This window comes from Chanodichthys erythropterus, chromosome 13 (genome assembly GCF_024489055.1).
Source record: "Chanodichthys erythropterus isolate Z2021 chromosome 13, ASM2448905v1, whole genome shotgun sequence".
Lineage (NCBI taxonomy): Eukaryota > Metazoa > Chordata > Actinopteri > Cypriniformes > Xenocyprididae > Chanodichthys > Chanodichthys erythropterus.
The window spans coordinates 35647788-35771739 of record NC_090233.1 but is presented as its reverse complement, the minus strand read 5'-3'; the positions used below and the strand labels follow the sequence as shown (position 1 = coordinate 35771739).

The window sequence follows — 123952 nt, the reverse complement described above, 5'->3', positions numbered from 1 at the left end:
CACTATTTAGAATAGTGTATTTTGTGGCATATGTGTTTTGAGTCATGAATAAATCAGCTGAGAAGAGAGCACAAACATTCATAAATAAAACATGATGCTATATTTGCTTTTATAATGTGGAATATATAAATGAAGTCTTGCTCTATCTATAGATAAAAGAAGGTTTTGAAGTCTTGAGTGTCAGGCTAATGACATCAGAGATATGGGTGATTATAAGAAAGTGATTTTTATGATATATTTCTAAAAAATACTATTAAACCTAATATCTCAATTACAGTTAAAAATACATATAAAATTCACTGCAAAGCAGTACACAAAAGGGATTTTGGTGTATAATAATTCTAAATGATCTCCATATTCATTCACCGCTTATTTGAATTAAGTTTTCTACAAATACTATTGAAGGTGAAATCGAACATTTTTTTTTACAATATGTAATATAAGTCTAAGGTGTCCCCTGAATGTGTCTGTGAAGTTGCAGCTCAAAATACCCCATAGATTTTTTTAAATTAATTTTTTTAACTGCCTATTTTGAGGCATAATTAGAAATGCGCCGATTCAGGCTGCGGCCCCTTTAAATGCTCACACTCCCCGCCCCCTCCCGAGCTCTCGACTCTACACTCTAAAAAATGCTGGGTTAAAAACAACCCAAGTTGGGTTGAAAATGGACAAACCCAGCGATTGGGTTGTTTTAACCCAGCAGTTGGGTTAAATGTTTGCCCAACCTGCTGGGTAGTTTTATTTAACTCAATTATTGTTTGAAAATGACTATATGGCTGACTTAAAATGAATCTAAAATGAAATTAAAATGTTCATTTATTAAACATATTAATAAATGTTAATTTTCAAGATATTTTGGGTTCATTTTAAGTAAGCAATACTGTAATTTTTAAACAATAGTTGAGTTAAGTACAACTACCCAGCAGGTTGGGCAAACATTTAACCCAACTGCTGGGTTAAAACAACCCAATCGCTGGGTTTGTCCATTTTCAACCCAACTTGGGTTGTTTTTAACCCAGCATTTTTTTAGAGTGTATCACTGCATAGACAAAGTTTACACAGCTAATATAACCCTCAAAATGGATCTTTACAAAGTGTTCGTCATGCAGCATGTCTAATCGCGTAAGTATGGTATTTATTTGGATGTTTACATTTGATTCTGAATGAGTTTGAGGCTAATGCTACACTGTTGGAGAGATTTATAAAGAATGAAGTTGTGTTTGTGCATTACACTGCAAGTGTTTAATAATGAAAATGCGACGGCTCTTGTCTCTGTGAATACAGTAAGAAACGATGGTAACTTTAACCACATTTAACTGTACATTATGCTAAAGAAACATTTAGAAAGACAATTTACAAATATCACTAAAAATATCATGATATCATGGATCATGTCAGTTATTATCGCTCCATTTGCCATTTTTTACTGTTGTCCTTGCTTGCTTACCTAGTCTGATGATTCAGCTGTGCACAGATCCAGACGTTACTGGCTGCCCTCGTCTAATGCTTTGAACATGGGCTGGCATATGCAAATATTGGGGTCATACATATGAATGATCCCGACTGTTACATAACAGTCGGTGTTATGTTGAGATTCGCCTGTTCTTCGGAGGTCTTTTAAACAAATGAGATTTATATAAGAAGGAGGAAACAATGGAGTTTGAGACTCACTGTATGTCATTTCCATGTACTGAACTCTTGGTATTCAACTATGCCAAAATTCAATTTTCAATTCGATGGCACCTTTAAAGTTTTAGCTTAAGCCTAAAATCTTAGAAACACTATTAAATTACTATTAAAAATCTAAACTCACTTCTAAAATACAGTGTAAAACAGTACAAAAAAGGAATTTGGTAGTACAATGGCACTTTGATGTATAAAATGATATTAAATGATTTCCATATTCATACACTGGTTCTTCAAGGTAGCAACTTCAATGAATATGGTATTACCATAATGGTATAGTATTGTCCAAGAACTTAGCTCCATGCCCAGAAGTTTCTTTTTTAATAATGGCTTGTTCCTCTCTTTCTTTTCCTTTCAAGATGAAAGAAAAAGAGACAATCGCAATAATAACAAAAGTACAAGCTTGTCTATACAAACTCTCCAATACCCATGTGTGCATGCCATCTGGGATGAATGCCAAGGCTATTAAGGAAGCCAGAGAAAGAGACTGAAGACTTATGTAATATACTCTCTCCTGAGAAAGAGTCATCACACAGCTCCGTGCCAGTGGAGGAATCATCAACATGCACACGCAAACCATGTGGAAATAGGTCAGATTTAAATCTGGCCACTGTACAGGTCTAGTGGTAGGCCAAACTAGTGTGGATATTGTGGAATACACCTTTCTTTAAATTACCTTACAATGTGCACTAGTAACAGAGTTCAGTGAATAGTGTCAACATGACAGGCATTCCCCTCACAGCAGTCGAGAAAAACATTTCAAAGCGCTAGGAGAGCAATAAATAGTGTAGTTTTACAAAAGTCTTTGGTTTTACCCCTTGTAATGCATGCTGATTGGTTGAAGTCAGGATAGAGGAAGTAAACATGGATACCATCTACTGTAGCAAAGTCCCTTTAAGATATATAGTTATAACTTATATCTTATATAAGATATATAGATATCTTTGACTGTAGTAAGTGTGCTTCAAATGCTGTGTGAAGTTTAACTTTGAAGATTTATTTCCATAAATCATCAGCAAGTTGTGCAAACGATGTGGCTCACCAGTATGATTTAACTTTTCTAAGCTGATAGGCACTAGGCAGAGGCAGCACCAGAACTACACACTGTATCAATGCAGTCCTGCTGTTTCAGCTGTATTATTTTTAGGTGAGAGTGCCCCCTAATGGAGTGGCGGGAAAAACTAGGGAGGAAAACAGTGGGAACTCTGACATCTTGAGAAGAAAGGAAACTTTGGTTTGTCTTTTTTCTTTTCTTTTCTTTTCTTTTCTTTTCTAAACCTCACTTTAAGACGGTGTCGTGATTACAATATTCTCTAGACGTTTATATATTAATATATATTAAGGTCGTTTTAGGTCAAGGCCAATGCTAAATAAATGTAGCCAAATGCGTAAATCTGGCTAATTTGTAGTACTGAATTAATTTAGTGAGTTACGTGACACTAAATTTAGACTAAACTGTCAAACTGACAAATATTAATTATGCCTATATATTAATTAAAGAAATTACCTGAAAGATGTTTTTAGGATAAAAAAGTGCTCCTTCTGTTTGATAGTGTAAAATATATTTACTATGACATCCGCACAAAATGTTTCTTTATTGTGCAGTCTAAGGTTCGATACATTGTGGTTAGACACAATTTCACCATTAGATGGAGCCAAAACCTGATGTGATGTTCAAGTGATCGCTGATTCATTCTTATATTTATAATACATATACTGACATGCATAGAAAAAAAGGAAAAGCTGGGAGGCAGGGAAAGACAATTTGACACATCATTTGCTGTCAGTCACGAACTGCCTACATTTATTCTTTTCTCCCCAGCTCATGACGGTAAGATGTGCACGACAGCTTCAAATAGTTTCCATGACAACTGGAGCCTCCATGACTTTAGAACGGAGACCACCTGTCAATCAAATAAAGCATCTGCACTGTTAATCAGGCAAATGCTTTATAGCTTTAGAAATAATAAGGCACCGACCAATGCTGTTTCACCTAAGTACCACATCTGTGATGCATTGGCACGTTAGTGCATGAGAAAGGACTGTGATTGGTCACATCACCTACACCTGCTGTTTGGTATAGGTCATAACTTTATATTCCTAATTTTTGTCATTAAAACAGACATTACAGTGTTGATAGGTCAATCAGAGTTAAAAATGTTATGCTGTCACATAACCATTTTTAAGCACAAAGCTGCACTTTTGGGCTGATGGGGTTTCTGCTTCCAATGTGAGATTGTATCCATTTTCTTCTAATAATATTAATACTATATTAACACTCCTTCAAAATCTTTGATTCTTTACTGCAAGCAAAATAGTCAAACAAGGTTGCACTACTCACAAAATGACTAACATAGCCAGGCCCGGATTAAGAACACATTGGGCCCTGGGGCTATAGCAACACTAAGGGCCCCCTTTCATATGATTGCCATGCCACAGTGTCTTGTACCACAAGAATTTTTTTTTTAATTATTATTATTTTTATATTTTTTAAAAATTCCTTTTATCAAATCATTTTATATAAGCACACTAAATATTCCATGCTATTAACATATTTTAAAAAATATTTAACATATAAAATATTTAACATATTTTAAAATTATATTGCATATATTGCTGACACAATAATTCTTTCCTCTGATTAACACAAAATAAACTATTTTGAAGAATGTGGGTAACCAAACCGTTGATGGTCCCCAGTGATTTCCACATTATATTTTTTTTTTTCCTACTATGGAAATGAATGGGGACCAGCAACTGTTTGGTTACCCACATTCTTTAAAATATTTTCTTTTGTGTTCAACAGAAGAAAGAAACTCATTCAGGTTTAAAACAACTTGAAAGTGAGTATGTGATGACAGGATTTTAATTTTTGGGGTGAACTATCCCTTTAAGCACAAGGGTCCGCATGCTATTAGGATGCTGTCACTTTAAGACCTGCACGCGTCCGATTTTCTCAACTCACTTCAGACATAACCAACTGTGTTTATGTAAACCTTTTGTGTATTTGACAGTATTATAGCGCAATCAGACGCGAAAGATGAAGTCCAGTAGTCAGGTGCTGTTTGACAGGCTTAAGTGTGTGTGCACGCTTCGGGTGTATGGGGTTGGGGTCAGAAAAAGCGCATCTCAGAACAGCACACGAATGACAGGTTTAACTGGCTTTTAAAGCACATGCAAATAAAGAACTTGTGATTGCGAATAAGTGCAGTGTCCCGTGAGTAACTCTACCGCTGTGTTAACGTGTGATGTGAATGTGTCGAGGTCGAGATGTACGGATGCGGCACCAGAACTGCAACTGATAAAATGTACTTCAAAGGCAGAAAGTGGAGACAAGTCACACGACATTGGTGTTCGTCAAAAAAACAGTAGGAAAGTTAATTCGGGATTTTTACACGGGTGATGATGATGAGAGAAAAACACTGACATTCTGAATTCAAACGGCAATAAAATCAACCGACTCGTCCCTGTAAATGTTGAAAACACCTTACGTTTTAATGAGAAACAATTACTATCCGAATAGGGCTTAACTCGTAATAAAAATAATAACTTGATGCAGCTGCTATCTCACCTTTTTCAACGTGTAAAGCACGCAGATCGGCGACGGTGTCGGGTGAAGATAATTGTGAGCTGCCGCTGCACGCGGGGTCTTCCACTGGCTCGGATGTTTTATGTGAACCGAAGCAGTTAGTTTTGTAATTTTTGCTGTAAGATTAGCATCCCTTTTCTCCCTTTCAAGCTTATTTTTCATTTTTTGCGCAACACTATCACTTTTTTTAATCATTTTGAACACCAGCGAGGCTGAACAAGCAATAAAGGCCAATTTTCTAGTCTACATGCGATGCGATAGCATAATGCAAAGAGGCGTTTCCCGGTGTCATGTCGCGAATTGTAAAGTGATTTTGATTGGACAGTGATTTATCAGTCAGGCACATTTTCCAATCATTTTTTCTTGTTATTTATTAGACACAAATCAACCACCTTTGACTTGTCAATCTCATTTCCTCCAGCCAATCACGGGCCCCCTCTACCCGCGGGCCCTGGGGCTTCAGCCCCACCTAGCCCTTATGTTAATCCGGCCCTGAACATAGCAAACTCCAGCACTTCTGACAGTAATAAAAACATTCCACAAACTTGCAATACTGATGTCTCAAAGGTTTATTTCCAATCAATGTTGATTCCTGTGGAAAGAGATTGTGTCAAGGGTACGATGGCGATGATATGTTTTTAAACCAGTTTGAAAATGACAACATTGAGGCTAATGAATGAAGTTTTACTGAGATTTTCTAACATTCTTTGTCTGTATGTACATCCTTGTGTATTAAAAAACAAAACATACAAAAAGAAAATAGTTTTGGCTTTCTGAATTCACTAATGAGAGTTAAAAAAAAAAAAATCAGAGTATGGACATTCATTTTCCATCACACAAATGTACCAAATGCAAAAAAAGAACAAAGCATTATTGGTCCCTGTACGGACCATTACGGAACAGCACTATATTCTTCTGTGGGGATACACTAAGGTTTGTTCATTCCTAAAAACTGAATATAAGTACTGGCTAAGTGCATTAAGCTGACTTTGGCATTCTGATGAGGGTAGATGATTGTGACTAGTAAAACAGCAGAGAACAATCACATAATGTCATTAAAGGCTTTACTGACATTCTGTCTCAAATGACTCAAGATAGTACCCTTTGATTAACAACTACATAGAGCATATTTACTAAAGACTTTAGGCCAGATCTGATTCGCATGTATGCAGAGAATACTCAAATATGCAAATATCCATACAGTTAATACAGTACATTATGTACTCCCAACCAATCCCATACTGTTTAGCAGCAAAAAAGGAAAACAAACCAGATTCTACACACAGATCCTTGAGTCTACAATAAATAGAGTGTACAGAAGTTTAACAGGGGTGCTGGCCACAATACCACTGAATATGGCATATGTGATTTAACAGTCCTATGAATGTAGTCTGTGCTATGCCAAAAACAAAAATGACCATATAAAATAAGAAAATAATGACACTAGCTAAACAAGATGTTTAAAATCTTCCAAGATGTAAACATTAAAACCTTGAAATATACAGCATATTTTCAAATTTAAAAAAAAGTGTGTTCAAAAAGATTTGTTCAATTCAAACTAAGTTTGATACTTGGATTCTAAGATGATATTGGTTTCAATGTGCTAATGTTGGTTTTCATTCTTATGCTAAAATAAGTCATTTATAGTAGGGCTGCACGATATATCGCATGAGATTGTCACGCGCATTTCGTCAGTAAAGCCGGTTCCCTGATTACCGTTAAATCTCCATCACCTGCTTTCAAATGGAGCGGCATTTAATAGACAGAGCCGTAGATCACTGAAAAGCCACGCAATATCGCATTCATTATCGAAGGCGATTCATCTGCGATATGAACGCGATATTGCGTGGCTTTTCATTGAACTACGGCTCTGTCTATTAAATGCCGCTGCATTTGAAAGCAGGTGATGGAGATTTAGCGGTAATCAGGGAACCGGCTTTATTGATGAATTGCGCGTGACAATCTCATGCGATATATCGTGCAGCCCTAATTTATAGCACTGTTGCTTTTTTTTTTTTTTTATAATTAAAGCATATCCAAAACATCCAAACAAAGTGTATAAATTTCAATGGCAATACCTGGCTACATAAATGCAAAGCAATATGGCATCTATATATAGACAGCACCTGCTGAGTAATGCTGTAACACACAAGGTACAAATACTCTAACTCACAGAAACTAAAATAGCTCAAAAACTACACAGTACATCACAAAAAAAAAAAAAACAAAAAAAAAAACATAGCTTATCCGGCAGTAACAGCAACTACAGTGTTTGTGTGTGTGTGTGTGTGTGTGTGTGTGTGTGTGTGTGTGTGTGTGTGTGTGAGAGAGAGAGAGATACAATTCAAGAGTGTCAGTAAACATCCAGCATCGTCTTTGGTGACGAGACTTGTCTATTTGTATTATTGTTTTATGTTAAGTGGGAGAGATTGTTTATAATTTAGGTGGTGCAGGGGTGAAGCCACCCTCAAGTTCCCCCCTCCTGTTCTTTATGGTAATTTCTCGATGGTCGGTGGTTTGCTCAGTGCGAAGATGGGGCACGCCTTGAGTGATTCCAACAGGTCGATTCTTCCACTGCGTGCCTGTAGGGGGATAACTGCAGGGATAAAGCGCATCGCCTCCACCAAACAAAATCTCCCCCTCACCATCAGCTCTAGTGGCAACTGAGAGGTCACGATTACGGCAGTTGTTCTTTAGGGGCAGATGTGAAGGTCTTACAGTGGATTGGCCCATATGTGGCAACTTCGGTTCTTGCTGAGAAGAGTTGGAGTCAAAACCCCGCCCATAGCCCCGCCTCCAACTATCAACAGTAACCCTACAGGGTTGTCGCGGTACTGCCATATCACTACAATCAGTAGTCCTATGTTGTGAAAACGCAGCCCCCTTTGAGTCATAGTTGGTTACACTTGTGTAAAGCTCACTTGTCTTAAACTCCAGACAGTCCGTGTCAAGAGAGCGACTGCGTCGATTTAGTGCTAATGGGGCGGGGACTGGAGGGCAAGGTCGACCCAAACTGAGGTGGCGAGGAAGGCTTGTGATGCCCCAAGCGTTACTGAGCAACAGACTTTGTTCATAGGCATCAAAAGTAGGCTGGTCACACTCGGCAAAGGCATCTTGCTGAAGGTAACAGCCATCATCCTCAAATGGTTCGTAAGGAGACGCCAACTCTTCCTCTTCCTCAACAAGCTCGGTCTGCTGCTCACACTCACCCTCATTTTCCATGTCAACCACATCGAACGTGACAATGGCAGGCAGGGCGCTCAGACTCGGGCCAAAAGGAGAACTTGACTCCGAGCCATCAAGACTCTCAGTTGAGTTGCGGTAAAGCCGTGTGTTCTTTGTGAAATCTACTAGCGCTTGGGAGAAACAGACCATCAGCTCTTCTTGGGATTGGCTGCAGCCTCTGGTGGGTAGTAATGGGCTTTGATCCTCAGATTGAGGCTGCGCTCTGGTTGTGTCGGTGACATGTACGCTAAACCCAGAATTGGCACAGGGTGCAAACAAGGGACTCTCCTGGATCTGACCCCTGCTGAGAGGCACTGGCTCTATTATAGCCTGGGATCTCGGTGGTGATTGAGGATAGTGCTGATTGATAACTTCTTCCAAAACGGTCTTCCCGGTGTCAACTGCGGGATCATCGTAGAAGCAGTCGGCATGGAACAGAAGCTGATCTTTGGATGGGCTTCTGAGATTCTGAAGCTCACAGCACAGAAGGGCATGTTGAATCTTGCTCAGACGCTCCTCCTCCGTCTCCATGGTTCCTGTCTCTAGAGCAGTCGATGCCAGGGCATACAGAGGGTTTTTTGGACTCTTATCACCCTGCAAGGCTGCACCAACAAACGAGTGGCCATCCTTAGGAGGAAGAGCAGGGCTGAGCAGGCGATCATCAGGCTCAAAAAGTTCATAAAGGGCATCACCACTGTAGCTGTCCCGTGGAAGCCTTTCCTGGTGTGGACGTTCTCTACTCTCCTCCTCCATTCCTGGCGTGGTGGAGTCATAATATCCCTCATCGCTGTTGGGTACCGACTCCTGCCGATCACTCTGTGGGCTCAAGAGTTCAGCAGGAGTGAGTGCTGTTTCTGTGCATCCCAGTGGGCTGCTGTTGGAGGTGGCACGGATGGAGCTCATTTGCTGATCGTTGGTGAGTGAAGGGCTATCCGAGCCCCTGTCTGAGGGGATGTAACAGACTTCATTACTTGTTTCAGATTCCCATAAGCTCTGCAAGTAATCCGCATCTATCTCATCAGGAGTTGCCATCTCTTCCCCCCCACCTTGATATGTGACAAAACACGAGCTCCGTTTTCCTGCGTTTCGGCTGCCTCTCTCGGCAGACACTGAGCTCTCAGCGACACTAACGTCATCCTGGTCTGCAATGATGTCTCCACATCCTGTCAATGAATCAAAGCTCTTCAATGATGAAACATCACCAAAGATTAAGTTTTCAGAAGAGCAGGATGCAGCAGGATGCTCCCCAATGGGAACGTCCACATTCTGCTCTGCCAATCGATCCAATTCTGACTCAGCACACAAGGGTTGTTGATATGTCGTCAGTACTTCCTGTCTCCCATTTTTCTTCCCCTCCCCCTTCTCCTCTTCTGCTTTCTTCCTCTTATCCAGTTCTACTCTGCTCTTCTGTTTCTCAGGCACTAGCGTTACATTTTTCGTACATTCAGTGGCAGCCAATGGCAGTTCACACACACTGCCCGCAATTTGATTAGGCACATCTGGCACCAACTCTTCGCCCTGACTGTGGCCATGGTTATCGCTGCGGTCACTGACGCTTGACAGGGCACCAGGCACTGTTTCGGCATTGAAGCTTGAAGACATTTCAAGTGCCTCACGCTTTTCTAGCTCAACATTTTTGTTTTTCCTGTGTCTCCGAATGCTGCTGAAAAGACTCCGAAGACCTCTGCGCTGTCGTGGTAGAGACTGAGATTTCCCATGGTCCTCCTGTGATTTCTGAGGTTCACTGGAGGTGCAGAACTCGAAGTCCCCTGAGGCCACTTCACCGCTACCTTTGCCCAAATCTTCCCAGCATGCTCTACTTGCACCATCATATGTTTGGCTCTTTGTTACACCGGTTTTTGATGACCCCTTTCTTTGATTTCTGCTGCGACCACTGAAAAAGTTTGGCAGAACACAGATGCTCTTTCGGCCTCCAAAAAACTTGAAGGTCGACTTCCGAATTTTCACAGAAGGGGGTGACTGAGGTTGAGAGGTGTCATGGGAAATGGAATCTGATTGTGGATCCCCTACTGCACCAACAACCTCAGTTCCTGTGGTGATCTCCATAGTGACACAGATCACTGTGGCTAATGGAGCGTGTCTGTGGTAAATACTCCTTCCTGAGAGGCAGGCTGGAAGGAATGGGGACTGTGTTGATCAGGCATGTTATACCTGTGGAATAAACAGAAATGAAAGACAAACTATTAGAAACAATAAAAAATAAAAAAAACAACAGAACTAAGAATGAATGTCCTTTGGTGATCAATAAAAGACAAATCTTCAATCAATAAATTAAGTTTCTATGTTATTAAAAAAAATATGCTGACCTTATGTAACGTTACAAGTTTCTTTAGCTGCTAAATAGGCTTTTCTTCCAGCATTTTAAACTTCTCTGAATGTATTTCTGAGGCAGGCATAATGTAGTGTAAAAAAAAAAAAAACATATCTTAAATTGTGGTAACACTGTGTACACACAGTAGTGCCCTTGGGAAATGAGAGAGACAATAATAAGAAAGATAATAATATTAAGATAATAATATTGTTTATAATGTACATGGAGGATCCTACTAACATTCTAGACAACATTCAAACTTGAGGGCCAAAGCTACCACAAATTTTTCAATAACAAATTTGTTCAAACGCTGAATATTTTATTTATTTATTTACACCATGTCAGCAACAAGGCTATTTTCATGGTGAAAACAGAATAAACAAAATTCATACAATTAACAAAAAAATATACAAGACATTTCAGATTAATACAAGATAGAAATTTTAAAACACACTCAGGTGATACTTTTTTTAAATGTCTTGTATGACCTAAACGCCATCTAGTAAAAACAACTTGATCATACCTAGATTTGAAATTAGTAAAAAACATTCTTCTTATACTAAGACTTATTTTGTATAACTTATTTCCTTTGCATTTATCCCATTCCATCTGCCACAAGTTTATTACTGGTCTGAGTTCAGAGGGTGGAATTTGACGCTTTGAAATATTTAAGTTGAGAGCCTCCTTTGCAACGATGTCTGCTTTCTCGTTACCAGATAAACCAATATATGACTTGGAACCCAGCAAAAAAAAAGATACTGAAATTTTTCTTGTGTAAAAGATCTACGTTAGCTAATATATTTATAATTATGGGATGATCCGTCTTTACAGATTCCAGTGCCTAAAGGCAAGATTTTGAGTCTGAAGATTAAGAAATTTCGTTCTTGTCCATTTTCTATATTTTTTAAAGCTAGTAGTAAAGCACAAGCTTCAGCTGTAAAGACAGAACTTTGTCCTGGGATTCTCATGCAATGACAATGATCTCCAATTATTGCTGCTGCCGATACACAATTATCTGCTTTGGATCCATCTGTAAATGCAGGTCTACGGAGAGGAAAATTGCATCTTAACTCCAAAAACTTGTTGCCTTTTTCTGTTGAATCAAAGTTAAGATAACATTTGGCCTTTTCAGATCCCAAGGAGGAATAGTGCATGAGCCTGAGTTAAGATGTCCAAATGAATATCCAGGTTTTCCAAGTAAGGTTTTATCCTTAAACCAAAAGGTCTAATATACCCAGGTCTGGCTTCATATAAATAAAGATATTCCAGGAGAAAGACTGGTAGGAAGGCTGGATTACAAATTGTTTGCCTTTAGTTTGACAGCATTGTAAAGCCAATTTCAGACGGCTCTTCTGGAGTGAAGGTTTTCTGGCTTCTGTGAAAAGACTCTGAACAGGAGAGGTCCTAAAAGCTCCTAAGGCCAGACGTATCCCTTGATGATGTATTGTATCCAGCATTCATATATAAGATTGTCTTGCTGAGCCATATACAATGCTTCCATAATCTAAAGGGGATCTGACTAACACCCTGTAAAGGCGCAACAGTACAGTAAAATCTGCACACCATTTTGAACATCTTTTCTCAAATGTGGAATAAAAGTACGTTTATTATCAAATACAAGACCTAAAATTTTTAATTCCTTAACAGTTTTGATAGGTTCACCTTCTATAAAAAGTTTTGGTTCAGGATATAGTGACCAGAGAAGGCAAAAATGTATACAAACTGTCTTTTTGTTTTAAAAAATCTAAACCCATTTTCAATTGACCAGCCAATTAACTTATTTAAGCATAATTGTACTTGTCTTTCAATTACATTCAAATTTTTTCCTCTATAACAAATACACAAATCATCAACATATAAACATTTAAATGCTGAAAGATGCATCTATACTGTATATCTGTGATTGAGATGTACCGTTACAGCACTATTAATGACGTATTAATTCATTTCTTTCTCAACTGTTTACATTCAGTTAAGACAAAAAAAACAAAACATCCACAAAGCAAAACAATGCAAAGAAGTGCTGCACAGGGTGTAAAGATGCAAAGAGCACTGACGAAGGCAATACCAGCCGCAACGCATAGGTGTACAGTGTCACCTGTTTTTAAGATTTAGCCAAGATGAAATAAAGGCATTTTAAAAGTTTTTTACATGATTCGAGTGCCTCGGATTATCCATAAGTTTACAAAAAAAAAAACCATCTCTTAGAGAGTGCGTGAGTACTGAGGGCACATTTACAACAACAACGATGTCCTAAAAACTGAAAAGTAAATTTTTCCCTAAATTATCCCCAATCACCGCAAATGGATCCACAAAAACGATTAAAAATGCTATATTATGCATGCCAGGCCAGTAGTAGGTAAGGTCAATTTGTAAAGAAAAACTATGCACCGTTTGACAGAACACATAATGACGTCACCGTTTTCACAAATTTGCGTTTTTGTAGTTTTTTGTTGTTTAAATTGGCAAGACTCAGGGGCTGTTTACATGACATCACTTTCAACTAAAAACAGAAAACTTTTTGTGCTTTGGCCATTCATTTATACAACAACAGAGTTTTGGGGGCCCAGTTTGAAAAGTCTGAAAACGGGTTTCAAAGTGCAGGTTTTTTAAAATGAAACAGTTATTGTCTCTGTGTAAACTACAAAAACACGAATTTGTGAAAACGGTGACGTCACACACATGCATATTACATATTCAGTCTATAGGCACATCGTTTTTCTTTACAAAGCAACGTTGTCATCTGTACTCGAACGCAAAGGAAAAACTTTTACGTTTTTATTACAATAATGTTGTATAAACATACCCTTACTATGACATGCAAATGATAAACTTTAGTTATGATGCAACACTGGCCTGAATGCGAATTAAAGTCTCACTTTTGCAACCTGTAGCTCACTTGTACTTAGTGTTGTCAAACGTATTGACATCCGTACTGATATTTTAAAAATGTGACAATACCATAATTTCCCGTTAGAGTGCTGTTGAGTGGATTCTTAAACATCTCTGATTGGCTATTGTGCTCACGTACTCAACAGATATATCTGGGATTGGCTACAATGATCAACGCTTCAAAAACATGTAAATAGACATCTTTGACAGTCTTCACAGAGCGCTTACACAGATCCACTCGGGAGCATTTGAAAGCAGGCATCTATCAGCGGATATATTAGGGATCCGCTGATAGATGCCTGCTTTCAAATGCTCCTGGTATATGTAAGAACTCAGAGGCATTAAAGATGTCTATTTACAATTTTTTTAAAGCGTCATTGTAGCCAATCACAAGTGGAAAATACAAACATCACATTCAGAATAGGTAACCAATAGATTCATGTATTATATATATATAAAAATGGAACAAACCAATAATAAAATAATGTCTTATTGTTTGATGTCTTTCTGTTTAAAACTGTAAAACATTTTGTTAACAATTGTCTGTTGGGTCTTACTGAGCCTTACTATGATCAATTATAAAACATTATAACGCAGTGTCATTTAGCTATGAAATAAGTAAATTACATTTGCACATTTAGGTGGGAATAATTTGGATAAAAATGTAAGATTTTCTATACCACTGAGGAAGACAAGTTAACCTACAATAAAACGAAAACAGCCAATGGCAGCAAAGTGTTAAGTCTTGCAATGCAACAGATAACGTGAGTGAAGTTCCTCTGGATTACACCTATCAAAACAAAAGCTGGTTGAATCCAACGGGCCTGAACACTCACTGTATGTACATCATAAACAAAGGAAAAACACATACAGATAGCGTGCACTCCGAAGAACTACACCCCATGGACCAATTACTCCGACTGCTGCACTGAAAATATTGTTGGTAATAAAAAAACTTATATCAACAGATTTCCCACAGTGTCCCCAGCTGGACACCATCACTGCGAATGAACGCGCAACTGGCGCGCGCTAGCCCAGACGCTAACCAGCTTGCGACCGCTTCACTGATATTCACATAACTTTGATATACAAACAGCTGCTTCTGCGTGCCCACTCACACAGTGAAAGAGCGAAAATAAACAGAGATTTCCATGAGCGATACTCGCCTTATTTTTCCATCTTTTCCGCCCGAGAATGCAGAGATGTGCTCTCTCTCCTCACGCAGCGCTGGAGGAGCTCGCGGTTGTGATTCACTTTGTTCAGTGAGCGCTGGAGCGGCTGTCGGCGTTTCCGTGCTGCGTGCATTTTGGGAAGTGTAGTACCATGGTATTATCTATTTCTGTTACTGTATTTGCATATACAGGGAATACGACAAGGAGCCAGAAATAATAAATAAAATAATAACAATATACAAAAAAATAAGACATTAATGGAAATAAAGACATTAATGGAAATAAATTAAATATTCTGTTGCAAATGCACCAGGACAATATGGCAATTAAAGTAGAGGTATTTATGCGTGCAATTCAAATTTGAGTTTTGCCAACAGATAGGCCTAGGTGACTGGTCAAACTGGGATATGTGGTTTAATGTTGTCAAAGTTAATGTGTTAACAAAATTGGCCGCTATAGAATAAAACTGAATTTAAAGTATTATCATGAAAAGCAGGTTACAAATACTGTACATTTGAATTAAAATGTTTCTCTTCTGGTTTTTGCCTAACTTTAAAGGATTAGTTCACTTTCAAATAAAATTTTCCTGATAATTTACTCACCCCCATGTCATCCAAGATGTTTATGTCCTTCTTTCTTCAGTTGAAAAGAAATTAAGGTTTTTGATGAAAACATTTCAGGATTTCTCCTTATAGTGGACTTCAGTGGCCTCCAAACGGTTGAATGTCAAAATTACAGTTTCAGTGCAGCTTCAAAGAGCTTTAAACAATACCAGACGAGGAATCCTTAAGGGACTTATCTAGCGAAATGATCTGTCATTTTCGAAAAAACATTTAAATGTATATGCTTTATATAAACAAATGATTGCCTTCCAAGTGCTTAAACCAAAACTGCACTTTCGTATTCTTCAAAAAGCTTACGCTGTATGTCCTACGCCTTCCCTATTCTACTTACGGAATGAACGCAGCACCAGTTCCTTTTTTTTTCGTAAGTAGAATGCACTGAAACTGTAATTTTGACCTTCAACCGTTTGGAGTCCACTGAAGTCCACTATAAGGAGAATAATCCTGGAGTGTTTTCATCAAAAACCTTCATTTCTTTTCAACTGATGAAAGAAAGACATGGACATCTTGGATGACATGAGGGTGAATAAAATAATCAGGAAAATTTCATTTGAAAGTGAACTACCTTTAAGTATTAAACTGATTTTCTCAAAAGGTATAAAGTATAAAGGCCACAGAGTCTATTTTTGACCACAGAGACTATTTTTATACCCATAAAAGGATAACATATTCCATGAGATACATTTATAGATTATGAAAAATGTAAAAAATAAATTCATAAAATTTAAACATAAATGTAATAGGCTAACGCTTAAAGGTGCTAAAGAGGATGTTTTGTTTTATACATTTTTGCAATATTACTTGAAACTGTCTTTACTAACTGATAAAAGACTATTTATTAGGTCCACTGAAAGTAATAATATAAAGTGCCTCAGGGATGATGCATGATTGTAGGCAAACCCCGGAAGTGAGTTAGCATTTTAGGACTTCCGGTTACAACGCCGTATTTTCTGCAATTTTTTCCAAAAGTCTATGGGAAAAATGCATAGGCTTTCAACCGAGGGAACCCGTGCGCCGCTAACTTCCGAGTTGGCCTACAAAAACGCGTCATCCCTGGGGCACTCCATTAATATACATCATCTGTGCACGAGGTAGGGCCTTAAAAACATCAGCCAATCGTTTACACGACTGGCCCTCTGGCTTGTCAATCACTGCCGTGACGTTCCTTGTGAGAGACAAGCCCGGCTGCTCTCTCCAGTAACTTTCCACACTCCACAGGCGCCGCATGCAATGTTTTTGTCAGGAGACAGGAGTAACAACTGCAGATTATGAGTTACCTGCGGTGAGTCCGACATAATGAATCCAAAAAACATGACAGCGAATGCCGATGGTAAACAATATTGTGTTCCAATACTCCTGCACGAGTTTTGGGAGGCGTTCCTTTGCTGTGAAGGAGGGGGGTTGTTCTTACACATGCGCTCATTTCAAAAACTCAGTAACAGTCTTTGGATTCTCAGTCGATGAAAAAGTCCTCTCTATCACCTTTAACTTTTTAAACATGCAACAAGTCCCCTCTAAATATTGTAAATATGTGAAATATATCAACTTTTATCTGATGGTTAATAGATCTCCCACTACAGGTGGTTGTTTGTAAATGTTGCCCGTGAGCTAAATAATGAACGTATGAACAGAGGCATCAGATCTAACTATTCACAACAAACACCCTTTCAACATGAAACCAAGATATGAGACCTACACTTTCACTGCCTCTCAAATCTTTCTATCACCTAGGATACAAAAACCTTTTTAGGGTTAAAGCCCTGGTCTAGTCTAGATTTGTTAAGGTCTGTCTCTGCATTGTGTATACTAAATTTTAGTATTTTAAGTTTTCAACATCTGTGCAATAATACTATTTTATGACGTGAATAAAAACATTCTCTATGAGGAAACCGGCATCTTAAATGACCCCATAAATGTAAATATAGAGGAAAAACAACCACAGATAAACATTCTGATGTTCAGCACTTCAATTTTATGAACAGACTAACAAGCCAGATGTCATCCATTGCATAATAATGTTGTCAAAATATACTTGCAGAAGCCCATATGTATATTACATTAGCATAAACTGATACACGATTTGATCCTCAAGTGAAATCCTCAAGCAACATACTTCAATACATGTGTCATAAATCCTTATGATCTGAACAGAATGATCTCCAATACACTCTACCTGGCACCTGCACACCCTGGAGGTTATACGACATCTGCTGGAAGAGTGCATCTGCTCTAAACAAGGGATTCATAGACAAGTACATCACAATGGATTTTATATGTCATATTAAGATTGATAAGACAGTTAACAACAATTGTACATTCTTCATTAAGCTGTAACTCTTTAACAAAACACTAATTTATTCAGTAAAAATCATTTTTACAACAGCCTAATTTACTATGGAAAATGAAAAGAGAGAACAAGGATGTATGACAACGCATAGTTCTAGAGCATTAACTCTACTAGACAACACTTCTGGTAATATTACATACAGTAACATTACACATTACAATTTTAAATGACTATCAAGCAAAGTTTAACACACGCCATATATGTAAACTGAGGTTGTTAGCAGTGTATCGGTCCGTCTGTGAGATTGCATACGAACGAGTTCACGTCACTACAGACCCTCTTGTCTGTTCCCTTCCTTCTAGATGTCTGTATGGTCTGCCTGTCCAGTCAATGTGTGAATGATCGAGTCTGTCCTTTAGTAAGGCACAGTTGAACATGCTCTGGTTTGTCAGTAAACTAATGCGCTGCTCATAGACTTGTGTTCGAGATAGTTGATGAGTCTGGGTGGAATCTCCAGAGAGTCCAAAGAGTGAATCTTGTTCACCTGTATCAGGTGTCTACGAATGGCTAACCTACACTGAGATGCCAGAGTCTTTGGACACCCTGTAGAAAAAAAGAGAGAGATTAATAAAACAGTTATTTAACATAATCAAAAGTTATTTATCACATGGCAGTCAGCGTTATTTGAATGACAGCATTCTAATAAGAGCCGTATTTCATAATTTGATTTTGCATAAATGTATGACAGCGTGTGCAGAGCTCTGCTTTCCACTCCCTGCAGGGACTAAAATATTTCCATGCAGCGCATGAGAAAAATAAAGCTTGGGACATGTTTGATGTTTAAAACAGTTATTAAAGGATTAGTCCACTTTTAAATGTACTCATCCCCATGTCATCCAAGATGTCCATGTCCAACTTACGGAACGAACGCGGCGCCAGTTTCGTTTTTTCCGCAAGTAGAATAGGGAAGGCGTAGGACATACAGCGGAAGCTTTTTGAAGAATACGGAAGGTGGAAAGGAGAAGCACTTGCAAAGCGATATACATATACATTTGTATTTTTTTTTAAAGAAAATGACCGATCGTTTCGCTAGATAAGATCCTTATTCCTCGCCTGGTATCATTTAAAGCTGCACTGAAACTGTAATTTTGACCTTCAACCATTTGGAGTCCATTGAAGTCTATTATAAGGGGAATAATCCTGGAGTGTTTTCATCAAAAACCTTCATTTCTTTTCGACTGACGAAAGGAGGACATGAACATCTTGAATGACATTGGGGTGAGTAAATTATCAAGAAATTTTATTTGAAAGTGGACTAATCCTTTAAGATATTATTAATAAGCCTTGAAAAGAGCTCAAAGTACTACTTCGTTTGCCGGGCTCAAAGCTGAAGAACGCCGCCTTTCAGACAGCATGCGATCGCAAATTCAGTTCTCCTTCACAAATTTTTGTGCTTGAATGGTCAAAAATGTGTCAAAATGCACATCCAGGCAAGTATCTACGCTAACACAGTCAGGTATTTCTTAAGTGAACGTAAACAGAAAGAAATGGAGTGTGATCCATGTGTCAGGTCTTAAAGAGATGGCAGCCTAATAAACCTGCACCTGCTGTCTGTGTGAATAATATTAATTAAACAAACAAAATAAATAAATAAAAAGGTATAATCACCCACTGCTTGACTGAATATCTTTAATATATTTATTAAGAATCAGTGTAAAGTTAATTTAGAGTGAAGACTATGCAGTGCTTTATTTAGTTATTTATTTTACTTTTATTTAATTTCTTAATGCTATTGTTAAACAGACCTTCTTTAGCCTGAAATTTACCTGAAATTTTTAAAGCACTGGTAATTTCATTTTTTCTTTCTTATACTGTCATATTGATTGTAATTAGCATCTTTGCTTATTGTAAAGATAATTTAAAAAATAATTTTAAATATATTTTAAGACAAAATAAATATTGTTAAAATATTTACTCATATGATGAAATAAGATTTTGGGCCCCCACCCCATATTTATATTTTATTTTAGATTTATTAATATACATATAGAATAAGAATGTATAAAGCTCTGGAAATAATTAAGAAACAACTTAACATTGATTTTTCTGAACTGGTCTCTTAATTTTTTCTAGAGCTGTATGTATGTTTGTGTATATATATATATATATATATATATATATATATATATATATATTTCTTTTTTCCTTTTTTTTTTAAAGAAACATCATACTGCTAAAGACAATATTCTCACCTCGCTCTTTCAGCAACAGCTCAACAGCTTCATTTTGTTTGGTGCTCTTCTCTATAATGAGGGTCGGCAGGTAGACATTTGCCCCAAAGTCAATGAGCAGTTGAATATATTCGACACCACAGCCGTGTCTCAAGCACAATTCCAGGACTGTCTTCTGCTGCGTGGCCCTGCCAATCACCTTCTCTTCTGGGCTGTTATAGTTTGGATCCGCCCCATATAACAGCAACATTTTGAAGCAGTCCAGGTGTCCATATATGGCTGACAGGTAAAGCGGGCCACTGCACACAGCAACCCCCGATGCCCACAGCGTCACCTTTGACCTGGCGTTGACCTCTGCCCCGTGCTGAAGCAGCTGGCGGAGGATCTCCGGGTCACCCTCTCGAGCGGCGGTGAGCACGGGCGAGCTGTTGTTCAGGTGACTTCCGTTCGGATTAGCCCCAGCACGGAGCAGGGCGAGCACACAGCTCAAGTAACGCCCGCACACAGCAGTGAAAAGAGGAGTCTGGGCTTTCACATCAAGGGGATCCACATCTGCCCCATGAGCCAGGAGCAACTGCAGGCATCTCAGGTGACCTGCAGGGAGGAAAAAAGCTGCGTCTTGGTGTCCAACAAATTCAGATGTGACATCAGAGTGCGCATGCAAGGGTGACACATGTACCTTTGGACGCAGCCATGCGTAATGGGGTACCTGGGATACCCCAACCACTCTGCTGATTAATGCACTTCCTGTAGCGTTCTTGTGACAGTAGCTCAGCCAACAGGAAATGGTCATCGTCAGCCACAGCTCGGTTCAGCTCCAGACTCTCAATAGCAGATTCATCCTCTTCCACCGGCCGCAGGTAGAGCATAGAGAACTGTAGAGAAAAAGAAAGTTTATGTATGCAGAGATGAGTGTTTTCTGTGCCTCTGCATCAGTTTCCTTTTAATTTTAGTTTGAATAACTTTCAATTTTACTTTTCAACTTTTATTATTTTTATTTGTTAAATATTTCTATTGTTTTATTTTTTATTTGTTTTAGCATTTTTAGTACTTACTTTTTTATCTAATATTTTATATATATATTATATATATTTTATATATATTAGTATTTATATATATATATTAGTATTTATATATATATATATATATATATATATATACACTTTTAGTCACCAAAACAACACTGGAGGCTAATGTAGATTTTCTTAGGCAGAATGTTCAAGATGAATTGCATGAATTTCAGTTAAGTTGTGCTTAACAACAAACCCTTATATTGCGATATTATTATTAATTATTACTGAGTAAATTAAGATTATATGATAATGATACTGTTTTTGTGACTCCGTTCATAACATTAAAACGCTTTGTCATGATGAACTTTATTTATCTGCATTAGCTTTAACGCACTAACTTACTAGCAAGCAAACACAACACCAGTTAGCCAGCTAGCAAATTAGATAAAACCCCAATAAATACATGCAAAACTGGATTCTTAAAGGGTTTATGTTACTAAACTCAAGTGACAGTAATACTGTGCGCATACGGAAGAATATTCATTCTCAAGCTCTTTGAGCTCGGTAGATTTAACTCCAGTATTTGTAAATAACGCAGAGTTTGACTCGCTCTCGCCGACCTGCTATCGTACAAACACACATTTTACCGGTATAAACTAGTACAAATATACAACATGACCATTTAGCAGATATTTTAAGAGTGTTTTCGTCTCAAGGACACTCACCGAGCTAATAATAAGCCAAACACTGACGACGAGCAGCGGAAGATGTTCTCTGGGCGGCCACAGGGGGCGCTGTGCGCCATTAGGATTCGGTCCTTCTGTATATTTAATGAGTGGGTTAAATGTTATCCACAATCATAATAATGCAAATAATATGATCGCATAATATAATCCACATCGTTACTAAAATCTTTATTTATTTAAAGAAAACATCCATTTAAATGTAATGGTGTACAAAAGAGGTACAAAACAGTGCAGTGATCAAAACAAGCGTATATAAACATGTAATTACATGAAAACTATTTAGTTTTAAAAAATAATATATGTAATGTAACCACAGGCTGTCATTTTCAGTTATTTCACTCTCATTGCTTATTTCAAATTCCCTTTTGACTATTGCTGAACATTTAATAAACAGAACTTTTTTTTTCTCATTTAATCAAAAAATAATAAATGTAAACAAATGCTTCTCAAAAAAGGAAGCATTTTTTAAAAATATATTGATTTTGTATCTCTGGAGCTCCACAGCAGCCAGGGTTCAATGGTTCAAACTTGAATTCTAAAACGAAAGCTGTCAAATCTTTTCCACATCCATAAGTAATAGGCTCATTTTACACATCCAGTAGACATCATTAAAAGCAATATTGCTTTGCAAAACTATATATGCAGTGTATTGAAAAGGCTTGGTCAAAAGGACATTAGTTATATTCTTGAAGGACCACCATCAACTATTTCATGTGCATCAAATTATCTGTTTGGCATTAGAGTTAGGCTTGAACAATGCGGAATCCTATTGCATTCAATCAGCAGCATTTCAGCTGTGTTGCTTTGCATGCAAAATGAACAGCGCTTACAATATGGAACACCACAAAAATAATACTATGCCCTTGTGCGAAGAAAAAAAAAAAAAAAGATCATTTTGACCCGTTTTCTAATAGTGTGTTCCCTTTAGCTACCTGAATCTCACAACAGCTGCTTGTGTCTGAATAAATCAGTATAGGATCTGGTTTTCAAATGTACTATACATATTATATGGAAAGTGTAATTAAAAGCCAGACATCAAAAAACAGTCTACCGTACAAAAGAACTCCAATAAAACAAGGTCAAATTTGATCAAAATGGCATTTAAACAAAACATAAATGATTCAGATTACCTGTGATCAAAGGATATAACTTTAATCCTCACGGTCTGAAGGCCAACAGACACACTCAAGTCCACTGAACATTTCAGGAATGTTCAAAACAGATATAATAGAATAAAAAAAGAATACACACAGAGCTAGAAAAACCTCATGTACAATGATACACAATCACAAATGAGTGTGTGGATGTTTGAATGCTCTTTGTTTGTGTTATAGCGGCCTAAACTGTGGAAACAGTACTGCATGTATCCTTTCAATACTCCAGACAGTTGTTCTTTGGGGTTTCAGTCAAAATGTCCAATCTGTTACTATGGAGACTCAATGGGATTCTTGTACCTCCTCTTTGGAATGTTCTGTTTCCACAGAAACAGGTTTGTCCTTAGAGGAGGTCAGATCGTGTTCGGTGGCTGTTGGCTCTGCCTCTTCTTTCTCATTGCACTTTTCAGCTCCTGGTCCCACCTCCTCTGTGTCACCATTAATGAAAGGAGCACAGCTTCCATTTGATTGGACAACAGGAGCAGTGGGAGTCTTCTCACTTGGACTGTCCTGTTCTGCAGGTGTGTTGATTGGTCCAGATGGATCAGGGAGAACTCCATCTGCAACAGCCAGCTGCTGTAAATGGAGGAAAGTGAGATAGCGTCATGTCAATCAAATGCCTCTCTGTTTAAAAACTACAACTCCCACAACCCCACTTACTCGCTGTAATTCAGTCATGGTTCTTTCTCCTTCTACCTGCTTCTTTGTAAGGGACAGCAGCTGGTCTAGAACAGACTGTTTTGGATGCATGCCTCTGTCATAGTGGTTATACATCCCACACCAGAATCTGGTCAACAAAAATACACAATACAGCACTTCCTTAAAACTTAGTTGGATATATGTTACCATGCTTTTGGTGCTAAATTATTCTGTAAAAACACAAGACATTAAAGAAACTGAATTAATTTGGTCTCACTAGCTAGGTTTCCATCCAAAGTTGCAAATTTAACTGTTGCAAAATTGTAATATCGCATAAAAACATTTGCAAATAAAGCACTGATTCCATCCAGTGAGCCGAAGAGAACAAAATTGTCACTTCCTGATAATCTGGCACTAAATATCACTAAAATTAGTGATAATTTTGCTGCAGTCTGAGAAGCTACTATATATAATAATTTTTATAATAAGTTACTTGTGCCTCAGAGCACACAGACAAACGCAATAATCTTGCTTTCGGAAGCGGATGCTTGCTGTTTGGAAACACAGTTGTTTAAGAGTTCTGGGAGGTAATTATACCGAACCACTTTAATGACAGACTTTGGCAAAGGCATTTCAGAATGACTAAAACAGCATTTCAGTCCACTGGTTAGACCAGTTATGCCGTCCCATTGCAAAGTCACGTCTTTTTTGATGCACATCAAAGGGATTTATTCAGTAAATATGTTTCATAGATATAAATTGTAGTTTATGTGCATGTTTTCTTATCAGGTCAATTTTTTTTTTTTTTTTTTTTACTCAATTGCATGCATATGTTTTTTATGCACATTTTTAGAATTTATGCACATTTTGGTGTTTCCATCCAGCGTTTTTCTATGCGATATCCCATAATGGGCATAAAAGTAGGTGGACTGAAACATAGCTAGTGACAGTATTTGAACAGTATTACATCACTATTATCTTTTTGCTTGTAGTTAGCACAGTGGAGTGTAAAGTTGTTGTGCATTTACACCAATCTGTGTTTGTTGGAAACAAGTGGCAAAGCTGGTTTATTCATGTGTTTGAGAGTGTATTCATACTTGAAGTGCAGGGGTAAAGTGCTTGGTCTGAGAACCGTGTTCTCTACTGAGCGCCGGTACAAAGGGTTTCGATACTGATGCTGGTTCTCCAGAAGATGTGGCCACAATGAAAACGTCTTTTCATGCAACCTAAAATCCCACACAGAATGTTGAAGCAAAGCATTTAAAAGCATTCAAGAAAAGCAAACAAACAGAGTATGGTTGATTTCATTCTGTTCTAATAAAGACTATTTGCTTTTCATTTTGAAGCACACACATTAAATGCTGACTGATCTTTATTTTACATATATGTACGTGTGTGTGTGTGTGTGTGTGTGTGTGTGTGTGTGTGTGTGTGTGTGTGTGTGTGTGTGTGTGTGTGTGTGTGTGAGAATACTATCCTCACTTCATTTCAAGCCGCTCTTTCTGGCAGTTGCCGATGAAGTTTCCGTACTGACAGGCGTAGACTTGATTGTGTATTTCCATGAGGTAACGTTCATTGAACTCAAACACGCAGGGGAATTGTTCTGACAGCTGCCACACGCACTCCAGGAACTGGGTGAACACCGGAGACACTTCCTTGGGGTCGGTGTCCAGATGGGCACACCTAGAGCACAAACATACACATGATGTCACAAAAAAACTGACCAGGTATTGACAATAATGGTTACAGAGATCACCATTAATCAGCCTTTTTATGGCATACAAAAGGTAATCATCACATTTTAGCAACACTATTTTAATATTTAACATATTAATAATACTGCTATATAATGTTTATATTTGCTGTTATTAAATGCTGTGATACTGTTTTATGGGTTATTTAATAATTCATGCAACAGCAGTGAAGGTTTTTACCTGTAACTGAACTTATGACCAAAAGAGATCCACTCCTTTTCTATCAAAACCTGTAAAAGAGAAAAAAAGTCTTTTTTTTTACCTTTTAATATACACTACTGTTCAAACGTTTGGAGTCAGTGAGATTTTGTAAAAGAAATTAATACATTTGTTCAGCAAGGACACATTAATTTGATCAAAAATGACAGTGAAGTCATTTTTATGACAAAAATATTAAAAAGCTCAACTGTTATTAACATAGATAAAAAAACATTTCTTACTAATATTAACAAAAAAGCATATTAGAATGATTTCTGAAGGACGCTGGAGACTGGAGTAATGGCTACAGAAAATTCAGCTTTGCCATCACAGGAATGAATTACATCTCAAAATTAAAATAGAAAACAATTAATTTTAAATTGTAATATATAAATCACAATATTACTATTTTACTGTATTTCTGAATCTTTCCAACCATACAATTTTGAACAGCAGTTTATATTTAGTTAGACAGGAATAGTTGATGACTTGATTAGCAAAGCCTTGACCTGCCTAACAGTGTGACATGAATGTGAGCGTGCACTTTAAAATTCACAGGAGTCCTGAGGTTATAGGTTACTAGCTCATTACCATGAGGCCTTTAATGGTTCTGTAGTATGGGTCCAGCAGTATGCAAGCCAAAGAGCACACCTGAGCCGTTCTGTCCCAACCATCAGAGCAATGTACCAACACACTCGCCCTCTCTTCACAGACAGCCTATAACACAAAGAAAAAGTAGACTGAGTAAATCAGAAATACTTGCTGATCATTTGTGTGTTGCCGTGTCTCTTGATGCAGTTATAGATTGGAGGTCAGAACCTTGGCGAGGAACACGCCTGCATCCATCACAGATTTGATGTGCCTCAGCCAGCCGGAATTTTCCAAACCCGTCAGATAGTCACTCATGGAAGGGGATTTCATAGAGCACACTGGAAAGAACAAAGGTATAACCAACTATCACTTTATCTAATACTGGCTTGAAAGGTACAACCAACACTCAACTGAGCATAGAGTTACAAACACAAGCTTAAGTAGCTTATAAAGAGTTATATGCTGCATATATCAGTACAAATGAAAAAGCTTGTCCTCTCACCCTCCAGCAGTTTTTGGAGGCTGTTTCTCATGACGTGGATGTTTTCAATTCCTTGAAAGTGGAACCTGATATTGGAGTAGTTGTCCTCATTCTCATAGCCTTTACCAGCTGCACGGTTTGCCATTGCATTCAACTGACAAAGACAAAAAACACAAATGTATGCACACGTAGCTCCAAATGATCAGGTCATAGCTTACGGTTATTTCTCTTTAAAAGAAAAGGGAAAGGAATAAAATGTTATTTCTCTAGTTAAAACATGAGATGGGCAAAAATAAATAGAACAGTATATAAAATACAGTAGTCAACATTTGAAGTGGATCAAAACCTTTCATCAAAGTTGACCTAAAACCTTCTTCTTAGGACAGCTTCATTCTTAGGAGAACTTTGATTAGATTTTTTGATCCACTTCAGATGTTGACTACTATATTTGCAATACATATAAATAAAATACATTGTATAACTGAACTCTAAAAAAAAAATTATGACTAGGATTGAATGGTTCATTACATAAATAGAAGAGTAGATGGGGTCAGAGGGTGAAAGATTACACATGTGACTCCTACATATATGCCAGAGCAGTTGGGGTTGAATGTTTAAAGATAAACATTTACAAGTCCCATCATGTAGTTGTCCTCTAATGTACTGCATATAGAAAGGTTAAGGTTAAAGGTCACACCTTAGGCCGTGTGTCCACTACATATACAAAAGGGCAGTTGGGGTTCGCTTGTCTGATGACCTGAAGCATCTGCTCATCTTCTACACAGCGAGAGTTCAAACCCGACAAAGGCTGACTGCAGCGACAGATCGCAGCCTGCAAGAGAGTAACGCAAAATACAACGAACAGACAAGGATGTAGCAGCACAACTTCTCGATTTTCCAGTATAAACCTACTGATGTATTTATATGTCCTAAAAATTAAAAATGCTATTAATAGACTGACTCTGTGAAATTGGCAGTTACAAAGCTTAGTAAGTCATTTTGCTGCCTACAATCTAGGTTTAATCTACTTTTAAATTATTCATTCAATATATTAATTAGATTTCATTCAATAACTATGCAGTATTGTATGTATAAGCTTTTCACTCAACTTTTTTGTCTATCTTTGCTGAATTTAATGAGTTTGTTGCAGTGCACTGTGGGACATTATCTTTTAAGGATACATGCAATTCTTTCTTAGAATTTGGCCAATTGTCTTAGATGGCAGCATACTTATGATGTCTACTATTTGAAATAGCCTTCACTCTAGGAGTGTGCCTATGATGCCTTAAAAAGCTGTCTAGGTAGGGGAGCCCACGAGGTTGTGGAACAGAGCCATCGTGTGCATTTATGAAGTGCATGCCATGTGCTTGTATACCTTTGTATCTTTGTGATAGTAAGAAAGAACAGGCAATCGCCCTCGACTCCTAAACTTGGCACTGCCTGTTACCGTAGCAACACTGGCACTTTTAGGGAATCCAAGGATAGATGGATAAGTGCTACAGATCTGTGTAAAAGAGAGACAGAGGGAAATTTTTGATTGAGTTTTTGAAAGATCCTTGAGAGAGAAAAAAAACTGATCAAGTTTTGGGTGCATACACTACAGTTCAAAAGTTTGGGGTCGACAAGATTTGTTGATGTTTTTAAAAGACGTCTTATGCTCACTAAGACTGCATTTATTTAATCATGTATACAGTAAAAAGAGTAATTTTGTGAAATATTGCTACAATTTATTAAAATGTAATTTTTTCCTGTGATGGCAAAGCTGAATGTTCAGTATCATTACTCCAGTCTTCAGTGTCACATGATCCTTCATAAACCATTCTAATATGATGATTTGGTGCTCAAGAAACATTTCTTCTTATTATAAATGTTGAAAACAGTTGTGCGGCTTTTAACTGAAATAGATAAATAATAATGTTAAGTCTTTACCATCACTTTAGATCAATTTAAAGTGTCCTTCCAGAATAAAAGTATTAATTTCTTTTAAAAAAAAACTTTGAACGGTAGTATGTTTAGTTGAAACTGTTGCTGGGTTTTGCCTAAAACATTCTTATCGTTGTGGTCAGTAGATAAGAGTTTGGCTAATTATTGTGAAATGGTCCTAAACAGGAAGCATATTTACTTTACTAGGTTTACTATACGCTACCTCAAAGTTCTTGTTGAGGTGGCTAATTTCCCAATGTTCATTGGAGAGACCCATCCTGCTGAAGTCGTTCGCCACATTGATGAATTCCCAACCCCGTCTCCTGTCCTCCTCGTTTTGGTTTGGATTATAGAGAAAGGCATAAAGCTCATCTTCTCTGACTGAAATGACACAAAACCACAGTTAGAATCTGAGAGCAAATAGGTGTGTGGTTGAGTCAGTCTGCAAGACATAATCCAATAAGAATGAGTTTTTTAAAACAAAGGTGTCACTATTAGGCCAGTCCTGAACTACATCACTACATTTATTAAGCATGTGCTGTTAGTGTTGTTAACTAAAATTATTAAAGGGTTCACCTAAATTGAAAATTATCCCATGACTCACCCTGAAGTCATCCTAGGTGTATATGACTATCTACTTTCACACAAACACAATCTGAGTTATATTGTAAAATATCCTGTCTCTTCCGAGCTTTATTATGGTAGTGAATAGCTCTCCTGATTTTGAAGTCCAAAAAAGTGCATACATCCATCATAAAAGATATCCACACATGGCTCCAGGGGGTTAATAAAGGCCTTCTGAAGCGAAGCGATGGGTTTTTCTAAGAAAAATATCCATATATAAATCTTTATAAACTAAAAGAACTGGCACCTGGCAGAGGGCCTACACAAATCAACAAAACACTGGTCATAAATTAGAAGTCTAAAACGAGAATTTTTAAAGAGAAATGTCGGAGGATTTCGATATAAGAAAAGAGATGCTTGAGATAATTTCAATTTTTGGGTTAACTATCCCTTTAAGAAATGTTTTTCGCTGACTGATATAAAGCTGAAATAAAATATAAATATTAGATGAAAACATAAACTTGAAAAACTAAAGCTGCAACATTTCTTATGAAATTTAGAAATGTTGCAACTAACTGAAGTGTAAGTTTAAGGGTGTATTCACACCTGTCTTGTTTGGTTTCATTGAATTGAACTGAAGTTTGTTTCCCCCGTTGGTGCGGATCTTTTAGGCAAGTGTGAATACAGCAATCGCAATCGGGTGCGAATCTAACAACCGTACCGAGACCCAGCTGAAGAGGTGGTCTCGGTCCGGTCCCAAACGAACTCTGGTACGGTTTTCTGCTTGAGAATTTCTGCCCAATGAATGGATGACCTTAGCACACGTGTGGTTTTGTTTACAAATTTTGGTTTACTTGCAAAAAGTGCAGTGTGAATGCGAACTACACTGAACAAACAAACAAAAATCAGCATTGTATTTGGTCCGAACAAAAAAAAAAATCAGGATAAAAGCCAATTCAAAATATTAAAAAATACTATAATACTAAATACTTAAACATTTGATTATCAATTAAAAAAACAAAAAACAAAAAAAAAACATAACCTCTCAGAAATCTCAGAAATCCAAAAAACTTTGCTCATATCAATGCAACAAACCACCAGTATGTGTATGGCGTGTGTACCTGGTTGAGAAAGGCGCAGAAGTGACTGATAGACCTCCTGACAATCCCTCTCTTGTTGGAACAACAGATGAAGCAGCTGGAAGGTTTTACAGCGGATCAGGAGCGGACAACCAGACGCGGTTAAAGGAAGTTTCTCTACTGACGCAATGTGATGATGCAGCACCTTCAAACACACAGGATTGAAAGATAACCACTGTTATCAGACATATCTAGATGTGTATTTCTAAAAGACTCAACAACAGATGCCCTATGGTGGAAGAACATGGTTGCATCTGAAATCGCATACATTCCTATTATACAATAGGCGAGAAACAGTAAGTGACAAGAGTAGTATGTCCAAATTCACAGTACTCATAAAAGGTAGGCAAAAATTACCCGGATGACATACTACTTCTAGCGAGATCCTGATGTGTGCATACTATGGATACTTTACTATCCCTTGAGGCCATGGGAGAGGATTTTGTGAATGGCAGTGAGGCGACGCAATTGACGTTGGTAGGTCACATGATAATGACAGCGTGGCAAATGTAATACATCTGGATTAAATTCATACTACATAATCGCACTATATAGAATATACTTTTTTTAGTGGTTGTGAAGTAATTACTTCACAAATATGTACCTACTTAAGAGAGAATGAAATTGCAGATGCAGCCCATGGCATATTCTGTTCCCACTTCCCTACATTACCCATGTTTCTTTGCGTGTGTTGTTGTTTTGTTCCACATAGATAAGGTGAGTAGCGGTCAAGTAAAGAGTGCCCAGAGCTGAGGACTTTTCAGTGTACCTGTTCAGTAGTTTCACATACTCCACCTCCAAAAGAAATCCAGAAAGAGAAGTACATTAGTGCAGAATTATCAACTGTGACTGGTAAACAAAGAACCAGCCAATGACTGAAGGGGTTAAGAAGACATAATCATGTCTGTTGGGTTTGGATGTGCCCCTTAGGGAGCAGAATCTATCATCCAAACTTTAACACAATGGAGAGGAAATCCTAAAGAACCTCTTAAGACTACAGTCAGCAAATCCTGTTGCTCCATCTCTGCAGTTTTGTCATTTTAGTTACTGAGTAACAAGCAATGTCACTGTTATAACACAAGGTGCCACTTCAGCACTAAAGAACAGTTTCTCATGAGTCAAAGTCTAATGTATTCTGCTCATTTATACTTGAAATATATAAGAACTAATCTTTTCAGTAAATTATTAGAAAAATCCCTTTAGGGCTTTAGGATAGCAGAGTGAAGCTGGCTTTATTTGGTCAGGTGTGAGATCTCCATTAGCTCCATAAAGTGAACATCTGAAATCTTGTATTTCTGCATGACATGAAACTCAAGCTGAGCCACAGTACGTACAATTAAAACTATATTGTCAACTTTGATCCAATATTCAAACTAATAATTCTCTGTGAGTGGGTAGAGCAGATCTGGCCAGAGGTGTTAGCTGCTAATATAGAGCACAGTTCCTGTGGTACTGCTGATTCAACATGTGACATCCTTTGAGCTGACCCCTCCAAACCCCTCAAACATACATAAAAGATAAAAGACTGCAGCAATCATCTTTTAATACTTTTTTACAACGATCATATGACCATATAATGTTATGTAACAAAATAAATATTTAGCAGTTTTACTTCTCAATCCTGGTCCTGGATTGCACCATGGATATGTACATTTCTAATAAAATGATGTTCATCAAGTATAAGATACGTAATGACCAGAACCACTGTCATGTACAGTTACATCCTGTGTCATAATTAAGGCCAGGGGGTTTCCAATTGGGGCCCAGGGGGACACAAGGAAGTGCTGGGGGGTTCACGAAAAAATAAAATAAAAAAAGATTAAAATAAAGAAAGGAAATTAGATTAAAATAAGTACAATAATGGTACAATCCTATAATGTGCAGAAAAAAATAATAATGTAACTTAATAGAAATTATATTTTAGACATATTTATAAATTTCATAGGATAAATTTGGTCTTTATACAATAAACAACATAGCTGCCTTTTAAATTTTAGGGCAGGGTCCCTCACATGAGTATGATCATATTTAGGGGTCCATGGCATCTTAAAGATTAAAAAACCCTGCTTTAGGCAAAGCTTCACAGAATCATTTTCCCTCCCTTTGCCTACAGGTTCACTTGAACAAACTTACAAGAGGATTTTGTACATATTGAAGTGACAACTAAAAAAAGCCTTCAAAGTACATTCAGATTCATTTAGACTCTAAAACGCATTGGATGAATTTAACAGCAGCCTAAAGGTCGGAATCTTGTTGACCAACCCATTTAAACGCTTCCTTCTGCATGTTTTTACACATATCGAGAGTTATTGGGTCTAACATAACACGAGATCTGGCCAACTTTACACGAGTACACCTGTTGATTCAGACCTACCTTTGGCGTTATAATGTGCTCCATACTTTAATTGGGTTATCATCCAACTGTCCACGTTAAACTTTCGCTGTTTGTGTGTTTAGCGGTTGACATGTTTGTTTCGGGAAATCGTATTATGTCGCTGCGTTCCTTCCTGACATGAGAACTACAATCATGTCAGCAGACGGGACCAGATATCGCGATAAGTCAAAGTGCAACGTGATTTCAGTCGCCAACTTGTAACGGTCTTGCTTAACTTTCTCCCTGCAGCAGTCACACCTCTCTCTGAGTAACTGAGAGGAGCAGCAGCACTGCAGCTGACACAGACGTGAATGAGCTAGCTTTAAACAATCTGGCTTGTATGGAGTCAATTCCATGCCACATATATTTGCAAAACAATAAAATATAGCAAAAGAAAAATAAAGTGTTCAGCAAAAAAAAAAAAAAACGCAAAATATGAATGCAATAATGCAAAAATAAAGATATAATAAACTGCAAAATTAATTCTGCTGTAAAAAAATAAATAAATAAATAAAAAAGCTTAAAGGGTTAGTTCACCCAAAAATGAAAATTCTGTCATTTATTACTTACCCTCATGCCGTTCAACACCCGTAAGACCTTCGTTAATCTTCAGACCACAAATTAAGATATTTTAATTGAAATCCGATGGCTCCGTGAGGCCTTAAGGGAGCAATGACACTTCCTCTCTCAAGATCCATAAAGCTACTAAAAACATATTTAAATCGGTTCATGTGAGTACAGTGGTTCAATATTAATATTATAAAGTGACAAGAATATTTTTGGAGCGGCAAAAAAACCTAAATAATGACTTATTTAGTGATGGCCGATTTCAAAACACTGCTTCATGAAGCATCGGATCACAAATGAATCAGTGTGTCAAATCTGCTGTTCGGAGTGCCAAAGTCACATGATTTCAGCCGCTGGCAGTTTGACACGTGATCCGAATCCTGATTCAATACACTGATTCATTTATGATATATCACTAAATAAGTCATTATTTTGTTTTTTTGGCGCTCCAAAAATATTCTCGTCACTTTATAATATTAATATTGAACCACTGTACTCACATGAACTGATTTAAATATGCTTTTAGTACCTTTATGGATCTTGAGAGAGGAAATGTCATTGCTCCTTATGAAGGCCTCACGGAGCCATCGGATTTCAACTAAAATATCTTAATTTGTGTTCCGAAGATTAATGAAGGTCTTACGGGTGTGGAACGGCATGAGGGTGAGTAATAAATGACAGAATTTTCATTTTTGGGTGAACTAACCCTTTAAGTAATGCAATGTGTTTCTTTAGTTCAGGCAGCCCCACTTTTCTGGGTGCTTTCCCTTAGCCTCTATACGCTCTATTACTTTATGCTAGCAGACACTGAAGTTGTGTTTGACAGAATTTTTTTTGAGGGTCAATTCAATGCAAGATTAACATGACAGCGCATGCTAATCAATGAGCTGAATCAACTCCACAGCAACTATAAATTTATCCACTAACCATTCAGAAACGTCCAGTTGAATTTCTTTCTGAGTCTCTCCCTCCACTCAGGTTTGAACAATGTAAGGCTGAACACCATTACTGATAATCATCATTTTGGCTGTGTGAGATTCTCCAGCGTTGTTGTTGTTGAGCAACCGAAGCCTGAGCTGTCAAAGCTCCATCCTTTTCTGGAAAGGGGGCCGGGAGCAGCAGCTCATTTGCATTTCAATGGACGTACACAAAAATAGCATGTTTTTGCTCACACCCAAATAGAGGCAAATTTGAAAAGCTGTAATAAATGATCTGTGGGGTATTTTGAGCTGAAACTTCACAGACACTTTCTGGGGACACCAGAGACTTATATTACGTCTTGTGAAAAGGGGCATAATAGGTCCCCTTCAAAAATAACCTAGTTCTCATTTCCAGTAGATTTAACAATGACTGATTTCTCACCTTTTTATGTACAGTGACAGATGTCAGAAAACACAGGTGTTTGATCCGCATTCTAAATCAAGGCGATATGAATGTTTTTTTTTTTTTTCAAAGGCCTATCACATAGTGCTGAAAAGACTTGAAGTCTTGTTTTGCGATGTAATGCTAATCCATTATGCCACATCATTCTTACAGTGCTTGTCCACTGACACAGAGCAAACATTTTCAATTCATATGGAAGTTGCTTCAAAGAAATTGCAGGCCAGTGTGTCAGTACATAGCCGAAATAAGAAATGAGGGGCTTGCTGGTGGGTATGTTCAGCTCTTTGGCGATATCCAGTGCCTTCAGCCGGATGATGGTTATGGGCATCAACTTATTTCTTTTTTCCTTCGTGATACTTTATTTTTATTTGCCAAAATATTTTTGTTCAATACTTAATTTTTCTTTTGCAATACTTTATTGTTTTGCAGATATATGTGGCATGGAATTGACTCCATAGGGTTTGACCTTTTTGATTTCCATTCTTCTCTTGTGCATACATTACTCACTTTCACAAAGCTTTAGTTCAACCAGTTTCCTAACTTTTTGAATGCAGATAATTTATTTATAGACATACTGTACATTTTACATATTTAAACACATTAATAAACTTTATTAAACTTGCACATATTTAAAATGTAGTCATTCACTGTATCATACTCATTCTGTTGTCTGACAGAAAATACGTAAATGAGAACAGATTTACTGGACATAATACAGTATGTGTGAGCACAGATTAGGAGAGAAAACAGACATTAGACAGAATGCAAGTACGACGTGAAGACTTCACAAATAAGATAGCTGACGCATGCTTTAGCTACTTCGAAAAGTTGGCAACACTGTTGTCAACAGTGCTTCAGTCCTGAAGCATGCTGTAATAATTTAACACTGCAGTCATATGTCAATAAAAACATATAAATTAAAAATCAATTATGCAAATTAATTTAGTAACACTATAAAATATCTCGTCTGAATTTAAGATATAAATAGCCTGTACATGAAAGGCACAAAGACAAGACACAAATAAAAGTTGGCTTTTCATTTTGAAACGAGCAGGGGTTTTCAAACAGGAGTGTAATTAGTTGAAAAACAGTGTAAAAATGTACAAATAAATAATAAGACTAAGTAACTAACTAAATTTTTTGATTTAAATATTTATATAAATCCATAAATAAATAAAGTTATTTGAATAATACATATAATAGGCTAGTACGCATATTTATAATATGATTTTTTCACAATAGGCCTATTAATAACATAAGGGTCTTTATTCATGAAAATATACAGTATAGCTGACTTTTACATTTTAAAATGGGGGTCCCACGCACAAGGATAATCACATTTGGTGGGTTCTGTGGCATCTAAAAGATTGCCTGCTCTAGACAAGCCATAACATATGTGGAAACCTCATCAACCCTTACCTACACCCAGACACACACAGCATAGGGGGCTTGCTCCTGCAGGGTGGCCCAACCAGATTTGTCTAATTGCTGGGGAGGACCCCCATCGCTCGACCCATTGTCACCATAACGACCTTCCGACTCTTAGGCGCAGTTATCTGATAACAGGCACACTAATGAAGATCATTAACATACAGCTCACCCAGCTTAAGCCAAATTCCCTCTCAAATACCTGCCAATGTCCTGCATACACAAAAGCACAAAATACACATGAATCTGACATAACAATGACAACAATTGTTGACTGCAATTATGGTGAGTTTTATTCAAATCAAGGCTGAGCGGATTCAAGAACTGCAGCTAAAAATTGTTGTCAGTGCCTCCTTGCTATGTGTGATAAACAGTATGTGAAAAGAGTAGTATGTTTGAATTCAGATTATTCATAAATCAGTAGGCAAAAAGTACCCAGATGACCTACTACTTCACGTGAGATTCTGAAGCATGCATCCATTGGATACTTTAGTACTGCATGAGTTCAAGGGAGCAAAGTTTTAAATAACTGATGCAGTCATTGACATCATTAGAGATGTGTTACGTTCATACATTCATGCTGTATAGAATATACTTTTTAATGAGTGTGAAGTAAGCACTTATTAAAAAGAAATACCCGAGAGTATGTGATTCTGGACACAGCCCATGAGTTTATTTTTTTCTGATGGATAGGCCTTCAGGTGCTTGAGAAGCTAATGTGTTTTTAGGAATCTCAGCCCAGAGCAGAGAATCAGATAAAGAAAACAAAGATGAATCAGACCCTTCAGGATAATGATACAATCTGCAGATGGATCTCACACACATATTTGAATGCTGTCTAACACTTAACTCAACTCCATCTGACTATATCATTTCATGTATCTCATTCCTGCACTCTCAGTGTGAGCACCAGGTTTGGGCATGTCAATAGGTTTAAGCTACTAGAAAGGACAGAGATGTTTGTCTGATTTTGACTAGGTACAAAAGTACTGTGGTATGGTAATGCTATCATAAATGTTATAAAAAAGTAACCTAAATACTTTTAGACACTACAATCAAGTAGATATTAGGTTACTTACAATGAACGAAAATGTAAATATTTATTAATAAAATTTTTTTATCAAATTCCTATTTGTTTTAGAATTGTGTAGTAAACTGAACATTTGAGGTGTGAATGAAGATATTTTAAACAACCTGAAACTAGGCAGGAAACCAATTTCCTGCCTATACTACTCTTAGTCTCTCTTTCAGTTCTTCTCACTTTCTCTCTTTCTTCAATTGTCTCTTTTTCCTCTCACTTCCACTGTTTCTCTCTCTCTCGTCTTCCTTCCAATTGTGTAATCCTACCAGAAAATCTGCCAAATGGTGCCACATTACTAGTTATTTTGTTTTTCAGAAAATTAATTTACCATCTGGAGCTCGCACACACGTACATGCACACACACACACGTTTGTTTTTGTGAATTGTGGGGACATCCCATAGGCGTAATGGTTTTTATACTGTACAAACCGTATTCTACAGTATCCTCTATCCCCCTACACTACCCCTACCCCTAAACCTAACCATCACAGGAAACTGTGCACACTTTTACTTTCTGACAAAAACTCATTCTGTATGATTTATAAGCCTTTTGAAAAGTGAGAGCATGGGGTAATGTCCTCAGTCACCTCTTTTTGTAATACCTATGTCATACCCATGTCATTATACACTTGTGTCCTGATATGTCACAAAAAACGCACACACACAAACTACCCCTAAACCTTCCCATCACAGAAAACATTTTTACATTTCTAATAAAACATTGTTTAGTATGTTTTTAAAGCTATTTTAAACATGAGGACTCATGAAATGTCCTCATATTTAATATTTACGTCATTATACAAATTTGTGTCCTCATAAATCACAAAGACGCACACACACACGCACACAAAACATTCATCTTGGAATATCTCAGTCTCTGAGATATACGCAATTCTTAAGCAGCTAGTTAAAGTTAATGACTTTCAATATTCAGTAAGCCCAGTCAGTCACACCCTCAGGAGACTTTGTTGACCTGATGCTAATGAGTTAGTTCTCAGACAATGGCAATTTACTGTCTTTTGTGTGAGGACTAATCTCTGTTAATAGCTTGACACAATCAGGTCTGTCCAGCTGCAACAGAGATTTATGTGAACGGCGGTGTGTGTTGTTTTTTGGGATACAGTCAAAGATGTCAAATCATGAAGGTAAAATCTGTTTTAATCAACGGGGTAGGACATATTTGGAAATGAATAATAAAGACACAGATATTATAAGAATGTAGATGTGTTGGCAGAATAAAATTAATTGAAAAGAATAACATGAATTTTTTTGAATAGTCTGGAATAGTCAGGAATCACATAATTTTCCTGTATAGAGTGAAAGAACTGTCTTTTTAGAGGGTTAGTGGTTGTGGAAATCAGGAAAATATTAAATATTATTAGAAATAAGCAAAATGAAAAACATGAAATAAAGGTTCACTTACAGCAAGAATTAACATGCTGTATGCTGTATAATGGATGTGTTATATGCCATGAATTACTGGCCAAAGCCATACATAATTTTATTTTAAAGTTTTTTTTTATTATTTACAAAATTCTACATGTTCTTATTTTCTGCCCCATGTTAATTATTATGCAGAATATTGCAGTTCAATAATAATATGCTTGTTTGATTCAGGTAATTTGATATATTTTGTAATGTAAACAAGTTTCTTCACTTCTTGATGTCTCATGAATCCGATTCTGAAGCAAGACTTGAGAATCATTGACTGCATGTATTAAAGAGTTTCATAGTTAGTAACTAATGTGTGTGTGTTTAGATGTGCATTGATAGTGAATTGACCTCCCTGTCTCAGATAAAGTAAACAGAGACAGGCAAGCACAGTCTGTAACCTTTAACCCCATACAAAAGGCTCCATCACAAGTCTCCAGACATAGGCATGCTATTTGTGTATTTAAGACATGCATCTAACATATACTGTATTGTGAATATTTAGGTTTATATGAAAGGGGCATGTTTTTCTTCCTCTATTTTAAGGAATAAAAATTACACTGATTACATATAGTGGATGTTTTGTTGTAAAGCCCTTGAAACGAGTCTTCGGTTATACTCGCACTTTAAAAAGGATTTTGATCTGATTAAAATTTTGATTTGTGAGATGATGGTGTCATTTAGAATGAGTTCATTACCAATTGTCATATCTGGATACAGTAATTAGCAGCGCAAACATACAAATAAACAACCCTGCCAATCACTAAACCCCGCCTAAGTTTAAATGCAGATGACCGATAACGAGGGGCTGATGGGAGGAGGGGCTGCTAATGTATGTGTGTGTTTTCGCAGGGGGGGATGGGGGTCCAGCAAACACATAAATGACGCCTGTAGACGGTGACTCCAAATCAGATGCGACTGGCTTGCTGGATCTTCGTAGCAACATAACATTTGAACTTCTGCAACCCAAAGGATTTAAACAAACGCAGTCATGACTTCAAGCGTTTCCTGCGCGCTCTTTCTGTTGATATCAATCGTTCTCCCGTTGTCTTTTGCGGTATCGGGGGAATACTGTCACGGCTGGACGGATTCCTTCAACTCTTGGCACCGGGGATTCCAGTGTCCGGAGCGCTTTGATGGCGAGGACGCGCGCTACTGCTGCGGGACATGCGTGCTCAGGTACTGCTGTACATACGCGGAGGCGCGCCTCGATCAGAGCACTTGCGACACGGGCTCCGAATCTGAAAACACGGATGATATGAGAAAAGTGACAGAAAGTGGTGAGTATTTATATAAACTTGTGTTATTTATAATGTTTTTTATTAAGGAAATAAACTTTTGTTTTGGATAATTTTACGGGACAAATGTATTGGCCGCTTCTGACTACCTCACTGCAATTCTTCTCTACATATTAGCCTTTACACAGCAGCAAAATAATCTAAAATGATATAATGCCTTGAATAACATTGTATGAATAGAAATTCAGAAATTAACTGTTTATTAAGGGCAATATTTACCCAATGCTGTTGATTTTTGGAGACCTTTTTACCTTGTTATTTTTTCTAAGCATATTAAAATACCTAGATTCTTCAGAAATAGGTTTTCTTCTTCTTCTTCTTCCTTTAAAGAATTTTATTTTAATTTTATTTTCACATTTTTACTAAATTTCCATGGCATTTTTCGCCAATCCCTGACATGTGTATTTTTTTTACAATCCACATGTGTAATTCTGTCTTATCTCTCTTCCTCTCCAGTACCAACATATCTCCCCTTTGTGATTGTGGTGAGCGCGTTCCTGTCGTTCGTTCTGGTCGGTGCAGTTGTGTCTATCTGTTGCTGCCAGTGTGTGAAACCCAAAGCGAGCGATCGACCAACAGGGCCATCCGCTGCTCAGACCAGCCTGTTGGAGTCTGGAGGACCCTCTGTGGACGGTTCCACCCCATCGCGCACCTCCACTTCAGGCTCCTCCATGACAAACGCTCGCCCTCCACCATCTGAACTCAGCGTTAACCTCTACGGCCCGATGGGAAACACATTTCCAACTTCTCAGTCGCAGCAGTATGTTCCTCCAGTCCCACAGGGAGCGCCACAGTTCTATCAGCCCTACATGAATTATGCTCTCCCCCCAGAACGCAGCATGTTGATGGCCCCAGCGTTCATAGACAGCCGTTCTGCATTTGGGCAGGTACACGGGCAGCCTTTTCCTCAGGCCCCCATGCACACTGAGCCCATCTATCCCACTGTCACTATCTGATGATGTTTATAAAGCTACAACTGGACTGTAAAACTCAGTGGGGCTGTACACAAAGAATAGGAATGTCTGAGGATTGTTTTTGCTGTCTTGGTTGGCTTCCACTGACATTTTCTGTACCCACATACACAATCGTGACCGACTGACATTATGTTGGTCGTGGTTGGTACCTTTTTATGATGTATTAATGCTTCTCATAGGAGTGTATTTGCATGAACACTTGATTGTTTGCTCAGCAATCACTGATTGTAATGTTATTTATAACAGATTAGAGAATAAATTTATTTTCATAGGCAATTTCTGTGTCTATTCTCATTTGTACACAAAAATGAATATTTCAAGACTACACTTTTGAAAATAAAGGTGGCTCTATTAACATCTATGGAAACTTTCCATTCTTTATAGTGGAAAAACAGGTTCTTTGGATTTTTTAAACGTTCTTCACAATCAGAAAAACTGGTTTCCTTACACTGAAGTTCTAGAAATCTTCTAACTGTCTGAACAGTAAGTGTCTCTTTGTCCTGCAAAGAGCTTTGGGTTTTTCTTTACAGTACTTTGTGATTGTAAAGCTCTCCAGCCGTTACAGCTGCTCGTGTATGTGTGTGGCTGAGCGGGTTTTGTGCGTATGTGAATGGTTTTGTGCGTTTGTGTGTGGAAACGGCAGGAGGGGAGAGGACAAAAGATGCAGATCTCCTCATGCCCCTGAGAGTGGGATTAGCGCAGGTAAAAAGGGGTGTGTGAGTGAGATTAGGCTCTGGATGGCCCAGCTGGAGTCCAAGCAGATGCGTATGAGTTCATTAACGAGCTGCAGATGAACCTACTGAGTTTCAGCCCAAATCCTGTTATGATGTAAAACATGTAATGTGAAACACAAGAAGCTAAAGACGCATGAATAAATACAGACATGCAGCCAAATGAATCTGCTCAGGTACAACTGTAAATACAACCAATCTGCTTTTCCTCACTCAAACACAATCACATAGTGTTTTAACTTTAATGCTAAAAGGAGAACAGTAAAACACATAAAAGCTTCTGAAATGTAGTTCCACATACACCCTGCTTGGTCAAAAACATCTTCATGTAAATATTAAAGTATATGTAATATAATAGGTAAGCATTTAGACTTTCATTTCACACCAAAATTGAAATATTAATAGTTAAAAAAATTAAACTAAGCTTTTGATTTCATTGTAACATAATTTCCAACAAAACACCTGGATTATGTATTTACAATGGGAGTCTATATCCTTTCGAGAAAATATTTTCTCTGTTGTAAGTATGACAATTCTGCTTGTTTACATTTTATTAACACAAACAGTAAACATGATATATAAAAGTTATTAAACAAGATTAATTTTGTAATTCTATAGGATTCAAGATTCTATTTTTCAATAAAATAATAGTTACTGAGGAGAAAAAGAAATATGATTTTCATTTTTAGCATTTCTAAATATTTTTAAGTCATCCAGTGAATTTGCAGATGCCCCCTGGTTGAGAACCACTGTAGTACGAGTTAGTACAATGGTACGAAGTCCTTTTCGTGTTTTTTTTAAGTATTGTAAAATATTTTAAAAGAAGAAATCGCTTACACCCCGCAATTCTTCCCTTAAATGTAAATATCGCCCCCCTCAGGATCAAGAGTGGAGTGCAAAAAGAATGTAGAACCTTATACTGGTAAAGGCATTACCAAAAAAAGAATGATTCTTGCATTGTTAGGGGTCATGGGTGAAGGGTCAAATTCCAGATACATATCAAGCCAAACACAGACAGCGTGACACAAACAGAGAGAAAGATAATGAATCAATCAGATGACATAACCAACTGAAAGGATTAGTAAATTAATTTCATCATGACAAGACTTCCAAGGTTTATTAGCTTAACACACTTTAATTATTAAAAAATTATTTTCAGAAAAGATGAGACATAATCACAACAATTCAATACTGTAGAATCTAACAAACTCTTAATGCCCATTCGGTCAAATTCCAGAAAACAAAGTAACAGCTCATTGCTCAAACTGAATGATGGTTCAACAAGAACTCTCATTCAACTTGTGTTCTGTCATTATTCTACTTCTAAGAGGCCGTTCACACAGGAGGTGTTCTTGCGTTCAGTTTGCATAACATAATAGTTTGCATTCTTGTATTTGTTTCAATGCCTGTTGCAACATGTCACTTTTTTTTTTTCTTTCAGCATCTCATGCCATTAGCACCACTTTTTAAAGATGATTTAAGGTAAACACTCATTCTGTTCTATTCCAATGCTCTCCATTTACATCCTGTGTGAACGGCCCTCAAGACATTCTAGAACACTGACATGGTCTGAGACAGTCCATGGTTACATAATACAAGAAAAACAATTCACACTGTTATCGAGAAAAACATTAAAAGACATGTGAAATCATAATATTATTAATGAATTAAAATGATTAAAGATCCGTTTAAGCATTAAATGAATACCGTACAAACGGCTCTATTGACTAAAGCCACTTTAGAGAATTTACTTTGGACTAATGCATTAGAATTAAACCCCACACAGAATAGCACACTTCAATATTTCTAAACCAGCATCCATTTCCACTACAAACTAAATACAGACACAGTACAAACACAATATCAAGGTTTCACTTATATAAAAATGAAATGAAAAACTGAGATCTCAAGTACACTGAAGCAGGGAGACAGATGAAATACAGGATCACTATGATGGGTCAAGTTATCAGACTGCAGATGGTTCATTCCTTCAGGACAATGGTGTGTGTGTGTGTGTGTGTGTGTATAAATGAACAGTGTGGGTGTGTGGCTTCATGGTGACTGCCAGTGTGTATGTTTGGATATGTGCATGCATGAGAGCGTAAGTGAGTGCGTTTGTGTGTAAATTATTTTCTGATGGGATTGTGAATGTTAGTCAGGTTTTCTCAGGAGTTGTTTGGAGGCATGTGTGTCACTCGTCTGGTTTTCTCTTAGGTTTTTTAGGGTTGCGTGAGCGACTTTTGGCTTTGCAGAGAGGACAGATTGGTGCATTCCGATGGATTTGCTGGTGGCAGGACAGACAAGCCTGGAAAGAGACAACAAATTAAATCGATTTCATCTCTTTGACTCTAGACATACTGTAGACATTCAATTTAGCAGTTTCTAATGTGTTTCCACAATACGCAGGTACACTACCATTTCAAAAGTTTTTTTTTTTTTTTTTAAAGAAATATTTTTATTCAGCAAGAATACTTTCAATTAATCAAAAGTGACAGTAAAGACATTTATAATGTTAAGAAAGATTTCTATTTCAAATAAACTTTTTCCATTTCTCAAAGAATCCTGAAATAAAATGCATCATAGTTTCCACAAAACATTACGGAGCACAACTGTTTTCAATATTGATAATAATAATAAATGTTTCTTAATATGCATGAAAATCAGCATATTAGAATGATATTTGAAGAATCATGTGACAATGAAGACTGGAGTAAAATTCATCTTTGCCATCACAGGAATGAATTACATTTTAAAATATAGTAAATATAATATATTAAAATATATTGTAGAAAACAGCAATAATATATCAATAATATTTCACAATATTACTGTTTTTACCGTATTTTTCATCCAATAAATTCAGCATTTTAAACATTAAAAAATCTTACTGATCCCAAATGTTTGAATGGTAATGCACATATAAACATATTTTTATCTGGATTTTAATGTTTTGCAATACAGGATCAGGTAATCCATCCTACTTTTCTCAAAATCTCTTCTTTTACTTTACATACTGAAAGGCATAATAGGGGTACTTCTAAATTAGTACTTTATGTCACAATCTGTGTGTTTAGTTTCATTTGCATGGACTTCTGGTTTGTTTCTCTTCAATTACCTGTTCCCTTTGTTCTAGTTTCCCGCCAGTTATTAGTTGTCATGGACATTCAATCATTCAATCATCACACCTGTTTGTTATTTATTTATCATCGCTGTGTATTTAAGTTGCTTTTTGTGCTCCATTCATTTGTCAGGTATTGTTGTTCCTACACACTGTTACGGTGCCATTTTCCTGCTTGTCAACTGTGGAGTACCTGAGTTTGTTTTATTTAATAAATATTTTGTGTTGTGGAAGCTTTTGAACTCTTTATCATTATGATCTGGACCTATATGTGACACTTTAACAGTTAAACTAATCAAGAGCAAAATAAAAACATAAATGTGTGTATATTACATTGTATAAATGTTGTATTTTTTTGACCAGTTTTACATTTTTGTTCCTGAAATCCACCCTTCTGCTGGGATCAGGATAATCCTGATTTATTTATTTTTTTTGGATCAAAAGGTATCCTGATCTTACTAAAAGGTTTTTTACAACCAAGATTGGATTTTGTGATTTAATCCAATTTCAGAATCCTTTTTTTTCTTTTAAACAACACAAAATTTGATCCAATCCGACAGCTGAAATCCAATCAGATCCAATTCAGAACGCAAGCTCACAACTAAGGTAATATACTACTTCTTTTGCCAGTAATGTGTAGACACTGTCAAATAAGCTAAATATATATTTTCCACATGAATTTGCAGATGTGTAAGTGTGTGTACACAGATAGAGATGCACTAATGTAAAAAAAAAAAGTACCTTCATAGGTGGTGGCTGCTGGCGGAACGTGGCTGTCTGCCTGGCGTCCTGTTTCCGTGCAGCTTGAAGCTGCTGGGCTGCAGCCGCTGCTGCTGCTAGGGATTCTGGGATAGGAGGTTCCTGGGGTTCTGTCTGCCACTCAGCCTTTTGCTTTTCAAAGTAACTGAAAGGAGAGGAAGAGCACACAAATAAACAGCAAGCATTTTAGCTTTCCTTTGCACACCATACACACTCTCTGTCTCACAATTTCTCTGACTCAGCTTTAAGAATTACTCTGTTACAAATACACACACTCCTACACTGCAATGACTCATTTTGAGGAGTTCCCCCAGTCAAACATACACACACACAAAGGAACAGTGTTACTAACTCCAATGAGAGCTTCTCCTCTTCCTGGCTGAGGTCAGGGAGTCTCTGTAAGCCGAGGGTCATCCTCAGGGCGTCCACGTGTTCTTTCAGGGGCTTGTATTCATCATGGAGACGTCTGGTTGACTCCAGCAGTTTGTTCAAGTCACTCTCAGACTGTTTGATAGTGTTTTCCATCTGGGAGAAGAAATAAATCAACTCCATAAATCACAATTGTGGGAAACTAATGGTTAGGCATCTGATCTGGTCACACAGGGGTTACTGGGTCAGATGCTGGATATTACAGAACAACTGAGCTTGTAGAGTAATATATACACTACAGACTAATATTCAAAAGTTTGGAGTTTTTAAAAGAAGTCTTTTATGCTCACCAAGGTTACATATATTTAAACTTGTATTATTGAAAATACAGTTAACTCTAAAATAACTGTTTTCTATTTTAATATATTTTCCTACGATGACAAAGCTGAATTTTCATCATCATTTCTCCAGTCTTCAGTGTCACATTCTAATATTCTGAATTGGTACTTTAGCAACATTTCTTATTTTTATCAAAGTTGAAAACAGTTGTGTTGCTTAATATTTTTTGTGGAAACTGTGATGCATTTTATTTCAGGATTCTTTGATGAATAAAGCAAAAAAAAAAAAAAAAAAAAAAGTACTTACCCAAACTTATGAACGGTAGTGTATATTGTAATTTATTTATTTTTTTTGCCTTTGAGGGATAGTTCACCCAAAAATGAAAATTGTCATCATTTACTCAAGTTGTTCCAAACCTGTATGAATTTGTTTCTTCTGCTGAACACAAAAGAAGATACTTTGCAGCCAAACAGTTGATTGGTCCCATTGACATAGTATGGAAAAAAATACCTACTGTGAAAGTCAGTGGGGTCCATCAACTGTTTGGTTACCGACATTCCTCAAAATATCAAATATCTTCTATTGTGTTCAGCAGAAGAAAGAAATTCATACAGGTTTGGAACAACTTGAAGGTGAGTAAATGATGAATTTTCATTTTTGGGTGAACTAGTAAGCTATAGATATAGTATAGATGCTTTAGATATATATTTACCTTATTGAGTGCACTCCAAACATTAAAAACAGTGCCAAGAAAACCAACAAATCTATTATCATCTAATATGTGATGTGTAATATTTTTTCTTATTTACCACATTAATGTCAGCATGTATGAGACGCAGCTCCTCAACGTGAGCCATTTTCTCCTGCAGCAGAAGGTCCATTTCCTGTTTGTACTCTCTCAGGTGCTTCTCCTCTGACTCCAGAGCTTCAAATTCGCTCCTCAGTCTAGACTTGATCTTCTCCATTTGAATTGTCTTATTCCTGTAAAACCACACTAACATACAGCCGGTGCTTGACAGCATATGACAATGCAATGTAATGCAAAGACTTCTGATCTGGTGCATGTGCTTTTAAACGAAGACGTCTATTATGTGATTTCAGTGACCCGGTCACAAAACGTTTTAGACCTCGTGTGTGCACATCAGTACTTACCCAGACAATCATGTGTATGTTTGAGGGCTTTATAAGTGATTAAGAACCGTTCTGCAGGAAATGAACCGTTTGCTCTGCAGTTTCGTGTCTAACCACAACAGGATGCTTTTCAAACTCGTCCTCGCTAAAACGACGGTGTGGTCAGAGACTTCATTAGTGCAAAAATAATGCGAGATGTTTTCAGATTTAATGCAAAGCTACGCGTTTTTATGGTTTAAGCGGTTTGCTTTAGCATCATGATCGGCACAAAGAGCCTGTCAAAGGAGGAATTGCTTATATTATTTTTTTAGGTAGACTATACACGCAAATCCATGCATTGCTCATTAAATGCAACGATTAAGGTAAAATACGTCGTTTTTCGCGATCCAGGCGGAATTGGCCAGATGTTGAACACAGGCTAACGAATCTGCTTTAGGATCAAACTCAGCTTTTCTTACCGTATTTCTTTGATGTTTTCTAGCTTGCACATTATCTCTTGTTCGTCCGCCATGGTGGACTATGAAATTGTAAGACTTTTGGGGGAATAAGAAAAGAGGCAACGATTGTAGCGGGTATCCCTCTCATAAGAAAGACAATAGAAAATGCTAACCAGCTGTGGACAACAGCAACAAGGCGCTGACTACATTTCCCACAATCCTCGGCGGGGTTTAAAGGGAGAGTGTGTTAAATAAAACCTATAAAAGCGTTTATCAGACGGTTATGATGATATTCTTATACTCTGTTCTTATTAGGGCTGTCAAAACGATTAATCGCATACAAAATAAAAGTTTGAGTTTGCCTAATATATGTGGGTGTACTGTGTGTAATTATGTATAAATACATTCATGTATATATTTGAGAAATATTTACAAGTATATGTATATATTTATATTTGTGTATAATTTATATTATATATAAATAAAAAAAAATAATATAATATCTTTCTCTTAAATATATACATATTTATATATACATATTAATTACACACAGTACTCACACATATATTATGCAAACTCAAACTTTTATTTTGCATGCGATTAATCGTTTGACAGCCCTAGTTCTTATATGAAATGTTGGGTAAGCTATTCAAGAAATGTAGCCAACTAACTCACCATATTTAGAGACAGTATAGGGACAAAAGTACATGGCAAAAGTAACTTGTTAGTCTACATTTAAGCCATTTCATATTTTTAAAAGTATGAAATATTAAATAGTCAACTGTAATATGATTTAGTACATTCATTAGAAAAACAAACATATCAACTAATACCGAAAACATCTATATTGCCAAAATTACTGTGTGCGCAACTTTATTTACTATAGTTTCACCAGCCTAATTTATAGCCACTAGTTTATAGCCAGCTATACATAGGATACATTTTTCCATATTCATGTACCATGGTATTTCATAGAATGATAGCCTATGTCCAAAAGCAGCGGTAATTAACAATTATTTTTGATACTTTATGTGCATGTTCTTAATGTGATGGTCAGAATTGTTTTTATCTACTACACAAACTGTGAACTGTTTGAACTCAGTAGACCTTATTCATCATTGGCAAATGATATGCATTTGCAGGTTTGGTTTTGATTGCTTGTAGGCAGTGTTGGGTAGTAGTTACTAGTAACTGGTTAAGATGATGATATACGGGGCAACTTTTTGAGCAATGTTGCCGGGCAATGTCGCCAAGTGACGATGCTTGGGCACTTTCCCATTGAGAATAGGAAACAAATTTCGATATAAAGTTATACATTTGTTTCCCATTCTCAATGGGAATGTGCCCAACCATCATCACTCGGTGACATTGCTCAAAAAGTTGCTCTGTGTATCATCACCTAACTAGTAAGTAACTAGTAGTGTAACTACTTGCTAATAAGATTTCAGTAATAATATTAGTTACCATCCATAAAACAGCTTGTTACTTAGTTACTTTTGATGATTTCTGATTTGAAATCTAATAATTTCAAGATTTATTTTAATTATCACGACTCACACAGACATGTGAAGTCAGTGCAGCAGGCAAGCTTGGAAGCTTACATTCAGCAGATGGAAATATTGCCATTACATTGATTTTGTCAGGAGATGATCTGAACACCATTGTGTAAGTTGTGGCATTACTTTACTCTGGCATTACATGGCTTGCCTCCTCTGATCCTGATATAAATTATATTACTTATAAAATCTTTTTGGAAAACAAAACATTTTCTTATGAACTTATGTGATTTATTTTGATAAAATACATCATGAAATATAATTGTATATGGGTAACAGATAAATTTTAGCTACAATTTGCTTCAGATTAATACAACACTTTTAGGCCTACTTAAAAGTCACTATCAATCACCATTGAGTGTTTGTAATAACTACCGACTGCGATGCAATGTGGATTTTGGCACAGATATGTTGTTAGTAACATTATAGAATTTTATGGGGAAGATAAACAATTACAACTTCTATAGGTTGAATGAAGGAAAAGTAATATAACTAGGCCTAGTAGTAACTAATTACTGTTGCCAGAAAGTAATAAGTAAAGTAGTAATATTACTTTTTAAAGGTGTAACTAATGAGTAATAAATTACATTTTTTGAGTAACGAGCCAAACACTGCTTGTAGACAAATCTCACTTAATCCAGTAACTGTTTTTAAGAAACCAAAAGATTCAGTTCGCGACTGAACCGTCCCAATGATTCAGACCGAATCGCGATCCACGTTTGAGCAACTCATAAAAAGAATCGACTCAGAAGAATGATTCATTCGCGAATCGGACATCACACTTCTGATTCAAAACAGACAATAGAAAATGCAAGGCAAGGCGGCTCGAAAACTCAGTTATTGACAAGGAAATGCATCGCTAAACAGACATTCACTGAAAATAGACGTTATCACATAGCTACCGAGAACTGCAACAGTTTAAGCATTCGTGGCGACGCAGCTGCCCAGTATTGTTCATAGTCTGATACTTCATTAAAAAAGATTTCAGAACAACGACAGCTAAATGGTGTATCAACCGTCTGAGCAATAAAGTTAGGAGTCTGACGGTCATATCGGACAGCGTATTCAGCGCTCAACGTGTCCGGTGTATTTTTAACCCTCGGTGGCTGCATTACCGGAGTCCCGTCCACCCACGTGCTTCAAAACGCTGAGACGGAGGCAGCAATAACACACACTTTCTGCGGCTCTGCCCGTCCGAGCGCAGCGACAGGGGGCGTCCGACGTGTTACCGAAGCGCAGGCGGTGGGTGCAGTCGGGGCCGCTGTAGGGAGGGAGGGAAGTGAGGAAGGGAGGGCGAGAGAGGAGAAGGAGGGATGGAGATGGATGATAGATGCTTATGTAGCGCGTCCCGTACGTTTGCCGTTATGCTCGGCCGCAGACAAACTTGCATCCTCCCATGACTTTATTTCTTTCCCCTGCTGCTCCACCCATGAAGCAGGACGCAGGGCGAATGCGTGCCAGTGTTCCGGAGCGCGTCGTGATCGCTTATTTATCCGTCTGATAAATGGTTTTGGAGCTCGCCGCGCCCGCCGGTGCAGGCCCTGCGCTCCAGCGCTGCATCCCGCACATCCAGCGGGTTTTCCGGGTCAGAGTGAGTTGCAGCACCGCCGAGCCCAGCTGCAACAGCCCCAACGCCGGCTCCAGTATCATCGTAAACATCGAGGACGGCAAGGAAGAAGACTGCACTAAAGCTAAAGTGAGTGTGTGTGTGAGAGAGAGCGTGTGTGTCGCAGGAGAGCTGCGCGAGCACGACCGACATCGCCATTCAAGCTCCTTATTTCATAACATTTTCGGGTCTGTTTTTACTTTCATGGGCAAAATATGAAGTTTGCTTGTTGTTTACATGATTAAGTCAAATATACACCATTGTAATTGTTTCAGGTGTTGCGAAATGATCTTTAAATCACGACCAGAACTGATGCTCACGACTCACGTTTTACAGAGGTTTACTGAGTTTACTGACAGAAGGCGCGCAAACATATACACTCGTTGACTTTTTAAAGCTATAGCCTAAAAATGAGGTCCTATCACATATATATATGCTTTTTTAAAAATATAAATATACTTCTATAAGAGTACTTTTTTTATATAAATAAAATTGTATTACTTTATCTTTAAACCTGATACTCACACAAACCTGTTGACATTATTAGAGCTGAAGCAAAACATGATGTAGGCCTATGAGCTGCTCAAATAGTGTGGGCGCTTCGAAAGTCTACAAGTAGATCTTTGATATTTGTCATTATAGGCTATTTTCAAACATTTGGCCCTCATAAGTATAGCCAAAACGTGTATCATGCATCCTTAAAATGGTGTATTTTTCTATTTAGAGGCAGGTATTCTTCAATGATAAACTTTTTCCTACTCTTTGTCCACTGTAAGCATGAGGCATTACACTTGCAGGATGCTGGTCATGAGAAATTAGGTGTCCTTGATTGGGCCAAACAGAGTCAAGGCAGTTGTCCACACACACACACACACACACACACACACACACACACACGTATGTTTGGCATTGTGCATACATGTCAGTGTCACAGCACCGGCCTATTGCTGCTGCATTTGCCTGTGTTTGTGTTTTGCATGCACCTAGAGCATTAAAAAGTAAAGAATGCAGCTTCAGGTAAGAAGAGGCCTTCTGTCTGTGCATCTTTGTATGAGTGCATGCTTTCGTCTCCTGCTGATTATTTTGTCATAACTGCACCATAAGATGCTGCCACCCACTGTCTTTAGACTGAGTGCCTGAGCTCGGAGCTGCACCGTGGGCCTTAAATGAGCTTCATCTAGCCATGAGCTCCAGCATAGAGACTCCACTTGTTGCTATGAGACAAACCAGCATAAACCTGTGCGTGTGCTCGAGTGCATGGTGGCCTTGCTGATTGTACGCCTGTGTTGTGGAGGAGGTGAGGAGAAGAGAAGGGAAAAAGAGAAGGAAAACAAGGCAGAAATGAAAGGGGAAGAGCGAGGGAAGAAAAGGAGAAGGAGGGAGACTTTTAAGAGGAGGATGCATTCTGTTGTTTAGCTTGTTTGTGGTGTGTCTGCTGAGTATTGTGTGATTTTTAGGACATAAGATATGACTTGTGTGTTTACAAAAAGATGAAATTTGGTGGTCCACTCATGTGCGGCTCACTAAAAGCTGCCCTCACGTGATGGGCCACTTGTTTGTCCATGAGATGGTCATTCTGCCTCACTATGCTGCAGTTTCTCTCTGCAGTCAGTGAAGTGTTTGGCGTGACAGAGAACGGAGCCTTCCTATATTTGTTCACTGGCCCTTTAATGTTTTATTTGAAGACTTACCTTTGCAAAAGGCTGATTGTGTCCAATCTCTGCTCTCTGGCTCTTTCTTACTAAGGAACGGGCTCACACCTTTTCACCCAAGGAGGAATATTTCAGCTTTCTCCTCATTTCTTCCTTGTGTTTTCATGTGCAGCATGCACACAGACCTCTCCCACCCACTCAGCAGCAGTTTCCCGATCAGTTCTTAAAGCTGGCTGGGTAATTTAGAGAGAAAGCGTAAATTTACATCAGACACATCCTAATGAACATGACTGTGTGAATGAGCAGCTGACCTTTTTTCCCCTCCCTTTTTATTTAAAACTTGGTGTGAGTCTTTTTTTTTCTTTTCTGGTTTACGTCAGTTATTTCAAATAGTTTTCAGTTATCAGCTTTTCAGTTACTTTGTGTTCATTTGTATGGCACTTTTGGCCACTTATATCTATACTAGAATTATTCACGTTTTCTTTGGGTTGTTTTGCTGATCTCAGAACAGTTTCTCAGTCTGCTGTGGTGGACTGCACACACTGACTACATGATCTATAGAGATACATGATCTGGATAATTCGATGCATACAAAACATAATGTTTTAATACAGATGTTAAAAAACATTCATAATAAAGACATTTTGTATTATTGTTATTATTATTATATTTAGATTGAAATATATTAGTAATATACTATTTTAATATTATATAAATGCCTTTTATATCAATTAATGCATTTTATGATTATTATTATTATTATTATTATTATTATTAATTAATTAATATACTAGTATTATTATCATTATCAGATGTTAAAAATAATTCATTGTTTTTGTATTTATTAATATTGAATAATAATAGTAATAGTAATAACATTAATAATAATAATAGTAATTTATATTTATATATGTATAATTTTTTTGTTATTGTATGAATACCTTTTAACATGATGATGATGATGATTAATAATAATAATATGTTAAATATTATAATATCATATTGACCACAAGCCTGTGGTATCACAGAAAATCTCAGAATATTTACTTTTGTTTCAGAAGATGTATGAAGATGTTATAACACAACAAAATAACAAAAACTTACAGCTATGTAAAGGTAAATTGTGTTCCTGTCCTGTCCAGCAATACTATAATATGCAACTCTCTGTTCAAGCTATAGAGATTATTAAAACCATAATCGTTCGGGTTTACAGCAGGCTATTTGACTGATTTTAGAACAGCTTCTCAGTCTGCTGTGGTGGACCACTGTCGCTGACTGCGTGATGCAGCTGATCTCAGAACTGCAGTTGAAGCTGTGATCCTCAGCTGGGGCCCGTGGCTTGCGAGTGCAGACGATGCGGTTCAGTGCCCAGGGGAACATGCTGCTGGAGTCAGCGTCACGACTCAGAACAGCAGCTATGTCACGCTGGGGAGGAAATTCTTCAGTACGGCACATCTGCAGAGAGAGAGAGACGGGGAAGATTGTATACGCTGTCAGTTTAAAGTGATATTATTCGTTTCGAATGCAAACAAACACTCTCCCTCTCAAAATCTCTCTCTCTCTCTCTCTCTCTCTCTCTCTGTTGAATGTGCGAGGAGAGTTCCAGTTCAGTGTGTAGGTGTTTATTAGTGAAGCATGCATGTGTGCTTCTTTATACGTGCATTTTGGCTTTGCACATGGAGTGTATGGTTTCTTTGAGCGGTGTAAATGTAATATGTGCTCTGCTTGTTTGTGTGTGTGTTCCAGGCTTTCCCAGAGAACACTGCGTTGTGTTAGTCGTGACTGCTAAAAAGCAGTTAGCTGATGACAGGGCTGCGTTGCTTGGCAACCGGTGTCATGAGCGCAGAGGAGACTCTCGTAGCTGGATGGTGCTATCGGTTTTCTCTCTACACACATGCACACGCACACACTCTCAACCTACACATACACATCCCTCTCACCCCACACAAAAACAAACAGAGATGCACACACATGCACACGCAGATTCACATATTCACACTCACTTTACACGCACGCACACGTATTAGATGATGCATATAAACCTTGATAGATCTATATAGAATTATCAATATTTTAAGTGTTTAATATTTACTACTTTCAGCTTTAGTTAAATAAGTTTTGGAAATGGCAGAAAATTATGGCAGATGTGCAGGAATCTGCTGAAGGAAATGGAATGGGCTCAGATTCAAAGGCTAAGAAAATGTTTTCTGAAACTGAACAAAAAATCATTACCACAGTATCATTTCCTCTCTGGGAAGTTCAACCATAGCCACACCCAAAGTAGCTTCTCTTTTTGTCACATTGAAATTGTTTACAATACTGAACTGTTTTTTTTTCTTCCGCCCAGCAGCCTAACATACAAACACACACACATATACGTATGTTTGTTTGTGTGTGTATATATATATAATATATACACACACACACACATACAGTACTGTGCAAAAGTCTTGTGCATGTCCCCCAAAATGGTTTTAAGCCAGTTATTTATATATTTTGCTGTAGTGTCAATAGGAAATATCCGTTCACATTTCCAAACAGTCATTTTGCCATTAATTGTAATAATCCAGTGAGATTTTTGAATACACAAGGAGTCTGACAACAGCTGGTGCTCCACACAGTGATCTGATCTCACCATCATCAAATCCGTCTGTGATTACATGAAGAAACAGATGAAACTGAGACAAACTAAATCCAGAAGAACTTTGGCCGTGTCTCCAAGATGCTTGGAGAAACCGACTTGCAAAGATACAATACTGTGAAGAGTTTTAGGCACTTTTGTAAAAATGCTGTAAAGTGAGGATGCTTTCAAAAATACTGTCATAAATAGATTTTATTTATCAGTTAACTTCTATTAACTAAATCAAACCAATATTTGGTGTGACCACCCTTTGCGTTTAAAACGGCTTTTGTCCAGGTACACTTGGGCATCATTTTTCAGGTAGCTTTGCAGGTCGGTTTCTTCAAGCATCTTGGAGACACGGCCAAAGTTCTTCTGGATTTAGTTTGTCTCAGTTTCATCTGTTTCTTCATGTAATCACAGACAGATTCGATGATGGTGAGATCAGATCTCAGTGTGGAGCACCGGCTGTTATCAGTCTTATTGTGTATTCAAACATTATTACAATTAAAGGAAAAATAAATGTTTGGAAATGTGAATGATATTTCCTACTGACACTACAGCAAAATATATAAATAATTGGCTTAAAACAACTTTTGGGGGGGAAAATACTGATGTGCACAAGACTTTTGCACAGTGCTGTATATGATAAGATATTTCCATGACTCACAGCACATCATTTGGAACAGTTTGTGACATAAGGGCACTTGCGTCATTGCGATTGTCTTCAGTGACTATGCTCACCTCTGTAAATTGGCTGATTTAAAGATAAAATAATGAGTTAGATGTATACAAACAAAAGAAGCTCAGAGACAACTTGCATGTGTTAGATTTTACAAGAAACAAACATTAAAAAGGTTTATGAAAAGCTAATTTGAACCTTTGCAGACCCAACAATTAATTATAGTCATTCAAACTTAATACATAAAAACTTGTAATAAAAAGATGATGTATAAAAATAGATGTTTCAAACATACATATGAAATATTTAACATTTTTGTATACATTACTGTTTTAGTACTGTTTTCAGTACTGTTTTTTTTTTCTTCTTTTTTTTATGCTCACCACAGCTGCATTTATTTGATAAAAAAATACAGGAAAACAGTACTATTTCTATATCATGGGCGTTTCCTCCGAGTACGCAAGGGAGGCAGTCCCTCCTCAAAAAAATAATCCATATTACATATAAAATGACACAAATATTACAAATTATGACATTAAAAAGAGTGCAAGTCACTCGTATTTCTAAAGGAACACCGCCCAACAGCGACACCCGCAGGTAAAGTTACAGCAGGAGTCATGCCTCCCTTACCTCTCATAGAAATCCATAGAAAACCATTAGACCCCCAGCGTGCGGTGGGTTTTGTGGGGAGTAATTGAGAATGAATGGGGAAAGTCACATGAGAGGAGGCAATGTCTCCATCGTGCTATAATTGGATGTAATTGGTTATGATTGGATATGATTGGTTTGTGCAATCAATCCCGCCTCTTGTTGATGTGCGCGTTCCACGCGTCAGTTTGACTAAACAAATGATGGTGTCAACGGGAAGACTAATTGAAAAGTAAGTAAACAGATCACCAGTTAGATATCACCACTTTATGTCACGTCAAAATCAAACTTGAAATGGACTGAAAGCACGATGACTACGGGGTTTTTTTTTTTTTTTTTTAGTGCAATCAGCTTGATGTAAAAATACATCTTCGTGTCTGTGACAGACGCTGTTTACGGAGCATGACTGATGATCCAAAATAGTCTAAGATGACTATTAAAAGAAAAACATCAATACAAAAATAAAATATATTGTTTAAATTATTATTGCCTTTAGTTATTATTTTGGAATGAATGTAGAAATGCTTAAAACACTTACTTGACTTGGTTTTGATCAATAGAACATTTATTACAATACATTGTTAATGTAAAATTACAAAATAGAATTGTCTTTGGTTTATTTTTTTGATGTAATTTAAAGTAATGTTCATTTAACAAGGAAGATGTGTCAATGTTAAGAGTAATGCATGAATTTACATTGATTCATAAATAATGTTAAATAAAAAATGTGCCTCCTCATTTCAGAACACCACTGCACGCCACTGTTCTATATATACAGTTGTGGTCAGAATTATTGGCACCCTTGGTAAATATAATCAAAGATGACTGAAAAAATAAATCTGCATTGTTTATCCTTTAGATCTTTAATTCATAACATTAGCAAAAATCTAACCTTTCATTGAAGGAAAAGAATTGAAAGTGTATTGGCACCCCTAGAATTTTTTATGAGTAAAATATCTATTTTGATTTTTTAGCACACCAGCATGATCATGAACATGAAATTGTCCAGCCGTGACTTCCTGTTCCACAGAAGTATAAATATGAGGAAACACAAAGGCCAAATTCCCTTAATCATTCATCACAATGAGAAAAACCAAAGAATATAGTTCTGATGTGCAGCAAAAGATTGTTGAGCTTCACAAAATAGAAAGTGGCTGTAAGAAAATAGCTGAAGCATTGAAAATCCCCATTTCTACTATCAGGATAATAATTAAGTAGTTCCAATCAACTAAAGATGTTACAAATCTGCCTGGAAGAGGACGTGTGTCTAGACTGGAACTTCAAACGGGACCGGCTTCTATGGTCAGATGAAACTAAAAAATGAGCTTTTTGGCAGGAAACCCACCAGATGGGTTTGGTGCACATTTGGATAAAAAGTACCCCATGTACACGGTTAAATATACTGCTGGAGCTTTAATGTTGTGGGCCTATTTTTCTGCTGGAGGTCCTGGACATCTTGTTCAGATACATTGTATCATGGATTCTATCAAATACCAACAGATAAAAAATCAAAACCTGACCGCTTCTGCTAGAAATCCAATAATGGGCTGTGGTTGGATCTTCCGTCGGGACAATGATCCAAAACAAACATCAAAACCAACACAAAAATGGGTCTCTGAGCACAAAATGAATCTTCTCCCATGGCCGTCCCAGTCCCCTGACCTGAACCCAAAAGAAAATGAGTGGAGTGAACTGAAGAGAAGAAGCACCAGCATGGAGCTGGAATCTGAAGGATCTGGAGAGATTCTGCATGAAGGAATGATCTCTGATCTCTTGTCAGGTGTTTCATCAGGCATTATAGGCGAAGACTCAGAATTGTTATCTTGGCAAAAGGAGGTTGCAAAAAGTATTGAATAAAAGGGTGTTAATAATTGTAGCCAGTGTGTTGTGGAGAAAAACTTTTATGTCATAATGTGATTTCCCCCCCCACTTTCAATTCTTTTCCTTCAATGAAAGGTTAGATTTTGCAAATGTTATGAATTAAAGATCAAAAGGATAAACAATGCAGATTCATTTTTACTGTCATTTTTGATCATATTTATCAAGGGTGCCAATAATTCTGACCACAACTGTATATTTAAAATAACTTTTATACTTTAATTTATTTCATTTAAAATTTTTATTTTTTACAACTAATTATAGTCATTAAAGCTGAATTTTCAGTCTTAACTGTTTTCAGTCTTTCAGTCTGCAGTTTTAAGCCTTTATGTGTATGAGGGCAGGGGATTTCAATGGGGACCGCAAGAGAGTGACAAGGGTCCATGAAAGAGTCTAGTGGAAAAACTGTAAAAAACCAAACCAAAACAAAAAACAACAACAAAGTGTAAATAAATTTGATTAAATTAAAATAAAATGTATTAAAAATATTAGTTATTAATCTATTAAATAGATTAAATTAGATTAAAGAAAAAAAAATATATATATATATATATATAATTAAATAAATACATTAAAGCTACATTAATAAAGTAATAAATCTAACTTATTTTTTTCAGTGTATATTTTGGGTCTATATAATTCAGAAAGAGCTTTATTGCCAAATATGTTTTCACACACAAGGAAAGATAGATCCCTTTTAAGTTGGGGGAGCATGGCATCTAAATTATTGAAAACCCCAGAGCTTCTTGTGTAAGCGGACACTGCACGCGATGCGAATTTCGTTGTATGCGCAGCTCGCACATGCGCTTTGTTTTTTGCACAAATTAGTTTGCATGCGTTCACGCCATGTCGGAATTACCGTAATTTCGTGATATCGGTGTATAAAACGTTTTCTCGTCCTCGTAGAACTCTTGTAAATTTGGTATTTTCTGTGAGCTCCGACTTGTACCACGTGACCGCTTTACCAGCTATGGGTTAATTTTTGGTGTGGACGGTGTTGCCAAACAAACGCTTAATTCCGAGTCCGATGACGTGAACATCTATGAGCAGAACATCACTTGTTGTCATCTCGTAATTACGGTAATTTCGACATGGCGTGAACGCAGCATTTCTCCACAAGGTGGCAATACGGGCCCCGGCCGTTGTTTCACAGTCGGGATTGAAACAGGAGACAGAACAAGAACAACAAACGACTGAAGACGGCAGCAACAATAGACTCCCGCGTTGACGAGTGCGAGTGTAAGATTATACCACACAATTCTAGTTTAAACGAGCACAAAGACTTTTTTTTTATAGCTCATAAGCTTTGGAAAAGAAATCTCGCAGACAGTAGATAAGGATGCCTCTCTATTGCACGTGTCGAGATCTGTGTTCGCGCAGTGTACTTTGAGAAGCTATCCGGCTCATTGTGAAGAAACCGACGTATACTTTGTTCTCATGAGCCTCGAGAAATCTCTAATATACTGATTTGGTGCTCAGAATCTTTTTTTTTTTTTTTTTTGGATGAACAGTAAGTTTGAAGAACAGCTTTTTTTTTTTTTTTTTTTTTTTTAAATAGAAGCTCTTTATATAGCAAATTACTACTTGATGCACCTTGCTGAATACAAATAGCAGTTGTAGTAAGAATTGCTTCTGTAATGTTTTATCTATATAATGCTGTAATTTCAAGTTCTAGTGATTGTTAAATATTGTCTATAGACCTTTTTGCAGTTTTTTAGAAAATCAGGAGCATATTGATAAGTAATCAAAATTAAGATAACTGATGGTAGGCCATCTTTGTGCCTTTCTTAAATTGGTTTGAATGTGTAGCTACAATTTTAAAAATTGGCATGAAGTTCCCCCACATAAAAAGTATTTGAATGTAAATTCTATTAATAATGAATAAAAATGACTTAATACCAAGGCAAATGATCGATCCATAATATTTTCTCTTCCTCTCAGGAGTACATTGTGTCGCTGATCAGTCCTGTGCATAAGCACCGTGAGCGTTTGACTCTTTGGCTGCAGCGGCGACTGCATGCCCTACGTGCAGCTATTGAGTACGAGAGCTGCGCCGTGGTGCAGGTGAGGGACCATGCACTGGAGCTTCAGGGAGGTCATGCACAGGTAACAGCTGCTTGCGCTATGCTGCAGCGGCTGAAGATGGAGCACCGCGGCTGCCGCGACCCTCAGCCCTCGCCAGCTGCTGCTGGCCACGACTCTCCAGAAGAAGAGGAGGAGGAGGATGAAGAAGCTGGGGAAGAGGGGACCAGTTCAGAGAGCGAAGGAGAGACGCGGTCACGGAGCGGGAGTTCTGGAGGAGGTGTTGACACAGCGGGCTCAGGAGAAGGAGCGACGGGAAGGAGGCGGGACCCGCTCGTAGTAACCAAACCTCACCGGCAGCTGTGCCGCTCCTCTTGTTTGGACCGTCCCAGCTTCAGCCAGAGCAGCACCTTACAGGAGTTACGTGCAGATGATACCCGCACCGACCCCTCCCAGAGAGCCCTTGCTCCGCCTGCCTCCACAGCCCAAATGCCCTTACGTCAAACCAGCGATCGAGATTACCAAACCAAAATGGACTTTGCTCTAAAACTGGGCTACTCTGGAGAGCAGGTGGAGTCTGTGCTGAGTAAACTGGGGTCCAGCGCGCTAATCAATGATGTATTGGCCGAGCTAGTGCGGCTAGGGAATAAAGGAGATCCGGAGAGCCAGGCAGCAGCGGGCACTGCAAGTTTAGCACCACGGGCAGTGGGAGCCAAAGAAGCCGTAAGCCCCGAGGCATCACTGGAAGAAGACCCATCAGACACATATGACAACCTCAGACCAATTGTGATTGATGGATCCAATGTTGCCATGAGGTAAATGCTGATGAGGACCAAACTCATGTTTCTGCATGATTAAAAACAGACAATTTATGTAATTGCTACAGGACCTACATACTTTTTCGTAATTTTGAAAGTAAATCGGTCAATTTTAGGGATGTACCGATATTAAAATCTGACCGATAACGAATTATTTGTGGCCGATAACCAATAGATGTTATTTAATGGCTGGTATTAAAATTTCTAAAATTGTAAACAATGAAAAACAATAAGGTGTGTGATATTTGACATTAAAGTTAATCTAAATGTTAAAATAGAAGAAAAAAACATGCACAATTACTAAATCTCTTAATAATGAATAACCAATTTTTTACTGGTATATCATACATCTGTAGTCAATTTTTATTTTATGTCGACTTTAAAAAGATAGTCTACCCAAAAATCATTTACTTGCACTCATGTCTTTCCAAACTTGTATGCATTTTTGTCTTCTGTGGAACATTAAAAAAAGATATTTTGAAGAATGTTTTGGTTATATATGTATATTATATGGATAAATACATTTTATCCATACAAATAAAATTTGTCCATATATATGGACAAAAAAATAGAATGGAAGTCAGTTGGAACCAAAACTAACATTGTTTAAAATATCTTTTGTTTTCCGCAGAAGAAAATTCATACAGGTTTGGTTGAGTAAATTATGACAGAATTTTCATTTTTTGGTTAACTATCCCTTTAAGGCTCTGGACTGATATCATGTAGATGAGATTAGTCATAAACTGGGGAACTGTGAACTAGAGAGTCATCAAATTCTCACTATTGTTGTTTACTCCTGAAATGTATGTTGTGGCAGGAAGTCTTTTAGAGTAATTATCTTAATGTTCCTGTTTTGAAATGCTTTTAGTATTGAGAAATGTTCAATCAATGAGTGAAGTGAGTGTATGTCTGTATGCGTGTAATTTGATGTTGGTAATATTATTTTGTAGCCATGGAAACAAAGAGTTGTTCTCATGCCTGGGCATTCAACTGGCTGTTGATTGGTTCCTGGAGAAGGGCCACAAAGATATCACAGTTTTCGTCCCAGCATGGAGGAAGGAACAGTCAAGACCTGATGCACCAATCAAAGGTACCACAGAAGCGAAAGGAACCTGCAGAAAATAATGTTCCTATGACGAGTTAACACTTCCCAGAAGTACGAGTTTGTGTTAATATACAGTGGGTCTAAGAATGAGATCACCAGTTTAAATGCTTCAATTTCTTATTTAACATATTTAATATAGTTTTTAAAATAAGTATTACAATTTGAGTGAAAAGTTTAATTGATAGTACAATACAATAGTACAATTGAGAGTTCTAGAATGTATTAGTATTGTTGTCTTTCTTTCCCTGCTGCTGTCTCCAGAAGTTTGTAAATCCTGATGATTGTTCTCAAGCGTGATTTGAGAAGGATCCACATAGCATCTTAGTCTTTGAGAAAAATTTCACATAATCAATATCACAGATTTGCATATTTGTTTAGTGACTTAGAAATATTCTTAATTATGTCATAATATATATATATATATATTTTTTTTAAATGTTCTAAAATCCTAAAACATCCTGTTTATTTTCAGGTTTGAATTAGGTTTTAAATTATATTATACTTTTCACCCTTTCTGTATGTTGTTAGATACAGTGAACCATTTCAGATTGTGTTACCATCAAGAGATGTTTTTATTTGCTTGTATGATATCTCTGAGGAGCTACCATGTGCCCAGTGAGATCGTCCATCTGTGCTGTGATGTTTATACAAGTTTGCGTATGTCTGTGCATGAGGTCACAGGAAGTGATGATGTGTGATGTCACCCTCATCCTCAGATCAGGAGATCCTGCGAAAATTAGAAAAGGAAAAGATCCTCGTCTTCACACCTTCTCGCAGAGTCCAAGGCCGGCGAGTGGTTTGCTACGATGACCGTTTTATCGTCAAGCTGGCCTGCGACTCAGACGGGATCATTGTGTCCAACGATAACTACAGAGACCTGCAGAATGAGAAACCAGAGTGGAAGAAATTTATTGAGGAACGACTCCTTATGTACAGCTTCGTCAACGACAAGTATGCTCGCACACAGTTACCGTGGTGACGGGGTTTTCTCTCTCTCACTCATTTGCGTCTTCTGCTTTCCACCCTCGCACCCGTATGGCGTTCCTCTTTCTCTCTCTCTGTTTTTCTTCTTTCACTTTTTATTGCTCTGTCACTTGTTTCAACTCTCAAGTCACTTGTTCTATTTTGTAAATAAGTTTTAATTAATGTCCTCATTTATTTGCTTAAGTTTGATTTTCAGTGATTAGGAATAAGGTCCCATGATAAGGCCTGTTGAGATTACGTAATTGCCTATTCCCAATTATGTGTGATTTAAAGCCACACATTGCTAGCCCAAAAAAAGTCATCATAAGTTTATGTATGATGCCATGAATGTGCATCTCTTTTTCTGATGCAGTAGTGTAGTGTAAACTATCTGCAGTGGTTCACGCCACACTCACGCAAAACTATTAACGATGCTTTGTGAATGCTATTAACATGCATTGTGAACGCAGAGTACTCCAGTTCACTTTATTTTAATATTTGCATAATGCCGTCAATTAGGGTTGGACGATTAATCAAAGTAATCGAAACCGAAATTCAGAACCTCAGATTGTTGGATATTTCATTTTTTAATCCTGTTTATACTTTCCCCTTAAAAACGTAATACCGCGTGTGTAGTCATGTGACTCCGCCCTGTCCAGTCAGCAGCATGGAAGCAACAGGGAGGCAAACTCAAATGCCGAGTCAACACACAGCGAGCCCTGAAGTGAGATCACTTTCACTTGCATCTTCACTAAACTTTGTCAATTGTGTTTGTTTTAAGCCCTGTGATTCAAGCAATTTTAGACTATCGGATGTGTATTATATTGAGCTATTGCTCTGATGGATCGTGGCACATGAACACTCATACAGACAGTAGCTGCACATCATGTGAAGATCACACGCACAGAGGAGCGCAGAAACTCTTGAATGCTGTCCTGTGACTTATCACTAAATAGCTTAGAAACTTAAAAGTTTATAGCATACATTTTTCTACTTTTGAAGTAACTGCTTACAACCCACAGCTTTACAATTAATAGAGAGCCAGTATGACTAATTCACACATGCATTCGCTCTCTCATTAAAGCATTCAAATAAATGTACTGGTACTGTGCTAATTTATCTGGTTCTGATTTACAACAAGCAGAAATCTGTAAGAAATGTTACAAACCATAGATAAAATAACTGCTGAAAGTGAGCCGTTATGTCAGAGCACTCTTTCAGTAGGAAAAATTATCCCACCTTTAATAGTCAATCATATTTACAGTACAAACCTTAAAATAATTGTTCATTAATTGTAATCAAGGTTATGTATCAATCAATCAATGTATATAGGTTATATCGTCCAGCCCTAGCGTCAAGTAATGAACAGTTTAGGACAGAAAAATATGACCATACTTTGTATAATATTTATAAAGTCTCATATTTATAAAATTAGAAATATTGTTTCATAAAATAATTTTTAGATTTAAACCATTATTCATATCAAAGTTGTGCTTATTTTTGTTTGTTGGCTTGTTTTGTAGGTTTATGCCTCCTGATGATCCTTTAGGCAGGCATGGACCCAGTCTGGAAAATTTTCTCCGCAAACGACCAGTGGTTCCAGAGCACAAGAAGCAGCCGTGTCCTTATGGTCAGTACAGCAAAAGTATGGAGAAATTAATTTGTCTTTATTTCAAAACATCACAGCATATAAAAAAAAAAAAATATATATATATATATATATATATATATATATATATATATATATTTATATATATTAGATAATTTTTATTATGCAGGTAATTGTCATGCTATAGAATTTCCAGATGGAATTTAAAATAAAAAAATCAGTATACTGTGATAAAAAAAAACATCTAATATTTAAAAAAAAACACAGAAGTAACAAGTTTGGCTCAACCGCCACTATTGATTTTTATCACAGGTAAGAAGTGCACATACGGCCATAAGTGCAAGTACTACCACCCAGAAAGAGCCAACCAACCACAACGGGCTGTCGCAGATGAGCTCAGAGCCTTCGCCAAACTCTCCGCTGTAAAAACAATGAGCGAGGGGGCACTTGCAAAATGTGGGACCTCTGGTTCTGCTGCCAAGGGAGACGGTAGCTCAGAGGCAAAGAGAGTGGCACCCAAGCGCCAGTCTGACCCCAGTATCCGGTCGGTGGCCTGTGAGCAGGAAGAGCGACTCTGTCCATCGCGGAAGGCCGAGGCCAGTTCAGTACCATCATTAGTGTCAGCGCTTAGCGTTCCAACTATGCCACTGACAAAAAGTCACGCAGCTGGCGCTCTGAACACACGCTCTGCGAGCAGCCCTGTTCCAGGGTCTCTGCACTTTACCCACAGCTCGCTCGAGCATGCGGGCAGTGTCCAATATCCCCCCATCCTAGTCACCAATAGCCAGGGCGCATCTGTGGCTTACGGTGAGCCGTTTCCCAAGTACGACTCTGTGGTAAGCGACCACGGCTACTATTCCATGCTCAGTGACTTTTCCACCATGAGCCTCCAGGACAGTTTCTGCAGTCTTGAGCAGCCAGAACCTGTAGGGGTGGGTGGAGGATATCCTGGCAGAGCTCCTAGTATGTGCCCAGAACCCGGCCGAAGCCATTCGTCGGACTCCTTCTCGTCCTACAGTGGAGAGATGTACCTCAACTCATTGGAGGGCAGCCTGGACGACAGCATGAAAGGGCCATCTGCGCAGGCTCCGACGCAAACTTTGGCACAAACACGCCTTCAAGCCTTTGCTCACGGTTTCCACCATGAGGCCTTGACACGTGTGCAGAGCTACGGAACGGATGAACCCAAACCAGGACCTCGGAAGCAATCCTCCGCCCACCTTGCACCTCACTCCCAACACCCGGTTGTTGGCGCTCGATCCAGCTGCCCAGGAGACTACCCTCCTCTCTCCCAGAATGTGTTGCCTTCTGCCAGTCCCTCACAGCAGGGTCGGTCCTTAGGCATGACCCGCATGGACAGCATCTCTGACTCACGGCTATACGAGAGCAACCCACTGCGCCAACGCCGACCCCCTCTTTGTCGAGAGCAGCATGCCAGCTGGGACCCTTTGCCGTGCGGTAATGAACCTTATAGTTACGGAGGCTATGGTTTAGGGGGAGGACTCATGCCTTGTTGTGAGAGGGTGATGGTCCGCAGCATGCCCGAGAAGATGGAGCAGATCTGGAGGTCCCCGTGGGATAGTGTGCCGCCTCCACCGCCTGCCTCTCGTGGGCCAGTGGGGGAATCCCAGGAGCGGCACCCTATTCCAGAACACCAGTATCAAACCTACCGAAACCTCTGTAACATCTTCCCGGCATATGTGGTCCATTCAGTCATGGAGAAGAACCCTCACATGACCGATCCCCAGCAGCTGGCTGCCGTCATCGTCACTAAACTGCGCTCTTGCCACTAAGCACATCACAAAAGGCTGCTAACAACACCACCACATGATATGTTGATCTCCTAGGGGATGAGAAGTTGGACAACTCAAATGTTTTGTGTTTTTGTTTAGCTCTGAAGAAACAGCCTTCCCCCATACGTAATTATGATCGGATTGGATCCATTAGGAGGTTGGCTAGCATGATAGCATTGATGCTGCATCGGTTTATGTCATCCGTTAAGCCATAAGGGAGCCCGGATCTTGTACCTGATAAGTTTAGCATAGAAATGTGAGATCCATCAACAAAACAAAAGTCTTCTGTGAAGTCCTGCTGACCATTCAGCTACTGAGATGGGCCAAAATGTTCTAGAGGTTTAGGGTGGCCTGAAAAATTTTTCATAAAGCAGACTCAAAAGTGTATCCACATTGAGAGAGCAACTCTGCCTGCCAGTTTGATGGCAGATCTTGAGAATGTGTTATTTTGTGGGTGATGATAACATTTATCCTTTGAAAAGGAGTTACATGAGAGAAATCTCTTTGGTAAAACTGATCAGAAATGATCCTGCACAATATGAATAGTATTGTGTATGTATATGTGTATTCACTTGCATTCGCGTGTAAATACGATGTGACGCTGTGGTGGTTTTTTTTTTTTTGTTGCGTGCGTGATGACCTGATGTGTGATTTCGGAAAGCGGAATGAACGCTTGCGTACCTCAAAGCATGAACTATGACCTTTGAACTTTTATGGCCTTACATCGGACGGAGTGACCTCACCACACGTTAATGTGAATAGTGCTTAATAGTTGTGGAGGTCACATTTTTTTTCTAAAAGCGAGCACTGGGACAGAGAGGTTTAGATTCTGCCATGCTGCAGTTCAGACGTTTTAATTGGATGGGCTGTAACTGCAAAACTGCCCTGCAACGTCTGTTCGCGCTCATGCACAGATATGTATTTACTAAGCCATTTTAAAAGACTGAGCCAAAAAGATAATCAGTGTACGTTTTTTTTGATCGGAAATTACTAGGTAAATCTAGATGAAGAGAAGTTATCCATATGTATTTCCTTAATGTTGTTCTTGTACTGTAGATTTAAAGAGAGATGTTTGAGCATTTGGTAAGCATGGGCTTCAGTAAATCTCTCCCAGACAGCATGTTAGCATTATGCTTGACAGAGAGTGCCGCTCACGTTTGACTTGGTAGTCAATAACTATGTTAAAGTATTCACAAACTGGGGAGGAGAATGCGTCTGTTCGGCAAAATGCTCTTGTGCAGCATCTATTTCCTGATTGATGCCGAGAGACCACTCCTTTTCATCTGCTCCGCCCTGTAAATGAACATATTTTCAGGAGAGCGTGAATGTTATCAGTCCAGAGATGCTCTGGGTGTTTTCAAAAGACTTAAATTGCTCCATTTTTTTTTTTTTTTTTCATGAGCACAGGTGTTGCCCCGTGGGGCCCCGTTACTGCTCGTGGGAAGGTGTGACACACTGCCTACCTGTCTCTTCCTGTGCGACACACACAAGGAACACCAGGCTGTTGTTGGGTTGTTTCTGACATTTGGCTGACAGTTTGCTTGCTGCCTCTCGACCGCCCCCCGACCCTGCTTTCGACTTGGACTCAAAATCCTTCCTCTCAGCGCTTTAATACGAACACAGACAGTTTACCTTCTTCTTAGTTTAGTTTTTCTTTCTTTCAGAAGGCCATTATTTAATTTTTAAATAAGAGGTTTTTCTAAATTAATATTTTTAAATGTTTATTTTTTTGTTTGCATGTATTTTATTTATTACATGTATTTACATGTTTTTGGCCAGAACATATTTATGCAAATACAGAAATGCAGACACTAATGCTTGGTCAATGCATTGAAAGCATACATGATGACATGAGTTTTCTGACTAATAGCAACTCAAGAATGTTCTTGTTCTCCTAAGTCACTAGTGATCGTCCTGAGCTGTGACATCAAAGGCAGTACACAATAAAATAAGAGCCTCCAGAAAATCTGGCATTGGCAAAACATCTATTTTAAAATTATATTTTATGCTCTCATACTGTGAGTTTACTATTGCCCTCTTTAGTACTCCTTGTGGCAGAGTTGCAGTTGTTTGTGTTATGAATGGACACATTTTGGAATGCAATGACTTGAAATCCTGCTAGAAGTGTTAGAGTGGTCATATCTATAATCTATTAGCTTTTTATTTTTTAATTTTATTTTATTTGTGGGTGAAATGCAGTCATTTCAGTAGTAATCCACTGAATTGGGAATTTCCAGTGAGGATGAAAGATTTGCCCACACCAATCTCGCAGTGGGTTCAAGTTGGTCAACTGACCCTTTTTGCCCACAACATTTTGCCAATGTGACCATGCCTTTAGCATCATTGATGTATTTACATAGAGTATGTTTCAGGCCCAAATTTTTTTTTTTTTTTTTTTTTTTTTTTTCCTTAAGATGTTTTTACAGTTGGGTCTCTCCTCTTCCCCCTCTCCTCTGAACCTAAGAGCAAGAAAATCCTGAAGAATATTGTTTCTAGAGCAAACTAGAAACTTTTTTTTGTAAATGAAGACATTGCTGTCTGCTGCTTAGGCTCCAAGGTTCAGACCCCCATGCAGTTGAGCAGCAAGCTTCCACACATCAAATGTCCAGAAACGACCTTTTGCTTGTTGATACAAATTGTATCTATTTCTTGATTGTAAAAAAAAAATATATTTCTGAGCTGTACAGTATCACTTATGAGTATATATATATATCTATATATATTTAAAAAAAAGAAGCTTAGTTTTGTTTAAAAAAAAGGATAAAGAAATATAATGCCATAATGTCAGTGATACCGTGTGTCACTCGAGTAGCCCATAGAGATGGCTTATTTCCTGCCGGGCAGATCACTACAGACAGGGAACTCTCTCTCTTTCTTTCTCTCTTTTCATTTTTTTTCCCTCCGTCCTCTCCTTCACTTTTCCATGCCTCCAAATTTGCTGTTTGATAATTATTTTGGAAAGTGATAGTTTACCTCAGTGGAGCTGAACTTCATTTCTGTTTGAAGGATTTTTAAGGCGTGGTTTTATATATATCATCATTTAGTCTCTTTCTCTCTCTCTCTCACTCTGTTAAAGGTATAGATTCAGGAGAGAGACATTCTGACACAATCAGTGTGCTCCTAATATATTTTTCCTCTTTGTAAATATTGAAAATTAATGTCAAACCTCTTGTATTTGCACAGTATTAGTGCATTTCATATACATGGACACTGTACCAGCTTATTCGAGCAGGATCTGTCTCTCATACACACTTAGACTCGATAGGTTGCCTTGACAACCACAGTCAGCTGATCACATGCTATCATTAGTACTGAAATAACTAATGTAAAATGTTGACTATTGTGTGTGCACTAGTGTGAATTTATGATAAATTCACCACTGTTTCACCTGTAACATAGTTTACCTTCTATAGTAAAGACATGGAGGTGCCATTCCAGGTTAAAGATGAAACTTTAATTGGATGGAATTTGCACAGTATTATTTTATTTTATTTTTTTAATTTAGCAAATAGATGAGTTTGAGTAACAGAAGTTCTCTCACGAGTGAAATGTGAGCTTTATCTTGAGTCTCGTACTGAAAGATGTCCACACAAACACGTGAACGTGCGCACCTCGTAATCTGCCTTACAGTTGAACTACTTAGGTTTGTGAGAGTCGAGCACATTCTGACTGTACAGCACCGAGCATTGCGATTCTTGCTAGTCTTTTTTTATTCTTGCAAGCAGAAGCACTAATGGGAAAATTAGTTTTTTTGCCTTCAGCTCTTAATCTCAATTGGTGTCTGAATGGACAGCCTGATTTAACTGGACGAACTGCCAGTTTTTTTCTGTTTAAGTTTGATTAGAATGTCCAAGAAGAATTTACAGGATAAACGGACATGCCCAAAGGAGAAAAACGTCAAAAACAAGCAAATGGGCATTTCCAACTATCAGAAGAGGTGGTTTGCAGAGCTGATGAATTCTGTACATTTACATGTATGTTTTCAATATTGAATACACCAGCTGTAACTCGCTCACACAAACACACTCACCAACAGATCGATTCTCAGGAACTAACAGATGTATTATTATTTCTGCTCCTTTATGAAAGACATTATCCTTGATGTTTGCTCTTATAAAATTGCGGCAATTTGTGAAGTAGTGTGGATGATCTTGGAAACGTGTTCTTAAATTCGAGTTTTGCTGTTTATTTAACATTTCCCCCCTCTGTATTGTAGGTTTTTTTGCGCCTTTGCAGGTTGACCGAGTGGTCTTAACACTTTTGAGTCTTGTGCTGTGATGATGACGACATACGATAGTATGTTTACTCTCTACTGAATGAAACGTTGCTTTTAAACTTGTTTTCAATATGACAAAACAAGAACCAAAAAAGAGAATGAAAAAAAAAAAAAGAAAGTGAAATAGGGTGAAAAACTTTATAATGCTTTGGGTCTGTGGACTCAAACAAAATGTAAGTCTCAATGACAAAAGGTGTTTGTTCCTCTCAATAAAGCCAGACTCTATTTGGTTAACTGTTATCATGCCTGTGTTCCTACTGGTTGTGTGGTTGACTGTAGATAGTAAATGAATGAAGCAATACTGAGAAAGAAAGATGGTAATATTGCAAAACACCACAGTAAGACACTATTACTGAGTTAGAACAGAACCACCAAAAAAACAAACAAACAAAAAAAAAAAAAACACTAGATTTAGATTTTCATTGCTTTAGATACAAAATATCAAACCAAGTGGCAAGCAAATTATGCTATTATTTTCCTCAGAAAAACCTTTTCTGAGCCACCTTTTCAGTTATTTTTTCAGTTTGTCTAATGGTCACCATTCATGGATTTCTGAAGTCTGTTCCTCTCAAGTTCACACAGGTGTCCTAGCAAAATAACCACTGTTTAGTTCATTATATTGACAATAAACATGTTCCACAAAGTTTGAAAACCAGAAAGTGTCCCAGTCTTTATTTTCAGTTTACAAGTGTCCTGGTCTGTATTCTCTAACAAACATTGATTCTTTTGTGTTCTTGGTATACATCATCTTTAAAATAAATGCCACTTGTTTTGAAATTTTATTTAATGCAAATACAAACAACAAGTTTAAATCAGTAAGATTTTTTATGTTTTTGAAAGAAGCTTCTTATGCTCATCAAGGCTGCCTTTAATAAAAAAATAGTAAAAGTAGTATTGTGAAATATTACAATTTAAAATAACTTGTATTTTAATACATTTTAAATGTATTTTATTTCTGTGATGGTAAAGCATTACTCCAGTCTTCAGTGTCACATGATCCTTTAGAAATTTTAATATGCTCATTTGGTGCTCAAGAAACATGTCCTATTATCAATGTTGAAAACCGTTGTGCTGCATAATGTTTTTGTGGAAACTGCCCACAGACTTTCTTTACGGTCACTTTTGATCAATTTAATGCATCCTTGCTGAATAAAAAGCATTCATTTCTTTTTTTTAAAAGTTATGACCCCAAACTTTTGAACAGTAGTGTGCATTTTTAAGTGGCTCAAGTGTCCAAATACGATTTGGGGCCACTGTATATACTGCAACTAAGTAACTATAACAATAATACTGTATGTGAGTTAAGACCACCAAATTGTACTACTACTGGTTTACTTCAGCCCATTTCAGAACAGATTGTCACAATGTAGTGCAAGTCTATGCAAAGAAGCAGATGTTTAGGATGTGTAGTCAGTCATAACGGAAACCAATACCATGGAGGTTTAGGTAGCAAAAACAGCTATTTTAGTGCAGGCAAACTGGGCTAGTATGGTAAGTGGATCTTGAGAAATAGAATAAAACAGATGAGTACACAATAAAAAAAATGAAGTTTATTTGGCAACTTTGTGTTCAAAAATAATGTAATTTACAGCATTTCTCAAACAGCACCAACTTCTTCATTAGAACCTTGTGAGACACTGCTCTTGGGAGTTTCACTTCCAGATGGTTTGAATAGACGCCAAGAGCTGAGCTGAGCTGATTAAACTGCAGTCCGGACTGTAACTGTAATGATATTCAAGTAAGACAAACATGAATTACAAAACAAAAACAGCTTCATGTTTCTAATTGTGCAGTGCACAACAGCATCATGTCAGAGACAAAAGTAGAAGAGAGACTGGATGTGAGTGTGTTCAGAAGAGCCTCAGTCCAGCTTAGCCCTCAAGTGTTTGTTTTTAGCATGACAGGGTTCATATTTCAGGGTTGGTGGTTCAGTATCTTCAGGCTATTGAGTATCTGAGTGTTAGAACAGTTTGAGTCCAGCTTTGAGTTTGCTCAAATCACTGTGAGTCCAAAGCAGCCCATCAGATCCACTGGCACCTCTGGTCTGAAGGGGAACACTGTGGATAAAAATGCACTTTTATGAAAATCAAATTACAACATAATAGCCATAACAGGGTTCTATTTCAAATAAATGCAGCCACAACATGTTCAAAACTCCTGGTTAAAGATTCTACCTTTTAGTTGTAGTTGAATTTAAGCCTAAACAATTTATTATGTCTGTACATTGAGTACACCTCCTCACCTCCTGTTGCCATGGTGCTGAGGGAGTTGATCTAATTCCACCTGCTGGTCAAACACAGTAAATGTAGAATAAGACTCCACCATCAAACAGGAGGGGTCTTCTGGTTGTCCTGGAACCTTTCCTAAAGGGTACTGTTTCCAAGGGACTTTATCTGATTGGACACAGAAACATCAGATTTAGCTCAAACCAAATCATTCAAGACCGTCTCAGGATTTATTACTAGTTTACGAACTACATCTAATTAAGGTGCAAAATAAGGTGTCCTCAGTAATTAGCCAAATGTTAGAAGGGGTGGGGTTTTGAGTTGTCACTCACATTGAACACCCACTGACATAACTTGTGCTAGTTCTTCTATATATGATGTGTGTGTATATAAATACACACACACATTATATTATATATATATATAATGAATATATATATGTGTGTGTGTGCGTGTGTGTGTGTGTGTACATCACACGTCATCAGCAGTGTTGGGTAAGTTACTCTAAAAAAAAAAAAAAAGATTAATTACTAGCTACTAATTACATCTTCAACAGTGTAATTAGATTACTCACTAATTATTCTTATTTGTCTGTGTGCAAGGATTATGTGATTGCTGCTATTGTAACAATTTCCTGAGAAGGATTAATAAAGTATCTATCTATCCATCTAATGTACTAGCTAGCATACAGATAGTTTTAAGATTCTTCATTTTGTTAGCTGCCATATATTTATTTTTATTTCAGTTTTTGTTTTAGTAGTTTTAGTACTTTAACTTTTTTTTATATGTTAGTTGCTAAAATAAATTTCATTTAAATTTTTTAAATCTAATATTTATATTTTATATTTTAAAATTTTATTCTATTCCAGTTTTATTTCAATTAAAGAATTTAAAGTTAAAATTAAAGTTTTTTTAATAATTTTAGCTAACACTGAAGTGCAATGGAAGAAAATGGGTATTTGACAGGGCTCCAGACTGTGACCCCCCCCAAAAAAAACAAAACAAAACAAAAAAAACTTTAATTAAAAATCTCGTAACTATTGGCAATGAGTGGTAAAATGTAAATGTACGCAATATGTCAGTTTCATGAATAAATGATTCTTTTAATTTTGGTTCGGGCTTGTACAATTGACCTCCACACTAAACTGCAATTAAAAAAATATTATCATAAAAAAAATGAAATATTTTACAAAAAAGCTGTTAAGGGTCTGCAAGTGTTACCTGTGCACACGCTCCATGGTGATCCTCGTAATGCAGAGTTTCTCTCTTGCACAGCCTCTGCGCTTAGCTTTTCCTGGAGCTCCTCTGTGGGCGGAGCCTGCAATGATCCGGGGGTGTGGTTAGATGAGTGCGTGTCTCTGTTCTGTGAGGCATTACTCTTGAGTCTCTCCTGGAGGTTCTGTAGGGTGTACACTGGCTGAGGAGGGTCTGAGGGTTCAGGGGAGGAGTATCTATGGTAACCCTGTGTGTAAATGCTGCAGAGCTGAAGCAGGTTCCGCTGAGCGTCTTGTGGGAGGGGCTTATCCATGTCACTGAATATCCTTAAAAGGCAAGAAGATTAGATTAGTTACCTTCACCCACACTGTGTGTGTAAAAATGTGTGCAAAAATACACACTCACTGTCGCAGAAGGAACGGTGTTGCTGGGCATGGTGCGTTCACACATGCAGAAATCAGATTCTGCCATGGAAACTGCAATCTGTTCACAAAGATCCTTTCTTTTGATATTTTTAGTTTCTTGTGAGCCTTCAATTCACCTGCCACAGACATACACAGATAAGAACACACTTTTGAAAAACAATATCATCCACTAAGCTATGCATGTACAAATCTGCATACAAATGTTTTCACAAACAAATGATTCACCAATATCTTTTGATCTAAAATCTATTCTAAATTTATGAAAAAAAAATGTAGGAACAACTCAAACCTCTCACACTCAAATATCTTGTAGGGGGGGGACTAATAATCATGATGAGATTAAATTTGATACACAGATATTTCATGTTAAATATACTCCATCATATACCGTGAAAGAGTCTGTGCTAACGAGAGTCTGTTATATAAATATAAAATAACCCATGCAAATATTAGTGAATGAGACCCAATTAGTTAGTTTTTCAAATGGTAAAACAATAGATAAACTGTTCAAAATAAGGCAAAAAATTTTTGGACACATTCTGGCATTTGATTATTTCAAGGGATCAGGTTTTCGCAAAAAAATGTTATGTTATGTTTAAGTCAATATACAGTACAGTCCAAAAGTTTGGAACCACTAAGATTTTTTATGTTTTTAAAAGAAGTTTTGTCTGCTCACCAAGGCTACATTTATTTAATAAAAAAAAAAAAATACATTAAAACCGTAATATTGTGAAATATTCTTACAATTTAAAATAACTGTGTACTATTTAAATATATTTGACAAAGTAATTTATTCCTGTGATGGCAAAGCTGAATTTTCAGCATCGTTACTCCAGTCTTCAGTGTCACATGATCCTTCAGAAATCATTCTAATATGCTGATCTGCTGCTCAAGAAACATTTAATGTGTACAATTGTACAAAATATTTGTGTAAAATATTTTTTTTCAGGATTATTTGATGAATAGAAAGTTCAAAAGAACAGAGTTAATCTGAAATCTAATCTTTTGTAATATTATAAATGTCTTTACTGCCACTTTTGATTGATTTAATGCATCCTTGCTGAATAAAAGTATTAATTTTTTAAATTTCTTTTCAAAAAAATAAAAATAAAAATTCTTACTGACCCCAAACTTTTGAACGGTAGTGTATAATGCTACAGAAGCTTTGTATTTCAGATAAATGCTTTTCTTTTGAACTTTCCATTCATCAAGGAATCCTGAAAAAAAAAGTACACAACATTGAAAATAATCATAAATGTTTATTGAGCATCAAATCAGGATATTAGAATGATTTCTGAAGGATCATGTGACACTGAAGACTGGAGTAACGATGCTGAAAATTCAGCTTTGCATCACAAGAATAAATTACTTTGTCAAATATATTTAAATAGTACACAGTTCTTTTAAATTGTAATAATATTTCACAATATTACTGTTTTTACTGTATTTTTAATAAAATAAATGTAGCCTTGGTGAGCAGACGAAACTTCTTTTAAAAACATTAAAAATCTTAGTGGTTCCAAACTTTTGGACTGTACTGTATATGTTTGAGAAGTTTATCAAATAAAATTTTGTATACTTATTTAAAAAAAAAAAAAAAAAAAAAAATCGGAATTATCGTTGACACAAATTACATGCTCTTATAATCAGAGTAAAACAGACTAAAATTAGGGAATCTGATTGACAAAAGAGTTTTAAAATTAACACTGCATTCACTTTTAGTGTGGCTTAAATGTCCAAAAACTTTTTCAGAGCAACTGTATATACTATCACAGGCACCCAGAGGACATCCCAGATTCATACTTTTGCTGTTGCAGAGTAAAATTTCGGAGATCCAGGAGGCAATGTAGTAAGTTCTGTGACTGGACGGCTCATTAGAAAGCTCAGCGAATAGTTTGTCAAGGATCAGATTTATAAAGATGGATGAATTCAGGACCTTCAAGCACGGCAACCAGAAGTGCAAAAACACTCGGGGAACACAAGGGGCGAACTTGTCGACAGAGTCTTCTACAGAGAAAGAGATAGAGAGAGGCAAATTGAATTTGTGTCAGTAAATTACTGCTTTATAAACAAAATGTTGTGTATTTGTACCTGAGGGGTCAATATCCAAAGACTCTAGTTGTTCAGCAGTGGGAATAAGGAATCCATCCTGCATTAAAACATCAGCAAAGATGTCTCTGAAACACAGAACAGATGGCAATGAGACACATACTCTTTAACATATCCAGAAATAAAGACTTGCTCACTCGAACACATGCACACACCTGGCCTCTGTGGCAAAGTGTTTGATCTGTGTCAGGATCCAGCTGAGATCAGCACTGGCATCCGGCCACACGCCATGCTGCCCTGCCTGCTTTGCCAGCTCTTCGTACGTCTGCCAAACACACCAAAACAATGGGCACACATTATTAACAACTAAACTAGAAACTATTTACATTAGAAAAAGAAACAATCCTACCAAACATCAATAGTTATAACCTACTAAATGTTTTATTAAAGTAAAGGTCATGTCTATCCCACAGACCAACAATGTAGTTATACATATACCAAAAACATTTAGGTTTCGCCTACTGTTTAAGAATTCACTGTATTCATACATTATACTAATTTGACATACTTTTTGCATATTATTTAGAACAGGGAAGTAGGCATTTTCGGAGCCGTTCCAACACAAACTCATACTGCCCTCTGCTGTTTTAAGTTGGGATATTATACACAATGTTATATTCATCCCAGACTTACCTGAAATTGTTCCTGTTCATAAGAGATGAGCAGTTCTCTGACTTTTTCTGAAAGGTAGAGAACAAGCAGGGAACTAATATTTAACTGTCTGCTACTGTTGATTAGAATAAAATATACAATATATATCATCAGTAGAAACAGTAATATTGTGAAAATTATTACAATGTAGAATAAATTCTGTTGAAAGTAGAATTTTCAGCAATTATTACTCCAGTCTTCATGATCCATCAGATATCATACTAATATGCTGATTTGGAGCTGTTTCATATTTTTTTTTTTTTTAACTGTAGGGCATTTTGTGTGAGGCATGAATAGCACTATCCAAAGTATTTATTTGAAACAGAATTCTTTTATAAAATTATAAATGTTTTTACTGTCATTTTGATCAATTTAATGTGGCATTGCTTTCAACAATTACTTTGTTGAATCTGAACAAAGCTATAATGCTTTGCATTTTAAGTGATTAGAAAATCCCTTTATACAGTACAAAAGGTATTTAGTATTTTTTATGCATTTTGTCTTTTTTATATATAATTATTGATTTTTTTCAGCCATGTTCCAGTTAGTGAGCTGTAAGTATAGCATGAAAAAGTCCAATCAGTCTGTCATTTTCCCTCCCTGTAGTTCCACTATCTCTTTCTGACAAAAACACCCAACCAAAAGGGATTTTTATGTGTAAAAGGATACTCACTGTGTGCCTCAATCTCTGTCTGTCTGATGAGTAGATCTCTCTCATGTCTTTTAACAATCTCCTCTTCGTCCTCATCTTCTGATAAAGAGTTCCAGTTCTCTGTCAGCTGACTGCCCATCTGGCGAGACCAGTACTCTTGATGCAACCAGTCCAGCACAAATTCACAACCTGAAGAACACAAACAAACAAACGCTACAATAACATACACAGCAAATAGAGAAGTGAAAGCATGAACTAATCTAACTTTTAAAGTGTTTGCATGTGTGTAAGGGAAAAAGCATCTCGCACCTTTTCGGCACCACTTTAGTGATGGAAGTCCGCGGTGTGTCAGATCATGTCTGAGGTTTACCACCCACTCTGGTATATTTATCTGTCAGAGAGACAAACTGTCAGCAAACTGCAGTTGCAGCAGATTATGAAAAAATGTTCATCCAAGTTGATGTGTGACTTACATTTCTGGCTAACCTTCGTAAGGGTCTGGCAACTTTTTTCTGTTGCCGTTCTGTGATGAGATTAACAAACCTGAAACACATCATACTCGTTCCGTCATGTTAACTCTGGGAAGGTCAAATGCACTGGTTTGTATGCTTCAAATGCACTTGGATGATAAACATACCGAACCAGCGCCATGCCATAGAGCAGCACAAGATCACTGGCCTCCAGCTGACCCATGCTGTCCAGCACCTGACATCGGACCAGGTCTGCTGTGCTGTCCACAGCCACCGGAGTGCTTTGCCCGAACCTGAGGTAACAGAGAGCAAGTCAGAGACAACACTCCACCTGGTCCTAATCATCTAGTTTAAATTGAAAGCTTGAAAAACAGTTTGAGAAAACATAAGTAAACTATTAAAAATTAAACTATTTACATAAATAATTTGAATAAAATAAAACAACTGATTAAATAAACTGATAAAACAATAATTAATACATTGATCATATTGGGGGGGGGGATAAATTAAAACTGAAGAATTTGTATGATCAACTTGCAGTTCTGTCATGACAACTCTCGGAGTGTTTGCATGGTAATGGATATGACAATGTAGATATATTTGGTCTTGGCAGAATAGATCTGCTATGCTGCTGCTGCTGTAGAGCAAGTACGGGACTTGCTACTGCCAATACATACACAACACGCTGCTTTGAGCAAGTAAGACATGCTGCTGCTGTACAATATAGCGTACATGAATAACCATAGCAGATCTATATAGGTGGAGCTGGGGAAGGTGGAGGGTTTCTGAAGCACACTGCGCTGCTAAGCAATGCCAACTCATGTATTTAAAGATTAAGCATGCAAGCTCATTGGCTACTATTACAGCAGGAACCAATCATCTGTGACCTATAGATAATGATGCGATAATTAGCAGGCTGTGTTAAAAGGACCTATTAGCCTGCCCATTAGAGTTTCATGCCAGAACTTTGTATTTAGGAGTAAGCAGTCATACTTTTTGAATTCATATTAGACCAATCTACATTTTTATGTAAGTGACTTTTAAAAGTAATGACCAGTCTTGAGGAAAAAAGCAGATTTCTAACTTGTAAGAGTAGTCTAAGCAGTTTATGCAACGGGCCACAGGACACATGTCATCCAAAAACCATAATATTACAATTATCAGATTTTGAATACAGCCAATGTAATCTATTTTAGGAACCTCATAATCTGTTGTAGTTTTACACTATTATAAGGAGAATTTAAACATTTTAGCACATTTGCAGAACAGGAAAATCGTAATACAAGAGACAAAACATCAGATGTCACGTGACACACGCCAATCTCTAAAACTGTATCACTCTCACAACAACCCCATCCCTGACCACCGTACCTGCCCTTCCACGCAGAGATCCTGTGCAGCGCGTGTTTCTGCAGCGCGGGCTCTTTGGAGTACAAATACTCCATCACATGCTCGAACTCTGCTTTGTTCATCCAGGCCATGACGTGACGCGTCTTCCCCATCGTTTTCTTCTTCATCGTCAGATCGTAGATTGTATGCTTCCGTTTGCTTTAGTATTAGGACCCGCAGAGGGTAAAATAAGACTGTGCAGCTAGAGTCGTAAAATATGAAATATACGATTCATGTAAATCTAATGTTACCCGAACACATCACTGTGCTACGCCCCGCCAGCGGTGCGGCAGGTTAAACATTCCCCTTGAACAAGTATTGAACAATGGTTCCGTAGGCACAAACCAGTAACGTTACTCTTTCTAAAAAACAAAACAAAACAGAGAGCTGGGAATTATAATTCTTGCATTAGAAATGATTGCTCTAGGTGTAGCCTAATGCAATAAAGAACGGTTTACTCAAACTCTTGGTAGGTGAAAATTATTCAGTATTAGTACAATGCTGATGATGAACACGATCAGCCATTTTCAATCAAAGCAGCCCCATTAAACCTCCAGCTCTTCTGATAAAACCCAGTCCTATTTTGATATCACACATTAAAACGGAGAGATTAGTACAACTCTTCATAAAGCATCTCATTAACATTTAGCACGAACAAAATGTAACATGCTGCTACTGTTTTTGGACCTGCTACCATGGTACATGAATTTATTATCACTGTGAATATCAAAGTAACGCAGTATTACATATGACACCTTTATTTTACCACCACAATACAGTAGGTTATATGATCCTCCGATGAGTATCTATAGGACATATTTACAATTGACCATGTTTAGGGATATTTTTAAAAAAATATTCATTTATTTAGACATTTAAATATCATCTTATGGCAATTAGGTCACATGCCACTGAATATAACAGCATCTAAATACAATTGGTGTGCATTTGTTTAAAGAGGATCCGTTTAATTTAATAAGATTACATTACAAAATGGTCTAAACCATGAGGCTCACTCTAAAAATCAAATAAAGATATTTAAAAAAAATACTCAATAGTCAAAGAAAGGATAGTCTAATTCTAAAGTTCACGTCTAATCATATGTTACAAAAAATGCTCAACTTTATTCAGTACACGTTTTATAGGCCTATAAGAAAGTGTTTGTTGTTCATGAAGAGTCTCACTTTTTTAAAGAGAGAAAAAAAAATCCCTAAAATTTATTTTTTTTCAACATTGAGACAAATTACATAGCACGATAATGTCCTTTCTCCATATAAAGTCTCGCTGTTCCTCAAAAGAAACGCATTTCCCGTACCAAACTCTGCCACTTAACAGAGGAAGCCAAGACGGGCTTGGAATTTCTGGGGAAAATTACGTCACTGTTGGAATTGTGTGGGATACCCCCACCTCGCATTCCCAGAGCGCGCGCGTCTGTGGCACACAAAGCGGCAGCAGCGAATAACGGGGCCTGTGCGAATCCGGGCGGAGTTTAGTCAAACGCGCTTTGGTGTGCCTTCATCGGCTGGGCTGGGTGTGGTTTTCAAAACTCAGTTCCGTTAGCAGGAAATCGACTCTAGGACCACCACCAGTACTTCTTTGAGCGACAAAGACGCAGTGAAAAGTGAAACTTTGTCTTCGGGATCTGGAAGAAATTTGAGAAGAAGCTTTTCCACACGGGCGGTGACGGTTGTTCACTCTTGCGCGTGGACATCAGCCGATGGGAAAAAGTTTGGCTTTTTGCTGACTTCATTTTATAGTTCAGTTTGTGACACATCCGTGAGAGAAGAGACAAAAACAGACAAAATGCCGAAAACGGTGAGTACTCATGAGAAATGGAAGCCATTGTTTTGAGTTCGTACGGTAGCGAACAAAAATGGGCAGAGATTTCAGTGTTTTTTTTTTAAAAAAGCTGCGCATTTTTGCTGAAACAGGAGACAGTAGCGACGCGTAGGCGCTCGAGAGGGGCGAGGATGATCTTTCTCTTGCTAGCATTTTTGCCAGTTGCTAGTTCCCGCGGATAAACAGTAGGCCATGAGCAAGGCACTATTTATGGCAAGAATTAATTCTTTGGACAATGACGGTCGTTCATCCGACCCGAACGCACCGAAGAATAACTTGTTGCGCTGCTAATTATAAAATGACGGTTTCTCTAATACTTTATCTGTACGTTGTATTTTATGAGGAATTGTTTAGACCTGTGAAGTTAGTCTCTGTTTTCCCTAAACCATTTTATACTAACCGACTTATCTCTGGCAGTGGCGTTTTGTGTTGTATAGGGGCTGAACCGTTACTCGGTGACAACCTGACAACCCCCTCCTTTCCCAAATCCGATTGGCTTTCCATCGAAGTTGCCTTGAATAGACCGTGTCCCGCGCCGATGAGGATTTTGATTCATTCCAGTCATTTGAATGTTTTGAACGCTTTCACATAAAGACTTTTCAGATTCGTTCACTGACTATTTAAGATGCATAATTTGGCCAGTAGATGGCAACAAGAATGTCTTTTGTGTTACGAGTGAGTCTTTGAATCACAATTCAACCGATTCCTTAAAGTCGTAACATCTTTTATTAAAGGATTAGTTCACTTGCAAATTAAAATTCCCTGATAATTTACTCACCCCCATGTTATCCAAGATGTTCATGTCTTTCTTCAGTCGAAAAGAAAATGGTTTTTGGTGAAAACATTCCAGGATTTTTCTCCATATAGTGGACTTCAATGACTTGGGTAAAGTTGGTTTTATATTCGCACATTCGGACTTCTGATAAATTCAGACTTTCCAATAAATGTGCAGTAAATTAATGTTTGCAAATTTTAAGCAGCGACATGATATTGACAACCAATGATTGTCAACTTACAACATTTTTCACAGTCGATCAAAATAGGCAAATTGATTTAATGGCATATTTACTTGTGAATGTCCACTGAATGTCCAAATGTGTGATTAACAAGGCTATTGAATACGGATGTCCGAATGTGCGAATATAAAACCAACTTTACACAAGTACTTCAATGGAGCCCAAACGGTTGAAGGTCAAAATTACACTTTACAGCGATCCCAGGTGAGAAATAAGGGTCTTATCTAGATAAACCATCGCTCATTTTCAAGTTTTAACCATAAAAGCTCATCTTGAACTAGCTCTCCTCTAATTTGAATTCTGACACTGCTAAGTGTATTACTGCCCTCCTCAGGTCAAAGTTTGAACTAAATTGTCATATACAATATGCTAGTGCAAGTATATAACAATTAGTTCAAACTTTGACCTGTGGAGGGCAGTAATACACTTAATACACTAATACACAGAATTTTAATAGAGAAGAGAGCTAGTTCAAGATGAGCATTTATTGTTAAAACGTATAGAAGTGTTTTTGTTTTTTTTTGTTTAGAAAATGAGTGATGGTTCCTCTAGATAAGACTCTTATTCCTCGTCTGGGATCGCTGTAAACTGTAATTTTGACCTTGAACCGTTTGGAGGCCATTGAAGTCCACTGTATGGAGAAAATTCCTTTCTTAATTTCTTTTCGACTGAAGAAAGAAAGACATTAACATCTTGGGTGACATGGGGGTGAGTAAATTATCAGGAAATTAATTTGAAAGTGAACTAATCTTTTAACGTTTCAGTGTCTGCACATTTACTAAGAGATTCAGAAAAGAGATTCAAGCTTCATTAAGTGTTTCCTTTACAAATGATTACAAGACAGACCTGTTATTTTTGTCCTCCATTTTTTTCCCCAATAAACAAGGTTTAGTGAAGGTTGAGTCCAACGAATATTTCATAAGGGACATGCTTAAATGATCAAGAAAACATTTTAATTAATGTCTGTGGTCATTTGTGATTCTGTTTTCTAGAACCATGAAAGAGAACCGAAGTGAATGAGAACAGTGGAAAGATTCATTTAAACCAATTCATGTGTTCACTTCATTGTAAAGTCATCAAGAAAACAAAATTGACCATTTTTGCAGTATTTATTATAAATAATTTATCTGTGCACATCTTTATTTTTTTATTTTTTAAATTCATGTGGCCTTGTAATATTTAATTGGGTTAATTTTCTCTTCTCTTCTCTTCTCTTCTCTTCTCTTCTCTTCTCTTCTCTTCTCTTCTCTTCTCTTCTCTTCTCTTCTCTTCTCTTCTCTTCTCTTCTCTCCTCTCTGATAACTCATTTACTGGTACAAGAGTAGGACAGCCAAAATGGTCGACTTTAAAATGATTGATTGGATGATTGGATAGTTGTTTTTTGCTATTGCTGTGATCTTCATGTGAGTGACACAGGTTGTCCGCCCTTGCACCGATAAACACGTTATCAGAGGAGAAGAGATGTTGTTGCAAGAGGGAATTATTTTGATTAAATAATGTGAGGGCACATGAATTGAAAAAAAAATTATGAGCACAGATAAATCATTTCTAAAAAAAAAAATCCATTCAATTTTTTTTTTTTTTTTTAAAGGCACGTTTTTGATCTGCTTTAAGTGATTTGGGACTAAAAACTTGAGGCCTGTCAGAAGTGACTGGTCCAGCATTTTTGGAGCTCGCCTGTCACTAGGGAGGACCAGACGAGCTCATGGCGCAGTCTTAGACAATTTTCCATGCCAAGGCGTGGTGCTCAAATAGAGAAGAAAAACTGTATTTATTTATTTTTTTTTTGGTAACACCTCACAATTAATGAATCATTGTTTAGGTAAAGATTTTATTTAAGACTACAGATCAACAGTAGGATAGAGGCACTCATCTTTATGTAGCTTAAGTTTTTAGCGCAAACAATTTTTTATTTTCCCTCAGTGAAATACAGTTCAGTGTTTTTAGTGTCAGTAGTTATGCAGTACTAGTGTATGAGTCATAAAATTACAAATATTCAAAATAACCCCTGACAAAAAAGTACCACGGACATGCGCTATGGTCCCGGGCTTGTACCATACTATTCTTTGAAAAGTACTATGTAAATACCCAAATGCAACAATAATCTTTTTAAACATGCTAATGAACTGAAACAGAATTAGATTCTTGGCCCTTTTTGTTCATCCACACATAAATCTGAATGTTTTAATCATCATAACATTAGATAGTGACTTTATGATGAAGGTTATTATAAAGTGTTAAGAAACATTATATATTGCTCAACAGATCAGTAGTTGATGTGCATGAGAATGTATGAATTAAAGATTCATGAGACTTTAATGCATCTGAAGCTTTGTATACATTATATACTGTAAGAATTTGAGAAATAATGTTTGTCAGTTTATTAGCATGTTTACGTGGCATTAGACATTTGAGTGCTGATATTGTGCTTAAGCTCAATTTAATTGAAAGATTCTTTTCTCAAAATGGCTCAATCACACCCTTACATTATAGCTTAAATGTAGCTTATAGTTAGTTTCCTTTTTATCTGTCATGTTCGGAGTGAAGGGAAACTCCACTGAGTGTGAATATAGAAGTTAGCCGGATGTAATATCAGAGCTGTTAGGCTGAAGGAACAGAGCAGGTACATGACACTATAATGAAGAGTGTCGGTGTGGTTGTGTGGCAGACTGCTGCACACTAGATACTGTTTGCTGCACACTAGATTTTCTGGAATAGATTGATTTTTATGATAACGGAAATCAGTCTAGTATAAGTAAATGTGTTTTGCTTGTCATTGGAGACATCAGATTAATTTTTAGAGGTTTGGATCTGCGTATGGAATTGTATTGGACTGCAAAATGAGTCAGAACTTTTTTGGTCGTTATTGTAGACTCCTTCAAGTCCAAGTGTCTCTTTCCGATAATGACTCAAGGTTTCTGTGCTTACACTGTGCTTGCATCACTTCCTGTTGAACGTTTCCTGTTCGGGGCCAGCTAGGCTTGATGCTGCCGCTCAGTACCTTATTTGGAGTTTCACAGAACTACGGCGTGCGCGCACATACACCCTCACACACACAGCTTTGTGTAGTGAGCATGGGCCCCTTTTCCGCTGAAGATTTCTGTTGCCCAGAATGCAGCTGTGTATCACAGCTAATGTACTAAAATGGCCTCTTTTAGGATCAGCACACTCCTCTCTCTCCTTCCCTTCGCTCGTATGTATTCACATGTATGCATTTATCTCCAGTCATCAGTTCCTCTCAGTGTAACGAGTGGGAGTTTTGTGACCCCTGTACGTTCAGGTCACAAGGAGTGTGCAAGCGAGAAGTGAGGGACTTATAAAGTTCAACTATAATCTATTTGTAGACTTTTTTTTTAAACAGTTTTGTGTAAATGTATAGCCTGCTCTGCTTTTTGAATCACACGTTTGTATACATGACCATTAAAAAGTTGGAGGTGGTATTGTTTTTGGAAAAAGTCTCATTCATCAAGGATGCATTTATTTGATCAAAATTACAGTAAAATCAGTAATACTGTGAAATGTTATTACATTTAAAATAACTGTTTACATTTTAAAATATATTACAATAGAAATTTTATTTCTGTGATGGCATAGCTAAATTTTCTGGAATGTACTTGGTCAAATCTGCTTTGCCATCCTATATTTGAAGTTTTGGTTTAATTCATTCTGTTGACAAAAGTACACAACTGCCTAATGTCCAGACAATAAGACCTCTATCTGATTTAGAACCATAGAGATGATCCAGAACCTTTTGAATTACACGTAATAATTTCTGCAATGTAACCTGTAGACTTGAGCTTTATTTTCCTAAATATACTGCTTAAATCTTATTCTTGACTTTGTTCTAAATGACCAAATCATGAAGTCAGAAGGGGGTTGGAGGTCTCTGAAGTTAATCCATCTACTTTGCACATACCACACACACACATACACACACACACATACACATACACACATACACACACATACACACACACACATACACACACACACACACACCCACACACTCACTCTCACTCAGATTAATGATCTTTAATAAGGTATAGCTCCAGGAGGGTTTGAGGGGAAAGTTCTAGAATTTGTTGAACAGTTCACATCTCGATGGAGGAAAACTGCAGCATTGAACGACAACTGACTTCAAACCTAATGTGAGTTGAACTGTGTGCGTGGATGTTTGTAAAGTAAAGCAATACAAATAGATTGTTGAATTAAAATAGTTAAGTAAATTTGCAAGTGGTTTTAGAATGTCACATGAAAAGCTTTACAGCTTTGAGCATGATGTTTTGTATAGGACTATTATGTAAATGCAAAATACTGGTGTCAGTTTTTTTTCTGCATTTTATTTTTATAGAACTTCCACTTCAGAGTAAATGAGCTGTATTCATTTACCGGCAGAAGCCTTCGGTGTAGCTTTAAGGACCATGATTATTTAACCAACTGGAGTGTCTTCTATTTAAATGTTTTTCCAAGATTGCACATTGTTAAAAATGGAGAGACATTTTGATTTAAAATTCATATTCTCTTAAATTCACATTGGATTTAGTTACAGAGACCTTGAGGCTGTATGTGTTTCTATTTATTTCAGCATTGGAACAACTGCATTGGAAGTTTGTGCTGTTTGTGTAAATGCATAGAAGTGTGTCTGTAAGTCGGATTTCAAGAGGGAGATTTGACCCTGCAGTAAAAGATGCTGGTCAAGTAATTCATGTAAATTTAATTAATGAGTATTGCTGTTCTCTGCAATATGGAAGTTCTGAAGTTCCTGTTTAATATCTACTATTTGTATAAATGTTATGCTGTTATTTTATAGTTTGTAACAAACTCTAGCAAAGAAGGATCTTGAGATAAACGTATGCAGTTTACATAGATTTAAAAATTAAAAAGTTGTGTGCATTTTTGGACTTTTTTTTTTTTTTTTTAGAAAACAAAAAGGTTCTATCTACAAAAGAGTATGAAATGCAAAAACTTTGAAGCTCAATCTCAACGGCTCGGAATGCAGATAGAACCTTATAATTCCAATGTGGTGAATTATCAACAGCGTTGTCTCTATTGATCACTTTTCCATTTTAGACATGGACAAACGTGCAAACATGCATTAAATTTACAAAGTCAGATGAGGATTAACCACAGATGCACTCAGATTCTGCTGTCTCAATTTTTTGGGTGGAAGTATTGTAGAGTCATTGTGTTAAATTGCACAACCAAAGGAGGGGCAGGGAGTGAGAGAAACGGAGAGTTTGACTTTCACCACCAGTTAGTTTGTGGTGTCAGTTAACTGAGGGTAATGGTAGAATAAACACACAAATATACAGCGGCTATTAGCTTTTTATCTCCCCTCATCTGCTTGATATAAACAGCAGCCATTTTGTCCTTGTTTGAGTACATTTTCAGGTCTACAGACTGTGTGTGTGTGTGTGTGTGTGTGTGTGTGTGTGTGTGTGTGTGTGTGTGTGTGTGTGTGTGTGTGTGTGTGTGTGTGTGTGTGTGTGTGTGTAAACGGGATAAAAACAGTGTCAAAACTGTGCCAAGTGTTCTACACTATATTGGATTTGAGAATGAAAACTTGTGCCATTTAGTTCAAATATTTGTTCTAATTAGCCTTTTCAGTGGAATACTTAATTTAATGGCTTGTTTTGATTTCAAGTGTTTGTAGGATTCAGCGTGTGGGCTTGCTAATTGATATTGGTATTTGTTTGAGAAATACGAGTCATTGTTTGCCAATTCTTGGCTCTGTCGTAGCTCATGATTAGCATTTTTGCTACTTCCCAAAGTAACTTACACATGAACTGATCCCAGTCTTAGTGAGCAGCCTTGATGTCTACTGCATAGGCTGCTACCTTTAAAGGTTTAGTTCACTTTCAAATGAAAATTACCCCAAGCTTTACTCTAGGAATGAGCGGTATCTTATCGTTTGCGATATACCGTTGAAAATTCTCCTCACGATAAAAGTTAGTCTCATCGCAACAATAAGTCTAGTTGATAACGTAGTTTCGTGCGTGACCGATTCACTGTTCACGCGCGGAGTGAAAACAAACATGACGGAAGGCAGAAGTGAGGCTGAGGAGCAGCTTGTTGTTAAGCGAGGAGGTACCTTCACAATTTGGAACTGGTTTGGTAATAGAAAATCAGATGCGGAACAAACTACCATAATCACTGTAAACAAATGTACAAAAGCCGTAGGCTATGCTCTATGAGCTGTCATTTACGCCGTCATCACCCGGTTGTTGAGAGCGCGCGAGCGCAGGTTAGACCTGAACATCTCACGTTGCTATCTGTGTTTAAACTAAACTAATTTAAAACTTGCCAATTCAAACATTCAACCGTAAGAAGCAAAGAGAACTCGCGTGCTGTAAGGAGATTTGTGTGTACTCATCCGAAGCGCGTACACTGAGAGCTGCGTCACAGCTGTATTTTGTAAACTATCCGAATACATACCGTGTCTCAATCAGCTCCCTAGTTCAGTAGTCAGGGCACTGATCAAGGAGTCGGCCACATTCACTTTCATATACGGATTCACGACCTAGGGAGCTCATTGAGACGCAGGGATAGTTGGGTTACTTTTTGATACAGTTAGGGCTGTGACGGTCGGCATGACAACCGTGGTCGTGGAGTCACCGGCGGTGTGATATATAAAATATTTATATATATATATATATATATATATATATATATATATATATATATATATATATATATATATATTAATATTATTATATATATTATTATTATATATATAATTATTATATATATTATTATTATATATATAATTATTATATATATATATATATATATATATATATTATTATATATATATATATATATATATATTATTATATATATAATTATTATATATATATTATTATATATATAATTATTATATATATATATATATATTATTATTATATATATATATATATATATATATATATATATATATATATATTATTATATATATATATATATATTATTATATATATATATATATATATATATATTATTATATATATATATATATATATATATATATATATATATATATATATATATATATATATATATATATATATCTCAGAGGTCGCGTTAACCGTTTTTGTAGCAGTGACGGAAAAAATATAAAGGCCGTCCGTCATTTTGACAGATTACTGAGGCTGATGTAGCTTGTAAATGTAATTCCCACCCCTGTCCAGTAGGTGGTGAGTGCACTCCATTGTGGCAGCAGAGCGCGAGTTCAGTCTCCAGATTAAAATGTTGCGTTTGATTACACACAGGCAAGCACCCAGTTTAAATCATATTTTTATAATAAAGTTATAATACTTATACTTGCATGATCCATTTTTTGTTTTTGATTTCGGTAAGCTACTGTGTCTTTCAATATATTTTCATATATTTCATTCTGCAACGATGATCGCGACCCGTGACAACTGTTGAGATGAAAACTGAAGTCTTTGTTCAACTTTCTTTTCATAATATAAATAAATGCATAGCCTAGGCCTATTTACTTGTCCTGTAAGTTCGTGAATAAAAATGAAAATGTGGATGAAATCAGAAGCTATTAAATGTCTTATTAAAATATAAAAATTAAAATTATGGGTAATTTTGATTATGACAGATTTTTTACTGTCGGTCAAAATGACAGACTATGTCATTGGTATCGTTATCGCAATAAATACCTGAAATCATCGTGATATTTTTTAGGCCATATTGCCCATCCCTACTTTACTCACCCTCAAGCCATCCTAGGTGTATATAACGTTCTTCTTTCTGATGAACACAATCAGTTATATTAATAAATATCCTGATGCATCCAAGCTTTAAAATGGCAATGAGCGATACCAACGATTATGAAGCTGAAGAAACTGCATCCATCCATCATAAACATACTCCACACTGCTCCAGGGGGTTAATAAAGTCCTTCTGAAGCAAAGCGATGCTTTGTGTGTTTTAAAAAAAAAAGTATTTAACAAGTTATGAAGTAAAATATCTAGCTTCCGCAAGACTGCCTTCCGTATTCAACTTACAAAAAAGGGAACTGGCGCCGCATCAGTTAAGCTTTAACCGTAAGTTGAATAGGGAAGGCGTAGGACGTAGCACTAGCTTTCTGATTTGCGGAAGGCTGTCTAGCGGAAGCTAGATATTTTACTTCATAACTTGTTAAAATTTTATTTATTTATTTATTTTTTTTACACAAACTCATCAGACTTTATTAAAGGGTCAGTTCACCCAAAAATTAAAATTATGTCATTAATGACTCACCCTCATGTCGTCCCAAACCCGTAAGACCACTGTTTATCTTCAGAACACAGTTTAAGACATTTTAGATTTAGTCCGAGAGCTTTCTGTCCCTTGATTGAAAATGTATGTACGGTACACTGTCCATATTCAGAAAGGTAATAAAAACATCATCAAAAGTAGTCCATGTGACATCAGTGGGTTAGTTAGAAGTTTTTGAAGCATCGAAAATACATTTTGGTCCAAAAATAACAAACTACGACTTTATTCAGCATTGTATTAATGTCATTAATGACATCATTTTAATTTTTGGGTGAACTAACCCTTTAACCAAGGGTAAATAAAGAACTGGTTGTTTCAGTAAGTACTGTACAGTGTTTCCTTTAATCTTTACTTTAAATTACTATGTCTATAATGGGTAATATTTTATGTATTTGAGGTCTGAGATGTGGCAAACAGTATGTCTAATCAGCCAAGTCTTAAATATCCTGCATAGCACTTTGTCTTTTATAACATGAGATTTTAACCAAATGTTGATTTTGGTAAAATGCTGCAACAATATGTTAATTTTTTTCATGAAAAATTACAGTTTTGGACATATAGGGTAATAAGAAATAACTACAAATGAGCATGTAAAGCAAATAACTTAAAAACAAATTTGTGCCCTGCGCCACACAATGTTCTCACCTTTTTCCCCCCTTACCTGTTTGCATCCCTGCTTTTAACTAAAGAATCAACTATCGATGTAACAGCCTTGTAGCAGTAGTTTTGATTTTTAAAAACAAGTTATCTTTCAAAATGAATTCCTCAATGGGGAAAATAAATGTGATTTTTATTTCTGGGACCTGACTGTTTGAAGTTAGCATGTTGTTAAATCTAATAACCTGAAACACTAATAAGCATATACATGGCACACAAATATTGGGTAAAATAATTCTACCAATTCTAGCAATGTCTTCTATATTTTTTTTAGTATTCAGTAAAAGTATTTTTAATCTACCTTTCTCTGATATCATCAACTATCTTGGATTATTTTTTTGTCACAGGACTACATTTTGGAACAGACCTTCTATTTTGGCTTGCTTTATTGAAATTGATTTTTAAAAGTGCAAATACTATATTTAGCCTATTCTTTATTGGTTCGTTGGGTAAGTATTATTATTCTGTGTGTATGTGAGGGTGTCTGAGTGAAGTCAGGGTGATTGTTCTAAGAATAGAACCTCTGGCGGGTCCACTGTGAAGACCACACCCATCACACACACACCCTGACCAGGCAGAACTATGTATTTTTAGTTCCTGTTTCATGAAGCCATGAACTATTTTTATTCTGTGAATCCACATCAGGATTGAGAGAGTCCATTAACCGACCAATATACCGTTTCACACTTACTCTCTCTCACGCACACACCCCTGCCATTAATGACAGAGGGTGAGGTAGGGAGGGAGAGAGGGGGAGAGAGAGCGAGAACGAGATTTGTTATTTAGAGGCTTGTGTTTATGAAATGAACTCTCCCAGACCCAGAGAGGAATAGAAGAGGAAAGAGCAGAAAAGTCATACAGTCGTTGGGAAAGCTCTGCTTGTTCTTTTTGTTCCAACTGGCTGATGTAAGCCTGTGAAACTGCAGAACAAGAATACACACACACACACACACACACACACACACACACACACACACACACACACACACACACACACACACACACACACACACACACACACACACACACACACACACACAAATGCTAAAATGAAATGAATCACCTCATACTAAAGTCATTCCAAGAGTGCTTGATAGTTACCGACAGAGACGTATTCCGATAATGCACACAACGCACCTGTGTTTCAAACATGCGGTTTCACAACCTGCTCTTGTTTCACAATTGTGTTCTAATAAAACTTGCCAATGACTAATAGTCTGTTGTAATATTCTGAAGCACCAAAACATCTGACATTTAATAGAGATAACAGCTTATTGTGTGCTTATAAGAAAATCAGAATATATGTGAATATGAAGTTGTGTGTAGAAATACTACTTCAAAGAGTAGTGTGTATAGTTAAGTATGTGGATGTGAGGAAGTGTGGATATGAAAGAATGAGGGACTTTTGTGGATATTAGTAAGGGGACTGTTAGTAAAGGAATATGTGGATGTAAAGCAGGCCATAAACACCATTGAAACTGAGATAGTTTACAGGACGCACAAGAATCAAAGTCATTTGGCATCACGGATGTGCAAATGTATGTTGAGCTCTTAAAGAGTCTCAGCACATGAACACTGTTCTGCCTCACAGACAGCTGCTAGATAAAGCTGGATATTACGGCTGAGCTGTGGCTAAATTGAGCTGTTTATCTCTTGCGCACAGTCAAAGCCGGTTAAAAGTCTTTAGTCCAGTAGAAGAGCTTTATGTGGACCACATCAATCATACTAAAATACGTATTTTGACCTATTTGTTCTCTTAATGTTTGACAGGTGTCCATATTTCATAGACATTTTCACAGAGAAGTAGTTAAGAGTGAAATAAAATGAATAACAATTGGCTGACTTTATTTGGATAATTGTGAAATAGACAGAAGCTGCATTGTACTGAGAATTATCCCTCTGACTGATGTTATTAATAAAAGGTGTGCTCCGATTGGTTGTAATTGTATAGTGAGAAGAAGTGAGGTGCATTGCTTAATGTGTCTCCATGGTTACTGGAGGTGTGGTCATCTGCATCCTGTGGGGTGGAGGTGGAGATGGGGTGAGAGAGACGAAGAAAGGGGGGATATCTTTTCCATTCATCCCTCTTGCTGTTTCCTTCTATTGTTTTTTATCTTATCCAGACTTCCAGAGCACAATCTATCATGTTAAAATAGCAAGCCACACTTTGGAGCATAGATTTACACACAAACACACACATAATACTCTTAAGCATGCATGCTCACACACATCTAAGCGCAAACAGACACATAATGCCTCTTTTAGAGTTCTCTGTGATAAGGATTCAAGCTTTTTCTAACTATTAAAGATGTTTAAGCAGCTTTCCATCAAAAAGATATAGGATAAATGCTGCATTTACTTGATCAAAAATACAGCACAAACAGTAATATTGAAAATTTGTATTATTAAAATTTAAAATGTAATTTCTTCCTGTGATGGCACCCAGTCATTACTCTAGTCTTCAGTGTCACATGATCCTTCAGAAACTATTCTAATATGCTGATTTGGTGCTCAAGGAACATTTCTCAAGATCACGGTTAAAAACGTTGTGCTGCTTATTATTATTGTGCTGCTTATTATTAAAATATTTTTTCAGGATTCTTTGAATAGAAAGTTCAAAAGAGTTTTGTAGCATCATAAATGTCTTTACTTTTGATCATTTTAATGCATCCTTGCTGATCCCCAAACATTTAAACAGTGATGTATGTGGGTATGCTCCATGTACTGCCTGTCTTTTGGCCTTTTAATCTGTCTTCATTCATTCATTCATTCATATTTATTTATTATTTATCTATTTTCAGATCAGTGTTCGTGTGACTACGATGGATGCAGAGCTGGAGTTTGCCATCCAACCCAGCACTACAGGGAAACAGTTATTCGACCAGGTGTGTGTGTGTGTGTGTGTGTGTGTGTGTGTGTGAACTTGTTGCTACTTTTTCTTTTTAGAATTTAAGAACCAACTTTCTTCTTGGTAGCCCTGTTCACACCGAGATCTCATTGGTTCAAAATCCTGCTCATCTTAATTGTATATTTAAATGTCTGTGAATATTTCACTTTCAGTTAAGAACAGACAAATTTTCTGGCAGTGGAAACTAGGTTAAGACAGTGTCAGTGAAGCGGTGTGTGTGTTTAGTTTAAGAACTAAAAAAACCTTCTTATGAGGGAATTCTTCCTCCTTCCACCCTTCCTCTTTCTGACTCTGCTTCTTCCTCATGCTGTAATTCTGTACAATCCCCTCTTCCTCACTCTTAGTCACTCTGTCCATCACACCCATGAAGTCACCCTTTCTTAAACTTGATAATAGGCAGCTTTGTTCCTGAGCAACCTTTAATTTCTCTCTCTCTCTCTCTCTCTCTCTCTCTCTCTCTGACACAAACACACTCACACTCACACACACATACGCACACACTCACACTCATTCTTCAGACAGTTGTGTAGGTTGTTGAGTTCTTTTTTTTTTTTTTTTTTTCCTTTTTTTTTTTTTTTTTTTAAGCAGGATTTAGTCTTCAGTTTGAGCAGAGGGTTTGGGATTAGAAAGATTTAGGTTGACATGATACCAAAGCTTTATAAGTCAATACCACTGAAATCATCTTTCATGCCACAGCAAAAAGAAAAACAACTAATATTTTAAATGTAATTAAATGTTGAACATTTTTAAATATAAAATAAAAGTATTAATATTATCAAATGAAATTACAGCGATTGCCTTCGAGTGTATTTCAATTAATTATTTGTTTTTAGTTTCTCAGTTATTACATTTTAGTGTTCAGGCAAGTATTTAATCTAGACAAATTAACAGTCAGCAATAAAGGTCTATTAGTCTGCATGTACACTGCCTAGAGCACAAATTCATTATTTTTACACACATCTAATAATTTGTCCCATCTGTTTACATTCTCTTAAGGCTGACTGTATGCTGCCACTCAAAAGTTTGGGGTCAGTAAGGTTTTTTATTTAAAGGAATTAATACTTTTATTGTGTGTATTTACATTAATGTCACAAATAGCTATTTCATCCAAAAAGTGAATGAGTGTTTGAAAGCAACAGCCTATTCGTCAGTCTTAGCACTGATATGAAATTGGGGTTAAACTTTTACTGCAGAATTACTTAGTACTGAATTGTTGGCATTTTTCTAAAATCCCTAGTTTCTGTGGTACTTTAGTGTGTGGTTGTTTTTAAATATAATTGAATATATGTTTAACTATCAAACTTCCTGTTAATTTTCCTAAAAACTTTCTGCTAACCATCCAGCACTGCAGACAGCATGACGTTATATTCAAAAGAGACAGAACATTGTGTCATTCTCTGTTTACAAATTATATATAAACACAGCTTCCTCCGCACTGTTTTCTTTCTCCACATTTACTTATCACTCTCTTTCTCTCATTCACTTTCTTTCTCTGTCTGTTTAACTTGCATTATTTTCAGACACAATACAGTTTGATCAGTCCAGTAGTGAGCTAGCTTTTCACAACAATTCACATTTTCCATTGCTGTCTGTCTCACACACCCTCTTGACTGTGAATAACGTGGGTCTTCTCTGCATATGTCAGCACATTCATAGTATCTCTTGAGCATCTCACTCCTGCTTTAAAGCTAAATACACATGGCAGTGATTAAATCCATGAACATTTGGCCGCCAGGAGGTGCTGTTGGTTCTTACTGAAGGTTAAATCCGATACGCTATTCAAACATCTCTGTTGTTAATTGATTTGTGAAACTAGTTCACTGATTTATTTATTTATTTATTTTCAGAAAACTTGGAAATAAAAAGTGCATTAATTTTTTTTTTTTCATGTCCATGAAGGGGAATTGGCCAAGTTCACACAGCAACAGAATACGGTTGTCAGTCCTGTATTTGAGTCCTTAATAACTGTGTGTGAACAGAACCGTCAGTTATTTACGGGAGTAACAACTGCATTCTACAGTCATTCTATAAACTCGCACCTGTAAATTAAATTTTCAGGACTCTGTGTGAACATTGCAAGAGGGCTTCTCTGCACTGTGCAAACTCACGTCTACTATGTGTTGCATGTTTTCTTGTGTGGTTTCACTTTCAGTAACTAACAGTGACAGAGATATTACCTGTCTATCATCTGAAAGTCTTAGATCCAGTCATTATTCTGCTCCCGTTAGTTTTGTTCTACACGCGACTCAAATAAATTTAAGATATTACTTTGGTCACCGTTGCTAATGGTTACTAGTAAGAGAATACGGGCTTGAATCCTGTTGCACGTTCATACAGACAGTATTTGAGATGCTACTAGTTGCTGCTGTTTGAACGGGACATTTCTTTAGTCACACCTGTAAGTAAATGCGGTTGTCAGTACCAAAAACTGACTGTGTGAACCTTTTTCAGGTCTCTCTATTACAAAAAGTCTTCACTTTTCCACATTCTATGAACTTGTAATATCTTTGAGTGGATGCATGTACTATGGGTGTGTGTGAAAATGCTATTTTATTTAATGTCTCTTTATTTAATCATGGATTTTAAGATGTACATGTCTGTTTTATAGGTTGTGAAAACCATTGGATTAAGGGAGGTGTGGTTTTTTGGACTGCAGTACCAGGACACCAAAGGCTTTTCCACCTGGCTTAAACTCAACAAGAAGGTATGTGTTTATACATAAAGCTGCTTTTTAGTGTCCCATTAGCACCAGGGTAATTTTTTTTTTTTTTTAAACATCTACATTTTGTCTTTTTTTTTCTTTTTTTTTTTTCTTCCATTACGTTTTCATTTATTAATTTCACTCTGATGGCATATAAGTTTAGTAAACAAAAATAACAATTCAGTTGATCATAATAATGTGCATAACTTGCACTAGTGATGCTCCGATTGATCAGCCACCGATCATGACTGGCGGATATGGGCTAAAAATAGCTTGATCTGCGAACCCCAAAAGCGCCGATCAAAAAAGCCGTTCACGTGACGTAAATTACTTGAGCGACTTTTTTTTTTGACGTAAATTACTTGAGCAACTTTTTCACTCGTGATGAAATCCCTCGAGGTGAAAGCGAGCGACGTCATTTTAACACCACTAACATGATTAGGCATCTTAGAACATGCCATACAACTGAATATGCCGAGTATGAGAAACTAAACCAGCCGAAGCCAACAACGTCCCCATCCCTCAACCAGCCGACTGTGAGTGATGCATTTAAACGACGTGAACCATACAGCAGGGATAGTATGAGGTAGAGCTGCCAATTATTAAATGTAATCAATGTTACATTTAATAATTGTATTGTAATGTAAAAGATGTAAAAGAGGCTACATCCCATTAAGCTGATCTGAAGTGTGTTGGTCTGCCTAACCCCTCTTTGTTTGGAATAATTTTATGTTACTCTGCCTTATTTGGGAAAGATGGCCTACAGTAGCCTTAAGTTATCTCATTTTCTAAAATAAACACTTGGTAGTTCTTCAAGATCTTGACTCTAGCCTATTTCTACAGTTTTTTTTTTGTTCTCAATGCAGTTAATTTTGCAGTTAATTTAGAGTTAGTTTCATTTCTACAAATGGTGCAAACTCTGATAGATTATTGATAAAAGATTCCCATTCCCCTGCCATTCTGTGATCGGCAATCGGCAGATCATGATCTTGGTAATCAGTGATCGGCCCCAAAAATGCTGATCAGAGCATCTCTTAACTTGCATAACAGGCCAAACTTTCCAACATTTACAAAAAAAAAAAAAGTTAATCGGTCTTACCGACATTAACAAAAGACAACATGTGAATGTGTCCTCGCTGTTTATATTAGCTCAGAAGTATATAACAGATTTGAGATTATCTTCATTATCATTGACAAAAAAAGCACTGTCAACAAACACTTTCATCAGTAATATTGCTGACAAAATTTAGCTGATTAGTACTTTCTTGTGAAACCTGCAGTTGTCAGCCTTTTTCAGACTTCCAGTTTTCTTAGTAACATGTCTCAATAATTTGACCCCATGTGTATCTCAGAAAGTGTCATTAATAAAAAAATAAATAAATACATGGAAAGGCAATGAAAGGTCAGTTCATTTGTTCTGAAGAAACAGATGATTGATGCTGACAGGCAGGTGGAATTAATGACTGTCAAACCAAAAGTAATTGTTGTTTATTCCTTTTTGTCTAGGTTACGGCTCAAGATGTCCGCAAGGAGAGTCCTTTGCTGTTTAAATTCAGAGCAAAGTTTTACCCCGAAGATGTTTCTGAGGAGCTGATTCAAGAGGCAACTCAAAGACTTTTCTTCCTTCAGGTTTGTGCATGCTTGTGTCTTTACATGTTTGCATTACTGGACTGTCTAGGGATGGGTTTGAATTAATCTAAATTAATGCTGGATGTTGTAAAGTGATAATGTGATATTGCACAATCTGGTGGTCAGTGAAGGAATTTACCAGTAGCAGGTCTACTCACAGTACAGGCTAACATTAAAGCATTCCTTTCTTTTAAAACCTTCCATTGTTGGTTGGTTCCAGGTGAAAGAGGGGATCCTGAACGATGATATCTACTGCCCCCCGGAGACTGCAGTGTTGCTGGCGTCTTATGCAGTGCAGGCCAAATACACGGACTACAACAAAGATGTTCATACTCCTGGATACCTGTCCAGTGAGAAACTGCTCCCACAGAGGTGTGTATATGTAGATATTTTAGTACCAGTGTCAACTGGTGCTTTACCAGAGTGGGGAAGCACAGATGATTGACTGGTGTATTTTGATCTGTTTTCTTATGAGGTGCATGCAGTGTTTCTCCAAAGCATCGCTAAACATGAAATTATTTAAAGGAAATGATATAGTTTAGAACTGATTTAATGACCGTATGATGAACTGTACAATATTTACAAATGGCAATAGACCTCATTATGTTCAATAATTGTGTAAAGTTCATCAATTATGAAACGAGTTCAATTAATCTATAAAGCAGCTCTGTAGAAAACAGTGATGTCATCATCCAGCTCAGATCAGTTCTCATCCAATAGTGTCAGTGCAGTAATGTAAAATATTACGAATATTAAAATTAAAGCCTTTAATCTTCAAGCATTCATTATATATGAATTATAATGAAAAGCAGGGGAAAAAAAAGCAGAAAAACAAAAATGTGTTGTGAAAAACAGAGCTAATTTACTAAATAAATAATAGTGCAATAGTGCTATGGAATATTTTAAACTTTTATCCACCAATATATTGAACTGCACCAAGAGTGATGTATAATAACTTATTTGTACTAGGGCTGCAATAACTAAAATCGATAATGACGATTGCTGACAATTTTTTCCTTATATATTGGTTGTTTCATTGTGCACGGATAACTTTTTGTCAGTGACGTTGCTTTACAGTGATAAAAGCCTTTTTTTTTTTTCTGTGAGAAAATGTATTTAAAATATGTCAGAACCTTGTGTAGCCTCAAAGCAGTAGACCTTAGTCAGGGTAGCACCATATTTAATTTATGACAGGAATGAAAACAAGGCTGTGAAGGATAAAATACAGTGCATTTAATACATTGTACTGTTGTTTAACAACAATCCGATTGTTAAGCTGATGGAATGTCTTTCAAAGAAAAACTTTCATTTGACACAAACTCCATAAAACAGTTTTAAAAGTAGTGAGTTGTGAAAATTACACAATCTAGGACCTTTTTATACAGTGTTTGCCACTGTAATTCTATCGCTCAAGGCCTTCATCAAGGTTTTAATTTGCGTTAAATTCAATATTGCCTCTATCCTGACTAAGGTCTATTACCATCACTTAGTACTTAACAATGTTTTGGTTAGAAAGTATCAGCCATGTCAAGAACATGTTTGTGATTCTAACTGTGAGCTTGTGTGTGTAATCTTTTCTCTGCAGAGTTCTGGAACAGCACAAGCTGAATAAGGAGCAATGGGAGGAAAGAATTCAGGTCTGGCACGAGGAGCACAAGGGCATGTTGAGGTACAGCCAATGGAATGCGCTCTTGCTTTTTTTTCTGTTTTATCGCTGACTGCAGTGACCCTGTCAATCACACACACCAGACAGAGTGATAATGTGTATCTGTGCATGTGTTTCAGAGAGGACTCGATGATGGAGTATCTGAAGATAGCTCAGGATCTGGAGATGTACGGTGTGAATTACTTCAGTATTAAGAATAAGAAAGGATCAGAGCTGTGGCTGGGTGTGGATGCCCTGGGACTCAACATCTATGAGCAGAATGACAAGTACATTCATATCCATTTAACATTCATAAACAAATTAATGGTTTTGTTATGTGTCACAAATATATTTGGTAAGAAAATGCACTGCTATATAAAAGTTCTTTAAAAGTTTTTTTAAATTAATACTTTATTCAGCAAAGGTGCATTTGATTTGAACAAAAGTGTCAGTAAAAACAAACAAACAAAAAAAAAACATTCTTTTGAAAATAAATGCTGCAGAAAATATGTATGTAAAATTTGGGGTAGTTTTTTTTTTTTTTTAAAGAAATTAATACTTTTACTTTTGATCAATTTAATGCATGTGAATAAGAGTATTTGAATTTCCTATTTATCAAAGAATGTATCACAGTTTCCACTAAAATATTAAGTAGAACAACCATTTTCAACATTTATTATAATAATAATTATAATAATAATAATAATAATAATAATTTCTTGAGCACCAAAAAAGCATATTAGAATTATTTCTGAAGTATCATGTGACACTGAAGACTGGAGTAATGATGCTGAAAATTTAGCCTTGCTATCACAGGAATAAATGACATTTTAAAATATACTAAAAAATAGTTATAATATTTGTATAAATTTGTATAAAATTGTAATAATATTTAACAATAATAAATACATGCAGCCTTGGTGACTGCAGTCACATGCAGACTTCTTTCAAAAATATTTAAAAAAATCAATAACACTTTACAATAAGTTATAACATTAGTTACCTGCTTTGACATGAACAAAGAATTAACAATACTACATCAGCATTTATTGATTTTAGTTTCAACATTTACTAATACTTTATTAAAATCAAAAGTTGTATTTGTTAACATTAGTTAATGCACTATGAACTAACATGAACAATGAACGACCGCACTTTTATTAACTTAACAAAGATTAAAAATATATATTTCTCATCGTTAGTTCATAAGTTAACAAATGAGACCTTATAGTAAAGTGTTACCAAAAAATCTTAAGACGACAAACCTTTAGAAGAGTAGAGTTAATCATTTAATTTTAATCATATCATTTTTTAAAAAATAAAATACATTTTAATTTGATTTTAATGCTTATTATAAAATCACAAAAAAATAAAATCGCACAAATCACAAAAATCTGTTGTATTAGATATTTCCCAAATTTTACTACCATGGGCATGTTTGGCAAAAATTAGTCATATAATGTTGTTTGTCTTCATGAGCTTGACATCCTTTTTTTTGGGGGGGGGGGGGTTAAGTGCTTATTATAATAATGTGTGTGTGACTCCCCTCTTCTCCTCTCTCTTCAGGATGACACCTAAAATTGGCTTCCCCTGGAGTGAGATCAGGAACATTTCTTTCAACGATAAGAAATTTGTCATCAAACCCATTGATAAAAAAGCCCCGGTATGTCAAACATGATTTTCCTGCTGTCTGACTTATCACAGTTTCTGTACAATTTCTCTGCAAACAGGGTGTAGACAAGTAGAACACTGTTATTGCAAAGCAGTGAAGTGTTGTAAAGTTTCATGATGTGATTTTAGATATGAGGATGGTGAAATCACAGTGTACACCAAAGACTTTCCATTGAAGCTGCACGTTTTTTCTTTGTTACGCTATCATGGACACAAATAAGAGTTTGGATGTGGACATGTCTCCTTTTTATTTCATTCTTTAGTATTTCCTGTAGCTCCTGAACCCTCACTCCCTCCCCTGGCTTTCTTTGACTCTGTTCCTAAACTTAGGGAGCTGTTTATGTACTCAGCATTTTATGGCATCATAGGAAGTATAATGTTTTCTCTCTTCCCCTCAGGACTTTGTGTTCTATGCCCAGCGTTTACGCATTAATAAGAGGATTCTGGCCCTGTGCATGGGGAACCATGAGCTTTATATGAGACGTCGTAAACCTGACACCATTGAGGTCCAGCAGATGAAGGCACAGGCCAAGGAGGAGAAAAACCACAAGAAGATGGAGAGGTGAGAGGAAAAAAGAGAGACAGCAGGGCTCCAGACTGCGACTAAATGGTTACATTTTGCATTTTTTCCTGCCAGTGCGACTAAATTTTGTTAGAGGTCGCACTGGTGTGACCACCACATTGCACAACTGATAAGAGCTGTCATTTCTGTTTCATATGAGAAACATCAAATGGCAAACTAAACGGCACTATTAGTTTGAGCTGTGCAGTGCAGACAGTTTATCATCGCTGAGCAATAATAGACTGCGCAGCGCAAGCTCAGTGTGCGCCAATCTCAATCATGTGACACTGCTTACTACACAGTACAAACTGCTGGGAGATTCGGTGAGAAAGCGGTTGAATTCACCACAAAATGAATAACCTCGCTGCAAGATCTAGTGAGAAGCATTCAAATTCAGCGCAGAATTCTTCTATAAACCAAAAGCTCTAAATATTACCCAATTTTAATGTTATTTTTAATTGGATGATGTGTAAAACTAAAAGTTTAAAGATGGAGAACTAACTAATAGGCAAACAAAACCTTTAAAAAAAAAAAGATATGAAATTACCACCAGATGGCGGAAGAGAAGCAGTTATTGACTCCCTAATATATGGAAAAGTAGGAAAAGTCAAAAACTTCTTCAAAATTGTGACTGAATTCCACAGAAAGCAAGTAAAGAGTGCTCCTTTAATAATCACTGAAAATGTTGGTCAGTTCAGTATGGTACATTTAATAAGAGTAGAATATTTACATTTTCCCCTATAAAATGTTTTTGCATGTTACTGTCAATAAGTTAATTTTATCTGCATCTCAATTCAAGCTCATTGCTTTACTGTCAAATTTCCAATGAATAAACATGTAATATTATTAGTAACTGCACTTATTAATGCAAAATAATAGCAATATGATTAAATTAGCTTTTATGATTTAAAAAAACAAACAAAAAAACAGCTCCACCAAATCAGGCACGCGCCAGCACCTTCTGTAGAACTTTGGAGACACCAGCGCCACTGCTCTCAAATGTTAGTCTGGAGCCCTGGATAGAGTTACATCTGATTTTGATCAAAATTGTGATTATTTCAGCGGTGATTTGAATTCTTTCCAGTGACTCAAATATTTTGATTCTGCTCACCAATAAAATTTCAGATATGTCCACTGATTCATTCAGTGACTCTTTCTGTATGTTACATCATTACATCAGTTAATGTTTTTTGTCTATTGTAACTGTATCATTGATTTAAACAGATTCATTCACAAACTCTTTTTGTCATTCTAGACCGAATGAAGTCATGTTGTCTTTTATTAAAATGTTTACACATTTCTGAATTGGGATCATTCCACCCAATTTATTTTCTTTCTTATATTATTTTATTCTGTTTATGAACATTCATGAACATTCAGTTTTAGGTTTTGTTCAGACTCAAAACACTGAATCATAACTTTTTCACAATCGAAACACCACGAATTATGTGTGAAATATTTATCAGGCACACAAGGAGCTAGCCTACACCTTGAGATCATTTAAAGTGTTTATACTTATTTGTGTGTGCCTGTGTGTTAAGCTGATAAATTGATGGTTTTATGTTTAGATTAGTTCATTGTTCAGCGCTGGACCCTTCACAATGACAGGAAGGACACATTCCTCTTCTAATACATCTGTCTGTTTGTTTTTCACCCTCACACACACTAATGTCGCAGGGCCATGTTGGAAGATGAACGTAAAAAGAGAGAGCAGGCTGAAAAAGAGAAAGAGAAGATTGAAAAAGAAAAAGAAGAGCTGATGGAGAGACTCAAAGTGATAGAAGAACAGACAAGAAAAGCTCAGCAAGGTGAGATGGAGTGAAATTAGCTGTTTCTAATCTTTCATTTATTCATTAATGGTCAATAATCACTCCTTATTTTGTGTGTGCAGAGCTGGAGGAGCAGACCCGCAAGGCGCTGGAGTTGGATCAGGAGCGTAAACGCGCTCAGGAGGAAGCAGAGCGCTTGGAACGAGAGCGCCGTCTGGCAGAGGAGGCCAAAGCAGCTCTGCTGCAGCAATCTGAGAGTCAGATGAAGAACCAGGAGCATCTGGTCAGTTGCCATGTCAACCAAGCTACACATTGCCAGCCACCATGGCAGCACAAATCTAGTCACTATGACAGCCTTACGGCAACACCTATACAACCCTTGCAGTAGTTTACAGTTGTAACCATGGTAACCAAACTACAGTTCTGAAGTTTCCATGAGAACCAGACATCATCCAACCACAAAGAGCAAGACATCCATAATTAAATCTGTTTCCATGCAACTCTGAGAATATATGTGTGTGTGTGTATACAGGCCACTGAACTGGCAGAGTTGACCTCCAAGATCTCCCTGCTGGAAGATGCCAAAAAGAAGAAAGAGGAGGAAGCATCAGAGTGGCAAATGAAGGTAAACATGACTAATTGTCAGCAGGTGCCTTACAGAAGCTTACTGTAGAACAATCCATCCATCGATCCACAGTGCAAGTGTGTGCCGAACTGTAGATGGTACCCCTAGTCTTAATCAGCGTTGCCAAGTTTGTGGTTTTCCTGTAGAATTGGGCTACTTTCAAGTTGTTGCAGGGGGTTCTTTTTTTTTTTCTTCTTCTGCGGGCTGATTTCCATTCCTGCATGTATGATTTTGGCACTCTAACACCCCCAAAACACCCCCCAGATGTAAAATTCAGTGGAGAATTTGGCCACACAATGGAGAAAATGGCATTGGTCTACTTAAGTTGCACAGACCTGGCAACCCTGGTCTCATTCTTGTGATAAAAGAACATTCTTTAATGGCCAAAAGGCACAAATATCACAATGCTGGTTAATTTTTAAAACATTATGGTGTCAATTTTGTGAGTTAATGTAGTGCTGTGTGTTTTCCAGGCCACTCAGGTGCAGGAGGACCTAGAGAAGACTAAAGAGGAGCTAAAGAACAAAGTCGTGTCATCCCATGTCCAAGAGCCAGTGCACGGCGAAAATGACAACGATGAAGGTGATGAGAGCAGTGCAGAGGCCTCCGCCGAACTCACCTCCGCAGCAGCTTATAAAGACAGGAGTGAGGAGGAGCGCATGACGGAGGCTGAGAAGAACGAACGGGTGCAGAAACACCTGCTGGTGAGAGAACTACTTCACGAACACACTATTTAAAGTGATAGTTCACACAAGAATAACACTTTTATCATTTACTTATCCTCATGTCATTCCAAACTGGATTGACATTTGTGTTTGCATGGACCACAAAAGGAGTTATCTTGCAGAATGTTTACACTGCACTTTTTCAATACAGTAAAAATTGGACAACATACAATGAATGCTTTACCAGAGTAAATTTATTTCATATGAAAAATAAAAAAAATTGTCTCCTTTTTTCCACAGGCTCTTACTTCTGAGCTTGCTAATGCTCGTGATGACACCAAGAAGACCCAGAACGACATCATCCACGCAGAGAATGTACGAGCAGGACGCGACAAATACAAGACGCTTCGTCAGATCCGCTCTGGAAACACCAAACAGCGAATTGATGAATTCGAGTGCATGTAAATGTACCACAGTCAGCCAACAGGGGGAGCTACAGCCTGCCTTTTGCAATCATGCCTGCAGAGGAACTACAGTACCAACAGTTCACCACTCCAACAGAAAATAAAGCCAAATATAGAATAATGCTGCACAATTCAAAAATCCCTTTAATTCAGGAGTGTTGTTTGGGTTACTGCATTATGATAAGGGAGATTTTTTTTTTTTTTTTTGCTTTGTGTTTTGACCTAGATGTAGCTTTTTATATTGGAAAACATTAACAGTTTGCTGATTAACTGAACTAAAGGGTTTTTACTTCAGTAAAACTGGGATATCAATAAGAATTGAATTCCATTGTTAGGATAGACTCCAAAAGCACTCCAGAGAGACATGCCAGTGTGCCAAGACTGTAATTCAAATCAGTATGGTTGATATCAAACTGCACAGTGCCATTGTGATGGTGCAATAGACTAGCTATTGCTATAAAATTGTATCTATGTGCCTTTCTAATAAAACGACTACAGTATAGATTAAAACACATGCCTAAGATCATGGCTACGTGCTCCCCATCAACCACTCTGCCAATATCGGCAGCCCACAAGAGCAAAAAAAAGTGTGTGTGTGTGTGTGAGAGAGAGTGAGAGTGAGATCCCTGTTGATAATTCCTTTAGTTATAGTTTCTCACTGCTGCAGGTTTGTGGCCGCTCCCTGTTTGTGCCTTTTCCTAAAGAGAAAAAGTTATCAAACTGTATTTCTAGTTTAGGTTTTAATCCTATTCTTATTTTAAGCTTTTTTGTTGTGTTTTTTTTTTTTTTTTTTTTTTAAATAAGAGACTTTTGTTGTTTTTGAGGCATTCGAATTTTTTCGCAGTATTATTTTGAAGAATCCTTTAATAGAACGACACTTAAAAAGCATCTTTTTCCCTTTATTTCTGAACAGTATTTACCCAGAGTGTACACAGTTTAAAATAGCCCTGCACTTGTAGGTGGTGCCTTAGTTGTTGTTGTAGTCTATATTCATTTTATTTTTATTCATGTGGCAATATGCTGCACTGAAGCAATATGACATGTCCCCGGCTGCTTTAGAAGAATTCTTCATTCTGATCTTACTAAATTGTTTTGATATACAAGAACACAGGTCTCCTGATAAATATTGAAGTTTGTTTTTATCATATACAATGCTCTTGTAACATCGGTGATTTCTCGCCACCCTTAGGATACAGGGTTTTTTTTTTTTTTTTTTTTTTTTGTCAACCAATCACAGAAAAGATTGCTGCTTCAAATGTTTCCATTGCAACTGTCAATAAAATATTAAAAACTTCACCAATGCATTGGCTAGTGGTGTTCTTGCAGCATTCCTCTGCATTATTCCTTTGAGATACCTGTTTTGTGATGGCAGTGATAAACAGTGATAATATATTCAGAAAGAACATCTGGGCTCCATGTGAGATTAATCCCCAAACCAGCATGTTCTTGCTCACAGTGACTGAAACAGGTTGTTTAGAGAGATCACCGTGCTACTACTTTCTGAATATCTGCTAATATACACACTATACAAAAGACACTGTTTAGATTTTAATATGCAAAAAGATTGTAAAATGAATACATATGAATTGAGTGGTATAGTCCAAATTTTCTGAAGAGACAAGATCGGAATACATGTTATAAACAAATTATTAGGATATAGCAATATAAAAATGTTCATATCACTTCTGCTAGGTGTTTTTATTTATTTTTAAGTCCTCATGTTAAATTGCATAGACTTACAGCACAGTTTTGCAGCTATATGGCTATATGAGTGTTAATCTTTGAAACTATATCCTGTAGCCTACATACACAAATTATACGCGTCACTTATTCTTTTATCTCCCCAGCTTATTTTTTAACAAGAGCACGGCCATTTAAAACTTGAATGTGAAAGTCACTGTCAGCACATCAGTCTTTCCAAGAAAAATACATTTAAAACCAGAATAAAGTAGCTCATATATTTAAACAAATCAGGTTAAATATTTTAAGGGTTACCAATGGGTGTATTTAGGATTAGGAGTTGGTTAGAAGAACGATATATCAATTAAATGTATACAGTTAAACAATTAAATAATTATTGAAAAATAATAAAATAAATACAGATAAATACAATGAATAGTAAGTTCTATAAAATAGTATAAACTGTTATACATACATAAAAACTGTGATGTTTTTGGGTTAATTCAACCTGACCACCTGTTGCCACTGAAGGGCGCTCCAGGCTGCATGTTGTACGAACACAGAAAGTAATAAACGAAGAACAAGTTGTTTTCCCATATTCTCCTGTTTTGTCTGTTCCTGAAAGAAAGTATATATTATCACCGTTATACTAGCATATTGATGCAGACATAACTTACAAAAAAACAACAAAAAAAACAACAACAACAACAAAAAACCACAGGGTCCTAAAAATGCGGGGTTTTTTTCAGTTTCAGACACAGCGGGACTAAGAAACAGATTCACACTTATTTTGTGTCAAAAATGTTGGATTTTGAGTTAAAACCATACAGTATATACTGTATTGTTATATATTGTGTTGACAAATCATCAATTAAATAGGTATCGTCTTATATGCTCATAATGTGGTGCTTTTAAATAAACACTGACAAAAACTATACAAGTTTTTGATATTCGGATTTAGACCTACCCAAAGCGTTCACAGGCAGATTTACTTCATTTCCTCGGCACATATAAATGTCAGGAAATGTCCTGGCTGCATGTCAGTATCCATGGATTAGTTTAATTGACATGTAATAAGGAACACTTTCGAGCCCAACCTTTAGTGTAATCGTTTATTTTACTCTCGTTTTCAGTTTCCCCTGTAAATCCAGTCACGCAGCAGGTTCTTTTGCCACTCAGTCCAGCTGGGGCCTGGGGGAGCGCTCTCGGCGGGAAAGTGACATCTATGCAGGGTGCGATTTGTAGGGGGGGACGGGGGGATTTCCCCCCTTCTGGTCAGTGTATCCCTGCCTCTGCTGAATTTTTTTTTTCTCACGCAATTGCGACTTTATATCTCACAATTCTGACTTTATAACTCGCAATTGTGATATAAACTCGCTCAAACTGCGATGAGCCTACCTGGTTTCAGAAAATGACAGCTGAGCAGTAGCAGTGGAAGCCACGAAATAAAAGAATATAAAAGTTAATTTCGAGTTTATATCTCACAATTCTGAATTTTATTTCTCGTAAATCTGAGTTTATATCTCGCATTTCTTACAAAGAAAAACTGAATTGTGAGAGATATACTCGTTATTCTGTCTTTTCTGAATTGCAAGTTTATCCCGCAATTCTGACTTTTGTCCCCCAAACAACATTTTCTGACCTCCGTAATTATGAAACCCTGCGTACGGCCCGGCTTATATTCTATAATGATATCTGAGGTACACGTGTATTTCTACAAATGTGCGCAGTTTTGGACTAAAAGTTTGTGTGCACTGTGATCAAAAATAAATGGGACCAAACGTGATTTAATGTAGAGGTTTGTGTCTCGTTATTCTAATAATTACCGATTGATTTTGCATTTCTATCAAAAATTAAGAATTAGGCCTATTAGTGTCGTTGTAGATAGTGTTGCAAATATCTAATCTAATACTTCAAATCTCAAGGTTAAATAGGAAGATTTTTTGTAAAAATGTTTCTGTAACGGCTGCCAAAAATAGTAGCTCCACTGTGGTTTTTAACAAAAAAATAAAAAAATCGCACCCTGCATACTCCCATAACATAATTAACATAATGCGTAGTTCGCTTCACGCGAATGGATATAAGGGTGATTCTTAGACTATGGGCACTTTTATGTTCTTTGGGCATATAAAATACATATAATTTTGGACAAATTCCTCTTTCTTTATCAAACTAACAATAAAACCACCTTTAAAACTTTTTACTACCTTTCTATTATGATTTTTTCTTATATGTGCCAAAATCACTGTTTTCTCCTTGTCGCATACCCAGACTTTTAAACTTCAACAATGAAAATACAGTTTAAAAATATGACTTTTCTGGTAACTATTAATGTACCAGAATTAAGCACTAGTAAAATAATTAAAATACATTATAGTATTTAATGTGAGACTATTATCAATATTACTTTTTATACAAATAGCTGTCACACAGTATTGGTGTCATTTCCACCACAACACTGTAATGTCCCTTTAAAAAGTTTGTCTGAAAGATTGTTTAAGTGGTTTCTGTGGAAATGTTCAGTGACATCAGAGCACATGTTGGACATTTTAAATTTTCATCAACAACAAATGAAGAAAAATCGAGGTAAATATTGCTAGATCAGTTAATATATTTATTCTATGTCATTTCCAAACATGCTGTACCTTCATGGGTGTTTTTAAAAAGCTAAAAATTTTAAGTTAAATAAGAGTATTTTGCATACATGAAATGCTAAGTATTAATTCAAAGATAATCAGTGAAGCTATCTTCCATTTTTTCACAAAAAACTACAGAAATGTAATTTCCACCACAGTCATTCCATAAGTCCATTCGTGAAATTTCCTCACTACTAAATATTCCATGGTCAACTGTTAGTGGTATCATAGCAAAATGGAAGCAATTGCGGGAACAACAGCAATTCAGCCACGAAAAATCACAGAGCGGGGTCAGCGCATGCTGAGGCACACAGTGTGCAGAAGTCACCAACTTTCTGCAGAGTCAATAGCTACAGACCTCCAAACTTCTTGTGGCCTTCAGTTTGTTGATGTCATTGTACAGCAAGAATGTTGTGACAGTTGGTCGGTGTAGTATTTTTCCCGCCCCTCCTCCTCTCTGATTGGATGGCTAGCTATAAAGTGACAGTGATGAGCGCAGCGTTTTACTCAAAGTTGAACATTCTTCAACTCGAGGCGACCGGTAAAAAATGCAGAGCTCTCAGCGCTTGAGCGTGAAAAAGATGCTCAGCGCCTAATTACGCTCCTGACGTTTAAAAAACGGGGCGTTCCCATTGAAAACAATTGAAAAAGTACACTAGCAGCTGGAAAAAATACTTTGGTGGACACACGGCCTCAGAGTGGAGACTGCGAGCCAGGCCTTCTCGCCAACATAACTGCCTGACCTCACAAATGTGCTTCTAGAAGAATGGTCAAAAATTCCCATAAACACACTCCTAAACCTTGTGGAAAGCCTTCCCAGAAGAGTTGAAGCTGTTATAGCTGCAAAAGGTTGACCAACTCCATATTAAACCCGATGGATTAAAAATGGGATGTCATTAAAGTTCATGAGCACGTAAAGGCAGGCGTCCCAAAACTTTGGCAATATAGTGTATATAATTATATTATGATTTTTTTTATTTCTAAATTATATTACTTTTATATTAATTGATTTAATTTTTTTTCTGTGTTTAAGATGCCACCTAAGACAACAAAAGAAAGGTCACAGGCCTATAGGGACAAAATAAAAGCTGACCCAATAAAATCTGAAGGAGAGACTTAAGAGAGAGAACGCTCTGTCAAACGCTCTCTCTCACACACATGCAAACATACATACACTCACACATTCAAGGTGCTTAAAATTTTTCACATTCCACACCTCTGTTTAAATGATACAGTTGCAGGTGTTCTTTACAGTTACTCTTTACAGAAGAGACCAATGAGAACATTTCAGTATCAAACTCTCACAATTATAGCCTCATAATTATCTCACAAAGTTGAGATTTTGATGCATCATTTATTGCTTATATTTTTGCCTTGCCATCATTTGTGTCTGTTATTTACAGTATGCACTGTAAACATTAATCGGTGAGACAAATCAGTTTTATACATCAAACTCAGCACTACACTAAAACAGGTGTGGTTATGTTTATGATTCTGTGAATTGAGTTTAATGAGTGTGATGAATTTAAATATTTTTCTAATAAATATTTCTACTGTTTCTCTACATTCACGTTAACTCATTGTCATTTCCACCACACCGTCATTTCCATCACCACACACATTTTTAAAAAATATTAAAAAAGTTCTCATCACACATTAAAAATGTATCCACAATTTATGAGATCATGCTCTATAAAAATTAAAGTTATTTATTTTCTAATAAGCTCTTACCCAAACCAATATTAAATTTCAGAGTGTGACAGGTGTACAGTTCAGCATTTGGTCCTTAGGCAGTTGATTTATCTCATTGACAAATGTAATTAATGTAAAGTTCATTGATTATACATAAAATTCAATGCCTGCAAGTGAGGAATGATTAAAAAATAAATAAATAAATAAATAAAAGGTCAAATTCACTCAGCATTCCATGATCTAATTCACTATCTCAGTTACAATCAAGTACAAATTAACTGTTTTTAGTTGTGTTGTAGGCAGTTCAGTAGTACATTATAGTCAGACTAATTTTTATGTTGAAATAATGAAGATTTCTGTGCCACCCCAGACTGGTTGCTGGCCCTTGCCTGGCCACCCAAAAAATCCTGGCTCTGCTGCATAAGGCGTGAACTCAGCTCTCCGCTCCTCCAACCCTAATCAAACTCACCTGAACAAGCCAATCAAGGTCTTCAATATTAGGCTAATAGAAGCTACAGGCAGGTGAGTTTCATCAGGGTTGGAGTTGCCCAGACCTCCTTGGATCTTTAAAAACGCGTTTTCAAAAACTCTTTTTACAGCGATTTATGTTGTGGGATTCAGCAGCACGTGTTTTCATTGCAGTTTTGTGTAGTGAATAGTGATGGGCAGATCGAGGCTTCATGAAACACTGAAGCAGCTGAATCAAATGTGCCGTAATGATTCGAGGCTTCGAAACAATCTGACACCCGTCTCCACGGTGACCCGTAGTGGTCAGAGCAGTGCAAATGCAACAAAACTCAGGCCAAACATGCATTAAAAATACACTTTAACAAATGTATTGCAAAAGTTTTATTTAAAGTAAAATCAATTAAATGGAATTAACTAATCATCTAATAAGATTAAATATAGAGTGTCTGTATAATTTGTGTTCTTTTATCAATTTTAAAGGCTTGTTTCTCTGTTCCATGGCTCAAGCTAAACAGGCCAATAAGAGATTAATAACTACCATTATTAATTTTAATTATTCTAATGCATAATTAAAACATGTACAACTGTATAAAACTGATCGGAGATCAGGTAAACATTTACATTTACATTTATTCATTTGGCAGACGCTTTTATCCAAAGCGACTTACAAGTGAGGAAATACAACAAGCGAGTCGTCATGACGAGGCAAATAGACAAGAAGTGCTCATAATACAAATTATAGGCAGTGCTCAGATTATCCTAAGCTACAATAGAGAGGGATTAGAGGAAGTGAAAGGATAGGAATAAGAAGTTTTTTTTTATTTATTTTTTTAAGATGAGGTTAAGTGCTCACGAAAGAGATGGGTTTTCAGCTGTCTTTTGAATATAGGGATTCCGCATTCCGGATGAAGGCAGGAAGATCATTCCACCAGCAAGGGACAGTGAATGAGAATGTTCTGGAAAGTGATTTTGTGCCTCTCTGTGATGGTACCACAAGCTTTCGCTCCTTTAATGAGCGCAGGTTTCTGGTAGGAGTGTAGACTCGTAAGAGTGAGTGGAAGTAGGAGGGTGCTGAGCCTGTGGCAGATCTGTAAGCAAGCATCAACACCTTGAATTTGATGCGAGCAGCAAGTGGTAGCCAGTGAAGAGAGATGAAGAGAGGCGTGACGTGGGCTCTTTTGGGCTTGTTGAAGACGAGACGTGCTGCTGCGTTCTGAATCATTTGTAGAGGCTTGATTGTGCATGATGGCAGTCCAGCCAGAAGTGCATTGCAGTAATCAAGCCTAGAAATGACCAGAGCCTGGACCAGAAGTTGTGTTGCATGTTCTGTTAGAAAGGGCCTGATTTTCCTGATGTTGTATAGTGCAAATCTGCATGACCGAGCTGTCATTGCAATGTGGTCTTTGAAGGTCAGTTGATCATCAAGGATTACTCCGATTTCTGGCTGAATTTGATGGGGTAATTGAGGATGTGCCTAGCTGGATGCTGAAATCGTGATTTAGAGTCGGATTGGCAGGGAAGATGAGAAGCTCAGTCTTAGCCAGGTTGAGCTGTAGATGATGTTCTTTCATCCATGCCGAGATGTCCGCCAGACAGCTTGAGATTCGTGCAGGTACTGTGGGATCATCTGGTTGGAATGAAAGGAAGAGTTGTGTGTCATCAGCATAGCAATGGTAGGAGAAACCATGTGCCTGAATGATGGGACCAAGTGATGTAGTGTAAATGGAGAAGAGGAGGGGTCCAAGAACTGAACCCTGAGGAACACCCGTGGTCAGCTGATGAGCTTTGGATACCTCCCCTCTCCAGGCAACCCTGAAAGACCTTCCTGTGAGATAGGATTCAAACCAGAGAAGTGGAGTACCTGTGATGCCCAGTGATGAGAGGGTGGACAGGAGGATCTGATGATTCACCATGTCAAAGGCAGCTGATAGATCAAGCAGAATGAGAACTGATGATTTGGAATCAGCCTTTGCAATTCGCAGGGATTCAGTGACCGACAGCAGTGCAGTCTCAGTCGAGTGGCCACTCTTGAAACCAGATTGATTGACATCCAATTGGTTGCTCTGTGAGAGGAAAGATGACACCTGGTTGAAAACAACTCGTTCAAGTGTTTTTCCTATGAATGGTAGGAGAGAAACAGGTCTGTAGCTGTCTACAAGAGACGTGTTTAATGTGGGTTTCTTAAGCAGTGGGGTTACCCGAGCCTGTTTGAATGTGTTAGGGAAAGTGCCAGTGTGGAGAGATGTGTTGATGATGTGTGTCAGTGCTGGTAAAAGTGTGGGAGCGATGGCTTGTAGAAGGTGTGTGGGGATGGGATCTAGAGGGCAGGTAGTAGGATGATTGGAGAGGAGAAGTTTGGATACTTCTGTCTCAGTGAGGGGAGAGAATGAAGAGAGGAGGTGTGTGGCTGTGTGTGTGGTTGGTCAGAGTTCCTGTGTGTGTGGAGCGGAGAACTGACTGCTGATGGTAGATGTTTTGTCAGTGAAAAATGTAGCAAAATTATCAGCAGTAAGGGATGAGGTGGGTGGTGGTGGAGGGGGACAGAGGAAAGAGTTTAATGTTTTGAAAAGTGTGCGTGTGTTTGAAGCGCTGTTGATTTTGTTGTGGAAATAGGAGGATTTAGCAGCATGAATTTCAGCAGAAAAGGATGAGAGCAGAGACTGATAGCTACAAAGTTCAAATTGATCTTTTGATTTGTGCCACTTCCTCTCTGCAGCCCTGAGTTTGGTCCGATGTTCACGAAGAACATCAGATAACCAGGGATTAGAGGGAGTGGCACGTGCAGGCCTGGATGACAGAGGACAGATACTATCTAGAGAAGAAGTTAATGTGGAACATAAAGTGTCTGTTGCTGTATTCACATCCAGAGATGAGAATTGTGAGGGTGAGGGAAGGGAGGATGATACATTAGAGGAAAGATGAGAAGAAGAAAGAGAGCGCAGGTTTCGTCTGAAGGTAACTGGTAGCGGGGTTGGTGGTGAAAAAATGGGGAGTTGAAGATTAAAAGTAATGAAAAAATGATCAGAAAAGTGCAGAGGTTTTACCAGAATGTTGTCGGTGATGCAGTTGCGAGTGTAAATGAGATCAAGTTGGTTGCCAGATTTGTGTGTACTTGTGGTTATGAGCCGATTAAGATCGAATGAGGCTAGCAGAGAGTGGAAGTCAGAAGCATAAGGCTTCTCTAGATGAATGTTGAAATCGCCAAAAACTACAAGTGGGCTACCATCCTCTGGGAATGAGGACAACAGCATGTCCAGTTCCTCTACAAATGTACCCAGTTGGCCTTGGGGGCGATAAATTACTACGATATGAATTTTGACAGGAATTGAGATTGTAATAGCATGAAACTCAAATGAATTGTAGTTGCACAGAGACGAATGAGTCGAGTATTTCCAATTGTCAGACATGAGAAGACCTGTGCCCCCACCCCTCCCAGACTGGCGAGGGGTATGAGAGAAAGTGAAGTTGTTAGAGAGAGCAGCAGGGGTTGCTGAGTCCTCTGGACGAATCCAGGTCTCAGTCAAGCCCAAGATATTAAGAGAAGAATTAGTAGCAAAGGCTGGAAGGTAAAACCATAGGGTAAAGCCCTAGACACTTGTTCAATAGTTCTCAGTGAATCTGCATGATTCATGGGCTCACTTTATCATCGCCCTCTGTTGGTGAACCATTGAAATTTCGAACTGTTTCGAAACAGTGATGACGTGATGAAGCCTCGTTTACTAAAATCATGTGACTTTGGTAGTTTGATACACGCTCCGAATCACTGATTCGAAACAAAAAGATTCATGAAGCTTCGGAGCTTCATGAAGCAGTGTTTCGAAATCGGCCATCACTAGTTTTGTGTGCCTCACTGTCTGCTCCTCCTGACTTCCTAATTTCAGCGCTTCTTCCAGCAGAGTTTACTGCGTGAGACCGCAGGTTGGGTGCTGTTTTATTGTATCGGTCTTCAGTGAAGCCCCCCGAACCTCCAGTGTATGCTGAAAACTGTCAAACTTGCTGCCGCGGGGATGATGGCGGCCGCAGGCACGATGGTGATCACAAGTCACGTGACCGTGGCAGCTGTGGTCAAGGAGGCCAATGCAGTGGTTGTCAGTATTGGTGAGATCTTGGGTACTTGTTCTTTTTAAAGATCAATTTGGAGCTCGATTCATGTTTTCCATGTTTATCACCAAATTTTACGTTTAGTGAATTGTCTTTCTGCACTTTTTTTTTTCTTTTTTTTTTTAAATTTGAAAGCATATTTTGCCCAACACAATTTTTGAACATGGAGGAATATCACAGCAGCTACAGCATATAGTACATTTATCTTTGTAGAAATGTGTAATGGGGTCATTCTACAGAAACGTCCACTTTTCTGTCCCTAGACGTTACAGAAATATTACACTTAAAACACTTTAGGATTATTATTATTTTTTTTAAATATGAAACTGTTATTTGAACAATTAAACCTTCTTGAGCCATCAATGTGGCAATATTTTATTTAATTATAAAAATTCCGAACACCACAGAAGTGCTCATCCCCACAGTCATGTACAGAGGGAAAGTGCTTTATTTTGAGCTCACAAACAGGTTTTAAGCCATTTCAAATACAATGTATGCATAACATATATATATATACACACACAACACTTTACAATACGGTTCATTTGTTAAACATTAGTTAATGGATTAACTAACATGAACTAACAATGAGCAATACATTTGTTACTATATTTACTAATCTTCGTTAGTGTTAGTTAATGAGAATACAGTTGTTCATTCTTTGTTCATGTTAGTTCACAGTGCATTAACTAATGTTAACAAGCTTTTAATAATGTATTAGTAAATGTTGAAATTAACATTAACAAAGATTAATAAATGCTGTATAAGTGCAGTTCATTATTAGTTCATGTTAACTAATGTAGTTAACTAATGTTAACTAATGAACCGTATTGTAAAGTGTTACCGAAATGATCACACTGACATCACTTGACTTCCTATTTCCTGAAGATCAATAAAGGCCAATGGAAAGTCCACCATCTCTTCAGTTATCAGAAATTTTTATTGAATCATAAATTCATATGAAGCTTTTAGTCACTTATGTGACCTACTTTATTCTTAAGGAATTAAAAAAAAAAAGATTATAAATGGATTAAATTACTTCAGTGAATATATCATGATTGACAACATGCGGTTTGATACCTTGCAGCAGCCATTTTGTAAAATGCATTTTTCATGAAAAATGTCACTGGTGTTATGACGATTTTCAAAGTAGTCAGGTCACTCTTTTCACACTACATGACTATCTTGGCCAGCATTCAGTCGCTGCTGTGTTCAAACTGCACGATGGATCGGCGATAGAAGGTTTCACACTGCATGACTTTACAATAGGAATCGCCGACAACTCTGTCTGGCACGCAAACTACGTTTCACAACCAAACACACGCGAGATGTGACAAGAAAACAACGCGATATCACGTGTGCAAGACCAGAGTTATTATTATTAAAAACGGTAGCCCGCAAGAAGCTTGCAATACGAATTGCCTGTGTGCTGATTTGCAGCGAAAACAAGAAAAAGAAAAGAAGAATATGGAGAAAATGAGAGACTGTGGATTGTGTGTTCTGCAACGAGAGTTGGAGGTAAATAAATAACTTTTCACTGTGCTGCTGTTGCGGATGGTCAAGCAAATGTTTGTGCTTTGTTTCTATTTGATATAGGCCTAATTGTAATGTTTATCTGAAACGAAGCCATGCTCACTAATATTGTGGTCTATAACTCCTCCCCGAACTCCCCGCTGATCTGTATCTTGCTCTCTCATTGGCTGTCGATCATCGCCGTTGTAGTTCCCTTTCGTGGGAACTATCGACGCTACGTCAGTGACGTGATGGGAATCCTCTGCATTTTTGTGTTCGTGAAGCACTATTGTATCTAACCAATGAGAGAACGTGACGTCAGAGGCGGGCGACGTCGCGGACCGGAACCTATAAAGCATGCCCAGAAACAAAGAACGCTAGCTTCTGTTGTCTTCAGTAAGCGCTATTTGTATCTTGTCTGTCTTATTTATTGTTGTCTGTCTACCATCTCGCCAGAAAGTGATCTCTTTGTCTGAGGACAAGAGTTTCCAAACAAGCGAAATAAGCATAGACATATATAAAATGACGGAGAAAGGCCAGCGTTTCACTAAGTGTGCACCTCCTTGTCCGCGATTCATCGTGGAGGGAGATACACACGAGATGTGTGTGAAATGCCTGGGAGTTGAGCACGCACAGGCAGCTCTTGAGGGGGCTGTCTGTGTGCACTGTGAGCGGCTCACTCTCAGGGCGCTGCGCTCACGCCGGGCGCTCTTTGAGGAGGGCGCCGCGGCGAGTGTTCCCCGCGGGTCTGGTCCCGCTGCTGCCGAGGCACAGCGAAGGCTGCACTCGTGGGGTTCACAGATGGATCTAGCAGAGGGGGGAGAGACGGGCTCTGCCTTATCGCTTCCCTTACCTGCTAGATCTAGTGTCTCTCCTTTGGTGGTGGAAGCACGCGCTGCGGTTTCTTCCCCGCAAAGGGAGGCACCGACACTGAATATATCTTCCTCCGAGGAGGTTGATGTTGAAGGTGTCGAGGGTGGTGATGAGGGACCGTCATCCTCATCTCCAGCCCATGAGGAGCTTATGGAGGTAGTGACCCGGGCAGTAGAAAAACTGAAAATAAGCTGGCCCGCGGAGGAGAGCGTTCCTAAAATAAAAAGCAAGTTAGATGAACGCTTCCTCCCAGATAGGTCACTACCCCAGCGTCGGGGACTGCCGTTCTTTCCCGACCTCCACACCGAGGTGTCGAGGTCGTGGAATAGACCCGTGCAGTATCGTGTCCTCAGCCCACAAACGACAATGTATAGTAATATTACGGGGCTGAAGCAACACGGTTATGGGGCGATGCCTCGGGTTGAGGAGACGCTTGCGAGCTATCTCTCGCCCGAGTCTGCATCGTCCCTGAAATCCCCGACGTTGCCCACCAAACCACTAAAACAAACATCGAGTTTGGTGGGCAAGGCTTATTCGGCAGCGGGTCAGGCTGCGGCATGTCTGCACACAATGTCTATACTGCAGGCATACCAAGCTGATCTGCTGGGGGAGATTGAGGAGTCTGGGGAAGCGACTTTTGATACAATTCAGGAGTTGAGAAAAGCCGCAGATTTAGCTCTCCGTGCCACCAAGGAGACGGCCAAGTCAGTAGGCCGTTCTATGGCAGCCATGGTGGCCACGGAGAGACATCTGTGGCTCAATCTCGCAGATATTAAGGATAAAGACAAACATAACCTTATGGATGCGCCGCTTTCCTCCGAGGGCCTGTTCGGTGACGCAGTTGCTACTGTCGTCGACAGGTTCGAGGAGGCGAAAAAACAGAAAGCGGCGTTCCAAAGATTCCTTCCCCGGAAATCTCATCCCCCTGAGGCTGCTGGGCGGGAGCAGCCTCAGCCGATAGCCGGCTCCTCGGGATACAGGTCCCAGCAGAAAGCTAGTGTGGCCGCCCGTGCTCCCCCGCGGAAAGCTTGGGGACCGGTGCGCGCTGTACAGCAGAAGCCTTCTGGGGGTAGGGCGGATCTGAGGACCGTCATTATTTCCCGGAAGGCTTCCCAAAAGAAATCCTGACGGTCATGGGTCAGGGTTTCTGAGGGCAGTCCCCTCCAAAGGGGTTCGACGATTAACATCTATCGTTCCCCATCAGTGCCCTCAGGGGGCTGTTCTGCCAACCCTGCCACCCAGTGTGCGACAGGGCGCAGCAGTCCCCGTCGATCCTTCGAGGAGGGTCGGCCAGCACATGATTCGCTTATCTGCCGGTGCGCCGTGCCAGATAAACGAGCCAAGTGCTCAAAAAACACCAGAGACCAGTCTCGAGAGGCTGGTTCCCTTAGTAGAATTTTTGGGGGAATGGAAACTTCTTCCGAATATTTCGAAATGGGTGCTGCTCATGGTAGAACAGGGTTACAGAATTCAGTTCGGTTCCCTTCCGCCCAGGTTCAGTGGAGTGATTCACACAGTGGTAGCTCCAGAGCAGTCTCTGGTAATGGAACAGGAGGTTACGACGCTTTTGCAAAAAGGGGCTATAGAACGGGTTCCCTCTCCCAGCAAAATGTCGGGCTTTTACAGCCGCTACTTCATTGTTCCAAAGAAGGATGGGGGGTTGCGTCCGATCATAGATCTTCGTATACTAAATCGATCTGTAAAGAAGTTGAAGTTCAAGATGCTTACACTCAAGCAGATTATTCCACAGATCAGATCCGAGGACTGGTTTGTGGCGATAGATCTAAAGGACGACATTTCCATCCATCCTTCTCACAGGAAGTTCCTCAGGTTTGCTTTCGGGGGCGAAGCATACCAATACAAGGTTCTTCCCTTCGGCCTATCACTATCACCCCGCACGTTCACGAAGTGCGTGGATGCAGCCTTGGCTCCGCTGAGACTCCAAGGCATCCGCGTGCTGAACTATATCGACGATTGGTTGATTTTAGCTCAAACAGAACGTCTGGCAGCTCAACATCGAGATGTTGTGTTGTCGCACATGAAGAAGCTTGGGCTGAGGCTCAACGCCAAGAAAAGTGTGCTGGTTCCGAGTCAGGTTGCCAATTATCTTGGGGTAATCTGGGATTCCATCACGATGCGGGCGCAATTGACTCCCGCTCGTGTGACTTCCATTCTCGGGGCCGTGAATGGGGTGAAGTTAGGCCGGTCACTCACTGTAAAACAGTTTCAGAGACTGTTGGGTCTGATGGCAGCTGCGTCCAACGTTGTTACTTTTGGCCTTCTGCACATGAGACCCTTACAGTGGTGGCTCAGGACCAAGGGGTTTTCTCCGAGGGGAAATCCTTTTCGCATGATCAAAGTCACGCGGCGGTGCCTTCGTGCTCTGGTCATGTGGAAAAAGCCTTGGTTCCTGTCCCAGGGACCCGTGTTGGGAACTTCATGTCGTCGCGTAATGCTTACGACAGATGCGTCCCTCACGGGCTGGGGAGCGATCATGAGTGGTCGCTCAGCTCAAGGTCACTGGGAGGTACACCAGCTCTCCTGGCACATAAATCGGCTGGAGATGCTGGCAGTGTTTCAGGCTCTGAAGCACTTCCTCCCCGACCTGAGGGGCCACCATGTGTTGGTTCAGACAGACAACACTACGGTGGTCTCCTACATAAATCACCAAGGGGGACTGCGGTCTCGGCCACTATGCAAACTGGTCAGTCACATCCTCCTGTGGACCCAGGGGAAATTACTCTCGCTAAAGGCGGCGTATATTCCGGGGTATTTGAATATGGGGGCGGACGCTCTGTCGAGGCAGAGTGCGAGTCCGGGGGAATGGAAGCTTCACTCAGAGGTAGTGGAGCTCATATGGAAAACATTCGGTCGAGCGGAAGTCGATCTCTTTGCCACAGAGGAGTCAACTCAATGCCCTCTGTGGTACTCTCTGAGGCACCCAGCTCCTCTGGGGTTGGATGCCATGATACAGACGTGGCCGAGGCAACGTCTGTATGCTTTTCCCCCAGTCTCTCTGCTCCCGGGAGTTCTGGACAAAGTCCGTCAGGAAGGGGTAGACCTGATATTGGTGGCTCCTTTCTGGCCAACAAGAATATGGTTTGCGGACCTAGTATCGCTTCTTCACGGCTCTCCTCTGGAGCTTCCAGTCAGACAGGATCTCCTGTCCCAAGCGGGCGGCATGGTTTTACATCCCCGTCCAGAAATGTGGAAACTGTGGGCCTGGCCCCTGAGGGGGCAAGGCTCATAGAATCTGGTCTCCCAACCGAGGTTGTGGAGACCATCCTTCAGTCCAGAGCTCCATCTACAAGGAAGCTTTATATGTATAAGTGGAAGGTTTTCGCTACATGGTGTAGCCATCATAGGGTGGACCCGGTCCACTCATCTGTCAGCTATGTGCTTCAATTCCTCCAAGAAAAGCTTTCAGAAGGCTTAACTCACTCCACATTAAAAGTGTATGTGGCTGCGATTTCAGCCTATCATGTTCCTATGGGTGGTGTCTCGGTAGGTCGAGACCCCTTAGTTGTTCGCTTCCTTCGTGGCGCACTGAGGCTGAGGCCTTCAGTACGCCCAAAATCTCTGACCTGGGACTTAGCCATCGTGTTACAAGGGTTGGCTGAGGCGCCCTTTGAACCTTTGGAAGATGTGTCAGATAAAATGCTCACATTGAAGACTGTGTTTTTACTGGCCATCTCATCCTTGAAAAGGATAGGTGACCTTCAAGCTCTTTCGGTTTCACCATCATGTTTAGAGTTTGCACCAGGGATGGTTAAGGCCTTTCTACATACAAGGCCTGGTTACATTCCTAAGGTCCCCACTAGGGTCCCAGGTCCTATCATTTTGGAGGCTTTTTATCCCCCTCCGTTTACTGATCCGGATCAGGAAAAACTTAATCTGCTGTGTCCTGTGAGGGCGTTGGACGCTTATGTTCACAGAGCTGCCCTGTGGAGAAAATCAGACCAACTATTTGTATGTTATGGGTCCCCGAGTCGAGGGGGCCCAGCGTCCAAACAGAGGATGAGTAAATGGGTGGTTGAGGCCATCTCATTATCGTATAAAGCTCTGGGGCGTCCATGCCCCTTGGATGTTAGGGCACACTCAACTAGAGGTATGGCTGCTTCAAGAGCTCACATGTCAGGAGTTTCCTTGGCGGATATTTGTGGTGCTGCTGGATGGTCATCCCAGCACACCTTCATCAGATTTTATAATCTTAATGTGAGTAGTACTCCGGGTGCTCTGGTGTTACAAGATAGCAGCCAGGCACTCGGAGGCACGGCGTAGTGGGGACAGCGTTCCCATCACGTCACTGACGTAGCGTCGATAGTTCCCACGAAAGGGAACGTCTTGGGTTACGAGTGTAACCCTTGTTCCCTGAGTAAGGGAACGAGACGCTACGTCACGTTGCCGTACCTCCAGCATGCCTGGAGCGCTTACTTCAGACATATCACAGAAGCTAGCGTTCTTTGTTTCTGGGCATGCTTTATAGGTTCCGGTCCGCGACGTCGCCCGCCTCTGACGTCACGTTCTCTCATTGGTTGGATACAA

General features: G+C 37.9%; 8 protein-coding genes across 15 annotated transcripts; 3 read left to right on the top strand and 5 right to left on the bottom strand.

Moving 5' to 3' along the window:
• Positions 1-7287: 7287 nt before the first annotated feature.
• Positions 7288-10667, bottom strand: amer1 (APC membrane recruitment protein 1). Its single transcript, XM_067407126.1, has one exon. It carries the CDS (start codon positions 10565-10567, stop codon positions 7709-7711), a length of 2859 nt encoding a protein of 952 aa, XP_067263227.1. The 5' UTR covers positions 10568-10667; the 3' UTR covers positions 7288-7708.
• Positions 10668-17481: 6814 nt separating this feature from the next.
• On the bottom strand, positions 17482-21824 carry asb12a (ankyrin repeat and SOCS box-containing 12a). 4 transcript variants are annotated; one of them, XM_067406712.1, is made up of 4 exons: positions 21776-21818; positions 20717-20912; positions 20059-20631; positions 17482-18409 (listed from the first exon to the last, which is right to left on the bottom strand). In XM_067406712.1, the coding sequence occupies exons 2-4, from the start codon at positions 20904-20906 to the stop codon at positions 18255-18257; spliced, it is 918 nt and encodes a 305-aa protein (XP_067262813.1). In that variant the 5' UTR covers positions 20907-20912; positions 21776-21818; the 3' UTR covers positions 17482-18254. The 4 variants fall into 4 exon arrangements, with proteins under 4 accessions (XP_067262813.1, XP_067262814.1, XP_067262811.1 ...); XM_067406713.1 differs by lacking the exon at positions 21776-21818 and adding an exon at positions 21581-21764; XM_067406710.1 differs by having other exon boundaries at positions 20059-20912; positions 21776-21824.
• Positions 21825-21949: 125 nt separating this feature from the next.
• Positions 21950-32763, bottom strand: mtmr8 (myotubularin related protein 8). Its single transcript, XM_067407055.1, has 14 exons — positions 32614-32763; positions 30912-31034; positions 30222-30384; positions 28760-28917; positions 27989-28117; positions 27311-27445; positions 26635-26767; positions 26361-26470; positions 26133-26258; positions 25524-25573; positions 25072-25272; positions 24687-24815; positions 23611-23737; positions 21950-23526 (listed from the first exon to the last, which is right to left on the bottom strand). Exons 1-14 carry the CDS (start codon positions 32635-32637, stop codon positions 23233-23235), a joined length of 1902 nt encoding a protein of 633 aa, XP_067263156.1. The 5' UTR covers positions 32638-32763; the 3' UTR covers positions 21950-23232.
• Positions 32764-39494: 6731 nt separating this feature from the next.
• shisa2a (shisa family member 2a) lies at positions 39495-40757 on the top strand. The gene is made up of 2 exons (XM_067405506.1): positions 39495-39783; positions 40258-40757. Exons 1-2 carry the CDS (start codon positions 39495-39497, stop codon positions 40755-40757), a joined length of 789 nt encoding a protein of 262 aa, XP_067261607.1.
• Positions 40758-42640: 1883 nt separating this feature from the next.
• Positions 42641-50409, bottom strand: zc4h2 (zinc finger, C4H2 domain containing). Of its 2 annotated transcripts, none has more exons than XM_067406546.1 (5): positions 50331-50409; positions 46901-47072; positions 45736-45908; positions 45366-45528; positions 42641-43811 (listed from the first exon to the last, which is right to left on the bottom strand). In XM_067406546.1, exons 2-5 carry the CDS (start codon positions 47054-47056, stop codon positions 43698-43700), a joined length of 606 nt encoding a protein of 201 aa, XP_067262647.1. In that variant the 5' UTR covers positions 47057-47072; positions 50331-50409; the 3' UTR covers positions 42641-43697. The 2 variants fall into 2 exon arrangements, with proteins under 2 accessions (XP_067262647.1, XP_067262646.1); XM_067406545.1 differs by lacking the exon at positions 50331-50409 and adding an exon at positions 47681-47907 and having other exon boundaries at positions 42642-43811.
• Positions 50410-50512: 103 nt separating this feature from the next.
• zc3h12b (zinc finger CCCH-type containing 12B) lies at positions 50513-71577 on the top strand. 4 transcript variants are annotated; one of them, XM_067406542.1, is made up of 6 exons: positions 50513-50911; positions 60243-61138; positions 62092-62231; positions 62963-63197; positions 64733-64839; positions 65131-71577. In XM_067406542.1, exons 1-6 carry the CDS (start codon positions 50720-50722, stop codon positions 66609-66611), a joined length of 3051 nt encoding a protein of 1016 aa, XP_067262643.1. In that variant the 5' UTR covers positions 50513-50719; the 3' UTR covers positions 66612-71577. The 4 variants fall into 4 exon arrangements, with proteins under 4 accessions (XP_067262643.1, XP_067262642.1, XP_067262644.1 ...); XM_067406541.1 differs by having other exon boundaries at positions 64733-64854; XM_067406543.1 differs by lacking the exon at positions 50513-50911 and adding an exon at positions 59464-59540 and having other exon boundaries at positions 64733-64854.
• Positions 71578-72423: 846 nt separating this feature from the next.
• Positions 72424-80317, bottom strand: las1l (LAS1 like ribosome biogenesis factor). The gene is made up of 13 exons (XM_067406593.1): positions 80006-80317; positions 78802-78927; positions 78638-78707; positions 78474-78555; positions 78186-78353; positions 77495-77541; positions 77017-77126; positions 76844-76929; positions 76556-76759; positions 74733-74868; positions 74334-74653; positions 73130-73280; positions 72424-72944 (listed from the first exon to the last, which is right to left on the bottom strand). The coding sequence occupies exons 1-13, from the start codon at positions 80149-80151 to the stop codon at positions 72848-72850; spliced, it is 1743 nt and encodes a 580-aa protein (XP_067262694.1). The 5' UTR covers positions 80152-80317; the 3' UTR covers positions 72424-72847.
• Positions 80318-81522: 1205 nt separating this feature from the next.
• msna (moesin a) lies at positions 81523-107672 on the top strand. The gene is made up of 14 exons (XM_067408450.1): positions 81523-81838; positions 94608-94691; positions 97323-97418; positions 98922-99044; positions 99265-99416; positions 100630-100713; positions 100830-100976; positions 102256-102352; positions 102759-102922; positions 104600-104730; positions 104814-104974; positions 105224-105316; positions 105790-106020; positions 106282-107672. The coding sequence occupies exons 1-14, from the start codon at positions 81827-81829 to the stop codon at positions 106444-106446; spliced, it is 1740 nt and encodes a 579-aa protein (XP_067264551.1). The 5' UTR covers positions 81523-81826; the 3' UTR covers positions 106447-107672.
• The last annotated feature ends 16280 nt before the right edge of the window (positions 107673-123952 follow it).

What these genes read in the sequence shown, in the direction of transcription:
- zc3h12b (XM_067406541.1), top strand. Translation starts at nt 50,720, where the DNA reads ATGGTTTTGGAGCTCGCCGCGCCCGCCGGTGCAGGCCCTGCGCTCCAG. An exon ending in TACAGCTTCGTCAACGACAA is followed by an intron (nt 63,198 to 64,732) that starts GTATGCTCGCAC and finishes CTTGTTTTGTAG; the next exon opens with GTTTATGCCTCCTGATGATC. An exon ending in TTATGGTCAGTACAGCAAAA is followed by an intron (nt 64,855 to 65,130) that starts GTATGGAGAAAT and finishes TTTTTATCACAG; the next exon opens with GTAAGAAGTGCACATACGGC.
- zc4h2 (XM_067406545.1), bottom strand. Translation starts at nt 47,733, where the DNA reads ATGGCGGACGAACAAGAGATAATGTGCAAGCTAGAAAACATCAAAGAA. An exon ending in GAGGAGAAGCTCTCATTGGA is followed by an intron (nt 45,529 to 45,735) that starts GTTAGTAACACT and finishes CTCTCCTTTCAG; the next exon opens with TTACTTTGAAAAGCAAAAGG. An exon ending in AGCAGCCACCACCTATGAAG is followed by an intron (nt 43,812 to 45,365) that starts GTACTTTTTTTT and finishes GTCTCTTTCCAG; the next exon opens with GCTTGTCTGTCCTGCCACCA.
- msna (XM_067408450.1), top strand. An exon ending in GGCTTAAACTCAACAAGAAG is followed by an intron (nt 97,419 to 98,921) that starts GTATGTGTTTAT and finishes CTTTTTGTCTAG; the next exon opens with GTTACGGCTCAAGATGTCCG. An exon ending in GAGCACAAGGGCATGTTGAG is followed by an intron (nt 100,714 to 100,829) that starts GTACAGCCAATG and finishes CATGTGTTTCAG; the next exon opens with AGAGGACTCGATGATGGAGT.
- amer1 (XM_067407126.1), bottom strand. Translation starts at nt 10,567, where the DNA reads ATGGAGATCACCACAGGAACTGAGGTTGTTGGTGCAGTAGGGGATCCA.
- asb12a (XM_067406710.1), bottom strand. Translation starts at nt 20,830, where the DNA reads ATGACCATTTCCTGTTGGCTGAGCTACTGTCACAAGAACGCTACAGGA. An exon ending in GCTGTTGCTGAAAGAGCGAG is followed by an intron (nt 18,410 to 20,058) that starts GTGAGAATATTG and finishes TTTTTTCTACAG; the next exon opens with GGTGTCCAAAGACTCTGGCA.
- shisa2a (XM_067405506.1), top strand. Translation starts at nt 39,495, where the DNA reads ATGACTTCAAGCGTTTCCTGCGCGCTCTTTCTGTTGATATCAATCGTT. An exon ending in GAGAAAAGTGACAGAAAGTG is followed by an intron (nt 39,784 to 40,257) that starts GTGAGTATTTAT and finishes CTTCCTCTCCAG; the next exon opens with TACCAACATATCTCCCCTTT.
- mtmr8 (XM_067407055.1), bottom strand. Translation starts at nt 32,637, where the DNA reads ATGGAGCACATTATAACGCCAAAG. An exon ending in TCTGCGCCTTTCTCAACCAG is followed by an intron (nt 28,918 to 30,221) that starts GTACACACGCCA and finishes GTGTCATTTCAG; the next exon opens with TCAGAGAAGATGAGCTTTAT. An exon ending in ACCTCAACAAGAACTTTGAG is followed by an intron (nt 28,118 to 28,759) that starts GTAGCGTATAGT and finishes TCTTTTACACAG; the next exon opens with ATCTGTAGCACTTATCCATC.
- las1l (XM_067406593.1), bottom strand. Translation starts at nt 80,151, where the DNA reads ATGAAGAAGAAAACGATGGGGAAGACGCGTCACGTCATGGCCTGGATG. An exon ending in ATGAACAGGAACAATTTCAG is followed by an intron (nt 77,127 to 77,494) that starts GTAAGTCTGGGA and finishes TGTGTTTGGCAG; the next exon opens with ACGTACGAAGAGCTGGCAAA. An exon ending in ACCATGGAGCGTGTGCACAG is followed by an intron (nt 73,281 to 74,333) that starts GTAACACTTGCA and finishes GTGTCCAATCAG; the next exon opens with ATAAAGTCCCTTGGAAACAG.